The 143800-nt window shown below is 44.4% G+C and overlaps 2 protein-coding genes across 7 annotated transcripts; one reads left to right on the plus strand and one right to left on the minus strand.

Annotated features, from left to right (window-relative positions):
* Positions 1 to 7455: 7455 nt before the first annotated feature.
* LOC121147959 (phosphofructokinase, platelet) lies at positions 7456 to 65573 on the plus strand. 4 transcript variants are annotated; one of them, XM_040967901.1, is made up of 22 exons: positions 7456 to 7621; positions 23143 to 23216; positions 35261 to 35338; positions 38837 to 39026; positions 40052 to 40217; positions 41373 to 41417; positions 41541 to 41649; positions 44519 to 44614; positions 46554 to 46646; positions 47266 to 47391; positions 48956 to 49020; positions 49492 to 49561; positions 49786 to 49932; positions 51405 to 51475; positions 52723 to 52810; positions 58470 to 58622; positions 61414 to 61578; positions 62011 to 62072; positions 63009 to 63120; positions 63975 to 64074; positions 64661 to 64763; positions 65123 to 65573. In XM_040967901.1, exons 1-22 carry the CDS (start codon positions 7510 to 7512, stop codon positions 65271 to 65273), a joined length of 2376 nt encoding a protein of 791 aa, XP_040823835.1. In that variant the 5' UTR covers positions 7456 to 7509; the 3' UTR covers positions 65274 to 65573. The 4 variants fall into 4 exon arrangements, with proteins under 4 accessions (XP_040823835.1, XP_040823836.1, XP_040823833.1 ...); XM_040967899.1 differs by lacking the exon at positions 58470 to 58622 and adding an exon at positions 53571 to 53723 and having other exon boundaries at positions 7457 to 7621; positions 63975 to 64083; XM_040967900.1 differs by lacking the exon at positions 58470 to 58622 and adding an exon at positions 53571 to 53723 and having other exon boundaries at positions 7457 to 7621.
* A 1341-nt stretch (positions 65574 to 66914) lies between these two features.
* PITRM1 (pitrilysin metallopeptidase 1) lies at positions 66915 to 97814 on the minus strand. Of its 3 annotated transcripts, none has more exons than XM_040968071.1 (27): positions 97742 to 97814; positions 95444 to 95546; positions 93751 to 93857; positions 93289 to 93440; positions 92219 to 92333; positions 92042 to 92138; positions 89543 to 89703; positions 87561 to 87687; positions 87206 to 87294; positions 86177 to 86305; positions 85531 to 85644; positions 85234 to 85330; positions 84588 to 84722; positions 83388 to 83526; positions 80028 to 80144; positions 78193 to 78325; positions 75938 to 76058; positions 75738 to 75814; positions 75300 to 75465; positions 74887 to 74987; positions 73021 to 73141; positions 72472 to 72543; positions 71712 to 71824; positions 69019 to 69144; positions 68054 to 68199; positions 67406 to 67508; positions 66915 to 67309 (listed from the first exon to the last, which is right to left on the minus strand). In XM_040968071.1, exons 1-27 carry the CDS (start codon positions 97795 to 97797, stop codon positions 67216 to 67218), a joined length of 3111 nt encoding a protein of 1036 aa, XP_040824005.1. In that variant the 5' UTR covers positions 97798 to 97814; the 3' UTR covers positions 66915 to 67215. The 3 variants fall into 3 exon arrangements, with proteins under 3 accessions (XP_040824005.1, XP_040824006.1, XP_040824007.1); XM_040968072.1 differs by having other exon boundaries at positions 75935 to 76058; XM_040968073.1 differs by lacking the exons at positions 75738 to 75814; positions 75938 to 76058.
* Between the last annotated feature and the right edge of the window lie 45986 nt (positions 97815 to 143800).

Raw genomic sequence — 143800 nt, forward strand, 5'->3', positions numbered from 1 at the left:
GCCACAGCAGTTATTAAACAAGTAGACTACCCAACAGACGGAATCAACCAACCTCTATCTTCTCTCTCCCGCAGTAAACAAACATTTCTGGTGTTTATTCAAAGTGCAGAAATAGAATGGCAACTAGAGTGAGGAAAAATGGAGGAAATGCTGTGTTTTGCTCTGTCTCACAGATCTTTTTGGCTGTCTTGGTTGAATTGATTTGACCTGCTGTGCAAATGACCCCAGAAATCATTTTTCCCATCAGCTCCTGGTAGCAAGGAGCCAATTGAACCTGCCTTCAGCCTGTGTCCACCCCTGACCAAAGGCAGACAGCAGCAGCCCCCTCATCAGCCCAGGGGTCTTTAACAGCACACACAGTGAAGGAACAGGATTTCAAGAAAGAGAGGTGGCTCCTACAGCAGATGGCATGCTAAGTGACAAAAGTAGCTGGTACTTAGTCTGTTTCAGCAAAAGTGCAAAATAGGAAATGAGCTTTTAAAAAATGTCTCATTCAATCAGAAGGATTTTTTTTAGGCAACACCATTTTATGCCCCTAATAGTGCTTTAGTGATTATGTTTTAAGTTACACTAACAGCCAGAGCCACTTCTCAAATAGAATAGGGTGAAAAGGTCAGAGAGGCAAGGGGAGGCGAGGGGTGAGAAAACAGAGCTAGAAGCAATACCCAGTTCACAAATTCGGGATTGAGGTCTTCTACTTCTTGTCCTGGTGAGTAGCTGCTTATTTTCTGGGATCCTAGGTTTGGCTACCTAAGATAAGAGGGGCACAGAGCTGCCCTGAAGAAACCAGGGAGGCGCAATCCCCTGACCTGAAAACGTAGCCCTGTCCTTGCTCTTGGTCTCACTTGTCTACAGGTGGACTCAGCCACCAGCTTGTCATTTCTCTTAAAGTAGGCGAGGCATAGTTGGTGGTCATGTGTTGCAGTGCTTGGGGCTAGAGGAAGAGATCTGTGGTAACGTCCAAGTCTCGTAAGTTTGCACCAAGCAAGATGCAAACTCCTGCTGGTGCCTGCCATGTGCAGCTCAAAGGGATATGGTGTGAGTGCACATGTCTGGAAGCTGAAATTTTTGTTCCTAGCTTTGGTTTCAAATATTCCAGCTGGTTTGTCCCTGAATATCTTAGGAATGAAGCAGCTTTGAGATAGAAATGCTTTGTATTTAAAACATTCCACCACCCCCCCCCCCCCCCCCCCGCCCCAAGCTGTAGGCAACTGTCTAGTTTGTCCTGTACCTAGGCAAGTGTCACATGGCTGGGACAAAAGCAGCTAGTAGCTGCAGGCATTCTGGGATTGGTTAATGCCAAATTTGTGTTAACTATACCAGTATGCCAGTATAGTTGCCTTTTCTTTTCTTTCTTTCTTTCTTTCTTTCTTTTTTTTTTTTTAGTAACTGGGAGCAGAGTGCCTGACATGCCACTATAGGCACACAACAGCCAGGGCCATCCCACTGCCATTGCTGCCACTGTGAGTGCATGCCAGGGGCATACATTACTATGGGCTGGGGTACTGGGGATGGGTCAGAATGGGAACCATTAAGGGCTTGTTTAACATATGTAAAATGACTTCTGGGGAGTCCGTGGACCAGGCCACTGTAACCCACAGGTAATTGAGAGAGCCGAGATAGGATGCATCAGAAGGAGGGACATGGAGGGTCTCTCCAGGTAGGGTTAAAGCACTCGGCCACACCGCAGTGCCAGGGCTTGGAGCGGGCTGGACTACGCTGGCCCACAACACCCAGCAGTGCACATGGGTTTGGGAGTAGAAGTGGTAGGGGTCCACAGGGTCTTCCTGACTAGATCACAGCACCCTCTTCTACGAGTAGAAACCAGGTCTGGAAGAGGCCCAGGCCAGGCTGCAGCACCTGCTGGTTTACATGGGAACTGAGGCTGGGGGCAGCCTGGGTGGGGTGAGCTAAAGCACTTGTTGCCCCTGAAAGCCCGTTCTGGTGACAGACCTGGCTGAAGCACCCACTGGCAAAAGGGTCAGATATAGGGAATGGGACTGGTTGGGCCACAATACTCAGAGGCATATGCAGGCTAGGTTGGGGCATGGGCCTGGTTGGGGATCTTGAGGGGCTATATTGATCAGGCTGCAGCAGCCACCGGCACATGGGAAGGTGGATCTGGGGACCAACTCAGTGGGGGCTTTTAGGAGTCTGACTGATGGGTCCACTCTACCTGAACCCCAACCTCCAAGAACACCGTATGGATGTCTTCTTTGGCTTCTTACTGGGCAGACCTCATGGCTGACTCTGTGTAAGCAAAGGTGACACACTGGGATTCACACAAAAGACAGGGTAGTCAACCTCTTTGATTCAGCAGATAACCTTGGATGCCCCATTGACAAATGAAAAGAGTAGCAGGTGGAATAATGGTACAGACCAAATTCTCCACCAAGTATCTAAGGCTATGGACATACTAAAACAAGACAGACAGGCGGTAAGCATGGGTTGTGCCATTTCATTTCTACCACAATGATGCCAATACCAACTCAAAACAATCGAGACAAGGCAAGTAACACCCTCAGGACATTCTCTCCTGCATCAGGGTCCCTGAGACAAAATCAGGGGATCAAGTCTGTCCCCGGCGCTGAAGTGATCTGGCAGCAAGGAGTACCGTGACATCTCCCCATCCCCATGGGTCACAGGATAGAGGGTGAGGTCTGCTCACTCACCTTCCCATCCCATCCAGAGAACTTCATGGGTCTGCAAACCCCTCTGCTATGTAACAAACATTTAAAAATAAATTTAAAATAAAATAAAATAAATTTAAAAAGTAAATTTAAATAAAAAAATATTTTTCCTAAATTGAGAACAGATTTTAAAACTTCACTAAAATTTGTATCTTATGGTATGTAATGTGATATGCATGATACATGATTAAATTGTATTGTAAATCACGGTGCATCATGCTGTAACGTGTCCTGTTATATGACTAAATCACATGAAACAATATTTGGGATATAAAATTAAAGCAGGCTACTTATCATATTTAGCACCTCCTAACTTTAGTTTTTTGTCCTGAGAACAATGAAAATCCACGGTGTTAACTTTCAAGCATGCAACACATTGTTATTATCATTGGCCTTTATTTCATAAGCAGTTACAAAAACAGGGAAGGAGAGACAAGGAGAACTCTTCCATCCTCTTACTCCCAAAGTCACTGCAATGAGCAGGGCTGGGCTGGACCAAAGCCAGCAGCCTGACTGCCATCTGGTTCTCCTGCATTGTTGGCAGGGCCCAAGCACATGGCTCATCTACCGCTTTCCCTGGCACATAAACAGGGAGTTGCATTGGAAGAGGATAGCAGGGACTTGTATTCATATGGGATGCAGACAATGCAGGTGGTAGCTTAGCCCCCTGAGCCACGTTGCCAGCCCCCGTTACTACTAATTGTATGTGTCGTGTTGTATAACAGATCTCTGAAGCACTCCTCCTAGCTTAGGGGGTCTTTGCACATTCTGATCAACATCTCTGTGTTTCCCCATCTTCTAGACGCTTCGGAACCACTGGGTAAATCTGCAACGAAGACTGAATTTTTTTTTTTTTTTACTCCATATATAAGTGAGCTCACATATTTATCTTTCTGTCTTTCCATAATGGTCTCTGGATTCGTCCATTTCAAATTACACTATTTCATTCTCTTCTTATGGCTGAAGAGTATTCCATAGTCCATATACACCATATTTTTCTCTGTCCATTCATCTCAAGATGGACACTTAGATTGACTTCATACCTTGGCTCTTGTGAATAGTGCTGCAATAAATGATTTCGTTTGGATATATGGTGTAGTTAGTAAGATTTCTGGATCAAATAGTAGTCCTGTTTTAATTATATGAGGAAACAACCTCACAGTTTTTCATAACAGCTGAACAAACTTGTACTCCACTAATAATCATGTACATTGTATTCCTTTCCAAGGGGGCTGAGGAACCTGTAACCATAAATTCAAATATCAACATCTAGAGGTCTACATGCTGGCATATGCAAAAAGATAATCCAGATTTAGCATTTTACAATGAGTGTACGGGACATATTTAGTCAACTGTGATGCTGCTGAAACTGTGATTTCTCTAACCAGGAAGCGACATCACAGTTTTTCTACGGAGAGAGGTGTCTCCTTGCTTTCTGAAGCAACACCAGCAGCTAGGGAGATGTTTTAGCCATGTTCCTGAAAGAACATGTCAGTTTCCTCCACTGTAGCACCAGGTAATAAGCCACATGCCACTGCTGCCCTCTTATTTCATGAAAAGTGTTGGGGGATGAGGAGCTCTTTGCTCATCAACTTATATCACGATATTAAGAAGGAAACAGAGTCCTGTGCAAGAGGCCTTAGCGCATACCATTGCTGAAAAGGCCCACAAGAGTTAAAATTCACACTGACTTTTTTTTTTTTTCCTTCTGCCACATATTAACTTGAGTTGTCTCAGGACAGGTTAATTCTGTCCCAGAGATTTGGAAATCAGCCAACCGTTTTATATACAGTGTGACTGCTAGATATACAACAAAAGTATTCCAAAGGACAAAGAATTGGAAGGAAACTGGTAGCAAGAGGTACTCACTGAAAACAGCACTTCCTAGTCCAGCAAGTAATTTTGCTTATTCTTGGACTTTCCAGCATCACAGAGGGGCGGGGAAGGAGTACGAGGAAAAGGGAGGCAGACTGCACCTCCGTGGTTGTAGGTCGGCCAAAGGCTGCTCAGTGGTTAGAAGGATGCTGTCCAGACAGAGGGCACATCAGCGGAGCCTTGGTTCTGGGCCAGTCTGTATCCCCAGGTGGTGAAGACAGTGCAAGGAACCGAAGGGTTCCTCTTTAGCATCCACAGCCTTTTACACTGCCTACGTTTCTGGGGGAAATCCTGAGCCTAAGGAACTGTAACATGAAAAATATAATTTTTTTTAAAGAAAGCTCATTTTTATGAAAGTTTGACATGTCAGCATTTTGTAGGTAGCTGAACCAAACTGTGTAGGCTAACCCAACTAGAGAGGAGAATGACGATGGGAGGAAGGGGCAGTGACTCCAGGGCCCCAATTTCAATGTGTAGCTCAGATTTTCACACAATTCTGTAAGTAATTTTGAAGTAAAATGATGGCCAAATAGGAGAATCTGGTGGTATCGGAGTATGAGTGAAGGCTATGTGCTTAAAACGAAAGCATGAAATGGATCTGAATCGATTAAAACACCCCATGGGAAAATAAAACTGGTTGTAATAATTTATTAGGGACCACTCTGATGAAAGCGGATTATTTCAGGGTGTATGATAATGGGATATGTACACAGGCCAAGCACAAAGTGAATATACCTTGCCACATTCATGAGCTCTTCCTCAGCTGAGGTTCACCCAATCAGTGAGAGGAGTTTCAGAATAGTTATGTCCCGTGATTCATTCATTCATCCTTTCTGTAAAGTGTCCACTGTGCTCCAGGCTCTGTGTGCATCCTGGGACTGCAGCAACAGACAAACACTGACCTCTGGATTTTTCATACCCAAGACGCCAGTGGGTGAAACCTGCCAAGAAACTAAGTCATCAGGTGACATTTTGTGCACCTGAGATGCTAAATCTTAGGGAGAAAAAAAAAATGGGACTGAAATGAGAGATGGTCAGTCCAAAAATGGCAAGCTAAGATGGCCTCACCATGAAGGCAACTTCAATGAATGGCCTATGCAAGACAGGCAGAAGTGACTGTGGGGGTTCAGAAAGAGGGGCTGTGAGATTAGAGTAACTGGGAGAAGACAGCCTGGTGTTTGGGGACCCTGGATGTCTTCCTGGTGGGGAGGTTCATTGCCCTCTATGAATAGGGGTCTGTGGAGGAGAGAAGGGCTCTGGATTTCCATTCAGTACACTTACTCTGGATTTCACAGCACTGGAGATGGGGATGGAGGCAGCAACAATGCAGGGAGATGTGGCAGACACCTGTCATTGCATGCCTCAGGAGACACAAGCTGATGGAGCGACCCAAGAGAGCATGCCAGCACAACTTTGCAATGGATTTAAACATCGGGGCCAACAGTCACCCACAGTTTCAGCCAGAGAAGCCAGAAGGAAGGACTCCCCATAAAGGCACCTGAGGAAGGCACAAGGGAAAGGTATGTGTTCTGGGCCTGCAGAGACCTGAGTTCAATTATGATTACACCAGGTCGGAGGTGCTGAGTCCACACACATGGGGACCACTGTGGGAAGAGGAAGAGGCTCAGACTCACAGAGACCCGGCCACGTGGGACGGACAGATGGACGGCAGAGTCCGCCATGGGCACCATGAGTTACACTGTCCTACTGGCTGTGGATTTAGGACCTCAGACTTTGATAGACACACTGGTGGTTTGTATGGTGCCTGCAGGTAGGAAGTGTCATGGACATTTTCCACCCACTCATGTTTTATTTCAGCCTGTCCTAGGTGATCCGTTGAAATGGAGCTCACGGCCAGGGGGCCTGGTAACTAACCTGGTTTTGAAAATCGCTCCACCCTCCACCATTCCCAGCCCAAGACACAGCTCAGACCATCCAGTCTGCCCACATCTTGGTACTCAGAAAGATGAGCAGCAGGAGGCAAAGAGTCAACACATAGCCTGAGTATCACCATCTTTCAGCAACGTAAACAGCTGATGTAGGATACCTTTCCAGGCTTTCATTCCTTTTATATTCGCTAGACAAACCCCCATTGCGCTGGAAGGTGGCCGTCGCTACCATGCCCCTACTGGCGAGATCCTTTACCCAGCCGTGTTATGCAGGGTACACCACTCTCTGGGTCTCCAGTGCTGAGTTTAATAGCTCAAAGACCTCCTTCCCCGTCCTCTCTCCCCTCCCCTCCCTCGGCCGGGGTCAGCGTGACTCTACAGGGCCTAAATGCCTTAAAGACTCACTGGTGACTAGGACGGCCCAGTTAGCGACAGCCACGGCTTCCTCCTGCCAACCAAAGGATAGGCACTTATGTGCTTCCACCCAGACATCTAGCTCGAGGAAAAAAACCTAGAGGGAGAGGCTGGGACGACCCCCTCCTGGGGTATCACGCGGGAAGCGGGACTCGCGCCAGTCTTGTGGCTGGCTCTTCTCAACCGACAGAACGGATCCCAGCCCGTTACACGAGGCTCTCGCTCAGGTGGTTGTCTGGAAGACCCAAGGCCCCACCTGCGGCGTTCCCCCACTCCAGATGCGAATCCGCCCACCTGCGGAACTCCCGCCCATCTGCCGTCTCCTCCCCTCCCCCTCATCTCCCCGCGACGCCTCCTCCAACCCGCAGCCGCAGCGCTTCCCGCTCCGCCCCCCACTCCACCTGCAGTGCCCTCAGCGACGCTGCATCACTTCCCACCCCCGGCCCTGCCCGGGGACAGGCCGCGGTCCCCGGCAGCCCCGAGCAGGCCCCGCCCGCCCGCTGGAGCACCGCCCGCCGCCGCCCATTGGCGCACGAGCCGGGGCGCAGGCGGGGCGGCGGTTCCGAGGCGCGCGCGCGTGGGCCGGGTCCTCACTGCCTGCTGCGCACCCGAGCGAGCCGCTGTCCCTCGGCCTCCTCGCCATGGACGTCAAAGTCTCTTCGACCCCTCGGGGCTCCTACCGGAAGTTCCTGGAGCAGCTCTCCGGGGCCGGCAAAGCCATCGGTGTGCTGACCAGCGGTGGCGATGCCCAAGGTGTGTGCGCTTGGTTTTGGGGAGGTGTGGGGATGGTGGCGGCTGTGGCGGGGGAGGCAGCCGAGGGATGGTGGTGGGGGTGGTTTTCTTGGAGAACCGAGAGCGGCGAGGAGGGAGGAGTGCCAGGGAGCAGGGAGCAGGGAGGAGGAGGTTCCGTAGAGACGCGTTGGGGAAAGCCACCTGGGAGGAAGCGGTGACTGGAGGCACGGCGACGCCTCCCGGGCCCGGCAACGTGAGGGATTTGGGTGGGGCGGCAGGAGCCACGCTGCGGGTGGGGTGGAGTCGGGAAGGGGTAAGGCTGTAGGATCTTCCATGGGGGAAGCTCAAGGAGTTTTCCACCTACAGGTTCATGTATTAAGGCTGGCGATAGGACCGCTTCCAACATCCTCCTCGTGGGTCGTTGTGCGTGGGAGGCGCACGAAGGGGGCCGGGCGACTCCGTTAAAGCTTGATGGACACAGGACTACCTCTCTTGTGTTCAGCCCTACCCTCCTGACTCACCGGAACCCCTGAAATATTGTGGATAATCTAGCCGGGTCCTCAGGCACGAGTTGCGCCCCCGCAGGAGAAGCACGTGGGATTCCCACTGCTGCATTGCGGGACCCCGCTTGGGACGCCCGGGACGTTTCCACCTCGTGTTTCTCTGGTCACACCTTAGATGACTCCTGGGAGGGTTTTTTTTTTTTTTAATTAAAGATTTTTCCTTGCGTCGCCTTCCGGCTTGAGACAAAACTGAAAACAAAAATGGGTTACTATGCCCTCCCTCCGCGCCAGCCTCCTGGTGGCTAGGAAAGACCAGGAAACGGGGATTCCGAGACGTCCCCCGCGCTCCTTCTCCCCAACGTGGAAGCTGACCTCAAAGCTTGGGGGAGCCGGAGGCCGGGGGTGGGGGAGGGGTCCCTAGCCTTGGGCCACAGAACGAGGCAGGGCTTGGAGATCATTTAGCATTTCAAAGGGCCCGGCGGAGCTCCGGGCAGGGCGGGTTAAGCTGAGGCGGCGCCGGACGCTGCGGGGGTTCCAGGTTCCTGTAAATTCCTGGCTAAGACGGAGCCTACCATTAAAAAGTAGACGCGGGCTTTGTAGACGAATTCACCCTTGGAGCCTCGCGGATCGTGCGGGCTGGAGTCACGTTCCCAGAGCCGGCTTTGATTTTTAAATTTTTCTTCCTTTCTTCTCCGGTTCCTTCTGCTTCAAATGCGTCGCACGGCCCTGGCGCCTAATTTCTTAGGTTTTTCGCTAGTCGAGGAGGGATGTTCCCGAGGCCCGGCTCGGTGCCCTCTCGCCCTTGGCCCACCCATCCTGCGACCTTCCCTTCGTCCTTGGGCGAGGCCGGCGCGGCGGGGCAGGTTGGGGCGCTCTGGGCACCGCCCCGGCTATGCGCGGGCGCCTACGTGATGCCCAGTCCGTCGCCACCGCCCGTGCGCCTGCGGCCCCCCGACGCCCCACGTGTGACGCAGCATCCCTGCAGCCCAGGGCTTGTGCGGCTCGAGCAGGCGAAGCCAGCCCTGCCAGGTGTGGGGCCGGAGACAAGGGCAGACTCGGATGCTGTTTCCAGTACCAGAGGCCCGCCTTCCTCCTCCCCAGAAAGCTAGGTTGCTGTCAAATAGGTATTCTAGTAAAAGCTGTGCGCCGATGTAAATATCGCCCCTGGAGAACCGGCTTCTCAGAAAGAAACAAAACATTGGGATTTAGCAAAGGCTGACTGCCGGAGGAGTAGGAGAGAAGATGACAGGGACACACAGGACGTCAGCATATGAAGATAGGCATGTATGTATAGGGTTGGCGTGGAGCCTAGCTAGTGTGGCTTCCTCTGGCGAACAACTTCGAAAGCACCCTAGTTCCGGGGACATCCGCTAGGAACAATTTAAGAAGTGAGCCTTTTACCTTGACCTCCCGGAAAGGGAGCTTCCGGCACAGGAAGGGGAACTGATGTGTCTGTGGCTCCCGGGGCTGTGCGGTTAGAGTTTCAAGGTTGTATCAGAATGAAGATGCTGTAGCTATTGAAAAATGCATTATGGACCATGCTCCTCCCCCCCACCCGTTTTTTTTTTTTTTTTTTGATTTGAAGGATGTAGTGGCACAGAGAGATCTTCTGTCATTTCTCATTTCTCAAATGTCCCAAAGGAAAAGGTTGGACCAGACAGCAGCCAGGAGCCAGGAACTCCAGGCTCCCACATAGGGGCCCGGGTACATGGGCCATCTTCCACTGCCTTCCTAGGCACATTACAAGGGAGCTGAATGGGAAGTCGAGTGGCTGGGACTTGAACCAGTTCTCTCATGTGGAAGGCTGGTGTTGCAAGCAGTGGCTTGCTGTGCTACATCAGTCCCTAAGGGCCATTCCTGTGAACACCGTGACCAAAAGTATGCTGAAATACTTGACATTTTGTGTACAGTGTACAAGATAATAGTGCCATTGGCAGAATCAGCATCTTTCTTTTTACTGAACCAGTAGTGTCAGCTATGTGTGGGGAGTTGCACATATTAAAAGTTACTAAGTTTATCCCTTTTCACATGAGCGGAAAAGGATGCTGAAACCATAATTGTATGAGAACTGGACCCGGCGTGGTAGCCTAGCAGCTAAAGGCCTTGCATGCACTGGGATCCCATATGGACACCAGTTCTAATCCTGCCAGCCCTGCTTCCCATCCAGCACTCTGCTTGTGGCCTGGGAAAGCAGTGGAGGATGGCCCAAGGACTTGGGACCCTGCACCCACGTAGGAGACCCGGAGGAGGCTCTGGACTCTTGGCTTCGGATTGGCTTAGCTCCAGCTGTTATGGTCACTTGGGGAGTGAGTCATCAGATGGAAGATCTTGCTCTCTGTCTCTCCTTCCTTCTATATATCTGACTTTCCAATAAAAGCAAAATAAATCTTTTTAAAAGTTGTGTGAGAACATTGCTAGTTAATTGTTAGTTAACATTGTTAGTTAACATTGTTAGTTAATGGGAGAAGTCTGCCCACAACCTGGCATGGATGCCAAATAGCACCTGCTGCCACCTGGCACACCTTTGGACTGTCCCTGGTAAAGTTCACCAGAACCCATGCCTGAGCGCCCTCCCTCTTCAGAACAGAGGTGACTTCCTTGCCTTTTCTTTTTCTTAGGCTATATAAATAGCTAGGTTCTGCTATGATAGTGGCTTGCACCTTTTTGAAAGTTTGGGATCCAGTTCTTTTTTGGAAAGGTCTGAGATATGTTGGAACGGGGCAGAAACAGATTTACAAATCCTTAGAGTAAGTTGCTCCTTGAGACATGACAGATGATAATTCTATTCTTTGGTCATTTTGTCTGAGTTATATCCGTACTTGTTTTTTCTTGAGACTGTGAATTTTGCTTGTAGCTGGAGATTGGGGAAATGCATTTAAAATCTTAGGGTGATTTTCTAGTCTAGTGTGAAGTTCCATGCAGAGAGGACTGTAGCTACTGTTTATTGGACACATTTTCAGCAGTTTTATTTCCAGACATAATTGCATGGCTCCAGGGTATGTATGGATTCATTTTTTTCAGGAAAAAAATGATACACAAAGGAATAAGTAGCTTACGTAAAGCTCAGTGAGATCTTGGCCTCAAATTTCCTCCACCAGTCATTTTTTTCCTTTTTTCTTTAAAATGTATTTATTTGAGAGGCAGAGTTAGGAGAGAGACGGAGATCTTTCATGTGCTTGTTCATTCCCCAGATTGCTATGACAGAGCTGGGCCTGACTGAAGCCATAACCCAGGACCTTCATCCCCACAGGGAGCACGGGTCCACGTACTTGGCCATCTTCTGCTAGCACAGGTGCATTGGCAGAGGGCTGGATCGGAAGTGGAGTAGTGGGCGGTTGTATCAGCATCCTTATGGGATGCAGTTTGTAGCCCCTGGATCGTGTTCTTTTTTAAAAAATTTGTTTTTTATCAGAAAGGTAGATTTACAGAGAGAATAAATAACATATATGTTCCATCTGCTTGTTTCCTCCAAAAATGGCCACAATGGCAATCCAAAGCAAGAACCCAGGAGTTTCTTCTGGGTCTCCCATGCAGGTGCAGGAGTCCAAGGCTTTGGACCATCCTCTACTGTTTTCCCAGGCCATAAGCAGGGAGCTGGGTGGGAAGCGGGGTGGCCAGGACAGGAACCAGCACCCATTGGGTTTCTGCACCTGCAGACAGAGGATTAGCCCATAGAGCTGTGGCACCTGTGCCCTGGATCATCTTCTTAAGGAGTCTTTCTAGGTGAGATTCTGTGATCTAGTTAATGTCCAGAAGTGAGCGAAGCTCAGTTGCTCTAAATCTACACATGCTCTTTGGGCAGTTGTTAGTTAATGGAACAGAAAATACTCAAGGCAGTTTAAACAAGGCAACACTTAAAACTAAGGTGCACTTTCCTTCCGTAATTGATATTATGTAATTATCTTATATAATGATAAAATAAAGCAAAACTTAAATCTGTGCTACTCTCCCAGAGCGCTCATCGAGGAGCAGTTTTTTCTGTGGACCTTTCTCCGTCGGCATCTGAATCAGTGTGTTGTTACCAAGAATGCTAAGATTAAATTGATTTTCACTTTAACTTGAAATCAGCTCCACGTTGCTGGACAGATAGGCCCACCATAACTAGTACCCACCCTCACACAATATTGTGTCACATACCAGAGATGACTCATCGTCTTGGACACCGGCTGTGGCTTCCGGAGGGCCTGGCATATGCTGAGTGGGGAATGCTGAGAAGTTGCTGTGCATTCTGGGGATGTGCTAGTATGGAGAGATGATCCGTTTTGGCCTTTGGAGAGGTGAATATCAATGCCACAGTTACACAAAGTCCTCATGCATTTGCATATGTGTAATTGTCATGAGAATTGCATTTTGTGACCACTTGTTCATGAAAACTAACATCCTGCAGGAGCCAGGGAAAAAATTTGAGATGAGTGGTCTTCGTGGCATTCGCAGAGCTGAGTGGTAGGGTCTGGCCCTGTGTCTGCAGTGAGAAGGAGCCAGACTAGGGTGTGCATGTGTCTTAACCAGCATAGCTCTAGTGCGTTGCACCTTGCGTGGCAGATGGGCAGGTGTCCTTGACTGCCTTCCGCCTGGACTTTTCCACTGAGGAAGTGGGAAATGACTTGGAGTTCTAGCTGGCTTCTCTCTTCATGAGATTGTTATGGATGAACAGCTAATCGAAGGCACCCTTTTGGAGACAAGGCCATGTGTTTCAGTGAGCACTTGAAAGCCTTTCATTCATAAATTTGAGGTGCCAATAGACTGGACTGCATTGTAGAGTTGTCCAGCCTCAGATTAGAGAATATTTGCAGGGGGCCCAGTGTGATAGTGTAGTGGCTGAAGTCCTCACCTTGAACGTGCCCGGATCCCATATGGGCTCAGGTTCTAATTCTGGAGGCCCTGCTTCCCATCTAGCTTCCCTGCCTATGGCCTGGGAAGGCAGTCAAGGATGGCCCAAGGGCTTGGGATTCTGCACCCAAGTAGGAGACCTGGAAGAACTTCCGTGCTCCTGGCTTCGGATTGGCTCAGTTCCAGCTGTTGCGGCTACTTGGGGAGTGAAGCAGCAGACAGAAGATCTTGCTGTCTGTCTTTCTTCTGTGTATATCCGCCTTTCTGATAAAAATACAGAGAGGCGGAGAGAAAGTTATTTTTATCGGAAAGGCAGATATACAGAGAGGAGGAGAGGCAGAGAGCAAGATCTTCTGTCCTATAATTCACTTCCCAAGTAAGCGCAGTGGCTGGTACTGCCGATCTAAAACCAGGAGCTCTTCCGGCTCTCCCACATGGGTGCAGGATCCCAAGGCTTTGGGCCGTCCCCGAATGCTTTCCCAGGTCACAAGCAGGGAGTTGGAAGGGAAATGGGGCCGCTGGGATTAGAACCTGCGACCATATGGGATTCCTGGCGTGTTCAAGGCGAGGACTTTAGCCGCTACCACGCCGTGCCCAAAATAAATAAATCTTAAATATATGTTTGTGGGAAAATTGCATCTGTTCTCATAAAATATGCCCTTTATGACTATTTCCTTAAGATAATACAGTGCAACAGTAATTTGTACAGTATTTTACATAGTATACATAGTACTTGGTATTGCAAGCGAAGGGGAGGAGTTAAATTAGAAGGATGTACTTAGGCCATATTCAAGTACCAGGCCAGGTTAGGTAAGGGCTTCAGTACTTCTGAGAGCCCAGTTAGATGCGGAATGGAAACAGAACAGTGAACGTCTTTCCCCTCTCCCCCCGTAGTTCTGGGGGAACTACTAGTCCTGAAACTCTTTAGTATAGATTTATTATTTAATAGAATCTCTTTAGTTGAAAATTAATTTAGCAAAAACCAGTAATTTAGCAACAATTGTTGGGTTTAGGGATCTATGTAGGCGTTACCGTGCAGTTTCATTATACAATGGAATGTGTCCAATTGCTTCAGTGTTTATGAATGCAAATATTTTGTGTGACAAATTCAGATTCTTACTAGGAGCGAGATGTTTCATGCTTTTGCAAGAAAAGCCTGTTGTCCTCGGGGGTTGCAGAAAATGAAAGGCTTTTACTAGAGAACTCAAACCTATCATCTGATTGAATTGGAGCTGTTTAAATAAAGCCTATTAATTTGCTAGACTGTCTGCAGCAATTTACATTAGAACTGTAAGAGGTAGCTGAGGGTGACAGGACTCACAACTGTACAACTACTGCGTATGCAGTTATGCTAGAAAGGGGCCTGTGGATAAGGAACAGATGACTGTGTGTTCAGGAAATAGTTGAGCCACTTTCTGAGTTACTCTTCCACAAGCTTTGCTTGGTGCTGGATTTCTTGTGGATTGCAGAGCATCTGCGGGGCTGTTCTTTGCATCTCTACTGCTGTGTCCTTGGTTGGGAATTGTAGTACTTGTGCCTGTCAGGGTAAAGGGCGCAGCAAAACATGGTCCAACAATAGTCTTCTGGGACTCTTAGGAGTCTGGCTGGTCCCTGGCTAACTTATCTACTTGTGATGACATAGGTTCCTGTGTTACCAGAATCGAATCACTCACTCTGTCTTCTCTCTCTTAAAGATGTATTTAATTTTATTGTAAAGTCAGATAGACAGGAGTAGAGACAGAGTGAAAGGTCTTCCGTCGTTGATTCATTCCCCAAGTGTCCAGCGGCTGGAGCTGTGCGGATCCGAAGCCAGGAGGCTGAAGCTTCTTCTGGGTCTCCCACATGGCTGCAGGGTCCCGAAGCTTTGGGCCGTCCAGGCAAGGAAGTGCGTGGAAAGTGGGACCGCCAGGATTAGAACTGGCGCCCAGATGGGATCCTGGTGTGTTCAAGGGGAGGACTTTAGCTGTTAGGCTAATGGGCAGGGCCCTTCTCCTTTCTCTCCCTGTTTCCCCTCCTCCCTCCCCCTTTCAATCCCTGTTTTCAACCTCAGTGAAGGTCTGCAGCCACGCAGGATACAGAGAAAAGGCAGCATTGTTCTGGCTCTAGCCAACCCTCCCCAGAGCCCATTAGCTGCCTTCTAGTGTTGGCCACCGGTGGATCCTGTGAAGACTAGAATGTGTGGCTGGAGTCTGAGAGATTCACACTTGGGATTTGAGCGGTTGGTAATGCTACTGGTTCCTGGGGGGTGGGGGTGGGGTGCAGAACTCACCTAGTCTGGAAGCAGGGCAGTTTGCAAACCCTACATTCAACAGTTACCCAAGAGTCAGGGTTAAAACCGATGTCCTACACTGAGAATTTAAAATTGATCAAAGGAGCTTGTAAGTCAGTTGTGAGTTACATAGGGTCTTTACACATAATGTATGCATCCCTTAATTATATAAGTGAAAATCTGCTATGTTTTCCTCCATATGCTGAACTGAAATTTAGGATTAAACACACCAGCCATGCTTTCATTAGAAGATTGTATGTAACTAAAGAATAAAGAAAAAGGTATTTTCCCATTATGTTTATGAAGGCAAATATTTAATAACTCTTCTATATTAACTAACATTATTTTGAAATAATATTCTGAATTCAAAATAAAATTGCAATAATGTGTCACAGCTATTAGCAATTTGTAAAACTGTGAGAACTCAAGCTCTCTGGCTTCTCATTTCAGAGATGCCCCCCCCCCCCCCCCCCCACCTCACAAGAACACTCTAGTAGTTTTGTGAGTGTTTAGGGTTCATTAGAGGACAGCTTATCCAAAAATGTATGCGCATGTGATCTATTACAGGCTTTCTAACTAGATGATTAAAAGGCTATTATGTATTAACTTAGAGAAGTCATTCTTGTTATAATTGTCATCTGTGGTTTAACACAGCTTCTTCCTGGGAACTAGCTCGCCTGGGGTGGTGGGGGTTGGGGGGCAGGGGCAGAGGGCCGGGCTGCACACAGCTGAGAAGGAAGCCTGGATTCTGGAGGGCTGCCTGGGGTCAGGACCTTTGACCTGACCTGAAGGGGAGGGAGGGGCCAGCCAGAGGCTGCCTGGAAAGGAAGCTGGGACTTTGGGGGGGGATGGGAGAAAGTGGACTGTATTCTATAGGCCACCTGGTGAGGACTTTGGATTTATGTTGTGCCAGCTGGGAAGCCAATGTAAAGATTACTGGAGGCAGCTGATAAGGGCACGTTTGTGGAATTCTCATGAAGGGAATCTGGAGGGGAAAAGGGTGGGGCCCATGGCAGGGCTTGTTCCCATGGAAGGGGTGTTGTGTCTGAGCTGGGGCTGGGTAGGAACTCATCCACTCCAGCAAAAGACATTGTGAGCAGCAGTAAGTACCAGGTCAGAAAGAGGATGTTCTCTATAACAGTGCTGGTAACAGCAACACATGGGAAGCTCAGTAGCAACAGACTGTCAGTGGGAAGGTCCCTGCATTGTGGCACTTGGAATGGCATTTTCTTGAGGCTTTGATTGAGTAGCTTTGTGGTGCTCAGTGTAATGTATACGCCATACAACAGGCATTAAAGAAGAGATGGTGTGTGCAAGTTCAAGTGACCTACCTGGCAATAGTGAAGAAAAAGAAATAGGTGAAAATTCATGTGAAAATTTTTCTTTAACCTAGGCTTTCAATGGCTACTCAGTTACTGTATTGATTATTCGTAAGATAGCTTGCAGTCTTGTTTTCCTCACTAAATCTAGGGTAACTGACAACTTATGGCACATCTCAGTTAGGACAAGGCACCTGTGACCTATTTTTCTGGCCAGTGTGATGACAGAGCAGGAGAGAACAGGGCAGCCAGGAGAGTTCACAGAGCAGACCCTGGAATGCAATCAATCTCCCGCCTCAGGCCCCCTTTTCCTGCTCTGACCTTCTCTGACCTGCTTCAGTTCTGTTCCCCAGGCGTCACCTGTCTGGGAGGCCCCTCTTAGCTAATGACTGCCTGACTGTTATGGCAACCCCTCCAGGCAGGCAGGCAGGCAGACATCCTCGAGGCAGCATTCCGTCCCATCTTTCTCCACTGGCTTTTTTTCTCCTTAGCACTTACTTCTGTTCCCCAGTGGGTGCAGTGTGCTTCTCTGCTGCCTGTAGGTCTCTCCCAAGTGGGACAGGCTCCACCAGAGCCAGGAACTTCTGTTGCTTTATAAGTGATGGATCTGTCAAAGGACTATAAACAGTCCATGTGATTAATGGGTGGGAAGGCAATCGGTGACTGAAGACCCCTACAGATTTATCTCAAATTTGCCCCTGACCTCACACATACACCTAACACTGTGGTTCGTGTGGGATGGAAGGGATCCTGGCTTCATGGCTTGAGATCACTGCTAAAGGTACACTGTAGGATTTCCAAACCTGTAACTGTTCCTAAAGGAGGCTTGGTGGGGAACTGCAGTGGCTAGAATGGGGCACTTTTTTTTTTTTTTTTAGGAGGAAGCTTCCTGACTCTATTCCTCAAAAAATGAATTTTCAGTGTTGAAATGACTCAGTTATCACTGGTGTTAGTTATTTAAAAGAGTGTAAGAGTTCTAGTTCTAGGTTATAGGATATTAAGATACTTTACGCGCAGCTAATTCTCGCAACCTGGTTCTTTACCGTGAGCTGAAAACACCAGACGCAACGACATATCTTAGGAAGTTTATTCCAGCGAGGCAGGAATAGGGGAAGGGGAAGGAGGGGGAAGGGAGGTAAGAAGGAGGAGAGGGAGAGCAGGGGAGAGGAACCAAGGAGAGAGCAAGAGAGAGAGCAAGAGAGAGCAAGAGAGAGAGAGAGAGAACCGAGTGGGGCAGGAACAGGAGAAGGGGAGGGAAGGGAGGAAGAGCAGGGGAGAGGAACCAAGGAGAGGAAGAGAGAGAGCAAAAAGGGGCGAACCGCACCTGGGGGCCTTTTTTGTCTGCCAGGTGTGGGGGGCGGGGATTGGGAGGGATTGGGGTCAAGGCCCCAGGGGATTGGTGCCTGCAGGTGAATGCCTGGGGATGATTGGCGAGTGGGCGGGTTTGGGGAAGGGGCTGGGAGATTGGGGGTGGGATTCTCAGGTGGAATGCCAGGTTACATCTGATTGGTGGATGGCTGCACTGGCGCGAATTCCGTGAGCTGTGAGGAAGAAGTAATGGCGCAGGGTCCAGGGTGGGATATTGGAATAAGTCCTTACAACTGGGAAAGATGGTATACCTCTGGTAAAGAGGAAAGGGATTATTCCAGAATGAATCCACCTGCTTTTATTATAATCAGTATAATCCTTGTTCCTTTAAAAAAAAATCACTGGCTATTTAAGTTTAATCAGAAGAGAATTTCAGGAAGCCTTTATAAACAAACCTCCACCCCAGAATAACAATGGAAGAGGCTTGGCTCAGTCCTTGCTGGCTGGCCCCCTGCTGTGACTCCGTGGCCGGCTGTCTGCCCTCCAGGAAGGCACTGTCCAGTTAGTTACTAGTTCAACTGCAGGACAGTTCAGTAAGAAACAGTGACAATGCGCTAATCACATTCACCTGTGCTCTCCAACGCTTCCCTGTTCCCTCCTTGGCTCAAAACTGGCTCACATTTTGGTTCTCGTAACTAGACCATACCTTCTCTGAGGTCTCAGTTGGGGTTTCTGCAAATTATGAAGATTGACTTCTCAAGCACTGAGATTCGTGCTTTGTAACAGGATTATATTTTTGCACAGAAAAACTTAACCAGCCTTGTTTGGATTCCCAGGTAAAGCTATCAAAACGAAAGCAAAGTGATGAACACAGCCATGCCTAAACTATAAACACAGTAGGCTGAGTATGGAGTGATAAACTCAGGCCCTGGTGCTAGGGGGTGGAGGGAGGGAAGGGGGGTATTGTGGCATAGTAGGGAAAGCCTCTGTCTGCAGCAATGGTAAGCTAAATGGGTTCTGGTTCATGTCTCAGCTGCTCCATTCTGATCCAGTTCCCTGCATATGACCTGGGAAAGCAGCAGAGGATGGCTCAAGTCTTTGGGCCTCTGGACCCCTGTGGGAGACCCAAAGGAAACTCCTGGCATCAGATCAGCCCAGCTCTGGTCGAAGCAGGCATTTGGGGAGTGAACTAGCTAATAGAAGATTCACTCTCTCTCCTTCTCTTTGTTAACTTTACCTTTCAAATAAAAATAGATCTGGGAAAAAAAAAAGGGAATAAAGAAACATAGGAAAACTGAGAGTCCAAGGAAAGCTTGGAGCAAAATGAAAAAGCAGGACGTGTTAATAAGGAGACTGGCCCTTCTTGGGTTTGTTTTCATTCTTCCCCCTTTGTTTTTTGTCCTCTAGTGCTAACCTTAGGAGTTTCCCGGAACCCCATTTCACAAGCCTCACCCTGCAATGCCAAGCAGGAGCCCTGGTTTTGCACTAATTCAGGAGAGTTTAGTAAGTCAGCAAGGCTTACACCTCAGCAACTAAATTAGAATCTGGTCCCAGCAGGATTTTTATTTTTTTTTTTCCTGTTAAAATACCCTTTGGAGAATCTGAGATCTGGTCATTGCAGCAGAAGGAATTAGGGCATATTTTCAGTTAAAACAAGAGAATGGTTTAAATTGCATTTGTAAATTTTATTGCTTTAGGCTAATCAAGTTATCTTGTCACTGTCTCCTCTTGCTGGAAGAAGGATCAGGCCCTCAGCAGACTTCTGCCTGGGTTCTGCTGTGAATGTTCTCTCAGTCGGGTATGAGGCCCAAAGACTTGAGCCATCCTCTGCTGCTTTCCCAGGTCATATGCAGGGAACTGGATCAGAATGGAGCAGCTGAGACATGAACCAGAACCCATTTAGCTTACCATTGCTGCAGGCAGAGGCTTTCCCTACGATGCCACAATATCCCCTCCCTTAAGCTTACAAGTTCTGGAACCTGATATGGGCACTGGTTCATATCCTGGCTGCTCTGCTTCCCATCCAGCTCCCTGCTTGTGGCCTGGCAAAGCAGTCGAGGTTGGTCCACAGACTTGGGACACTGCACCTGTGTGGGAAACCTGGAAGCTCCTGCCTCCTGGTTGTGGATTGGCTCAGCTCTGGCAGTTGCGGCCATTTGAGGAGTGAACCATCAGATGGGAAGATCTTTCCGTGTGAACTTCTCTCTGTAAATCTGATCTACCTTTCCAGTAAAAATAAATCGGTTTTAAACCGTCCGCCACCCCCCAAGAAAGATGGGGATGTAGAGGGGAAAGGGCCTCAAGCAAAGCACTGGTTGTGCTTTTTGCCATTCAGTTGCAGGTGCTGGTGTGGTGTCAGTGTCTGCTGCTGACTTTATCTGTTAGTGTCCAAGTAGAAAACCCTGGAACCTCCGGTTCTGTCAACAGGAACCAGGGAGGGCTGCTTTTAAGCAAGATATGTAGCATAAGAGTTGAAGCACACTTGGAAGGTGGCCCAGGTAGGCATACAGGTATGGCGGTGTACCACAGGGCTACGGGCAAGGAGCAGGCAGGAGTCAAGCAGAAGTTGGGAAATTGTCCTGGAAGGAGAAGATGAGCAAGCGATGGAGTGGGGCGGGCACAGGTTCAAGCATGGGAGCCTCCGGGTGCCACAGAGCAGGTAGGGGAGCTTCCATGACGGGGCGTGAGAGCTCTCCGCGAGGAGCTGGGCTTTCCTCCCACTGAACCCGGGGAGGCAGGGGAGCAACATGGATACTTACACAGGAAACATCTCGGACCTGTTGTTGAGTGCAAGAAGAAGCAACTATCAGAATGACGTAGGCAGCACCATAGCATGTTTTCCAGTGAAGGAGATCTTACATGTGTGGGTTTTTGAAACAAGAATGTACTGTAATTAGCTGCATGGAAACAAAAGGGGAAAAGCTGCTTAAATGATTCTGGCTGTGTCTTGGGTGATATTAAAGAAGGAAGTGTCAGGGGGAGAGGCCAGTATAATGGGCAGGTGCTTCAAGAGTAGTCATCATTTCTGTTTGAGTCACAGAAAAGAAAGTTGTGCTGCTCAGCAAAGAGAATAGGGGGGTGGAGACCATTATCAGGGTAGAAATAGGACTTGTCGCAGTTGGAAATACTGAGTAAGATAGTCATGAGAAAGAGCTATTGATTAATCTGCAGGTCATAAAAATTCGTTGTAAATAACCACGTTTGAATATGAAGTAGTAAAACTATGTGTGTGTTTGTGTGTAGAAAGAGATTAAACATATGTTTATGTGCAAGACAAGTACCGTAAAGGTTTTTCAACTAAATGGAAGTTGCTAGTCAGAGTTATTTTTGAGGTAATAGAAGAGCCCCTGCATTACAAACTTGCTATGAGAAAATTTAAGATTTTTAAAAATGTTATTTCCGTGTTACGTAAACGGTGGGAGACAGAGAGGGCTACCATCCGTCTTCTGTTTCATTACCCAAATGTCCATAACATCCAGGAAGTGGGCCAGGAGAAAGCAAGTAGCTTACAGCTCCAACCAGGTGTCTCCTAAGTTTACCAAGAACCTAAGCACCATGGCCATCCCCCTGCTCTCCCCTGGGATGCACATTAACGAGGAAATGTGCAGGAGGCCTGGGACTCCCAGCAAGCCCTCAGATGTAGGGCATAGGCATCGCAGAGGGCGTCTTAGCTGCTGAACCCAATGCTTGCCTCTATGTCAAGATGCTTAACCCTCTTTCTGAGCCAGTTTGTCATTCGAATGTACACAAATTCACTCTCCTTGTTTGCCGAGGTACACTCCTACAGGACCAGAGTTTTTAAAATTTATTTGCCAGAAGTGTCACTTGGTCCCCCACTGCCCCTAATGTCTTTAGTTCTGACACTCATTTCTGAGCATGACGTGGAGGGAGGTTGAAAGTGATGGATGTCTAGGAGTCAATTAGCTGGAAACTCTGGGGCCGCTGCCTTTGAAGGGCACAGGCCTGCAGCTTTCTGGTCTCATCCTTCATGCTCTTTCACTCCTCTGCTGATTGATCTTAGCTTTTTAGTCTAGATGATGGCTCCAGGCCTGTTCAAGCCAGTGCCAGCTCCCCCAGATGGACTCTGAATGGAGAGCAGTCTTGAGTTTAAATGGTCTTACGTGATGATTGCTCACGGAACCCCGCTCTTCGTTTCTTTTAACTGAAGTGTCAAAAATATCCTCGTTTCATACCAGTTTTAACTTTTTAAGCTAGTAAAATTGCAGGATTTATTTTTTATTTAAAGTCTTTGCCTAATTTTTTGGTTTTATTTGTAAGACAGATTTACAGAGAGAAAGAGAGAAAAATCTTTCATCTGTTGGTTCACGTCTCAAATTGCCGTATAAGCTAGAGCTGGGCTGGTCCTGAAGCCTGTAGCCTGGAGCTTCTGGGTCTGCCATGAGCGAGGGTGCAGGAGCCCAAGGTGTTGGGCCATCCTCTGCTGCTTTCTCGGACACATTAATAGGGAGCCGGACTGAAAGTAAAACTGCTGGGATGTTTTACTGCTGGGTGTCAGCAAGGGATGCTGGTACTGTAGACAGAGCCTTAATCTACTATACTACAGTGCCTGCTCCTGTTTCCTAAATTTTTAATTTTTACGTTGGTAGCTGGTGATGAAATGGTTTTTCTTTTCTAAGATTCATTTTTTTTTTTAATTTAAAAGATTTGATTGGGGAGGATCTTTTGATCTGCTGGTTTACTTCCCAAATGGCTACAAATGCCAAGGATCAGGGCCCAGTTGTGAGCCAGGAGCCTCATCCTGGTCTTCCGTACAGGTGGCATGTGTCCAGGGATTTTGCTCCAACACAGGTCATTAGCAAGGGACTACATCAGAAGAGGAGCATCTGGGACCCGAACTAGCTTCCAGACAGGATGCAGGCATTGTAGATAGGGGCTTTATCCTCCTAGCCCACAAGGTCAAGCCCTGAAATAATGTTTTATTTCTTGCACAGATCATAGCGCAATTACTCATCTCAGTATTAACATCTTGGAATTGGCTAGTCATAAATAAAGACCTATCCTGTCTGTTGGATGGTGACTGGATGGAATGCCCTGCACATGGAGGCAGTGGTGTTCAGGATCAGAAGTACCCTGGGCTGCTCAGGGCGTGTTGTGGTCTATGCCCGCGCTCGCAGCGTTTCCACGTGCTTTGTCTTTCTGAACCTCGCAGTGGTTCTGGAGAGTGTGTAGAACCCATCTCTCCAGGCACTGGGGCCTGGGAGAGGCACAGGGGTTACCAGCGCTGGGCACATTCGTAGCAGAACCAGTTTTTCCCGGGCTCTGTACTAACGACTGCTACTGTTCTTTCTGCAGGAATGAACGCTGCTGTCCGCGCGGTGGTGCGCATGGGAATATACGTGGGGGCCAAAGTGTACTTCATCTATGAGGTCAGTGGCTTGCTGCCCATTCCTTGTTTCTCAGAGCCCTGCAGTGGCTGAGCACCTCTGCAAAGGGCTGAGCCGGTGGTCTCAACTTCCAAGGCTTTCAAATAAAAAGAAACACATCTTTCCAGAAAATGAGAAGAGAATATTTTTTTGAAAAAAAATTCATTCCTCCACATTTATTATTAGTATCTTAATCTGATTCCTTCAAGTATTATCTATATCCATTAAAATTATGAGAATGTTTGATATACTGTTTCTTTCCCTATCCTGCCTATTTTCTATTTGGTAAATAACATTCCACAACTGTTGCTTGCCCTTGACCGATTCTGTCATTCCTGTGCTTGTGTCCTGTGTAGGTGAGGTTCCATTTTTCCACTATCCCGACCCTGCAAGAGCTTTGAGCTTTGAGGTCTTCACTGGTGTCATTACCTCCGTCCCTAGATGCGGCACTGGCTGAGTTAAAAGGGAGGCCATGGTCCATTGTGGCTTGCAGTGTGTCTTGCCAGAGGGATTTGTGTCTCTTGTTCCAGTGTTCGCATGCTTGGGCCATGCTCAGGAACAGAGGAGGTGCCCAGTCCCTTGCCAGGGTGTTGAGCCGCATCCATCAGACTCTTGAGCTGGCACGAGCTTGCAGGTCTCTTCACTGAATCATTGCCCACTTTTTGTGAAATGGCTGCTGATAGGCTTTGCTCATTGGTCTGTAAAATTGTTATCACGGACTCCAAAGAAGTTGTGTGGTTTTTTTTTTTAATGCTGTGTGTTCATTTCCTTTTTTAAATTGTGACAGTGTTTTTTATTTGTATGTCTCCTGTTTGGGCAATTTTAAAACACTGCCTTTAACCATCATAGTTCTAGGCTATTGTCTTCTAATTTTCTAGCTGGATCTTTTTAAGGTCAAATTGCCCTGGTGAGTTTCCATTCCTGGGCTCTGGTCCTGCTGGCTGCTGTCCCCTGCTCGCTGGTGTGGAATGAGCTCTTTAGGCTCAGGGCCACCCTCAGGGGCCTTGTCCTCCTCCCTCTGCTGTGCTCGCATGCAGATGTCCCAGGCAGCCACTCAGCTGGAACTGTGGACTGATATTCACACCTCCGCAAGTCCTGCCTGGGCTTCCTGCGTTCCTTTCTTAGTGCAGCCTGGCTTTACAAACGTCTTTGGGGGTCAGAGAAGCAGCCTTTAAAGATGTTTTTCTTTCCTGTTACTGTTAAAATTAGCAAATTTTTCTTTTCCTTTTTTTTTAAAATATATTTATTTTTATTGGAAAGGAAAATTTTTACAGAGAAGAGACAGAGAGAAGGATCTTCCATTTGCTGGTTCACTCCTCAGGCGGCCGCAATGGCCAGAGCTGAGCTGATCCGAAGCCAGGAGCCAGAGCCGCTTCCAGGTCTCCACATGGGTGCAGGGTCCTAACGGTTTGGGCCGTCCCCGACTGCTTTGCCAGGCCACAAGCAGGGAGCTGGATGGAAAGTGGAGCAGCTGGGATTAGAACCAGCGCCCATATGGGATCCCAGTGTGTGCAAAGCAAAGACTTCAGTAGTCACTAGGCCAACGTGTCGCACCTAGCTAATTTGTCTCTTTTTTTTTCCAAATTCACCAAACGCTTAAAGTTTATAGACTATTACCTTAAGTAACCTTCTGTTGTACATGTACCGGAATGTACATGTAATGCCTCCGTAATGTTGAAGTGCTGTGCTGACTTAAGTCCCTTGGGACGCTGGCTACCTTATCTTCGCAGGGGCTTTGGGTGCCAGAGGAAAGGAAGGAATTTATTTCATTTTTCAGTTGAGCAAGTGACTTGTCTTACATAACTTACTTCCTCTGTGTTACCTACATGGAGAAGCACATTTGGTCTCTGACTCATGGCCCTTGGGTAAGGGCAGGGATTTTACCTCCAGGGACATTTGTTGATGTTTCCAAACTTTTTTATTAGGCAATTATTGGAGTACAAAATTTATTTCTTAGTAAGTTTTTTTTTTAATTTATTTATGAGCCAAGCATGGTAGCCTAGTAGCTAAAGTCCTTACCTTGCACACAGCGGGATCCCATTTGGGCGCTGGTTCATATCCTGACTGCTCTGCTTCCCATCCAGCTCCCTGCTTGTGGCGTGGGAAAACAGTCAAGGACAGCCCAAAGCCTTGGGACACTGCGCCCATGTGAGAGACCCAGAGGAAGCTCCTGGTTCCTGGCTTCAGATTGTCTCAGCTCTGGCTATTGTGACCACTTGGGGAGTGAACCAGTGGATCTTTCTCTCTGTCTTTCCTTCTCTCTATAAATCTGACTTTCCAATAAGAATAAATACATCTTTTGGGTCTGGCGGCATGGCCTAGTGGCTAAACTCCTTGCCTTAAACGTGCCAGGATCCCATATAGACGCCGGTTCTAATCCTGGCAGCTTCACTTCCCATCCGGCTCCCTGCCTGTGGCCTGGCAAAGCAGCCGGGGACGGCCCAAACCTTTGGGACCCTGCACCAGCGTGGGCAGCCTGGAACAGGTTCCTAGTTCTCGGCTTCGGTTCGGCGTAGCACCTGCCGCTACAGTCACTTGGGGAGTGAATCATCGCATGGAGGATCTTCCTCTGTCTCTCCTCCTCTCTGTATATTTGACTTTGTAATAAAAATAAATAAATCTTAAAAAAATGCATCTTTAAAAAGGTATATTTTTTATTGGAAAGGCAGACTTTTTTTTTTACTGGAAAGAGACAGAACCATTTTCCATCTGCTGGTTCACTCCCAAGTGGCCACAACAGCTGGAGCTTAACTGATCTGAAGCCAGGAGCCAGGAGCTTCTTTTGGGTCTCACACGCGGGGGCAGGAAACCAAGGACTGGAGCCATGCTCTACTGCTTTCCCAGACTATTAGCAGGCAACTGGATGGGAAGTGGAGCAACTGGGACTTGAACCAGTGCCCTCTTTGGGATGCCAGTGCCACAGATGGAGACGGCCTACTTAAGCCATGGCCACAGCCCCAGAGTGTGGAATTCCTGTTGACCTCTGGTGTGTAGAGACCAGAGATCCTGCCCAATGATGTGAGATGGGCAGGAGAATCCCCACCACAAAGTCTTTGGAATTCTCTGGTCCCAGATGTCGGTGTTCCAAAGGTTGAGAACCCTTGTAGTTGAAGCTGGGAGCTGGCTCTGTAATGGATTCGAATGCCCCTAGTTAGGGGTAGGAGGGTAAGGCTGATGGGTGTGGGAATGTTTGTAATCTTTGTGATAACTGAGCAACTCTTAAGTTTCTTAAGTCTTGTGATGGTTGTTTGCAGCTTTTTTTTTTTTTTTTTCGGTTGGTTACTGTGCCCGTAGCTGTCAGTCTGTGTTTTCTCATGACAGTGTTCAGATCTAGAGCTGTCAGACTTGGCACATTTCATTGTTCAGGCAGCGGTAGGAAACGTGTCTTCCCTGAGATCATCTGCGCTTGCTTTCCGAGTCACCCAGACCTACTCTGTCCCTTGTCAGCTGGGACCAACATACCCCTTCAGTCTTGCTCTCAGTAGGCAGTGCAGATGCTTGTTCCTGACCCTCCCTGGGGTGGGCGGACGCCAGCAGCATGGGCTAGGTGTGAACACCACATCCTGTTCTTTCCCTCAGTGGGGACTGACTGGACAGGTCCTAACTATCTTTTGGGAAATACATGGAATTCTGCAGTTCCTGCCCTGGGACGTTGCTGAAGAGAATCCTTCGCAGATGGTGTTTAGGTCGCAAGCCGTGTTAGCAGAAATCGGCGGCTGGTGGCAGGTGTCTCAGTGTGGGTGTGCGCTGGACCCCAGAAGATGCCCAGGTCTTCGCACTGCTGACTTAACTGGGCAGGGATCAGACTTAACTCTAGGGATCAGTTTAGTGGATCAGAAATTGCTGTACTTGGTACTTTGCTCCCTGGTACTTTGCTTCCTCAGTCCCCAAAAGGGGACATTCTAACCAGCAGTTCCTAATGTACCTACTGGAGGATGACCCACGGGGACATTGCTCAACATGCAGGTTCTTCGCTCAAGTGACAACAAATATTCTGTAATTGAGTTGCATGAGTTTGGTGTATCATCCTCTCTACCTAAGACCTGAAGAACCCTAAAACCTGCAGGCTTTCTCCTGACTCGCCTGTAATGAGCCTGGCTCTAACCTTTGCCTGCCTGGCTTGCCGTGACGGCTTGGACCTTTCTCAGTGGAGGTGGTGTTAAGCCAAGCGTGCCCCTGAGAGCCCCAGCTTAGCTGTGTGGCAATGTTTGTATTGCTTTTTAAATTCCTGAGCCTTCTGAATCCTGGCTTGCTTCCTACTCACAGGGATTGGAGAGGGAATGGTGAATCTACAGCCCAACTGCTGTGGATGAGCAAATTACGATTTTGGTTCCAGATCTTCACCTATCCAATGAAAATAGCAAATGCCCGGCTACCACGACAGGAGAATGGACCTGGAAAAGCTCTGTGCACTAACGGAGCAAGGAAGCAGTTTGCTGGTCAGGAGGCAGGTTGTACATGTGCTTGGGTCCGTTGGTTTGTGGCCAGGCACAGCCTCGTCAACTAGTGGAAGTCCAGTTGTCTCCTTGTTGCACTGTTAGGCTATAGCCACAGGACCTGAGCAGGATGGCACATGGGAGTGCATGCCTGACTTCCCCCATTGGATGCCAGGGACAGCCTTCTTCCTGTAGTTGGGACAGTCAGAAACATCTCCAGACTTGCAAAATCAACCTTGGCAGGAATCACTGTTCTGTACCTGTGTGGATTTGGGTTTAGAAGATGCCCGACTTTGTAACATGAACAACACGGTCTTTTCGATAGTTTTTCGGTTTACCTGGAACACTTTGGGTTACTTGCGGTCTAAAGAAGTTGTGGTTATTTAAGACTTCTATTTTTCATGTAGAGGGTGTGTGGAAAGGATGTGCGTTTGAAAACACTGGTATTTTCTGCTAACCATCTGTCCCTTGGTTATGCTGCACTGCGCCGTCTGGCTGCTGCTTGCACGCCTCTATCTGGGGCAAGCCTACGTGTGGTGCATGCCAAGCCCTTGGGCTCCACTCTGCAGAGATGGGAGGGCTGTGCAGATGGACTTGTTCTTTTCTGTACCTGGCGAGCCAACTGCTGAGGATTTTTTCCTCCCTTTTAAGGTGTTTTGTTTTGCTTTGCTTTTCCTTAGAAGCTCCTTTGAGATAGTAAGGACACCAGATGCTTTGTTCAGAAGACTATCTGGCCAGCATTGACTCTCCTGGGTAGGCGTGCCACTCTGGCTGCCAAGAACAGTTTACTGGTTACATTTAGTTTAATATATGGGTTTCATATCCTGTTTTGAAAATTTTAATTAATTAGTTAACTAATGTTTATTGGGAAGTCAGATTTATAGAGTGAACGAGAGAAGGAAAGATCTTCCATTTGCTGGTTCACTCCCCAATTAGCCACAACAGCCAGAGCTGAGCTGATCCGAAGCAAGGAGCCAGGAGCTTCTTCCGGGTCTCCCACATGGGTGCAGAGTCCCAAGACTTTGGACTGTCCTCGACTGCTTTCCCAGGCCACAATCAGGGAATTGGATGGCAAGCGGAGCAGCTGGGATTAGAACCGGCACCCGTATGGGATCCCGCTGTGTGCAAGGCGAGGACTTTAGCCGCTAGGTTACAGCACCTGGCCCTCATTGTATTGTTGACAGTTATTCTGTGTATTTTAAAAAATCTCATAACTACCTAGGATAACCTTAAAAAACCTCTCCTCAGGACTTTACCTGTTTGCTACGATGCGGGACAGCCCTCTGCAAATCTGATTATTAGAGCTCATCTTTGTCATCTGTGCACATGAAAACAAAAGCTAGGGAGGACTTCTTCGCTTGTGTCATCTCATTATGAAAAGCAATATGTTCTAGAAGTGTCAGCCAGGGTTTCTAGTTGTTAAGACTGAGGGAGATGAGGCCAGCGTGGGCAGTTGCTATGTGGTCTCCACAGATGGGCCGGCCTTGCTGTGGCAGCAGCTGCAGGTACTGCAGAGTCTCCCCTGTGCGGGCAGCCTTAATGAGACAGCACCTTGCTCTCCGGATCCCCAGCTTCACCCCTGGCGGAGTGCCTCTTCCGAGCCGGAGTTGGAAGCATGTAATCTTGGCTTTGCTGGTTTGATCCCCCCAAGTATTGTGGCTGGACTGAATACGCTAACTCACAGGCCTTCGCTTCTCTCCCCAATAGAAAGAAACCGACTGTTTGCCAAAAGGCACTTCTGTCTCCAGCCTGAACTGGGTGATTTGGGGCTGGAGCCAGGGACGTGGAGTCGAGTTCTCTGCAGAAACTTCACAATCCACACCCTGCTGGTGCCCTGGAGTGTGCAGGCAAAGGAGGAGGGGAGACAGGAGCTACTTTGTAAGAAGAACCTTTCCAAAGAACAGGCTAGAATATGAGTGCTGACATTTTGGAGATCTGTGTGATATGTTTTTAAAAAATGTATATATTGATTAAATATTTGCTTTGTTTGAAAAGCATGGTGAGAAAGAGAAGGAGAGACTGGAGGAGTGAGGAGTGTTCTGTCTGCTGTTTCACTCCCCAGATGGGTGCAACAGCTGGAGCTGGGCCAGGCCAAAGCCAGGAGCCCAGAACTCCATCCGGATCTCCCAGTTGGTGGCAGAGTCCCTAGTGTTTGGACTGCTCCCCGCTACTTTCCCAAGTGCATTAGAAGGGAGCTGGATTGGAAGTGGAGCAGCTGGGATTGACACCGTGGTATAGGCTGGCTGCATCAAGGCCATGCTTAACTTGCTGCCCTGTGACGTGGGGCCCTATTACTTTTGTTGGTGTTGTTTTCTGTCTTGCCTCTTCTCTCTCTGTCTCTGGACTTCTTCTGTAAAGGGCCAAACAAGGCCATGACATCACGCTGAGTCACATCTCTGAGATTTTAAACATAACCTCTTCGGTATTTCCAACCCCTTCATGTCAGAACTGCTCAGCCACTGCGTATCTGTCTGAAAGTAAGAAAGCTGATGCTTGACTGTCCAGTGGAGTGCGTCGCTGTGCAGGGTCTGGTCCTTTCATTGTTGTACATTTACCGTATTGGTAGAAACTCAGTTCACTCAAAGGCCATTCCTGGGACCTCAGTCTGTCCTACGAGCTCTGTCTTTTCACTGGAAGCTACCTACAGGAATGGGCATTACCATTTACTGAGCATTTTCTCTATGTCGGATCTTACACGCACTTCTTCCTGTGTGATGGCCAGCTTAATCCCTGCGGCCGCTAACGTCATGCTCAGTGAACAGTTTCGACTTGTGCAAGGAATGTGATCTCTGCCTGCCATTTGCTGCTTCCTCTGCTGTTGCCAGGGGTTAAAGTAACTAGCTGAGCCCCTGGTGAGGAGCTGGGCGTGAGAAACTACCCTGCACCTTGCTGGGAGCTGTTCTGACTGTGGGGAGAGCTGGCTTGCCTGGCTCTCTGCCGTAGCTGTTGAGTTTATAACTTACCTGGAACTGGGTACTATTAGTTTTGGCTTAAAGAAAGCTGGAGGGCTAAATAGATCATGTTGGCTTAGTATTGGTTTTCGAGTGCCGCAAGGACATGACCATACAATGACTTGTCAGGTCCTAACTTATTTTAGAATTGACTGCAACTCATCAAGGACAAATCCTAAAGCTGTTCTATAGGAATTTTCCATGAAGTAATTAAATCTGTGAGCATGATTTTAATCAGCTGTTGGGTTCTCTGGGTGAGAGCCTGCCTTTAGTTGGTGTTAACCTTTGCTGGGATTTTGACACCTTTTTTTTTTTTTCTTTGCACCAACAGAAATGTTATCTTTCAGTTCCCATTTCTGCAGGAACCGTAGGAAGTAATCTTACACTTAAGACACCTTGAACAAGTTCCTAAAAAGACTATTCAAAATCACTTCTCAATACACTAGGGTCTTCCAAAAGTTCATGGAAAAACAACTTTGCCTGGATTTCAAAAGTTATTGACACCAAAATATGCTTTTAAAATACCCCTTTGCCAGGAACTTTTTGCGGTCGCATCATGTAGAACAATGAAGAGCCTGTTTTCATTAACTTGCACCTGGCTCCAAGCAGTTTGAAGTGAAAGTTAAAGTGACTTCAGAGCTCATGGCGTGTTCCAAGATGTGATCAAATGACTTGATGTCAAACATTCTGCCAGAGGATGGCTTGAATACAACCAACTAAGGATGTCTTAAGTTTATCTTGTGAGTTTGGAACAAGAAAACAGGCAGTGCTACATTGGTCAAGACCTGAGCATAGCCATAAAGGTTTTATGGTTTGCTTTTCTTAACGTGAGTCATAAAGCTGGCTCGGAAGGCAGATTCCGAAAGGCAAATGCTTAGTGCTTTGGTTATATTAAAACAAACATTCAGCCTTCTGAGGAGAGGCTTCGGTAGAAGGAAGCTCATCTGAAATTATACATTATAGTACACTGGGGTAGAATTAATCTTCCTAATTTAGGAACATCTTCCTTGTTGAAAAAGACAGCTTAACACAGCTTTTGATAGTGTTTTTTCAAATGTTGCATTGGCTTAATGACTTTGCAAATTAAAGAATGAGTCATTTCCTAGAAACTTAGCACAGGAGCTTAATAAAGAAGGCACTTGGAAGCCTGTATTAGTGAAATCACTTTTTTCTTGGGTAGCATTTCTTAAAAATATTCATTTGCTCATTTGAAAGACAGAGTGACAGACAAGCACACACACATACATGCTGTGGCCTTTGCGGAGCAGGAGAGAGAGAGGCAGGTTATCCATCTACTGTTCCATTCCCCGGTTGGTTGCAACATCAGGAGCTGGGCCAGGCTGAAGCCAGAAGCAGGAAGCTCTGTCCAGGTCTCCCAGATGATGACTGGAGCCCTAAGCACTTGAGCCCTCTTTGCCTGCCTCCCACATTGCATTCACAGAGCTACTTGAGAAGCATATTAGCTGGCACTCCAATGTGAGATGCAGGTGTAAGAAGTGGCTAAGGTCCTCCCCTTGCATGTGCCTGGATCCCATATCAACATCAGTTCTAATCCAAGAGGCTCCACTTCTCATCCAGCCCCCTGCTTGTGGCCTGGGAAAGCAGTCGAGGACAGTCCAAAGCCTTGGGACCCTGCCCCCGCGTAGGAGACCTGGATGTGGCCTCTGGCCTCTGGCTCCTGACTTCAGATCAGCTCAGCATTGGCCGTTGTGGCCATTTGGGGAGTGAATCATTGGACGGAAGATCTTCCTCTGTCTCCCCTCCTCTTTGTGTATCTGCCTTTCCAATAAAAATAAATAAATCTTAAAAAAAAAAAAAGTGGCAGAGCTACTGAGCCACAGGGCATACCATATTCTCTGTTTAAATTGCTTGCTTTTGAGACATAGCTGTGCTACATAAAATAATCAAATTATCTTGCAAACCTATAGTTTTTAAAATGTGTATCATGCTTTTGGATCAGTTTCTAGAAGCAAAAGGAATTGTTTAAAAAATCGGTAATTCATTGTTTAAATCAGTACTTAAATATTGAGAAATACTAAGGGGAAAGCAAAGCTTTCTGTTCCCAGTATGTCGTGCAAACTAACTAAATGGCAAGCAAGGGCTGGCTGCCTGAAGAACAGTTTGTGACGATCAGGTTTTCAGGAATAATGCAAAAGTTGCTCCTGAGAGATGTGCACAGCCTTGGTCCAAACACAAGCTTGTGTTACTGTCTTGGCCTTAGTCTCTTCCTCTTCAGCAGGGCAATGCCTGAAAGTGATGGTTTGGTCTGTCTTTGCTTGCTTTTGTCAAAGCCTTAGGGTTGACCCAAAACTACATTCTGTTCTTCCCAAGATGGTCCTGCTTGTATCTGATGTTCTGGGCTCATACTTTAGGGATATTTTCTGTCCATCTCAGATGTGTGTAAGTCTGGGTAACACATTGTTGGTCTATGTAGTGTCTGATTTGGCCACATGGCCTGGCTGGCTCACTCCCTGTCATTTCTTTGCCTCCCAGCCTTTGTAGAAATGAACCTCTCAAAGGCAGCATTTCTGTAAATGGTAGTTTATTCATTGTTCTCAGTTCCTAAGCATGGCAGGTTGTTGTGCATGATGGGTGCTGCGTAATTCTTAGTAATTGGGGGTGGGGTCGATGGAGGTTCTTACAACAGCAACCATAAGGCTGCCTGGGGAGCTGCCTGTCTTCCTTCCACCTTTCCATTCATCCATCCATCTATCCCAGCCTTTTGTCCTTCCTGTAGCCATCCCCACTCCGACCTCATCCATCTACTTATTGTTGATATTCTGTAGAAATAAGACCTGAAGTGAGGATAGGGTATGATTTTGCCTTTACTGAAGCCCCTGTGCACAGACAGCTCATGTCCCAGGATGCAGCATCAGTAACACCTCTGATGAAAGATTCACAAGGCCCAGATCAGATCTCATTCTTACTTTTCATCCTCACCCTTCAGGTGGTCAGGTGCACCTGGGATCCATGCACTTCACACGAAAGAACAAAGTAAAAAGGTGCATACATCTTGAGGTTTTCAGCCAGAGAGAGGAGAGCCATAACAACATTTGAAGTGATCCTTAAAGTTAAACCAGTCTGTGCTTAGAGCCAGCTCTTTGAGGTATAAAGACCGTGGGCCAGTTACAGGCAGTCCTTTTGTTTAAGGTCTAAGAAGAAAATGGTGGGCAAGGGGCCAGGGGGATTGGGACCCTCTGCTAAGCACAGGTGAGCAGAATTCTTGTCAGCACTAACATAAACCTGTCTAACTTTTCCTTGTTTTATCCCTTCTGTGCTGGTTTTTTCCTTCCTATTTGTCGCACACAGGGATAGAGAGAGCACTGGATTACAGAGACAAACGCACACAGAGGTATCTGAGCATACTTCAGCAAGTTCATGGAAAAGGATTAAGATTTTTAAAAAATTATGGAAGAAATATGCGTGGATTTAAAAAAAACTACTAAAGATCAATCTTTTATTTCCACTTATCACATAGTCTATGCTTTTGTTAGAAATTTGCATTTATAAATAAAAATGTATTCATCAACCATACAGATATCTCCTGATTTTTTTTTTTAAGAAATGAAAAATACAGAGATCATTTAAAAAAAAAAAAGAATGATTGCTGGAGTTGCAGTGGGTTAAGCCGACACCTACAGTGCTGGCATCCTATATGGGTGCCGGTTTAAGTCGGCTCTTCGACTTCTGATCCAGGTACCTGCTAATGTGCCTGGGAAAGCATCAGAAGATGGCCAAGTACTTGAGTTGTTGACCCCTGAATAAAACTCCTGCCTCCATCCCTGGCCGTGGAAGCAGTTTGGAGAGTGAACCAGCAGAGCAAAGATTTCTTTCTCTCTCTCTCCCTCTCTGTAATTTTGATTTCCAAATAGATTGGTCTTGGGTGGAAAAAAAATATCTACAAGGAATAAGCATTTTAAACAAGCTTTAAAAATGAAAGTAATTTAAAAAAATTAAATGCTTTGACTAGTGACTCATGTATATAAAGATGCAAAAATGAACATTTTTTTTGTTGTTGTTTGTTTGTTTATTGTTTGAAAGGCAGATTTTACAGAGTAGCTAGATCTTGAACCAGAGCTCCTATGGGATGCCAGTGCTGCATTTGGCAGCTTAATGCACTATGCCACAACTCCAGCCCTCTTTTTGTGTTTCTTGACCTTGTGTATTCTGTAAGGAAAAAGTAAGGTCTACTAAAAGTGGAGAGGTAATTATCCTTTACTGTTAGGAAAAGCCACAGATCCTCATCACAGAAACGTCCCCTCAGTTGTTACTAAGATAGGCAAATTAAATGATTAACCAGCTGTTCTTTATGAGTATTAAGTGCATATCTAAAGTAATCTGAATTGCCTTTGCTTCTGTGTGTGCAGTATGAATGACAACACGTTTGCACTTATGTATGTGAAGTTTATAGGTTTTTACCTTAAATACATTATCCATTTTCAGTCTCAGAAATTATTAGGCAATAGACAGAGTACTCTTGAGTGAGTCTCAGTTTTCACTATGAGAAATTCAGGAGACTTTGCCACAACTTGATACTTCCGTGTGTTGCTCTCTCTTCTAACCATTGGACACTAAGACACTTGGATTTATTGCCATGTGTGTTTACCATCACAGCAAAGTTCAGACCCTTTTAAAACAGGTTTTCTTTGTTCACCTCCAGGGTTACCAAGGCATGGTGGATGGAGGCTCCAACATTGTAGAAGCCAACTGGGAGAGCGTCTCCAGCATTCTGCAAGTGGTGAGTCCTAGCATGCTTTTGATGTAAGGATAGCTTCTGGCTTTAAATGTTACTCTGAGCGAATGGATGCTGACGGGCATTCCTCTTGGCTCCTTGCATGAAAGAAAGCACCTTGCACTTCGACGGTTGCAATGAAAATCTCTGCGTTATGTAGACTTGGAAAGTACAGCTGCGGTTTAAAGTTGTTAGGTTTTGGGGCATTAGATTTGGCCTTTGCCTGGGTGTAATGACTGCCTTTGGCACCTGCCTGGCTCTAGTTTCCTGCAAATGCAGATTCAGCTCTGATGGCTTGAGTATTCAGATCCTCGCCTCCATGTGGGAGACGGGGATTCAGCTTCTGCCTTTGGCATGGCTCTGGCTTTCAGGGAGCGAACCGCTATCTGGGAATGCTAGCTGTCTGTCAAAAATGAACTTTTTAAAGTTATGTGCTATAGCCAGGGATCATTATGGTACTTTCAGTAGGGAATGTTTGTCTTTTTAGATCAGAGCAATGTGGAGGCCACTTGGGCTGGCTGTTGTTGGGTGTGTGGCAAATATCCATGTCTGTTGAATTGATGCGCATGCCTTGGAGTTAAGCTTAAGAAAGCCTGGGAAGGATTCAGATGCAGCCCTCGAGGGCTATGGATCTGATGGGAGCACTGCATCCCATGTTGGTCTGAATCAGATAGGGCTAATTTCCTTGGTGTGTACAGAAGTGAAGCAATTGCCACTTACAGTTGCTTGCTTGGAATTTAATGGCAAGCTGCCCAAGGATTTTTATGCCCGGTCAATTCTAGTGACACTTGGTGAAGGATCTAAAACAGGGAGAAATAGAGAGGTCAGGTGGAAAGAATGGACTTCTTAAGAAGCCTTTATGATTTGATCTCTTTCAGAGTATGTATTAAGTTTTAGTTCATTTTGCGTGCTTTCTAACAGAAAATCAAATTGATTCATTCATTCTGAATATGCTAGTGTTGTTTCCGTGTTAGACACAGACTTGGCATCTGTACTTGGTGGGAGAGATTGAAGGAAACTTTGACAACCGTCAATCATTAGGTTGGACAATGGCAAATCAAAGTCAGGAGAACAAGCCTATCTATTCTTTATACTCACCCTGATCTGCTTGTTTCTTTTCTTTTTCCTTTGTGATGTCACCTCATTATTGTGTCCTAGTCACATCTACTAGATAGAGGGTGGGCATCCCTCATGTAAAATCTGAAGCGCTCTGTGATCTGAAACTCTGAGCATTGACATGAAATTATAAGTAGGGAAATTCTCCCATGCATTGCTTAAACATATTATCTGGCATCATGGTTGAGCTGCTGCTTGGGCTGTCTGTAGCGCAAATCCAAGTCCCTGCTCATGTTCACAGCAGCGCGTAATGGCCTTGCAACCCCAATGGTAGCTTGAGATCAGGTTCTAAGCCCCTGGCTTCTGCTTGGCCCAGCCCTGGCTGGCACATACATTTGGGAGAGGGAATCCAAATGTAAGAAAGCACTTTTACACCGCCCCTCTTTATTATTAGTAGTATTGGAAAGATATATAGAGAAGAGGAGAGAGGGTGAGGAAAATCTTCCGTCTGATGATTCACTCCCCAAGTGTCTGCAATGGTCACAGCTGAACTAATACAACACCAGGAGCTTTTTCTGGGTCTCCCACACGGGTGCAGAATCCCAAAGCTTTGGGCCATCCTCAGCTGCTTTCCCAGGCCACAGGCAGGGAGCTTGATGGGAAGGGGAGCAGCTGGAATACGTTAGAGGACCACACGGGATCCTAGTGCATGCAAAGCAAGGACTTCAGTGACTAGGCTACCACGCCAGACCAGTACAGGGGGCAGTGTTGTGTTGCTGGCATGCCTTATGGGGACTGGTTCGTGTCCCATATGCTCGACTTCTCATCCAACTCCCTGCTTAGGGCCTGGGAAAGCACCAGAGGATGGCCCGTGTCCTTGGGGGCCCTGCTCTGATGTAGTTGATGCAGTAGAAGCTCCTGGCTCAGCTCTGGTCATTGTAACCGTTAGGAGATGGAACCAGCAGGTGGGAGGTCTCTCTCTCTCTGAGTAGCTCTAACTTCCAAATAAATCTTTTTAAGAAAGAAAAAAAAACCAAACTGAAAACATTTATACCTTTACCACATTAACTCCAGTCTGTGTGTACAAGGTATATAATGCACAAAGCTGATTTTACACTATGTCTATAAGGTTTATGTGAAGAAAATGAATTTTGTGTGGGACCCTAAGAAAAGTACATATAGGTACTCTTAAAATGCGAATCATTTGTGGTCCCAAGCATTTTAATGAAAGTGTTTCAATTAAGATGTACTCAGTAACACAGATCAATGTCCTGTGAACATTAATGAATTTCAGTTTTCAGAGCACCCTCTTTTTTCAAAAAACAAAGCATTTATTTATTTATTTATTGGAAAGGAAAAGTTACAGAGAGAGAAAGAGAGATCTTCCATCTGCTGGTACACTCCCCAAATGGCCGTAGTGGCTGGGTTGGGCTTTTCTGAAGCCATGAGCCAGGAGCTTCATCTGGGTCTCTCATGTGGCTGCAGGGGCCCAAGCACTTGGGCCATTCTCCCCTGCTTTCCCAGGCCGTAAGCAGGAAGTTAATCAGAAATTGAAACAGCCAGGCCTTAATACGGAGCCCAAATGGGATGTTGGTGCTGCAGGTGAAGGCTTATCCTACTCTGCCACTCTGCTGTAATCATTTGAGCAAGCTAATGGGTAGAAATTTTCATGTAAAAATGAGGTTTTCTGCTTTGCAGTAAAAATTCATCAAAACGAATTGTACACATGCACTTTTGGTATGTCAAGACGTGGAGCATGACATAGCTCCGAGGCACTTCCTGTATTCTGTATGCCAGCAGGTCTGTTTCCAGCCCAGATCCACAAATGTGTGCACTAGTGCCCCGGTTGATGATGTATACGTGCAACTGAGATAACTTCAAATGAGAGTTTTCTTAGTCTATTTCTGGCTTATTCAAAGGAATCCTGCAAGTTTCTAAGTACTGCTCACCGCTGTTAGTGTTTGAGAAACTGAGTGTGAAAATGATGAGTTGGCTGTCCTGGAAGTTTGGGTTCATAGATGCCTGTTTGTCTTAAATGTAGGGTAAGGTCTGGGGAGCCGAGCTCTGCCGCCCTGCTGTTTCTGCACCCGGGGCTACAACACCAGCAGTTGTCCTTGGCTCTGTGTGTGCATAGTCCACCCGTTAGGGCCGGGACTGTTTTGACACAGACAAGCCTGGTGGCTTCTCTTCTCAAGGGTTCTTTTGCACTCTGTTTATGTGATGGTTGTCCGCTGTCTTTGCGTCTACTCCTTGGCCATTCGTGAGCACGGCGTGTATGTATGTCTTACTCCATGGAAATCCAGGATGGGGCCAGTAATGGCGAAATTGCAGACTTGCTAGCTGGCTGATGTAAGCAATGGAAATGAGGAGACCTGGGTTCATCTCTTAGCCTAGGCACAGGCTGACGACCTGGCTTTCTGTAAGTGAATGTGTTTGCTTCTCTTCCAGGGTGGGACGATTATCGGCAGCGCACGCTGCAAGGCCTTCCGGACTCGGGAAGGCCGCCTCAAAGCTGCCAGCAACCTGGTCCATCGGGGCATCACAAACCTGTGTGTCATTGGGGGTGATGGAAGTCTCACTGGGGCCAACATCTTTCGGAAGGAGTGGAGCGGCTTACTAGAGGAGCTGGCCCGGGATGGTAAGAGTCCACTTCCAACTGTGGGTTGCTTGTTCCTTGTTGGTCTTCCCTTGCCTTCAAGGAAGTTCTGGAACCCACACATCTGCCAACATCTGTTAGCGATTACAGAAGTAGCAGTGCTTATCATTGCAGCAGATCTTAAAGAGTTCACTGTCATGGGCCTGGCATGGTAGCCCAGTGGCTAAAGTCCTTGCCCTGCGTGTGCTGTGATCCTATATGGATGCCAGTTCAGATCCCACCTGTTTCACTTCCCATCCAGCTCCCTTCTTGTGGCCTGGGAAAGCAGTGGAGGACGGCCCAAAGCGTTGGGGCCCTGCACACCTGTATGGGATACATGGAGGAAGCTCCTGGCTCCTGGCTTCAGATCCGTGCAGCTCTGGCTGTTGCAGTTACTTGGAGAGTGAACCAGCAAATTGAAGATCTTTCTCTTCCTCTCTGTATATCTGACTTTCCAATAAAAATAAATAACTCTTCAAAAAAACAATTCACCATCAGAGTTTTTTGTGCCTCAGATGATGACAGTAATGTAGTTAAGATGAATAATGATTTAGTGACAGTAACAGTAATTCAGGATAATACTTATTTGACATCACTGTACATGAGTCACTGCTCGAGGGTGTATTATTTTTTAAATTTATTTCTGTTTACCTGAAAGTTCTGCCATCTGCTGGCTCGCACCCCGAATGGCCATAATGGGTGGGTCTGGGTTGGTTCAAAGCTAGGATCCTGTAGCTTTCTTAAAGCAATTGCTTGATAAAATAATATATGTATATATATATTTTTTTGCTCGCCAGTTGGAGCACGTGGTCTCTTCCTGCCTTTTATAATAAATCCCCTATGACAGCTCATGTTTTAGGTCATGACTTTGACCTTTGTGTGGCTTTTTTTTCCTTTACTACCAGGTAGTGTCTACCATCCTGAGAACAGAAGTTTAGGGTAACTGGTGTCTCCATCCCTGGCCCTTGTGGCTCACGTCCAGCAGTTGTGGCTGGTTATGTGACACTGTTGCTTTGTTCCCGATGCAGGCAAGATTGATCACGAAGCCGTGCAGAAGTACGCTTACCTCAACGTGGTGGGCATGGTGGGCTCCATCGACAACGACTTCTGCGGCACCGACATGACCATCGGCACCGACTCGGCTTTGCACAGAATCATTGAAGTTGTCGATGCCATCATGACCACTGCTCAGAGGTGAAAGGACTGTGAGGCACCAGTGGGGTCGAGTCCATGTTCTGCTAGCTCTAGGTGTCACAGATGGGGGTCCTTTTGTAACTGGAGTCTTAGAAATAACTACAAGCAAACTGGTATATTTTCAGTGTTTTCTTTAAAAAAATTTGCGGTTTAAATGTTAGTATATAGAGAACATATTTATATGAATTTCATTGATGTATGGTTCCAAGGGGAGTGTCGGGTACAGTATGCTTTCCTTATTTTTCTGGTTCCAAATGAACACTACGTTTATAAGAGTGAAAACAGAAGGATAAAAATCTAGTTACCTGGAGGCTTACTGAAAGCTCTTCTGGAGGAACAAATAGCAAACAGGATAAAATCGGTGTGCATGTTGCCACATTACTCAGTAGAAACGGGAACATTGTGGGTGGAGCGGCGCTGTTGTGTCCGAGGTGTTAACAGGCTTAGGATGGACCAGTGTGCAGCACTCCACTGTGGCACCAAGAGTGCCTGGAGACTTCTTGTGAGAACCCTATGAAAGCGTAAACAAAACCAGTGTGTGACTCCCATTTTGAAGGCGAAGATCTTGAGACTTGACGTACCGGGACATATCCCTGGAGAGCGGGACTTCCTGGGTCGTCCTTTTGTGTTTTTCCCATTCGCCATACTGCCAGGCTGGTTCTCAGCCTGTGCGTGTGAACTCCGGGTGCCACTAGCAAACCACATCTCCTCCAAGTTGCACGAATCTGTCTGAGCAGTGGGGATTTTGTGTTTAATGTTCACTGACCACTCACAGAGCTGAGTTTATAAGACTCATTCTTACATGTTTATGTGGGTTATGTCCAGTTCCTGGTGCTTAAGGCAGAGGGAGCCGTCTGTGGCCCGTACAGTCAAGCTGTTGGCCGAAGCACGGAAGGTGTCCTAGCTGTGTGTGTTAGGGAACGAGCAGGTACATCCTCTCTAGTGTGTTGCTAGAAAGTGCAGTCCTTGATAAAGCTATGTACTCCTGTAGCTTGAGACGGGGTCTTGGAGGCATTTGCTTTGGTAGGAGACGAATCATTTCAGGGAAAGCTTAGATATCTGCCTAAGTATTTAGCTTGGCTCTGCGAGCTCTGTTGTCTTTGTTCTGCGTGTTCTGTCCAGTGCTTGTAACGGATACCCTTTGTTCTTTTCCAGCCACCAGAGGACTTTTGTTCTGGAGGTGATGGGGAGGCACTGTGGGTATGTATCTGCACATGTGGTTCTGGTGATAAGAGCCTTGCATGCCACTTCCTCGGGAGCCTGGGACCCCACCTCACCATGGCTGCCATGCGGGGTGTTGATAACTTATCATTTCTGATGTAGGTACTTGGCTCTGGTGAGTGCCTTGGCCTGTGGTGCAGACTGGGTGTTCCTTCCGGAGTCTCCGCCAGAAGAAGGCTGGGAGGAAAGCATGTGCGTCAAGCTCTCCGAGGTGATTTGCACTGTGTTGGCATTGACCAACGCTAGCTCTGGGGGGCATTCCTTCGTTAGTACTCCTAAAGGCCTTTGGAACAGCCAGTGGGGCTCATAAGCACATGAGAACTTGATTATCAAAGGCAGTCCCCGTTTGTGGCACCTGCCCATCTGATTCCTGCTCACGTCTCCTCCGAGTGTTGCTTAGAATGAGGTAGAGAAACATTGAGACCTCCTCGTCATTCAAAGCATTGGTTCACAACTTGAGTAGGTGCTGTGAGATCACAGCTATTAAATGAACTCAGACTCGGGGAGAAAATCTGTTTCCTGTTCTGTTCCCACATACTGAGCTTGCACAGACCTGCGTCTGACTCACCGCTTCTTATTCCCCTAACATAAGCTGAGTCAGAAGCCGGTCCTCTCTCTGCCACGAGGTGTCCCTTGTGTTGGCGTTTCAGGTGTGGCCCTTTGCTGATTATTCCGAGTCTGATTTTTGCTTGGGTTGGGAGGTTTGGTGCATGTCCTCTGTCCTTCCTGACGGCGTCTCTGCCCTGGTCTGGGAGGACATTACCATGGCCCTGGCTCCAATGGAAACCCATTAGAGATGGGGAAGGAGAGCTGCAACTCACTCTTGGTGCACGGCAGGCAGAAAGAACAGTTGTGGTAATGCTCTGGGCTTGGAACACTCATTTGGTTTTTAGTTGCTGATTTTGGTTCACTGGCTACTTAAAAAAAATACCATTATATCTACAAATCTTCATGAGTTCTAGCCTTGAGACCATCCACTATGACCAGAATTGGAGAGTCTGGCGTAGTTGTACCAATAATGCTAACTACCCACTGCATAGAAACGCTTGATATTGCTGTATTCTGCCATTTATTTATTTATTTTTAAAGAAGAAGTTTTTTTATTATTATTTTTTTATTACAAAGTCAGATATACAGAGGAGGAAAGTCAGAGGAAGATCTTCTGTCCGATGACTCACTCCCCAAGTGACTGTAGCGGCAGGTGCTGTGCAGATCTGAAGCCAGGATCCAGGAACTTCTTCCGGGTCTTCCACACGGGTGCAGGGTCCCAAAGGTTTGGGTCGTCCTCAACTGCTTTCCCAGGCCACAAGCAGGGAGCTTGATGGGAAGTGGAGCTGCCGGGATTAGAACCGGCGCCCGGTGCATTTAAGGCAAGGACTTTAGCCACTAAGCTACGCTGCCGGGCCCTCTGCCATTTATTTTTTGCTGGTCATCAGTGTAGCACTGCAAGAATTTTTCTAAATATCTTGCAGGATGAGCTTGCCTAGGAAACAAACCCCTAAAACATGTATTTTGGTGTCATTATTAATAGATCTTTCCTAGGACTAAACTTTAAGTTATTATTAACTAACTCAGTGGTTTGTGGTAAATAAAATTAATCTTCCTAGTTCCAAAGTTCCTCATCTATAACATGTGGTAATACTGCTGCCAAATTCTTCCCTTTTTTTTTTAAAGACTCGATAAATGTGTCAACCCAAATAAAGAACAACAGGGTGTTCAAACTCTAGAGTCAAGATAGTACCTCGCTGTATATGGATCGCCCTGTTACTTCTCATCACTTCGTTGAACGAGTCATGACTGGTTAGCCAGGGCCACATGTATGGATACTGTCCTTTCATCATTGCCCCCAAATAATGCTAAAATAATCCTCACAGTCCTCAAGGGATTCTTTCTGATGCCCAGGCTCTTCCAAGTGCAGTACATTTATTATCTGTCCAGAACTGACAGGCAGATCCTGTGTTTGTTTCGCCTGAGACTGAGCCACGGTGAGCCTTGTTAGACCAGTCCACTTGTGATAGGAGCAGGGGCAGCTCCAGGCACTGGCAGCACTGGGTCCTCTGCAGCCACCACCGGCTTCCTCCCAGGCACGACGTTGCACTGGCAACCTTGTAGGAAGCGACTCCATTGGAGCAGTTGCTCTGTTCATTTCGGAACATTTGCTATGGTCACAAGACCCTCTGGGAGCAGATACGAGGTCGTCGCAGCTGCCACAGATACTGCGTGGCGCCCTTTGGCTGTCCCAGTGGGTCCTGGGTCAGTGCTCTGTCCTCTTCTGCTCCTGCTTCTTTTTTTCTGTTTGTATTGAAATAGAGTTTACATACCAAGACGTGTATGCAAGTATATTTATAAAATGGGCTTTTTTTTTTGTCTGCTCACTCATAAGCAGAGCATTACTGCAAAGGTCCTCATTTTCTCCTCTGCTTCTCATTTTTGAACATGTGAAAAAGTGTGTCGTCGTTGCACGGTGTGATTCAGTGATTTTCATTGCTCTGCCTGTCTGCTTCCAGCACCCATACACGTTATATGAGACGTTGATTCTGGTACAGAGTTGCTGGCCTTGGACACATGAGTGGGTGGGGTAAGAAGCTCTAGATTTGAAGGAGACAGAAGTGTGGCTTGAAGGAGACGCCAGGCTGCAGGGGGGTGTGGCAGGGGAGTCCAGCCTCTGTTCTCTCCTGATAAGCACTGCTGTCTGTCAGCCAGTCAGTTTCCTTCCGCCTCTGTGTCACTGTAACATTGCCTGCGCTACCAGATGCCCACAGCTGCTTCCCACTGCTTCGCCCGAGCAAACCCTGCCCCCTCCCAGCACCTGATCCCCTACCCCCTGCTCACTACCTGCCCCCTCGCTTACCCCTGCCTCTTCCCTTCTCCCTCCTGTTGCTCTCCCTCTTGGCTCAGTCCTTCCCTACCCCGCCTTTGACCTTCTTCACAAGCAGTTCTCATGAAATGGTGTCAAGATTTCGCTGGCTGGCAAGAAGCCAGTATTCAATCTGGGACAGAGTTCCTGGGTGTGTGTGTGCGCGCACACTGATTGGGAATGGATTACTGATTTGAGCATTTTTTATTCTCTCTTTCCTTAGAACCGTGCCCGAAAGAAAAGGCTGAATATTATCATTGTGGCCGAAGGAGCCATCGACACACAAAACAGACCCATCACCTCTGAGAAAATCAAGGAGGTAAATGTGTGCGCCTGGCACCTCCCTGGAAGCAGGAGATGCCGGCTCAGTGCCAGGGTTTCGGTCTAGAATGCTGCCTTTTATTAAACCGTATTTTTGTTTTTCTCCCCGCTGTTTGACACTGTTTTCATCATGACCCATCACTTGAATGGCACGGAGTCCGTACAGCTCCAGGTCTCGAGTCCCGTGCTTCCTGTGCTCTGCTGTCCCTGGGGTGTCTGACTCCCCCCCAGGGGCAAACACAGCAGAGATGGCGGCGAGAGTGAGGGAAACCGCAGAATTTTTAAAAAACATTTATATATTTGTTTGAAATGCAGAGTTCCTAGGCAGATAGAGAGGGAGAGAAAGAGAGATCTTCGATCCTTTTTTTTTTCACTCTCCAAATAACCCTTTGACTTGGTGCTAGTCTAGTCCCAACAGCCATCTTGTGCTGTTTTCCCAGAGGCCTCAGCAGGCAGCTGGATCAGAAGTAAAGAGCTGGGACTTGAACCGGTACCTGTATTGGAGGCTTCCATCACAGGCAGTTGTTTTAGGTGCTGTGCCTCAGCACTGACTTCTATGAGATTATAACTTAAATATCAACAGTGTTGAGGATGAGGACTAACTGGACTGACTGCTTGGCAGCTAGCCCAGCCTTGTCCCTTTATAGCAGTAGAAAAGGGCATGTCCTCCTCTTCCCAGCCTTCCCTATAGCCTAGGTATACATTCTCAGAAGGCATGGGCTTGAGTCCGTGCCTCCTCCTGGCTTGCGGAGGACAGATGCTGGCAAGATGGTAGCCCTGAGGCCTTATCACCCTGGCACACGCCATCTTGACGCGACTCTGACATCAAATGACATGGCATATCCCAAAATGAAATCTAAGCAGGAGACGACTAACTTAGACCTTAAGCTACAGCTTATACCAGCAGACCTGACCAAGCTGGCTTTGTAGAAGTGATGGCTTTAGGGTCAATTCATGTGCAAAATGAGCCTCTCATTGATCCCAGTATCAACTCTGCTGCTAGGTATTAAATCACTGGCATGCTTGTGAGAGATATACACCAGTGTTAACAAGTGGTCAATAAAATTGGGGCAAAGTGAGATTAGATTATGGAATGTTGGCCTAAGGAGGGGTTTTGGAGTTTATATAGCCCAACTTCGTTGCTTTTACAAAGGAGTAAGCCGAATTTCAGAAGTTTGGTGGCTGACCTAAGTCCCAGGATAGCATTCTCATGTTCCCAGGGTTGGGGCTGGGGGGTGGGATTTGCCGTGGTTCCACTGTGTCTTGATAATCAAGTCACAGCTGTACAAATTTAGAATGACTCCATGGGAATGTGGGAATGTTTACATTTTTGGCAAGATATAGCTATTTTAAACATAAGCTATTGAAACAACATTTTCAGAAAATCATTTTAAATATATATGTACACACACATATATATTTGCTAGATGGGAAGCAAAAATTTTATTGGACAATAAGAGAGTAATGTAAACTTTATTCCCCACTAGTTATTAAATGCCCCCAAAGCAAAATTCAGATATGATGAATTTACCCAAGTAAGGTGTAGAGATTTTTTTTTAAAATTTTTATTGGGAAGTCAGATATTAGGAGGAGATACAGGAAGATCTTCCGTCTGCTGATTCATTCCCTAAGTGACTGCAATGGCTGGAGCTGTGCTGATCCAAAGCCAGGAGCCCGGAGCCTCCTCCGAGTCTCCCATGGGTGCAGGGTCCCAAGGCACTGGGCTGTCCAGTCCACAGGCAGCTAGCTGGATGGGAAGTAGGGCTGTCTGGATTAGAACTGGTGCCCATATGAGATCCTGGCGTGTGCAAGGGGAGGGTGCTGGGCCCAAGAGGGTTTTTGTTGTTGTTGTTGTTTTTGTTTGTTTGTTTTACTCTGCCTTCACCTGTTAATCCCGCCCTGGTGCTGTGTTTCCTAATGGAGCTCTTTGCCCACAGCTTGTTGTGACACAACTGGGATATGACACCCGCGTGACCATTCTTGGGCATGTGCAAAGAGGAGGGACACCTTCGGCATTTGACAGGATCTTGGTAAGTGACGATGGAGGGGCCTGATGTTTTTCACGAGATCTTCAGGAAAGAAAGCATTTCCAGGAATCTGAAGGGACTGGGGCACCATACTGTCAGACTCATCCCTAAAGGTGTTGGTGGTTCACAGCCTCGCTGACCCCTTTGAGACTGTCTGACCTAACATGATTTCTCAGATGAGGTTGCTGAGATTCTTGGAGACCCCACTCAATGGGGGTGGGGGGTGAGTGGGTGCCAGGAGTGTGAACTCCAGTAGGTGAGACAGTGGTGTTCCAAGTTTCTAGCAAATGGCCCAAGAGGACAGCAGGTATCCGGAGTCCATATCCTCTTTTCTTAGTATCTCCTACTCTTCAGTATATCTTCTCACCTTCCCCCTGGCCTCCACCCTCCTGCCCATCTGGCCAGTTCTTACTAAAATTGCCATCTCATTCTTAAAGAGAGGTGGCTAGCAGCGAGAGGGTGACAGGTGGTCCCCTCCTTACAGACAGCAGAGAAAGTAAACAGGAAATGGACCCCTAGGTAGTCTCCAAAAGCCAAGGGCAGGTGCTATGACCTCTGCGGGTGGCTCGGGGGTCAGTGGGATGCATGGGCTGCGTCTCACCACCCTGAACATGGCTTCCAGGCTAGTCGCATGGGTGTGGAGGCAGTCATCGCCCTGCTGGAGGCCACCCCTGAGACCCCGGCCTGTGTCGTGTCGCTGAGTGGGAACCAAGCTGTTCGGCTGCCCCTCATGGAGTGTGTGCAGATGGTGAGTTTGGTGCTTGGGGGCTGGAAAGGCATACAGAAACTGCCTGCTAGGCTGGGCTGGTACTGTGGCGGCTCTGCTCAGCTGGTAATTGGGTGAGCAGAGAGTTCTGTGGCTGTGTAGATGGGCTGGGCTGGGCTGCCTCATGGGCAGTGACAGCACGCCCCCTCTGTTCACTCAACAGTGTAGAGCCTGCTTGTTTTCTAGTCTGTCAGGCACGAATAGCCACTGAGGATTGTTCAGTGTCTAGCCACAGAAGACCTAGGTAGTCCTTTAATGAACCCCAGGTGCTTCAGGGGAAAAACAAAGAATGGGAAAATGGCTCTGCCAGAAGCTTGTGGTGCAGCGTTTCACAGCTACAGGATGCTGTGGTGAAAATCCCTGCAGTTTGAACCAGTTCCTGTCCTGTTCCTGAGCGCTTGCAAGCATGGGACAGGATGATGGAGAGCTCCTTCTGATGGCTTTGAGACATGTGCCCACCCCCTTGAGGCCACAGAGAGCCTGGAAGAGGATAAAGAAAACATGAGTTTTACTTGCTTTTTAGGGTAAGGTAGGTGGGGTGGTGATGGCAGGCCATTGTAGTAGAAATCCCTAAGTGTTATTTATCTGCTCTTTCCAATGAACCTGATTATAATAAGCCTGTTATGACATCTTCAGATAAGGGACTAAGGCAGTCAAGGAGCTTATTGAAAGTGACCTTAGAAATATTAGTTTTCAAAAAGCCTTGGGAATTCAAGTATGGAGGGCTTGTGTCCTCGTTCCTGTAGGACTGTGTGTGTGTGTGTGTGTGTGTGTGTGTGTGTGTGTGTGTGTGTGTTTGGTGTCCTTAGGGACAGGAGACAAGAGGTGGCAGAGGTAGGTTTGACAAATCATGGTATGTGCCTGTGTGCAATCCATTGATTCCTAGCCCATTTCTCACATCTTGCATCTAGACAAGGGGTAGCTAGAATTTGGCTTGTCCTGCTAGCCACTCTAATGAGATTTTCTCATTAAAAGTCATATTGAGCCGGTTGTTAAACGCCTGCTTTCCTTATGTTGTCTTCAGAGGCAGAGCTATCTGTAATCGCCAGAGATAGGACTACTATCTTAGAGTGGAGGACACCGAAGTTTGCAGGAATCAGGAATTTGCCTGGGAGCCTCTGGTTCCCTGGGACTTGCTTCCCTTGTTGCCTCTCGACACCCCTCAGCCTGTGTGTGTGATCACAGGCAGGTCCCATGTTCGGATTCATCTTCCCCAGAATCAAGTTGCACCTGTTACGCAGCCTTGTGCTTCTCCAGCTTTGCTCTGGTGCAGTGCAGCCTTTGTGATTTCATGGCCTCCGCAGTAGGTGCTGCCTCCTTTGCTCAGAGGCAGCGTGAGCTGCGCCGACCTCCGACTGCCGAACTGTGGGCAGTTGGTGGTCTAAGTCCACCCACGTAGGTCCAGCTGCCTGGCCAGGGTAGATTGGGACTGCAGTCGGGGACCAGCAATGAAATAACTGGCTAGGCTTGCCTCCCACCTGTTCTCTGCAGCCATGAATAGTCTACATAGTGACACATTCTTTCTTCCTTTCATTATTTCTGAAAGACTCAGGATGTGCAAAAGGCCATGGATGAGAGAAGATTTAAAGATGCTGTACAGCTCCGAGGGAGGTGAGTTGTTTGGAAGAAAATTGCTGTCTTAGGAACGCCTGTGTCTCGGTCCTAGCCAGGTAGAAGGTGCTGAGAGATTGGGTGTATTCTGTGTTGGTGTATTTCAGAAAGTAAGACAACTGTTTTCTCTATTTGACTTTGGAAGCTCTTTTTAGGCAGGGTAGAGGTTGTTCAGAACTTGATGTAATTAAGGGACATGGTGACACATGGCCAGTATTTTGACAAATAAATCTTCTAAGTGCCACCAAATCGCGGTACTTTTGTGTTGCCTTCTGAGCTAGAATGAGATCATACTGGCAGTGCCTGTGGGGGCTTGGCAGGATATGCTGGTATCCCAGGGTTACAGCAGTCAACAAAGTGGAACTGGGCAGAATTACCTGTCTCATGAGACATGGGCCTGGGGCGCATGGGGAGCACCCCTGCTGAGTCCAGAATTGTAACCGTGGCCCCCGTGATCATTTTTTCTTCTAGGAGCTTTGAAACCAACCTGAACACCTACAAGCGACTTGCCATCAAGCTGCCGGATGACCAGATCCCGAAGGTACGTCTTTGATGACCTCAGTTCTGCCCTCATCATGGCAGATCCCAGCGCCAGTGTCAACCTCTGGAAACATACCCTTGACCTCTCTGACTGGCCATGCCTTTGTGGCCTGTGTCCCCCGTTCTGTGGTGTGTACCATGGGATGGGCCACTTCCACTGTGTGTGACAGACGAGAGCTTGCACAAACCATGTGACTCCACTGTCTGCCTTCTGCTGCCTTCCAGACTAACTGCAATGTGGCTGTCATCAACGTGGGGGCTCCCGCAGCTGGGATGAATGCAGCTGTGCGCTCGGCCGTGCGAGTGGGGATCGCTGATGGTCACAAGATGTTCGCGGTCTACGATGGCTTTGACGGCTTCGCCAAAGGCCAGGTGAGCCTCCTGGGATGTTCCATGTGAGCACACACCCTGGATTGGACCATCATTTTACAGAAGTCAGCTGCCTAAAACCTTACATTCCAGGATGCTGTGCCATCATGACAGGAATAACTGATGGCTGCAGGCGTGGGGAACGTCCAGCCTGCGGGCCTATGAAATCATTTTCTAGCCCTGCCAAGGCAGCTGTCGGTGTGACTCCAAAATTTAATGAATCAATAGCAGGTTAATTTTTACGTTGATAATGTCATGGTACAATAATGATGTTAGAAAGAAAGGTTCCCAAATCCCTGGGGATAAAGGATTGCTTATTCTCCTTTAGAATCCCAACCGAAAGTGGACTGCAGGTTTCTTATTAAGCCCAGGTAGAAGATAGGCTCATGTTTTCTCTGAAGGCACTAGGGTACAGCGATGTGATGAGAGTCGGGCTAGGGGTAATGCAGAAAAGTGCATGGTAACTGGCATGTATTCACTCACTGAACTGGAAACCTCAGTAACACAGTTAACACTTGAACACCTACTGTGTGCATTAGCGGTAGGTTTCTCAATTCTGAGTTCTGTTGGCTGTAGTTTGTTGGGTTACATGTGTGTATGCATACATATATGTATGTGCACATGAACACATGCTTGGAGAATCACCTGTTTATGTGGGATGGATAGATTTTGAACCTTACCACAGTGTCGCAGTGGATCCCACAGCTAGTCTACCTGAGATTACATGACTAGAAAATGGGAGAGCTGAAGTTTGTGTGTGGTTCATGCTTCATGCACTATAGAATCCTCCTTACTTAATGCATTTGAAAGGCAGAGAATGTGAGAGCGATCTTTCCACCCGCTGGTTTATTTCTCAAATGCCTTTGACTGGAATAGGAGCCTTGAACTCCATGCAGGTGGCCCACGTGGTTGGACAGGCGGAGACTCCTTCACTTGAACCATCACCTGCTGTCTGTCAGGCTGTGTGTCAGCAGGAAGCTGGCATATGGAGTCGAGCTGCAGCAGAAGGCCAGGCACGCTGCTGGTGGACATGGACACCCTGACTGCTGCACCAAATACCTGCTCGTCTCACAGCCCTCGGTGTGAGGCAGCTTCTCGGGCTTCACCATTCACCTGGTTTTTCCTTTTCATCTTTTACGTGTGTGTACATTGTAATGTTAACTTTCTCTTAGCTGCTAGTGACATGAGTTTGGACAGTTAAGTATCCGCATGGCTGAGTGCTCAGGCGCAGAGGTTCCCCGTAGGTAGTGAAGAGGTAGGTAGCCCCACTGGTACTCATGCGTGGCTCAGCCTTAGGGGTCCACTTCGTGTCTGGACTCCCCGACGTCACTCGGCCAACAGGCTCATTGGGCTGCACAGACGCTCATGGCAGTGCAGACTGGGGAAGGTACAGACATCTTGAGCTACTTTGAAATCTCTTAATTCCCTTTCTTTTTTTTTTTCACTAGCTGTCTCATTCTGTGTTTGCACATTAGATCAAAGAGATTGGCTGGGGAGATGTTGGAGGTTGGACTGGCCAAGGAGGATCCATTCTTGGGACAAAACGGTAATTTCCAAATCTCTACTTTCTGGCCCGCATGTAAATGGTTGGATCTTGTTGCCGCCTCTTCCAGCTTCTTCTAAAGGAAGAGGCCCTGGGATAATGACCTCTTCCTGTTCTGGGACTCTGAACCTATCTGGGGGTTGTGGTAAGCCTTAAGGCTTGGAGAGGGAGGGGCAGGTGTAACTTGTGGACAATTGCGTCAATCATTTTTATCATCTTTTTTTTTTTTTTTAATTTAATCTGCCTAGTATGAAAGGCAGATTTATACAGATAGGAAGAGACGGAGGGGGAGAGAGAGATCTGTCTACTGGTTCTCTCCCCGGCTGCTGCTGGGGAGTCCAGAGAGCTCAATCATTTCTCCAAAGTCCCCTGTGACCGTTCTCTCACAGAGACCACTGTGATTGTGCTTGATGGCAGAGTTCTAGTTAGAAGCACATGGCTGAGCCCAGGTGTGGCTGTGTGTTAGCAGGCGGCTGGAGTAGCTGGATGGGTTGGATGGCTTCTTGAGGAGAAAACTGTATGTGAGAGGGCTCGAAGAAAGATAGATCCCCTCGCAGGTGGAAACATCCACGTGCATGCTCCCAGTTGCCATCCCTGAATATTTTTGCTCTCCAAATTCTTATACGTCTACCAAAATTACATGTACTTGCCTTCTTCGATAAGCATGAAGGCAGTTGGAGTGGTTTTTCGAGAGGATCTTGTGTCACAGCCGAATAGCATTTGCCTGGTGATACACTTATCAGAGGCATCATTTGAAACAGATTATAAAATAGGAGACGGACCGCAAGTATGAATGGACGTGCTTTTAAATAGTAATCCATATGCAGGTTATTTGGAACTTGGACATTTCCACTTAGATGATTATTGTTGGTAATTGTAAGCTATTCCAGTAGACATTTTTTTTTTTAAGCTAAAGCAGTTGAATTCTTTTTAGATGAAGTTCTTAAAGCTAAAATGCCCTTTCCCGTTTGGTTTTTGAAATACCGTCTTCTGTGTTGTTAAGACCTGCCTATTCCTGCCTTGCTTCCCTGGCATATGGTTCTGTCAGGTGCTGTTTGCCAACCAGGATGGCTAGAAGAAAGTACCTAACTGTGTGTGCTGCTGTTTAATGTCTGAGTTTGACCATGGGTGGGACCTGGGAGGGTGGTCCTGGGGCAGAATTTCTAAAATGCTCCCTAGTGTAGAATGTGTCGTGGGAAGTGGGAAGCTGGTCTGTATCTGATGCTATCTGTTGGTTTACTTCTCTTTAGTATTCTTCCTGGAAAGTACTTGGACAAGATTGCTACCCAAATACGTACCCATAATATCAACGCCATATTGATTATTGGTGGATTTGAGGTAGGCTACTTTTTCTTGGAACCTGCTCATTAGTTGTGTAGGGGTGAATGTCAGCACATAGTACTGCTTGCCACCTTCACAAACTGGGGTTAAAGAGTCTCCGGTGCAGTTGCCAGCCAATGATGGTAATGCCAAAGGATTCTAAGGCCTGGAGTGAGCATGCACCCAGTTCCAATAAGGTGACTTAGGCGGGATGTGAAAATGCACGTCCTTAACTGGGCTGCAGCCGTTCAGTAGGTCCTTGGTGAGCCTTGTTGTATTGCAAGGCTATGGAAGCAGGTCTGTCTCTTGAGTTTGAATATAGAAATACAGAAACTATTTGAGTTTGAAGTCTGCTGGCCATTGAGAAGTCTGCTGGCCATCTGTGGCTGGATATTGAAAATTATATATTGAACTGTAGCCCTTACTTTAGTTTTTCTGTGAAGAGAAGATCACTTCCATGATCATTTGCAGTGTAATTTAAAGAAAAATAGGAAAAATTTAACCAGGTGTACTTACAAGGGGTTTAGTCTTGCTTGTAAGTGTAAATGTCCTGTTTTCTCCTTTCCCCTTAGAATGCTGCTACCTCTTGTCTATGGTCTTAATGCATCTCTGTGTTGGTTTTTTTAGTGGTTCCGTGGTGTCCCCCTGTGTACCTTGTGTGCTGGCCTCGAAGTGGCCCTCCCCCAGGCTCCCTCGTGCGCTTCCACTCCTGGCACTGTCCCTCCGCCCCATCCCTCCCCGTTCCTCGCCCCCAACGTTGCACACACTTGTCCGACAGGCTTACCTGGGACTCCTAGAGCTGTCGGCTGCCCGGGAGAAATATGAGGAGCTCTGTATCCCCATGGTCATGGTTCCTGCCACTGTCTCCAACAATGTACCAGGTTCTGATTTCAGCATCGGGGCAGACACAGCTCTGAACACGATCACCGACGTAAGTGCCCGGGTGCTCAGCAAAGCAGGCTCGGCTGGTGCTGCTAACCCTCGGGGCCCTGGCCCCTTTATCCACCAGTGCAAGTAGAAATGGCCTTTTCCTGGCCTCTACGCCAGTGTTCTGAATGAGATTTTTTCCCCCTCCCCAAAAAAGCATAAAAGTCCTTTAGGTTCGGAGGAGTCCTTGGTCTAGCTCCCAAGGCTTTTTGAACCACCTCTTTTCCTCGGGAGCTCAGTTGAGATGACTGGTCATACCTGCCTGGACTCATTGACAGCGACTTGTGCTCAGGTGGCACTGGTCATGCTGCTGGGTGATTTGAACTATGATTGCACTTAATTTATTATTTGATTTTTTTTTTTGGTTGATTGTTGTTGAGCCAAATGCACTTCAAGGCTGTGATGAATCCTGGATTCAGAGATCTCAGCCATGATGTGTGAGGCTAAAAATTGAACAAAATGCTCTTAATTTCCTTCCTTAACTTGAATGGACTCTGCATTTCTTACACTTTCGCTTGTGACCATAAATGTTACAGGTCCGCTTGTAAAGAGGGGCATGTAACACTGCATGTAAAGCATCATGCCATTTGAATTCTTTCTGCCAAAAGGCAATCACAAAACTAGAGATACATTCTTAAGACCGTGTTTGTGGATCCTGCTTGGTGTAAGGAACGTGAGTGTTCGAAGGTGCAAACCCACCCCACAGTGCCTTTCATTTGTGAGATGAATTTGCTGTCAATTTTTGTTTCCCAGCAATTCTCAAGTTTATTTTTTTCTGTTGAGATCTGGTTCTCATAGATATATTTCTAAGCTTTTTTTTTTCCCCCCTGAAACTCCTGGCATCTAGCTTGTTTCTAGCACTGGTAGATAAAAAAAAAAAGCTTTCTCAGTTAAAATGGTAAGTAACGCTTAGCACTTGTCTCTGATTCGTCTGAACTTCCTAAACTTTCTGCAGTTTCTTCAGGAAAAGAAATACCAGCCCAGTTTTTGCTGTGCTCAGTGGTGCTGGGGGCAGCAGGTGTCGGCCGTCGCTGCCATCACTAACCTCTTTAGACACTGCTTCAGCTTTCCTGGTCACTGCCGCCGCCGCTTCTCGCTGCTGTTGGACTGCTCTGGGCTCTCTGTTGATCATGATTGTGGGTGGAGAGATGAGCGGGAACTGCAAAATGCATCTTCTCACTTTTCTCACTGCTCTTTGGTCTTGATATACCTAGATTTGGAGTCTACGTAAGCCAGGCTTTCAGTAGATGCAGTTGGGGTTTCTGTTTGTCTTATTTTCCAAGTAGAACAACCCGGGGGGAGGTGGGTGAGAGTTTTCGAAACTGTCGCTTTCGGTCAGCGGGAGCTTCAGCAGGTAATGGTCAGGGCTGGCTTTGACCTCCTGTGGGTGTGTGATATGTTCTGGGCATGAAGAAAAGATTCCCCTGTTCTAAAATTCCAAGGCCATCCGCCATCAAGAACTAAAAAAAAAAAAAATCAATGAAGATTGATTTATTTATTTGAAGGCATAGCTTCGTACAGAGAGTAAGAGGGAGAGAAACAGGGAGATATCGTCCATCTGCTGGTTCAATCCCCAAATGGCTACAGTGGCTGGAGCTGGGCCAGTCCGAATACAGGAACCAGGAGCATCTACTGGGTCTCCCATGAGTGCAGGAGCCCAAGACCTTGAGCTATCCTCAGCTGGTTTCTCAGGTATTTTGACAGGGCACTGGATCAGAAGTACAGCAGCTGGAGACCTGAGCTGGGACTTGTGTGGGATGCTACCACTACAGATAGAGGCTTTACTTGCTATGCCACAATGCCAGATCCAAAAACTTTTTTCATTTTTGATTTGCAAATGGCAAATTGTAATGCATATGTTTTAAAAAATAGAAACGGGTAGAAACATCTCAAGTTATTTATTCAGCTTTCCGTAGCCAGATTTTGTGATTGATTTATATGATTTGTGACTTCGGTGTGTTACTCATTTGAGTTTCTCAAAGCTCTATGGTCCCATGGTTCTATTTGCAAAAGAACAGGGACGAGTGGGCAGTCCACGGTTTCTGATGGCTTCAGGCACAGTCCTGTGTGGTAAGTGGGTGAGTGTGGTCCACACTGTTCAGTTCTGGGGGCCCTGAGGAGTGGGGCCCCCCTGGGTGCGGAGGCGGCTTTAGTCTCCATATGAGTGATGGAAGCCAAGTTGGACAGGATGACACCCAGGGCTGCTGAGGCCACTCAGGAGCCAGGTGAGGGACATGATGAATACAGCTAATAGTCAGTCCTTCTGTGTGCTTTAAAGGTCAAGGAGCCAAGATCCAGACATGACATCAGTTTATCCTGAGTTGTGGGTATTGCAGCCAAAATGAAGTTGAACCCTTCTAAGCGGTTTTGGATTTGGATCTGAAATAGGGTAGAATAGCCATAAAAATAAAGAAAGGGGCCCTGGTGGATGGAGGCAACCCACTCTACACCAAGTCACCTTGGGTCCCTTGCTGCTGCTGGTTATTGGGGGTTGAGAACCTGCAGCAAATTAGTCTGTGTTCACCTTGATGTCGTATTTAAAAAACGGTGGTCTTTGGATGTGCAGTCATGGTCCTCAACAGGTCTGCCAGCGTTGATGCGTAGCTTACAGACACATCCCTGCTGATGGATCTCAGCATCTACCGTCCGGGGTTCTGGGGTGAGCAGATACTGATGAAATACCTCAGAGTAGCTGTTTTAGGACATGCTCATGACATGGCTGAGGGGCGTTTTGACTGGACGTATCTTCCATTCCTCATCGCTGGCACATTTCTTTGCTCAGGTAAAAAAACCAGCCAAAGCAAGCAGAGCGCAGTGGTGCCTTTGCACACTGGGAAGGCGGCATGACCATGAGACTCTCTAGCAGCCTTGATTAGGATGACAACGTAACAGAAAACCCTACTGAGGTTGTTCCAAACCCCCAGCCAATCTGTTCTTGGTGAGGACAGCTCAAAATGTCTCAGGTGGTGGAATGGAGTTTGAAAATCTTCAGAGCTGCCCTGAAAGGCAGGGCGAGTCGCTGCTGCCCTCTGCTGGACCTCACAGGGCAGCAAGATTTTCCTTTTGGAGTTTTATAATTGCCTGTGCAGGGACCTTGTCTCACTCTGCTTTTGTTTTCTTGGCTGTTGTTGAAGGAAACGCCAGGGGGAGGGATGGGGAACTGAAGGTATGTACCTGCAGCAATTGAACTTAAGATGGGGTTCAGGCACTAATGCCCCTTCCCGACTGCCCTCCACCTGTTCCTCCTGGTGTACATCAAAAAGTGGCTCACATAGAGAGCGCTCATTTAGGAGGCAGCTCACCTGCTCCCATTTGACGTTGTCAAGAGCATCTGCACAACAGAACAGCCCACCAGGCTGTAGAGGTAGAATCAGGCAAGCACACACCTCCTGGCATGTCTTTGGTGGTTCTCCTATAGCCTGGCATTTTGAGCCAATTGCTGCAGTAACATTTAGGCATGCCATCTCAGAGGCAGAGCCTGTATGGTACCACATGCTGAGTTCAGGTGCAGGTGGTGGGCACCAGGGCAAATGCACTCACACTTTAGTTGTCCAGTGCTGGCTGTCTAACCCTCCTCCTGTCTACCCTTTGAACTAACCCTTGGGCAGGTCCATGACCCACTGTCCAGAATCCTCAGGCCTCAGGGGGATCCAGAGCTCAGAATGGTTTAGATAACAGAAAGGCACTGCAGAGCACGGGCTGTGTATTGTGTAGCCCTCCAATGGAGACATGAGTCTCCCCACTGTGTGCCAATGTTAATATGTTATGTCTGGGGCAAAATGTACTGATGTATACATTCAGCGGGACAAGTATAAGACTAAATATCGGTGGATTTTGCTGCCCCATGTTGCACACCCCCAGTTTGCTGTGTGCTCAGAGCAGCTTGGATTTGGGGGTGATGGGTGAGTGGACCTGTGTCCTGCTACTAACATGGTTAATATCCTGCGGTAGATGACTCCAACTTCTATCTCCTGCTGGAGAACAGCTGGCCTTTTTGTCCTCAGAGCCAAACGCTTTTGCCTTGGGATTCCAAAGCGATCGATTGATCCATCGATCCGCCGGATTCTTGCTGAGCTACCCCGCTTTGTGTGTGAGACTTGCCAAGGGTCATAAAAACAGAAGCTTCCTCCAGAAAGGAAGTGGGTCCTCCCGAGGAAGAGCAGAGAGCTGGATGCCACAGAGCCAGGGCACCCCGGCTGAGCAGGCCCCAGGCTGGTAATGTCGCTGCATGACGCCTTCTCCGGCTGCATGATGCCTGCCTGCAGGTACCCCACTCTGCCTCTGGCTGGTGCTGGTCATTTGATGTCTTTACAGCCCTGCATTTTCTGCTGTCTCCCCGCTTCCTCCCCCACTGCCTGTGGCAGGAGGCCTGGCCGCTTACTGCAACTTCCCAAGCGATTGGCTCTTCCCACCTACCCCGAAGTGCCAAGCTGTTCCATCCAGTGACTAACACCGATGCCTCCTCCACCTTCCCCCTTGCCTGCTGCCTGCTTTGCTGATTGCTTTGCACTCCCCTCGCCTCCGCTGCTTGTGGTGCCCTCCTGTGGATGCTGGCCAAGAACTGTACCATGTGACCTTGCTGACGCACACCCTGTGCTTGCTTGTTGCAAATCCTGGAATCCCATGATATAGCTTCCCACTGGCGACCCCTGGGTCCCTTCCTGCCATATTCCCAGTGCCACTGCCTGCACCTAGTGACTAGCAAGTACTGTGCCCACACCTGCTAACTGCCACGGCCCTGCTGCTTCAGGCTTACCACGGCATGATTATAATGGGCGATGCGCGAAGCCAGCAGGAGGAATTTTGCATCCCTATGTGCCTCTTGCCGGCTACTATTAGCAACAATGTCCCAGGCACTGACATAAGTATTGGTTCTGATACTGGCCTGAATACAGTTGTTGAGGTAAGAGAACTCTTTCTACTCATGACTTTGTTTTTCTGGTGTGTTTTAACTATTTGTTTCTCTTGCCCTAAGAAGTGTGCCCACCTGGTTAAACTGTCACCCCAGGGTCTTTTACTAATTTACTTTTTGATCCCCAAGTATAAAGTAAAATAAGAACTTCATTTAGTCTTTCAGAATGAAGGAGCCAGTTTTTTTTATCACATTTTTTTAAGTCACATTTTTGCGTAACGTGATAATTTTTCCTTAGTTTCGCTGGTCTTGGCAAGAGCCCATTTTTATCCATTGAAAATAGGATGTTGCGTACAGTCCTTGGGATTCTATCTCTGTGCCTCTTATCTGAGGTGAGCTGCAGAGCTCATTTCTGGAGAGTCTCATTTCTCCTGCCCAGAGTTGAATAGCTAGAGGTGTGGCGTGAGACGAAAGGCACGGGAGCGATGCATGGAGGGAACGCAGAAGCTGGTGAGTATGGAAACTGCAGGAAAAGAACCACTGGCTCTGCCCAGTGGGAGCCACGTCCTCCCAGTGGGCGGCTTTATCCATGGCACATGCTTTCAGGAGGCTTCGTCCACAGGTCTTGGAGCAGGGGGTCATAACGCCATTGCTTTGCCCGAGACCTGCCATATACTCATGGGCCGCATTTACTGTGGTCCTGTGCGTTGGACGTGAGAACTCCATAGTAGCTCCGGAGGCCTTCGCTGCAGGAAGTGATCGTCACCTTATGGCAGAAAGCATGGTGGCCAAATACATAATATCTTTCAGACTGTACCTGCTGCTGCTTTACTTAAGACACTTATGTCCAAGTTGGCACCAGGAGTTACAGGGTAAAAAAAAATCACAAATCTGTTGGAGATATACTTGGCATAGAACCTTGGAAAAATCAGTTGCATTCCAAGTTGTTTTTTTCTTTTGAGTTCAAGTCTGGGCAGAAAAAGGTTCCCTTAGGCCCAGCATCCTACACTTTTTAGCCTAAGTATTTGATATTAATGTGCGTGGTTGGGTGTCTTCCCTGTGCATGTGTTCCTGTGCTGCTTTCCAGCAGGGTGATGGCCTTGTTGCTGAGTTACTGGCACCCTTGGCAGCCCACCCACACCTGCCCTCCCTGGAGTTCTATATACCTGTTAGACTCAGACCAGGACAATGGCTCCTGGTTGCTCAGTGCTGTTGGGGCTTCATGCTCCTTTAGGCAGTGTTAGCGCCTCTGAATCTCTAACCCTGCTCACCTGCATGAAATAATCTCAGCTTACTGATGATGCTGGTCACTGCCCATCTGGACACATCTAGCTTGAAGGGGGGACCACAGTCAGGGAAGAATTAATTTTCCAGTTCGACACAGAAGGGCTGTGTTCACTGACTCCTTGTCACTGCAACGATTCCTTCTATTCATGTCTGATTTTTTTTTTTAAAAGATTTATTTATTTTTATTGGAAAGAGAGATTTACAGAGAGGAGAGACAGAGAGAAAGATGTTCCGTCTGCTGGCTCACTCCCCAAGTGGCCACAATGGTTGGAGCTGAGGCTGATCTGAAGCCAGGAGCTTCTTCCAGGTCTCCTCTGTGGGTGCAGGGTCCCAATGCTCTGGACCGTCCTCTACTGCTTGCCCATGTCACAAGCAGGGAGCTGGATGGGAAGTGGAGCAGTCGGGATATGAACTGGTGACTTTGTAGGATCCTGGTGCATTCAAGGCAAGGATTTAGCCAGTGAGGCATTGTGCCAGGCCCTCATGCCTGATTTTTATTTTTCTTAAAGCACCACTGTAGCAAAAAAGTATGGCCTGGAATGTTTTACATAATGAAACACTCATCCTGGCGGTTTCTCTTGGAGAATGGCCGTTGGGCAGTACCAAGCACCGTTGCACAGTGAAGACGGTGGCTCTTCTTGGTCAGTGCAACTTAGGGCTTCTTTCCCATTTATGCTGGGTAGGGGTCCCAGGCCCCTGCACTGCTCTTCTACCCACCCAAAACAGACGCCCCACCATGTGCCACCAGCATGTGAGAGGGTTAATGGTGCCCTGGCCATTCCTTTGTCAGTACTACTTTAAGTGATTGCAGTTGACGTGGCTGGCTTGGCTTACTATTTTTAGACAAATCTTAAGTCCAGCCTTCAGATGGGATCTAGGTAACAGAGGGAGCTGTGTATTAAAGCCTTAGGGCAAGACAAGTGTTTCAACCCAGCTATTTTGGTTTTTCCGTCTGTGGCATCCAAAAATCAGGGCCTTTGCTCAGTTGTCAGATGCACTTGGGTGTAATTTGCTGTATCTCTAAGCAGCAGCAGCAGCCTTTCCGGGTCCTTCTTTGCAGAAGCAGGTACCAAGATGGGCCGCAGGACAGGGCTTGCTCACTGGCAGTGTGCATGGTCGCACTGGGGTGAGTCTAGTGAGTGATACCTTAATGTGAACACATAGGAGAGTTTAATTAGGAAAGTGACTGACATTTGGCTGGGAGTCCTGTCCTTTCCCCAGGCTTTCTCCTAAGGTAGACCATGAGATGAGGCTTCTGGGATCTAGCTTAATATAGACAGGCATGAAAACTCCCGGCATTCTGGCACCCTAGCCCGGTCATAGCCATGCCCTGTTTGGATCCGTGTCTACCTGTACATTGGTGCAGTTCAGAGGCAGTGTTCTTGGTATCCTTCAAGCGGGTTCTTTTCTGCCCAGTGCTCATGCTATATGCTTTGCTTGATGGGAGATTTTGCTGCAGCTTGTAGGGGGCAGTGGGACTCTCAGCTAGCAAACACCCCAGCGCTGGGCAAGGCGGGCCGGGGTTGGCCTGATTGATGTCCGTTTCTGTGACCAGACGTGTGACCGCATCAAGCAATCGGCCAGCGGGACCAAGCGCCGCGTGTTCATCATTGAGACCATGGGGGGCTACTGCGGATACCTGGCCAACATGGGAGGACTGGCTGCTGGAGCAGATGCTGCCTACATTTTTGAAGAGCCGTTTGACATCAGGGATTTACAGGTGTGTAGATAATGTCTGTTTCCTGCACGCTATTTGCTCTGTCTGGTTGGTGGGCTTTTTTTTAGGACAGATGTGGTGTTTGTGAAATGTGCCAATTTCTCTCCACTTGCAGTTATCCATCTTTTTGGATCCAGGTCCATTTACTCTGTCATGAGTAGCTATTTCAGTGAATGGCACTAAACAGACAAGGTGGGGGATGCCTTGTTTATTCCTGCGCGTTGAAAACACAAGCTTCTATTCTATACACCTGTCTTAATGATTCTGTCTACTAAGCAATTTATACTTTTCTTTCACAAAAATAAGCTATAAAATAATTGCTTTCTTTGTCTTCTTTGTTATTTAATTTATTCCACCACTTATACTATACCTGGCATAGAGTAGCTGCCTAATAAGCTTATTGTCTGAAAAAAGAAAATAATAATTCTTTTCTAGTCCAATGTGGAGCACCTGACAGAGAAAATGAAGACCACCATTCAGAGGGGGCTTGTGCTGAGGTAACACAAAAATATTTATAAATTTGTAATACAAGGTATGGTTTTGCAGACAGTTTATTTTTAAAGAAAACACACTGATGTATTTACTTGAAAAGCAGAATGGACAGAGAGGCAGAGGCAGGGCAGGGGGAGGGGAGGCGGGGAGAGACCTTTCATTTGCTAGCTCATTGGCCAGTAAGCAGTAGCTGCCAGGCCTGGCCAGCCACCTTCTCTTGTGTCCCAGGTACCTTGGAAGGATGCTGGATAAGATGTAGCAGAGCTAGGCCAGCAGGTGGCACTATAGTATGGGATGTGGGCAATGCAAGGGGCAGGTGAACCAGCTGCCGCAAAAGGCACCCCAGCAAAATATCTCTGCTCTTGTATTTTAGACCTAAGTTGTTTGACAACACCTATTTTGTAAACCTAATAAGAAGTTGCCACTCTGAATACCGAAGAAAACACAGAAGCAACTGTGCATTGCTAAAAACTGGCTTTAACATAATTAAAGGGTTTTGAAACATTTTTCCTTAGTAGTCTTATTTCTTTAAAGTTACCTCTTAATCATTACTGCTTTTTAAAAAGATTTATTTATCTTGAAAGGCAGAAATAGAGGGGGTTGGGCAGCATTTGCTGGGAGAAAAAAGGAACATCTTCCATCTGCTGGTTTATTCTCTTAAGTTGTCAAAGCAGGTGAAGCTGCTCCAGGCCAAACTCCCTCCAGGCCTCCCATATGGGTGTAGGAGCTCAAACACCAAAGTGGAAGGAATATCCTTGCTCACGGGATGCTGACTCCTATTAAATTTAGACATTAGAAAATGAGTTCAGTCATTGAGGGAATGGAGGAGTTGAAGCAGCCAGTCTGACTGGTGGTCATGGACCAGGTGACAGGCCCAGAGGGCAGAGCAAAGCCTTGCATCCTATTGGTTGGTAACTCGGTTATTTTTCCATTTATTACAGAAATGAGAGTTGCAGTGAAAATTACACCACAGACTTCATTTATCAGCTCTATTCGGAAGAGGGCAAAGGGGTGTTTGACTGCAGGAAGAATGTGCTGGGCCACATGCAGCAGGTGGGGCTGGACTCCTCCATAACCCACGTGGCCCTCTGATCTCACCAAGCACAAGACCCAGCTGACACTCCTGTGACTTCACCCATTTTGAGGAAGAATTTGTTTTTCTAATTACATACAAGATGTTTAAAAACATCTGAAAACAAGTCACAAACATTGGCAGATGTTATGCTCTGAAAATTAGCAACTTCGACATTTCACTGAAAATTTGTACTCAAACTCAATATTCATTAAATATTTAATGAATTTTATAGGATTTAAAAAGATCACACATGATAAACTATGCAAAACCAGAATGAGTTGGACTGAATTGTAGGAAGCATGCCCAGATCAGGATGTCTTCCTGTGTCCCAGGTTACTCAGTAGGGCTATGCCTGGAAACGGGCAGTCCTAGTGCTCCTGAGTAGCATGCACACACTCTTTCCTTCTTTACGTCCTGTTCTTGGGATGTTTAAAATAAGGGCCCACTAATTCATTTTAAAAGGCCCACGAGTCCCCTCGAATCATACAGAGAGCTGGTGTGTGTGTGTGAATGTGAGTCCTAAAAATTGATGACTCTTACTAATAAAACGCCTCAGCATGAGAAATCCTAAAAGAGATTCCAAAACGAGGGACAGTACGTGGCGCGGACAGCTGATTAATAATTCCTGTTTAATTAGAAGCGCACACACACACAGTGATGCTTTCCTAACACTTGCCTGCCTGCTACATGGAGTCATAGTCTATTTGTTTTGTTCTCTTCTAGCTAAATACCAGAAGACAGAAACAGGCAAAACAAAACTGTTTGCTTCTCTTAAAAACGGATCAGTTTTTGTCACATAAATTTTACATTGTTTAACTTTTACCATCAACAGGGTGGAGCACCTTCTCCCTTTGACAGAAACTTTGGAACCAAAATTTCTGCCAGAGCTATGCAGTGGATTACCATGAAGCTGAAGGAGGCCCCTGGCAAAGGTGTGAGAGGTCAGAGGGGAAGGATGGTTGAAATGCTAAGAAGCAAGACACCTGCTGTGATTAAAACAAAGCACTGTGGGGAGGATAGTATGTGTCCTTAAGAACATAAGTCAGTAACTACAGTATTATCTGCAACTTTAGGCAATTTTCCCATTTTAGTGTGCAGTGAAACTTTTCCACCAATGCAGAGCATGCTTCCTTGCCAGGACTCTCTCATTTTCTGTGCTGGCCAACAGCTCCTCTTGGGATATGGGAATTAGGGAAGGCCTGGGCACACTGTGGTGGCCAAGGTGTGACAGTTCTGAGAGCAGAGGTGGGTTGGGAACCTGGGTATGATGCTGGGCATGCTGAGCAGAGGTCCCTGCCACCCATCAGAATTCCGCAGCCCGCTTGTCAAACCAGGGTGCTCTGGTTCCTCCCTGGCTGGTTCTGAATTTCTGTCTCCCATGATTTTAGTCCTTAAAGCTGGCAAACCTTTCTTCTCCCCTCACCGTTCCTCCTTTAATAGGCCATTTTACCATTTGCATAGGTCCACCCAATGTGAGTGATTAGCTTGCTTTTTTTTTTTTTTATTTAACTTCTCCAGGTAAAAAATTTGTTTCTGACGATTCCATTTGTGTGCTGGGAATAAGCAAAAGAAACGTTGTTTTTCAACCTGTGACAGAGCTGAAGAAGGAAACCGATTTTGAGTAAGTCAGTGAAACGCTGTTTACCTAAATTCTAAAGCCATGAAGGCGTGGGTGCTGGTTGTCATTGTTAGGACAGAGAAACGCTTTACTGCACTTACTGTATAACTCACTTCACAGTGTTAAGGGATAGTCTTTTTTGAAGCCAAGTTAACACCATCCTTCACTTTTAGAAATCGGGCAGAACTTTTAATAGTAGTGGTTTTATTTGACATAGGAAATCACTGAGTTTATTTTACTAACACTACAGACCTTATCTTTTCTACTAGCTGGCCTTTCCACTGCTGGTCAGGGCATTACAGAGCATTGCGAAATTGTCTTCACATAGCAACTTAGTACTTCCTTGTTGTCTTCTTTTATAGGCACAGAATTCCCAAAGAACAGTGGTGGCTGAAACTCCGGCCTGTCATGAAAATCTTGGCCAAGTACAGGACAAGTTATGACGTGTCTGACTCTGGTCAGCTAGAGCCTGTGCAACAACATAATGGTCACGAAGAGCATGCGGCCATCTGAACTCCACCTGCCAGCCGCACTGGACCAACACAGGTGCCTAGGCAGACCTGAAACTTACCGAGGACCGTCCTTTTTTGTAACCTTTAAGTTATTTATCTGCGCTTCGTGCAAGTATTGTTAATCAAGTGTTGTTGACAGTAATACCAGATCAGAGAGAGCACCAGTCACAATCGGATCCTGCAAAACCAAGTGCCGTGCTCTGTGCTCATTCCAGTGAGTTGGCTATGGACTGTATGCTGTACTTTCGTGCTTTCAAATGTGTGTTTCTAGTGGAATTAAATATTTGCCCCAAACTCCCAACAATGCTCAATTTACTGTTTTTCTGTTGTTGCTGTCATTTTTTTTAAGTTGGAGCTGAAAACCCCAAGATTTGTGGGTAGCTACTTCCATAATAAAGGGAAACACAATTTCTCTGAAATAGCAACTATTAACCAAGGAGAGTACTGGAGCAGGGAGTGGGGCCTCATTGTTGAGGACCATGGAATTGGATGAGTTTACTTAACTCCTTGCTTTATCCTTTGAAAATGGGACAAAGTACGTAAAAGTCAAAGATTTTAAAGACAGGCATGTGCCTTAAGAATATAAGAATCTTATACATTAAAACCAGTAAGGGGTTTTCAAAAAGAGTCTGAAACTCAGATATTTCTGCAGATGCAGACAGTTCGAAGGAGAGCCTCGCAGAGGACTTGGCTGACAGTTCTGCTGACAAGGTCTGAGGAAAGCGCTCTGCCCCTTCAGTGTGTGCTCTCCCAGATCTTGCCTCCAAAAGCTTATGTACAGATAACAGTACACAAGTAAAGGAGAGAGGATAGTTTAGAGCGAAGACGGATTACAGAAAAGCTCAAATTATGCCTATCAGCTACAACATAGTTCTCCAGACAAACTCCCATTGGACTGCCTGTTGAACTCACATGTATGGGGGCAGGCTTTTCCACAGGACCACAATATTAAGTAAGGTAGAAACTGGAATATCATTGTTCACTTTTTAATTTTTGTCTTCATTTATTTTCATTAGTTTGAAAGGTAGAATGCCAGATTGCCCATCCACTGGCTCATTCCCCAAATTCTCACACCAGTTGGGGCTGGGCCAGGCCAAAGCCAGGTACCTGGAAATCCAACCAGGTAACCCACTTGGATGATTGGAGCCAGTACCTGCTGACTCCCATCGTGGACATCAGTAGGAAGCTGGATAGGAAACGGAGCTGAGATTTGTAGCCTGACACTCTGATACAGATATGAGTGTCCAGCACGGTGCTATAAACAGTCCCTTGTTTATCTTTCAATAAAGACCCTAAAATGTACTAGTTAAGCAAAATGCCACTTTAAATAAAAACAAAAGGGGTGGACATTGCTGCACTTGGGACATTTGCATCTCGTGGAATACAGGACAGAGCTCCAGCTTCCTGCTCGTGTGTCCCTTTGGGAGGCAGCAGTGGATAACTCAGGAACACGGCTCCCAACCACCCATGCAGGAGATGCACATGGGGCTCCTGGCTTTTGCCTGGCCAGGAGCCAATAGTTTTGGCTATTGCCCATACTAGAGGCACACAGACTACCTCTCTTTCATGAAGTCTTTTGGATATATAAAAATAAATCCTTTAAAAAAAAATCCCTATGCAAAAAGAGCACACAAGTAATGTCAGTTTCCTTTTATTCTTAAATTTCTGAAACAATTCTAGGATGAGTAACAAAATAAGAATATGTATTGTCGAGAACATTTTAAAAATTTAATTTGCATATTTGGCATTTGCTACATGATTATTTCGACCAGTTTCTTTATGGTCATATCCTACTTTAAGATAGCAGAATTTTTTGTTGGCTCTGTCAGTCAATACCTTTGACACAGTTTTAAGAAGCATATAAATAAGGGTGTTTGGAAACTGCAGTAACATTTCTGACCTTTGAAATTCAAATGATTTCCTGAGTACAGCTTTATGTCCAGTTATCTTATTATCCATGATGGATCCTTAGCAATCTTTGGATTCTCTGGTCCCAGGATGGCCATTCCGTGTGTGCTTCTCCCAATCCCAAGGTACCTGGAAAGAAGGTACGTGGTGGGTCACGTTAGCTCTGTGTGTTTTTGAACTCCATACTCCCTCAGGGAGCACATTAAGCCAACCATGTTTACTCACTTGTTGCTCACGGCAGTCAGTTTGTCGTGGCTGACAGCAAACAGCTGTTCCCTGTGTGCCTGCTTCACCTCATCCGAGAGCCCATACAAGAAGTGGTCCATTCCTAAAAGGAAACCACAAGAGCAGATGGAGATTTGGGCCGGAGGGCACGTCCCTCAGTGGGGTCCTGGTGGGATTCTGAAATCACCTCATAGCCATTTTATACACCAAAGGGTAGAGCATGCACAGTTCTACAGGGCTTTGCTGACTAATGCAGACTCTCACTTTAGTAGTGTGAAGGTCAGGAAGAGTCCTGAAAAACTGAAGCTATTATCAACAAAAATGACTGCATAGTGCTCTGTTCATTCCCTTGGCTTTGTCAAAAGTTCTTGTTCAATCCTAGTGAAAAAGTTATATTACCGTAAGTCACTTGACCTCATCGAGGACTTAGAGTATTCAAAATCTGAAGTGCTAACTCAACTCTTTTGAAAAGGCAAATATCAAAATGGGCACTGGGTGTCAAAAAGTATGTTTTTGACTTTCAACATTTAGGTTGTCAAAAATGACAACACAAAAGGATAGGGAGGAGGAACATCTAAAAACAATATTGATTGTGGTTCCACAGGCAAAGCAGCATTTGGTAGTGCCATTTATGAAGGGTCAAAATACCTTTCTCTGAAGGAGCAACAGGGGCGTCGACGGTGGAGAAAACTGAGAGTTTGGCTTCATCAATGTCCTGCTGTGTGAATTTCCCAGCTTTAGCCCAGTCGACAGCCTTCCCAAAGGACTGGAGCGTTTCTACTGAATTGGGATCCCTAGGAAATGGCAAAAGTTCAGTATTCAAGCATCTTAGTGATGGAACGTGTCAGTCACGATGGCTTCACAGTTCTTAAACATTCTATTTGCTAATTGCTCAACTACAACATTCCACAGTCTAATTTATGACTAAATTCATTACTTTTTGTAGCAACTGGAATCTGACCACATACACCCGTGGAAACGCTCCCCACAAAGGCATGGACTATCTCCCCTTCACTTCACTTGCATTCCACTCCCCATTGTTCTGCCTGGGAAGGCAGTGGAGGATGGCCAGATCCTTCAGACCCCGCATCCACATGGGAAACCTGGATGAAGCTCCTGGCTTCGGCTTGGCCCTATACAAGCAAGTGCAGCCATTTGGGGAGTGAAGCGGCAGAAGGAAGACCTCTATATTTCTGCTTTCAAATAAAATATTTAAGAGAGTGCATGTCTTTGGGCAGTACAGCCACAGAAAGTTAAACAATACTCTAAACTCTCAATGAAATAGTTTCATGTCTACAAAAACCCAATGAATCATAGCTAGATTGGGTCTCTACAAGTGAAATAAAATCAGAAAGCTCTTAGATTGTACTCCACTAAACCAAGATGGCTGTCACAATATGAATGACATAACGCAAAATACTTTCTGGCATAGTGCTGTCTCTAATCTTTGCAACAGAGAAAATATTGCAGTTAGGTGGGAAAAAAAGGGAAAGCTTTTTCTGCTGCTTTTAAAAAATCTTCCTATTAAGATAATGATACTGATAATGAACAGAACTAATGTAAGTGAAATGATGCATTATCTATCCACTCACACAAACTGAGCAAGCACTCACCTGTAAGAATAAAGAGTGAAGATTCCATTATGGCTGAGTCTGGCACCTCCACCATAAGCACCCCCCTTTTCTCGAATTTCTGTGTGCAGGAATTTCGCAGTCATCAAACGTGCAAGGATCTTAAGGCTGAAATTAATGATTATAAAATGCAAGTTAGAAGCAATATAGCTGGGAAGGATACTGTAGCACAGTGAACACTGTTTACAATGTCCACCTCCCATATCAGTACTGATTCCAATCTGCCTTCCTGCTAAGGCACCTGGGATGGAAGCAAAGGATGATCAAATGCTTGGGCCCCTCTAGCCTGTGTAAGAGCCCCAGATGGTGTTCCTGGCCCAGTGGATGGGAGATCTATCCCACCTTTCAAATTTTGGAGGGGGGAGCGGGAAGGCAAAGTAATGTGGCTGGTAGGAAAAGTATTGCACAAATATCTGTATGATTATATATGATATAAATGTGTGTGTGTATATATATATATATATTTATATCCATAAAATTCCATAGAAGTTATGGTGTAATTATATAATATAGAAAATCTGGCAAAGTCAAATATAGAAAATCTGGTTAGGTGAGTTTGCAAGCAGTGATAGGAACAGAATTTTCCTCAGCACTTCTAGAGCGCCTTCCTAAGGCAGAGGTGGGGGACCACGCCCACTTGCCAGCAGGGGCTGCGCTTTTTTTTTAAAAGATTTATTTTTGTTATTTTTTTCTATTGGAAAGGCAGATATACAGAGAGGAGAGACAGAGAGGAAGATCTTCCATCCGATGATTCACTCCCCAAGTGAGCGCAACGGCCGATGCTATGCCGATCTGAAGCCAGGAGACTTTTCTGGGTCTCCCACGCGGGTGCAGGGTCCCAAAGCTTTGGGCTGTCCTCGACTGCTTTCCCAGGCCACAGGCAGGGAGCTGGAAGGGAAGCGGGGCTGCCAGGATTAGAACTGGTGCCCATATGGGATCCTGGGAGTGCAAGGCGAAGACCTTAACCACTTGCGCCACTGCGCTGGGCCCAAGGGGCTGCGCTTTTTACCCATGTTTTTCTTTCCCCCTTGGGACTTCACTATCAGTTTTATATGACAGAAAAATGACAGGTTTCCTGTGGGAAAATTGTAAAATATGAGAAGACTTCAAATAATTCATGGAAAATATGTAGGATGGAAAAAAAAAACCACCAGCATCACGGTTTTTAAGTTTTTTTGCACTAAAATAAACTTATCTTTAATCCCATTTCCCATAACCTTTTCAAAACATAACAACAACAAAAACATAGTTGTACTACCCAGAGGTAAACACTTTTTAGCATTTTAGTGATTTAAATCCTCATCTTATTCAATAGGTGGTTCATGTGTAGCTTACAGAATTATGCTTATTTTCTACAAATAGAATAAATAGCTGAGCTACATTACGATGGAATTTTCTACATAGAGACACTCTCTTTCTTAGCCCTCCCAGCAGCTTCCCAGTTCTGTCTACTTAGTTCCAATGTATGCATAACCAGTTTCTCCTCACTGCCTCCCAGGGCACTCTAACCTTCCTCTCACTGTGGCCAGAGGATAATGTGTGGGCATCCTGGTTCCTCTATTCTGGCCTGGCCAACCAAACTGAAGGCTCCCACCTGTCTCTTCGCTGTGCCACACTCACATTTCCAGGGGCCCATGCATTTCCCCTTGGTTTACTGCCCACGTGGGGAGAGGCACGTCATGACTTGGGGACCCTGCAGATTTGCAAATGTCGTTGTCCTAGATGAAGGATTGGTAATTAAGGGCTCCTCAAAGGCCTGCATCTGAAGGACTCATCCACAGGGGCAGCCCCAAGTCAGAGGAAGGACTGCAGGCTGGTGTTCAGCCCGCAGACTTCCACTTGGGCTCCTCCTCAGGATCTTGTCTGACTTGACTCTGAGCTGTGGCTGCAGCTGTTCCACCTAGTGTCTGAGCTTCAGCCCTGGGTGTGGGACAGGGAAGGCTGTCAGCTCCTCACAGGAGCTTTGGAACAAAGTTCCTGTTTCCAGGCCACCTGGGCAAGGTGCTTGTTTCCACTGCTGCCATCTCCAGGGCTCTGCAAAATCACTTGGCCTAAATCTGGTTGCTTTGTCCCTCTGAGCAGGTTCTGTAGTTCACACTCCAAGCCCATTCACAGTTCTCAAAATGTTCCTGCTGTTCCCACACGTCACCTGCTATCTCTGAGCTATGTATGATTTTTCTCTGTGTAGTTTTATGGGGTTTTTTTGTGCCTTGCTGGTATTCTGTGGGCTTCTGGGGGCAGGGGAAGGTTCAATGGAAGCATGAATTCAGCCCATTATTTTAAATCAGAAAACATCCATCCTTAATTTATAGAATTTTTGCCTATAGAGGAGATGGGTGAATTGGGCATTTTCAAAGGTACTGTTATTTAGGCCCACTGATATTTAAAAATCTGTACCCTGTAATAGGACTACTTGAGGGGCACACAGTTATTTGTAGAAATAACTATGAAGTTTGGTACTTAGTCCATAAAGGCTCTTACTTTATTACTATTCACGAATATATACTGTAAGGTTTCTACATGCGACTCCTTATTGACTAGAAGAGTCAGACCCTGTAAAGGAACAGAACTCAGCATCCAAAGTTGTTGCAAAAATTTATGGGGTGTGGACAACTGCTATCCTATTTTCATTAATGCACACACTGAAAAAGCTCATCTACCACCCCAGCCCCTACCTGGCATGATCTGGATCTGTATAGGGCACGGTTCTAACACATTCACCAACGTAATTCACTGGAAAAGGCAGCAGGAAATGTGTCTTCATCTGGCAAGGTTTGAAAGTGGGGTCCTGCAGGGACAAGAGGTACATGGGTCAGACAGGCTGAACATGCACAGATACTAACTGAATACTTTTCCTGTGACTATTGCTAGCTGGGCACTCATGTTTGAGACCAAGGCACTACAATTAAGTCCTTCCAAACAATTGTTCATATTAACATGAAGAGTCACATCTTGACATGATGTTTTCAGAATCAGTGATTATCCACTTGAAATATTTCATCCTTTATCTTTTGTAAACAAACAGTAGTGAATTCCCCAGGAACATCAGTTGCCGTACTCTGTGATGAACTAAGCCAAATGCCATCACTGGCACAGCCAAAGAAGCAGAAAGGGCTCAACCACACTGCTAAATCAGAGGTGAACTGACAGGACTCAAGCAGTGTAGACTCCATTACAATAAAAACAGACTATAGGGCGAGGAGACCACTTGAGGAAACAGAAGGCAGACTTATGCAGGAACAGGGCGTTCACTTGGCACTGTTTCAAAGAGCCAAGACTGCAGGGGGCTATGACAAAAAGTTGTAACTTGAAATTCCAAGGACAAGACCCAACCCTTGTAATGGCTTGGACAGAGAAAGATTCTGAATTAGAGCAACATGGCTGTGAAGGGATCAACAAGGTTTGCACAGAAGCCAGGTGGATGTGCCAACTTACTGTGATCAGCTTTCTTATGATCTGGGAGCCATTAACATGGGTATTCCCACTCAAGCCACTATGTGCTGGTTTCTGAAAATAAAAATGTTTAGAGGAATGAAAAGAATCCATAGCTCAGAGACTAAAACCAATTGTGTAAACTGATCTGGTTGAAGAGACTTAATCGATTTAACTGTTCTAGAGAAAAATCCATAAGGTCATTGTATCACAATGAAAATGATTTTATCATCTTGTGTCATTACAAACAACCAAAGGACCACTGTTTAGGGTGACTTTTATACTCCTGCTCCTAAACCTAAGTCAGTCTTTCCTATTAGGAGACTATCATCTCAAAGCATACGTAACAATAAGTAAGCCCAAGATATAAGGCTGAATTCTAACTGATCAACACTGGGCATGTTGCCTAACCCTGCACATCAGTTTCTTTATACAATAGGGGATATGCAAAAATGAGATTAAAATGAGTTAAATCAAGTAAAAATCAAGAGCTACACCTGGCGCCTGGCCAGGGCTCCGCCACTCCTGGGGATGACATTAGTGTATAATTACCTCAATCACATGCGGGCGCACGGGTTTTCGTTCCTTCTTACTTCGACCTATGTTTCCAAGGAACTTTTCTACTTCTTTTTCTGCCTGAGACATCTGCTGAGGAGTAGCATTCACTGAACACCTGTTTAAAAAGTTTTGCATCTATGAAACCACGATTAGGACATTTAAATCCTGTTTCACTACTTTATATTTTCTCCAAATTACCCCAGAATAAAAAATTATGCAATTGTGGTTCTATATAACATTTATATTCAGAAATATTACAAACAATAGCCAACTTTTGAAATGACATGGTCATGTTACTGCCATGCAGTGAATTCAGGTTATCAAAACCTTTCACATACGCCCCCATGTTACAGCACAGAAACAGCCATCAAGACACAGACAGCATTTCTGACTCTGGATTTAAGTTCTTCTAGAGTACTATGATTTTCCAACAAGGCATTCATGCTTACGTTATTGGAACTTTCAAAACTACTTTCAAAAGAAAAGCAAACATTTTGAGAATGTGAGCCTGCTGCTGTAATAGAAAATTACTTTTGGCATCTTACTGATAGAAAAAATACCATAATCAGAAAAGCATTTTGAAGCAACACTCCCAAATTCTTTTGAGTCACAAATAATATTATCACATGAATTCAACTGAGCCCTACAATATATTGAGCATATATATTTTCCCTTTGGTCCTAAATTCTAAATTTATTTTAGTTAAATTCATAGCAGGAACCATTAATACTATATTCTAGGCACTATACCAAAAGCTTTGTACACACTACTTCCTCACCATAAACGTGCAAAGTAGGGTTTGCTGGAGAAGCAAACAGACCTGAGTGGCTAAACTGCCCAAGATCACTCAAGGTAGCAGTGCACACAGAGCCTGGTGGCCAACGCCTGCCTTCCCTTCCTGCCCTCACCACAGACTGTCCTGCAGAACCACCGGTGATTCTCAAAAACTGAGAAGTGGTACCAGAATTCTGACAACAATTTTTAATGCTTATTTTTTGAAAAAAAACGTATTTGGCAAGCAGACATGCAAAAACAAGACAGCTCTCATCTGCTAATTCACTCTCTAAATTCCCACAATAGTCAAGGCCGCGGCAGGCCAAAGCCAAGATCCAGAACCCAAACCAGGTCTCTGACAGGGGTGCAAGGGACTACTTGAACCATCACGACTGCCTCCAGGACCTATATCAGCAGGTGGCTGACGGGGAGCAGAGCCAGGACGCGAATGCACAAGCTCCAACACGGGATATAGGTATCTTTACCGCTAGTCAAAAGGCTGTCCCCTAGAATTTTTAATGTAGAATGGCCAGTAACTTAGGCAACATTTTGTTAAGTGTTAGCAAATTTCAACTGAGAATCATTACTAATACAATGAAAATAAAGCATTATTTACATTTAACTGATGCACACAAATTTGTTAGCACAAAGCCAACCATATGTCTATGCTAGATGTTTTCCCCAGATACTCATAAAATCTTTATTTATAAGAAACTGTACTCCTGCTCTGCTCCTGAAGCAAGCTAATCTTAACTAGGCCTCACTGATCTTATATTTGCTTTTAGACTTAATAAAACTTACACTATGAGCCCTAAATATACTTTGCAATACTAGGATTAGGTTAGCTTATGATTTCATAAGTTTTATTAACCTTAAAATGTATTCTTTCCCTAAAAGAAAAATGATTCCTTAATCTATTAAAATATTTAAAGTCTATATTAAATTCTTTAACTTATACTTGTAACATTACTTTTGTGTTAAAGACAGATTTATATGTAATTTAACTTTGATGAAAAAAAGTTAATAACATTTAATGAAATGGAATAAATCATAACATCTTCGCTTACAATGAATTTATGAACCCACCTCATATTATCACAATTTAACAGATGTTTTTTGATACGTGGGAGCTTTCTCAGGACTGGCTTCATGTCTGTCATTTCTGCGATTCTCTTCATCAGCCTCACCTGAACCATGGGAATCAAAAACAGACAGGTAGACACCACAGACTTTGGCAGCTGGCAAACTCGCACCTTGTGCTGCACCCATGCACAACCAACCTATCCTGGGGAGTGGTGGTACTGGAAGTAAGGTGTTCAAGAAGGAAAGCGAGTTAAAGAAATAAAACAAAAAAAGTATATTGTCTAGGAAATTTAGGAACTCTGGTCTGTTAGAGAGGTGCTCTTCTGAGGCATACAGAACTCATTATCAGTGAACATGAGCAAATGTGGAAACTCTCTGTAAGACAGAGTAACAAACACCCCATCGCCACTCCGCACCTGATCCATCCCTCCGAAGGTCTCCTGTAAGTCCCCCGCAGGCGTGAGCATCTTGCTGGCTCGGACGGATGCATAGAGATGCCCCGAGTCTGGAATGCCGTTGGAGAGTTCCTGAGCAGTCATTTTAACTAAGACTTTGAAGTGTTCTTCTTCTTCAAAACACGGGCTACGGGGCGGGGTGGGGAGAGAATCGTCATGAACTCCTAGAAACCCATCCAGGCCCTACTCCCTTCAATTTCCTGGAAGACCAATGGTTTTAAGAACATTTCAAGTGCAAATATAACTCCATAGGAATTATAAATTCATTGGAAATACAAGTAAACTCAGCCTAGGCTAGGAAATCAGCCAAGTATTACTAACATCTCCTACTTTGGAACATTACAGGCTTGGATTCTCTGAGGTAGTCCAAGAATGCCCATATTTTGCAAATAAACTAACTTGTTAAATATTTCACTCCACAGATGCATCATGTCTGGTAGGTTTCGCTCCAAGCAGAGAGATGAAAACAGCACACCCTAAGTCAGGAAAGAAAAAAACAAAAAAGCAAAAGAAGATATTATTTATGGTACAATGGAAAACAAACAAAAAGTCATTGCTCAAACTTTGACCATAGCTGTGCACTAAAAATAAAAGGCTACCTGCTCATAGGTGTCCAGGTGGGAGTCGTCAGGGAGCACGTGAGGGGTGACAGTCATGCCTCCCGTTTTCAGTTCGATTTGCTGAGCTTGTTCTCTGTAGTCAAGAATGCCACAGCCCAGCCTGACATAGCAAAGAAGTAGTTGATGAATCACCAAGGCCATCTTCACTTTCTCATCTTAAACATTATGTCTCCAGAATCACAACTTGCTTAGATAATTCAATCAATGCAACTTTATAAATCCTCTGATACTTCAAGATGATAAAAGTAAATGCGTGTAGACTGTACTCCTCCACATACTGTTCACCTAGCCTGTCCTAATGCAGAAACCAGTTTCTCTCATTTGTTGAATTCACAGAGTAGCACCCAGGATACTAGGCCTTTAGGCAGCGAGTGTCTAGAGCTAAGAATAAAATTAGAAAAATGCTTTTCCAGTCATAGACTTGTGAATGTTATGACTATTCCTCACTCTAACAGTTCTCCTCCAAGAACTTCTGATCCATACTTTGTATTTGTGAATATCTGCTAGTTTTCCAGTGGAAAGTCTGAGAAGTCAGCCGTTTTGAGTTTATGTATAGCAGCTATCCTCTCAGCACTGATGTTTTTGGAATAAACATTCCTACTAGCACCACTTTTTTTTTTTTAAAGGGTTACTCATTTTTATTGGAAGGGCAGATTTACAGAGAGAAAAGGACAGACAGAAACACCTTCTATCAGCTAGTTCACTCCCCAACTGGCCATGGGTGAGCCAATCCAAAGCTAGGAGCTTCCTCCACATCTCCCACACAGGTGTAGAGTCTCAAGGCTTTGGGCCATCCTCTAATTGTTTTCCGAGGCAATAAGCAGGGAGCTGGATGGGAAGTGTGGCACAGCAGGAACACGAACCAGCACCCATACGGGATGTCAGTGCTTGCAGGTAGAGGATTAGCCAATTGAACCATTACACCAGCCCCTCTTACTGGCACTTGTAAACCAACAATTTATGCCAAGGGACAAGTGTGAGGTATTTTCTGTTTTTCATGACTCATTCATTTATCCGCAAAGCAGAACAGCAGAAACAGTTTCCAACTGCTGTCTCACTGCTCCACTGGCTGCAACTACCCAAGATGGGCCAGGACGAAACCAGGATCCCAGAATTGCATCTTGGTCTCCCACATGGGTGGCAAGGGCCCAAGTACTTGGGCAATTTCTGGCACATTGGCAGGAAGCTGGATTGAAAGCAGAACAGTTGGAACTAGAACCAGAACTCCCATACGGGATATGGCATTCTAAGCTTTGATTTTTACCCACTGCATTACAACTTCAGCACCCTGTGAGATGTTTTCTAAAACTGTTATTAAGGGACAAGTAGTAGGATCTATATTAGAAGAAAATGGCAGGGAATTTTCAGCAGGACAGAGACATTTTCCATCTGGTTCCTGCCCAGCTGGGGTACAGAAGTCCTGCAGGCATACAGCTTTCTGCAACAGCATCTTCTCCACAAAATGAGCAGTACAACAGCAGATCCGATGGGGCAGCAGGAACCCACAATTTGCCGCAATGATTTGTTTTCCCTCTATTTTCCTCCAACAGGAATTGACGTGGTAGGCCTGCCACTCTTAGCTGCTGACTCCGAACAGAGGCCAGGGGCATAAGATTACCTGTGCTGTCATGCACCTGCTTCTAAATCCATTTTCAGGCCTCAACTGATACATCAGAGCCACTGCGAAGTTAGCTCAGTGGGGAAGCAAACTAAGGAAGGACACATAGCATGCTCACAAGACAAACTCGGGCCTGAACTCTACAGCTGAGCTGCTCTCATCCCCTGATCATACAATGATTCCTCTTCAAAACCTTGAAATACCAATGAGATAAAGACATCTCTAAGTGTTTCCTTGTACTCAAGGCTCACAATCATTTCAACCATAATATGCATTGTACAAAAGGCAACTGCATAAGAAAACAAATCCTAAACAAATACAGCATATTCTATTTCCCTCATATATGTTTAATTTAATATTTCTGTTATATATAAATATGTAATTATATATATTTATATTATAAACAACAGATTATATATTATTTATTATTAGATTGCTACATATATGATATACATCATACTATAATATATGTTTACTATAACATATAATGTATAACACAAGATATATAAATTTGTATATATGTATATGCAGGCATACATTATTTACACATATCTAATTATCAAAACATGTGTTGAGTTATAAAAATATGTCTTTGTCTCTAACATGAGACCCTTACTTGGTAAGGACATTGCAGAAGAGTGGCACGTAGGGCTTCAGCTCCTCAGGGAGTGTGTTTAAATTCGAAAAGGCTCGGAAATAGACCATGCCGTTGGTGGGCTGGGCACAGTACTGCACAGGGACTTCTCCAGCTGTAAAAGCAAAAGTTGAAAAAAAAAAAAAAGTCATCCTACCAGTAAAATTTTAGTTCTTTATAATGGTTTATACTACTGCTTTTTAAAGACAAAGTTTAAAACGTGTACTAACCAAAAGCTATTATTCATTGTTACATAATTTATATAAATGTTCCCCATTTTTCTTTTATTACTAAGAAAAAAAAGAGAAAGAAAGAAACAACCTTCAACACTAACGTGATCCCTACTTTTTAAAGGATGACAGTTGAAGAACATTCATATTCTTTTGGCTTGAGACCTAACCATGCCAGCATTCTACCTGGCTGTGTGACCTACCTGTATCCACCTTACCTTCCTTACTAAAACTTTCCCTTTAATTTCAATGAATTTTCGCTGGGTCACCCTGGAAACATCTGATCTCACCATTTCACCCACCCTAAATGCCGCTTATCTTCATCAGTGAATTCAACCCATCCTCTCTAAGTCCAACAGTTACTGCCTTGTCCAGAGCACTTCCCTGCTCTTAGGATCCCGTGACCTTGAGGCATCCTCAAGTCTCTCAAGGTTAAGGACCTGGGAGTGCTCTTTTGTACATTCCTGGTTCCTGCCATGTCACTTCCCAGCCTTTTGGCTAAGATCAAGTGTACATTCCTGCCACATTGTTCCAAGGCATAAAATGGTTAAAGCATTTACTGCTGATACAATCTAAAAGTATAATGGTGTCTTCCGATCACATCCATCTCTAAGCACAGTGATAAGGCCACCCATTCCAGGGTAATGGTGATCCAAAGACATGTCTATTTTCCCATCAACCAGAAGCCAAAGTAAAATCAGCCCCTGTGAGAACCCAAAAACAGTGACAGATTACAGATGGAAGCACTAGGATGAGATGGCAGTCAGAAAGCACTCTCCACGGCCCTTTCCCCCATCTGTAACTCAGCGATATCGCCATTTCAAGAGGCACTTATCTTCCCCAATTCCCTTCAGCTACACCAAAAGCTGGGATAAGGATTTAGTTTGAGTGAAGGACTATGTAGGATGCCTATAAGGGAAGCCCACATCCTTCAAGAATTGCATTTCCTATTGCAACAGCCTAACTCAAATCTTCATCTGATTCTAGGAGCAGCTAGTTCATAGTGTCATATTACTTCAATTCACAAGGAAATTAAAACAGGCTCTTTAGTGCATAAAGAACTCTAAGATCACTAACTGTCAAGATCAACATACAAGTCAGATGAAGAGGGCCTGGTGTGGTAGCTTAGTGGCTAAAGTCCTCTCCTTGCACACCCAGGATCCCACATGGGCGCCGGTTTGTGTCCTGGCTGCTCCATTTCCTTCCAGCTCCCTGCCTGTGCCCTGGGAAAGCAGGCGAGGACGGCCCAAAGCCTTGGGACCCTACACTTATGTGGGAGACCCAGAAGAAACTCGTGGCTCCTGGCTTCAGACTGTCTCAGCTCTTCTACGTCTGTTGTGGCCCCTTGGGGAGTCAACCAGCAGACAGAAAAGCTTTCTCTTTGCCTCTCCTTCTCTTGTAAATTTGACTTTTCAATAAAAATAAATAAATAAATCTTAAAAAAAAAAAAGATGAAGAACAAGACTACAAATCAATGATTTCATGCTTCAATGTTTTCTGACAACCAGAATGTAACTGTTTCTCGTGAGGAAACTGGCATTAAACCGAGTAACCTATATACCCATGAAAATGATGGTTTACAGTGACCTGCCAGGGCTACGTCCAACTTAGTGAAAGGCATGGTGGGCTCGATGTCCGAAACCTTCAATGCTGGCAGACAAGAGGCATCCTGAGGCTTACTTTGTTGTGTTCGTAATTCTAAGCCTAAAAAAAGAAAAAAAAGAATAATAGCATTTAGTTAAAAGCTCATATCAAATGCATCTTTTTCCTGCCTCTCACCTCACACTCACAATTACTACTGCCTTTCAAGTCTTAGGTTTAGAGGCAATAATAAATTTTCCCCACAGGCAGTGCTTATCCTAATTCTCCTTCTTAAATACTTTACAAAAAAGACTTTTGCCAAGGAGCAGTGGTAAGCTCAAGCAGTTTCTTTCTGCCGCTCAAAGCCAGGTTTAGTTTTCAAATCATTTCTTGCTGGATTTAATGATTTTTGGAATCCTCTTATTTTCTAACTTTAGTGAAATGTTTGTGTAATCACGGACATTTCATAGAATTATAGCCATGCTTGAAAATGTATTTCCTGAGCCTAAAGTTCCATTCTCTTAACAAGAGGGTGGAGCTCTCTTCTGAATTACTGCATAGAGTTCTGTAGTTTATGAGAGAAGAGAATCCAGAAAGCCCACAGCACTTTTTTGGGGGACAGAGCTGAATGGTGCTTGGGAAAAAGCGCCCATAATTTAGAATTCTATCAACCAGATATACAAATGCATTGTTTCACACATATGGCTCATAGGCGATGGCTGCGCCAAATTTCTCTTAGTCTTAACTCATAATTAGGAATACCCCTGGTGTCTGCTGAGCTGTCCTTAAAAATTAGAGGCTTCCTTAATCCTCCATCTACACTTATTTGAAGTGCCTTGAGAAGAAAGGATTACCAACAGACCCCCCACCCCCAGAGATGGGACTTTGAAGTCAATGAATATTCCATGTAATAGATTTCTATATACAGGTATTGTTGTGCCCAAATTAGAGTAAAAGCTGGACCTTTCCACTGGTTCCAGCTCTCCAGGAATATATGCACGGAGAGACCTTAAAAAAAAAAAAGGTTTTAAAGGGCCAACACTGTGGCATAGCAAGTAAAGTTGTGGCCTGTGATGCTGGTATACCATCTGCGCACTGGTTCAAATCCCAGCTGCTCTACTTCCAATTCAGCTCTGTGCAAATACTCTATGCAAGCAGCAAAAGATGGCTCTGGCCATCCATTTGGGAGACCTGAAAGAAGCTCCTGGTTCCTGGCTTTGACCTACAGTCCTAGCATTTTAGTTATCTGGAGAGTGAACCCGCAGCTGGAAGAGCTCTCTGTCTTATCTTCTCTGCAACTCTTTCAAATAAATAAATAGTTTTTTTTTTTTAAAGGTCTTAAAAAATGTTTTGCTCAACTTTTAACTGGGTTGTATTTAATCATCACTAAATTATTAAAGTTTTTAATATATCTTGGATACATTTTATTTACAATTTATTGCCCACACAATTTGTAAATATTTCACTGGAGGCCAGATGGCTCTTGACTGAAAATTAATCTCCCTTTTCTCTTCTTGCCACCTCCCTTTCTTCCATTCTTTCTAAGATTTTTTTTTTAATTCTTATTTGAAAGGCAGATTTCACAGAAAGAGAAGGATCTTCCCTCCGCTGGTTCACTGCCCAAATGGCTGCAATGGCTGGAGTTGAGCTGATCTGAAGCTGGGAGACAAGACTTTTTTCCATCTCTCCCAAGTAGGGGCAGGGGCCCAAGGACCTGGGTTATCCTCCACTGCTTTTCTGGCTCATAAGCAGGGAGTTGGATCAAAAACTGAGCAGCAGAGTGAAATAAGCCAATCTCAAAAGGACAGATATCACATATTATTTCATATATAAGGTGACTATTATGCAAAATACAAAACAGATGGATAAAGGCAAACAGTTTTATATTATATACATACATATATATAATACATATACATATTATATATGTGTGTGTGTGTGTGTTCATCTAGAGGAACTACATAATGGAGACTAGTATACTGAGAAGATACAGTGCAGTGTGCATCTCTGCTCTTGAATAAAAGATGGACTTCCCATGAAACTGCTGCTTATATCCTGACACCAGGAGGTTGCACGTTCTATCTATATCTCCAATATAGGATACACTTAAATGGTATGGAATGATGGAAGAATGATGGACTTGTGACTGTTGTTAAAGAACTACACTATTGTAGTGATATATGGAAAACAGAGACAGTAGAAGTGGAAATCCTTGAGCCTATGGAACTGTAACATGAAAAATTAAAATTAAAACTCTAAAATAATAAAATAATATGGAGCAGCAGGAATATGAAGGAGCATGAATCATCACCCATATGGGGTGCTGCCACCGCTGGCAAATCTGACTTTCTTTTCTAAGGTCTTCCTGCTGTGCTTGTTTTTAAAAATGTCTTCCTTTCTTTCTCTTCCATAAAAAATTTCACCACTGGGGCCAGTATTGTGGCACAACAAGTTAAGCCACTGCCTGTGATCCCCTCCATCCAATAACCGGCATTGGTTCAATCTCTGGCTGCTCCACTTCCGATCTGGCTCCTTGTTGATGGCCTGGGAAAAGCAGTAAGTGATGACGTAAGTGCCTGGGCCCTTGCCACCCACATGATGCTCTGGAAGGACCTCCTGGTTCCTGGTGTCAGTGTGCCTAAGCCCTGGTCATTATCATTTGAATGTGAGTGAAACAATACATGGAAATTCTCTCCTTCCCTCTCATTTTCTTTCAAATAAGTAAATAAATCTTAAAAAAAAATCACCATTATATTTTTCACCGCCTTCCTAATTCTCCTGGCTTAATAAATGAAGTGCATATACATCTATCAGTGTTACAGTCAAGGCCCTTCTCATACCAGTCTCCACTTGGCATCTGAGTCTTTCGTCCACAATCTGTCTCCTCTATCCTCACCAGCCAGTCTTCTGTGGCTTTTCCATCCCCATCTTACACAAATCCTGGCAGTATCTTACAGCTAGCTCAAGTCCTTCAAGAACTCACTGTGACTCACTTTTTCCAAAAGCAGCTTATGCTGTTCCTATTGCTCACTGGGCAATTACTCTTTATTGCAACACAACACAAATTTCATTGGCACATTGCATCACTTGATAAATGGAAAGCACTTGAAATCTGTTAAGTGAATAAATCTCATACAGCTACTGCTTTTTTGATTAACCCCATCTTTCCAGGTGAACTAGAGTGTGAATTTTCTAAGAACAAAGTCTTATCTTAAGATTGAATTCACTACACCAAGTATAGTAAAAATTATAAATTATAAATATTTGTTGGTCCAAACAATATCTGCTCCAACGATTAACTCATTAAAAGTTCACTAGGTCAGGGCGAAGGCTAGGGAATAACAAGCACACAGTGAATGATCTGACCTTTTTCATAGATTTGCTCCTTGTCTTTGAGAGACAGAGAATTGACCTTTTGCTTCAGTTTTTCTGCTTCCATTTGTGCTTGCTTCTCATAATATTTGTCATCCGGATTCATTGATAAGGTCAGCCTGTGCTGATTATTCTGCAACAACAGCAACGACAAATTCAAGATACAGCTAGCTGTTGTTAAAGCTGGACATGTTGAGCTGGCCTCTGCTATGTGTTCTTGGTCCTCAAGTTCTATTAATCCAATTTGAAAAACAGCATCAGAAATCACCTGCAGGTCTGTTTTACAAAAGCCATGTATCATTCCCATACTCACAGCTAGCATGTGAGCACGTAATTCATGCACACTGCTATTACTACTGTCAGGGTTATTAGTGCTACTACTGTGACTACAGATTAATCATAAATACAACTGCCAACATCTTCGCTTCATGTTAATTGCAAAAAGAAATTGTACTTCTTGATATATGTTTTTTTTTCATTTCAGTCAAACCTGAAGATGATAGAATTCTGAGTTAAATTCCGTCAAGTGTTTACTGGATTATTAACTTCTGAGATGCTAGAACTAAAATTTTTCACTCAATATTTCAGAAACTGTAAGGACAAAATAGGTCTTAATCTAACGTAAAAATAAATATTAAATTGTTTAGGTATTTCTTTTAACTTATTCCAATAATTACAAATATCACATATGCACAAAATGTTCAGCTGTACTATCAGAAAGTTAGAATAATTAGATTAAGAAAAACACAATGTAACGTAACTTAAAGAAACCACAGGTTGAATCATTAAATTATGTCCCATGTCCCCAAAATGGACACATATTGAAACAGGGAAGCTTCAAAACAAGCAGTCTAAACCCAACATCACAATATTTTTACAAAGTTCTAAGTATGAGTGAAAACACAGCAGAGAACATAAAACCCAAACACAGATGCCAACAAAACCAGCAAAATAACAAACAAAGATGAAAAGAATCTGAACATAAAAAAAGTCCAAAATATTCACTATACTCTGTGGCATCTGTTCTCTTATTTTATAGCTGATGGAAGCACTTCAAGTTTTAATTGTAAATTGTAGAAATCATGTCACCATTTGTTAACAGAAGCTTACTTCACACAGGCCATGATCTGCATGTTCATTTTATTATAAAATCCAGCATCAAAATTGTGAAAACAAGCCCTTCAATTTTCTCACCTTAAAATATTGTTTCACTTTTTCCTGTAGAAATTTAGGATTTTCCTTCAGGCACTGCCTGAATTGAGCCAGATGGTCCCCTATCTTCAGGAGCTCCACGGGGTCCCCATCATGATTCCAGCAGGAGGCAATGTACTAGAATGGCAATTATAAAAGCACAGTGTATATTACACCACAAATGCTGTACTACCCCATAAGTAGTTTAACTCCATTACCTCAATAAAGATCAAAGGCATACGTGCTAGTATTCTTGTTTCCAGATTTAAAAACACCAAAAGTCAAAATCAAGTCATTCTTTGGAGAAAAAAAAATCAACTTATCTTGACTCCATTTTATTCTAATCACACTAAAACCACAGATTTCTGAAATATTTTTTACAAACCCTACCCATTTAGTCTTAATGTAAATCTCTTTCACATAAAACAGATAAGAATGCTCACTAAAGTAACAAAAAGAGGAAAATAACCCCACTATACAATTAAAATAAATTTGCATCATATCCAAACAACAGAACTTCGAAGGTTCAAATATAAAGTGTTATCAAACATCAATTGGCATTTTCTGTCTGTCAAGAAGGACTTAACTCCACAAGTCAAAGAACAGAACAAAACAAAAATCAAGGCGGCTGAGAAGTTGAGTTACATACTGAAGTCAGGGCAAGCCCGAAGCTGGTGGACTGGTGCTTCATCTGTATTTCAATTTTATGCAGTAAAGCTTCAATTCGATCATCTTCAAATCCCTTCCTAAGGAACACAATTGACAAATGAGTGTTGAAATGACCCGAATGTTCTAGAAACACAAGGTAAAACAGGTAATAACCAAATATGAACCTGTTACGGTCCACAAAGAGGAGGTTGAATGTGAAGAAAGCTCCATCTCCTCCCCCTAAAAGCATTCATGAGTGGAGAATGAGAGCAACTCACTGGGAACAAGCCACACTTACTCAACTACTTCATCAATTGTTTTGTCCACAAGGTTTCGAACAGTCTGGATGTCTTTCTCTGCAATGCCCTGCAGGCCGACGCTGAAGTAGGCCTCCCTCGTGTAGCCGTTGTAACTAGTGCACAAAGTCAGAGAGAATACACTGGAAGTCACACACTTCCATGATCCACTTGTAAGACAGGCTTCGTTTAACAATCAGTTATGAACTTTAAACTCCAGGTCCTTTCCTTTTAAAATATGCTCCCCCCCCCCAAAAAAAAGGCAAATTTTTGAGTTATGGAAAAATAGAGTGAATTCAAGAATCAGAACTGCTGAGATTTTACAGAATTTGATGACTTCAAAGAATATTTATTTACCTGACTTTTAAAGCACACAGCAGTACAATATTCTGGGACTTTGGAAAAGCTTGGTGCTTTGTGTGTTGTTTTGCTTTTTTTGATTACAGATGCCCTTCAATAATCTAACCCAGGGCAGGGTGGCCTGCTGCACTGTGGCATACCCAGGGACATCCCCGCACCCCACGTACAACATGCCAATGATATTTCCTGCCGTTTTAAAAACCAAAACACATCCCGAATTACTAACTGTCCCAGGCAGGGGGAAGGCAAATCACTCCACAACTAAAAACAAGTCATCATAAAGCTTACCCAACATCAGGAGAAAAGTCTGTGCCAAGTCCAGATTCTATTAAGGCCTTGTAAAAGGGAGAGTTGGGGCCGGACACCAACAGGGAAGACAGAAGGTTTAATGTGAAGGATTCAAACGTGTCAGTGATACTTTGTTGCAAGGGAAAAAAAAAAGGTGGAGAGAAATTACTGGCCATTATAATGTTTATGTGTTTAAATCATATAAAATCACTACTGAAGTAACACTTCTGCCACCAAGCGAGTTCAAGTTCTATTAGAAATTCTTGCATTTCAAAGTTTGTTATATGACTAAAAAGAATTCTAAAATTACATCTGGAAATCTGGGGGAGCATCAAGCCACAAAATTTAACAGCTTACTGTCCTGTGTAATACCTGGAACATATTTTTTTGTTGTTATTAGCAAAAATATCAACCCCAACGGGCTATGTCAAAAAGTTCCCAGAAGAGCCATGTAAAAATAGGTTTTGAGGTGAAAATTTCTAAACATAGTCTTTTTTTTTTCCAGAATGCAATTTTCCATGAACTGAGATACTCAAGTACAAAGCAGAAAAGGAACAAATGAGGAGATGGAGTGACATGTTCCATGTGTGCAGTTAGAACCTGGCAGACAGAGCTTGGCTGGGTTGACGAGGCCTTTCCCCTAATAAACAAGCTTCTGCAAACAGGTGCTAACATGGTCTCCACAAAATCTACAGCACTGCCAAGCTTGGCATGTGTACATTTTCCGAAGGAAAGTGATCACAATGTTCTCACACTCAGGGAACTGTGACTCCCACGGTGTGTCTGTCTACATGTTTTCTCTACGAAAATCATGTTTTTAAGAACAGTCAGTAGATACATTGCATTGCCTCTAGGTGGCGCCCCAAACGACCGCCCTCTAAACTCATCTTGGGTGTATCTTGATACACTTCTCCCTTCTTGAGACCCGCTTGCCTTAATCATAGAATTCACTAGAATTCACATCCTTTCTCAACTGGGTATTGTCTTTTTTTTTTTTGACTAATGTGAACTTGAACAAGGTTTACTTACTCTGGTAAGAGGAAGCTAACGCTGATTGTCGTTTGTTTAGAAGGATCCGTAGCAAATGAATCCGGGCCACATGTTATCTGAAATTCCCTCTGTAAAATAATGTGATGATTTAAGTGCGAATACAGCCAAAATGATTTTAAACAACTATAGGTTATCTGGATAGATAAAAGGGCTTGTGACATGCTTTTCACTGTTCACTTCATTTTGAAACAATTACCGCTCCTTAGTCTTCCAAAGCTTTTACAAACAATGGACAGTTCCATATTACACTCTGAAATCTTGTTACTAATTATAGTTCAAGGTCTCATGTAAGAGGCCAGAACCAAGCACGGATAAGAACTGACAGGGCACTTACAGGCTTGTCCCAGGGCTTCTGGGGTGGCACTGAAGTGCTTGGCTCGATTTTCTGAAATTTACTCAGTGCTTCTTCATGAATTTGTTTCAGGTGCTGTTCTAATTGAAAATTGCCATACGTGAAGAACCTAGAGTTTGAGCAGATATATATTAGTCTATTTTTCCTTCAAGGATGAGGTGTCAGCAGATTCTTTCAGCATGAAAGGGAGCATATATAACATATAACAGCTATTTTCCATATTGCAGACAACTTTAATAAGGAAAATACTTTAATTTCATTTAGTTTCACTGCAAACATGAGATAAAAGTGTTTGCTTTTGCCCTTTAATGAAGAAATACGGCTCAAACAAAACACAAATCATGCAGAAGAACTCAATTAAAAGTAACTATGAAAAATCAACATTTGTTAATTTTTTAAAAAGACTTATTTATTTTTATTGGAAAGCCAGATTTACAGAGAGATGGACAGACAGAAAGATCTTTCATCTGCTGGTTCACTCCCGAAGGAGCCACAAGGGCTGGAGCTGAGCTGATCTGAAGCCAGGAAGCAGGAGCGTCTTTTAGATCTCCATGAAGGGAGTGGGCACAGGGTCCAAGGCTTTGGGCCATCAACTACTGCTTTCCTAGGCAAAAAGCAGGGAGCTGGATGGGAAGAGGAGCAGCCAGGACAGGAACCACTGCCCAGATGGGATTTCAGCACACAGAAGGTAAGAATATAGTCACTAGCTCATCGTGCTGGGCCCAGTATTTGTTAAATTTTACATCTTTTCTAAACACTTACAAAAACAAATGTGTTATTTGTTCTAAATACTTTGAGGAACTCCAAAAACTCAAAATTTAGGCTAAAATCTCAGCTTACACATGTTTTTAAGACAATGCATTTCTTCAAACTAAGCAAAAAAAGGCTACAATGGCAGAAGGAAATTTTTACTGTAACATTTGTCTGAGCTATGGTTTGGATTTGGGGGTCTAGTAGCTGAAAGATATTTAAAAGGCTTACACTCAAGGATTTAGAAGCACGTTGTACACTGTAAGGATTTAGCTGAGGCAATAAGCAACCCTAGCATCCAAACACCAGTCCTCGAATGCTTTTTCCCATTCAGTCACAGGATCCTGCGGGTGAGGTGGTTATGGGTTAAGGGCTGATGTGGGAAGAGTCAAGCTGTGTATCTAAAGGGGACAGAGGTAGAAACCAAAGTCACAGAAAAGTGAAGCCTAGCCGGAAAGGAACGCTTTCAGCTCACAGCTCATATATTTTGAGCATAAAAATAAACACATCAATGCATATTACCTGATCACACAATCTCAACGTATAAAGATTTCCTGTAAGATCATCAAGGTACTAGAAAACAAGCCAAAGAAGGCTCAAAGAAAGAAAAAGATTCCTTTCATCACTTGTCAACACTGGAGGGAGGCAGTGTTATCATCTCTCCCCCAGTATAAGAAAGGACACCAGCGGCCTTTCCCATCAGAGTGTATTTTAGAATGACCCAAGAGCTCCAGCTGATAGAGGAACCACAGCAGATATGTAAAATGAACATCCTGGGCAGGACTTTGGCACAGGCTTGTGACGTTCACATCTAGTTACAGACTCCCTGGGTCCCAGGCCTACCCCGTTCCCAAGTCTAGCTTCCTGGTATAATGTGCACCCCAGAGGCAGTAAGTGATGGCTCAAGCAGATTGGTCCCTACCACACACATGTGGGAGACACAGGGTGAGTTCCTGGCTCCTGGCTTTGATCCTGGGCATCTGGGGAGTGGACCAGTGAATGGGAGATCTCTCTTTCTCTGCCAAAATGAATAAAACAAAATCCTTTTTTTTAAATGAATGTTCAAATAAATTCTTTAGGCAAGCCTAAAGAATTTTATTAAGACATATATTTCAACAAACATTTCCTTGATAAATGAGAGAAGTCACCATGTCATTCAGTATAAACATACAAGTAAGTTCATCTACCGTTGCACTTGTAAAACATAACATTACCTAGCATTACTTGGGTGATAGTGAGTAGCATGGAATTCTTTTAGCTGTTCCCACGTGAGCTCTGGGATGCATAATGGATCACCACCGGAAATCACTGAATATGTATGGTCAGGAAGAAGTCTGTTCTGAAGATGCTGTGAGAATATCCTCTCATTATCTGTCTTGAAATGAAAAATATATATATGTAAAATGCAATTGTGCATTTTGCCAATGACATTTTGGTCAATCGCAGACAACATAAGTGATGGTCATCCACTAAGACTGTACTATGGCCTAGGTGTACGTTTGGGTAAGAACACTCCAATGCTCGCACAAGGAACAAACTGCCTGGTGACACACTTCTCTGTACATATCCTCACTGTTAAGTAATGCATGGCTAACACACATGACCATACAAAACAGAAAAGTAATCACACTCCGTGAGCATAAAAATAAAACAGCTTGCATATAAAACTGCTCTACAACCCACTGCTAAAATGACAGAACCAAATTACCACCTATTTCTATTAATGCTGAATGGAAATGGCTTAAACTCATCAATCAAATGTTACAGATTAGTAGACTGGATTAAAAACAAAACCCATCTATTTGTTCCCTACAGGAGACATATTTCACCAACAAAGATCAGTGGAAAATACATCTCATGGATTTTGATTTTTTTTGATACTTTAATCTCTTCAAAACACTTTCTGATTAAATTCTTCAATGACTCATGGATCATACAGTAGCATCATTTTCTTCAAGAAGGTTCTTGATTTTCATTTCTTCAGCGACACATTAGTCATTCAGTAACATGTTAGTTCACTTCAATGGTGTTGTTAATTTCTCTCTTTTTTTAAAATTCCTGTTGTTGATTTTGTTCTGTGGCTTTTCATTTAAGGGGATGTATAGTAACTGTGTAACGGAGACTATCACACCTAGCAGCATGTTAACTTCATGGCATTGTAAATTTCTATTTTCCTTCCTGTTGGTGATTTTGTATCTTTTCATTTGAGGGAATGTATAGTAGCTGTGCAATGGAGACTAACATATCCAGATGTGAGGATACAATGCAGTATGCATCTCTTCTTCCAGACTAAAGATGAACTTCTAATAAAACTGTTAACTAATATCTTGACAACAGGATGCTGGACTCTCTGCCATTGTCCATGCCCGCAATGATGGACATATGACTGTGTATGAAGAACTATACTACAGTAATGATGTAGGGGAACTCAGTGAGGGAGGAGGGAATTGGGAAGGGGATAAGGGAAATCCCAGGGCCTATGGAACTGTATCATAAAATGAAAATGAAAATAATAAAAAGTAAAAAAAAAAAGATTTAAAAATAAATAAATAAATAAATAAAACTGTTCTAATGATAAGCAACGACATCCTGCTGCATTCAATTTGTTCATAATCTGTGCACAGGACCCAGTAATGGTTCTTGGAAGAAAAGAACAACTTAATTTTCAGCATGAACTGGGTAGATAAATGGATAGCTGAAGGCAAGGGGAAGGGCATAAGAAATGAAAACTACAGTAGAAGGATTCCTTTTGTCTGGTGGCCACAAGGGAGGGAGGGGAAAGTTGTTACACTAATTTTAAGACGGTGTCACAGAAGTGACTTTCACATCGCGTAGGAAAGGGTAAGAGAAAGTTTGCAGGCTAAAAGAGGTCACAGAAGTTAGGTAGTAATGTGGAAGCCAGACATTACTTCCTGCACCTCAGGAAGACCAGTTCGGACCAGAGTAGGTCTTCAAAGTCAACAGGGGTACTTGCTGATGCAGGTCCAAGACAGCCGTTCTCAAGCCACAAAGATCTCAAGAACCACACACACAAAGTTAACGAAGCCCCCAAACATTCTGGATTGGGAGGTTATTTCATTATGTAGGTATCTGCTTCTGTGTAATATGTATGTGTATATGCTTTACTTATTTCTCCTGCACTCTGAAGCTGAGGCATTTTCAAAATTGTTTTGAACTTCATCCATTTTTGCATGTTAAGAAGCACTTTTTGAAAAAATCTCATACCAAAACAAAAACATGATTGGGAAGAATGGCATTGGTTTGCATTTTTTTAGATACCTCTTCAATGTCTGGTTCCCTAGCAGACAGCTGGAATCTCTTATCTGCCTCTGCTTGCGATACACTGTGTGTCATGCATCAAGCCTGGAATCTACTAGATATTTGGGCAAGAGTGAGAGCGAACAAGGCCACGTTGTAGCAGTAGTGGAGAGGTGTTTATCTTGCAGAGCTGCTGCAGGTCACACACCAGGGTGCTCACAGTCCAAGAAGCTCCGAGAGTGAGGTTCTAGGACATAGACCACCCAGGCCCTTCCATCTCCTAAGGATTCTGCTCACAGCATGGACTTGGCAAAGTCAAGAAACTTATCACATAACATGAGACTATCAGCATCAGAGTAACTGAATGTCAACTGTTTCCTTACGGGATCTGTTTTAACATTTTGTATAGATAACTTTAGCACAACAGAAAATGATGAGGGAAAAAATAAACTTACAAATGCTCCCTTCATCTCATTGAAGACAACTCCTTTAAAGATCAACGGCGTCTGGGGGTCGCTTGGATTCTCATGCTCTAGTCGCCATCCTTCCTGCCTACATGACGGTAAAGAATTCGGTCAAAGTGACAGTGATTCTATTGCTGAGATTAAATCAAGTAATTAATGATGACTTACCAGAAGTCTAGCTCCCGCAGGCATGGAAAAAATGTTGCATCCAAATAAACGGACAGCAGGTTCTGAAAATCCTTGGGATTTTGTGTGGAAAATGGATACAGAGTGTAATCACTAGCTGGGTACAAATGAAAAGAAAGATTTTAAAATATTACAGATTACTGAAAAAAGTATTTACTTTCAAGCCTCATATCACTGTGACAGTACGTGGTAACTATTGGTTAACAGAAGGCTCAATCCTGCACTCTGGATCTGTTCTCTGGCCACTCTGAGGTCCAACATGCCAAGACTTAATATTAGCACTTGATAGACATTAAAACTAATGCTTCAGTGAACACTTTTACACAGCTGAAGATCGGGTAGGGAGGCTGGGATGTGTGGTGCAACGGGACAAGTACTGGCTGGGGATGCATGTATCATACATTGGGGTGCTGTTTCAAGAGCCCACTGCTCTGTACTTCCAAAACAGCTTCCTGATATTGCATCCTGGAGGAAGCAGATGGTGGACCAAGTGTGCTCAGGCCACTGACAGCCATGGAGAAGACCCAGATGAAGTTGCATGTTTCTTATGTTGGCCTGTCCTACTCCTGGCTGGTGGCAGGTATTTGGGGGAATGAACAAACAAATACAGCATCACTCCCTCTTTCTGTCACTCTTTCAAGAAGACGAAAGTAACTACATGATTTTTTTAAGACCCTATATAGGCATCACTTCTGGGTAGAAAAATCCACTCCTTCTGTGAAAGCATAGATTTAATTTGTTTTTGGATTTCAGTCTTTCACAGGTTGTTCTGTTCTCATTACCAGCCTAGTTACTATTCTCAAAGTTAATAAAAGCAAAACTAACTCAGATAGAATAATGCAAGAGGCCTAATGCTGCAGCAATATTCCCTAAAGAAAACTGCTTTGAACTTTACCAGAAAAGGAATCTTTTGGATTTTTCCTGGAAAAAGAATCACATAACTTTTTTCTTCTAAGGATTTGTCAAAATGCATCCCAATGCAATTATTAATCGCCAACTATTGATGCTAACTGAATTCATCTGGGTGTGTGTGGCAAAGTCATCAGTCTTACCTGTGAAGGCATTCATGAAAGTGGATAATGACCTGTTCAGCATTTTGAAGAATGGATCTCTGCACGGGTATTTCTGAGAACCACAAAGGACTGTATGTTCAAGAACATGAGGAACACCAGTACTATCCATTGGAGTCGTTCGAAACTGTACACTAAGGAAAAGGAAAAAAAGAGAAAGGATAAACGGTGGGGCTGGTTAGGCATAGGGTTACCCAATAGCATTCTTAAACACACGGTTACCTCAGATTACTAAAAACCATCATGTTTAAACATGTCCATCTTTCAAAAGGATGTTTCCTAACTGTAACACGTGAAGTCACTGATTCACACTGGGCTAACTTTACTTTTTCTGAGAAGAAGATACAAAGTCACTTATATTGATGGGGAGCCTCAACCAATAAAAACACTAATGAGATACTTACAGAAGCCATCCAAAACATGCTCTTACGATGCACCCCATACCTGAACAAATTATTGGTGTCTTCTCTCGCCAGATGTAAATATCTAGCTCCTGTGTTGTCATGGCTGAGCTTCACTGCAGTCAGGAAGAGCTCAGGGACAGGTGTGACCTGAGTGAAGGAAAAAGCATCAGCGGCTAAACTCATCTTCCACACACGGGCGGGATCGGCTTTTCTGTCTTCAATAATACCAGAAAGCCAGGATGCACAGCTAGAAGGACACACCACATTGCCTAAATCCCTGACCTAATAAACAGGAAATAAAGCCCTAAGGAAGGCAGATGAGAATGCTTATGTTTTTTTTAAGTGCTCATACTTGTTAGACCTTTTCTAAACATGTCACACGTGGCCCTGTGAGAAGGACACCCTCATCCCCATCTACAGACAAAATTAGCAACAACAAAATCGAAGCTCACATGGTGAAAGAAGCTGTGCACACTCCTGAGAGCTGGGTCTTCCCTGCCGTCTATACTCCTCCCGTTAGCTTACTCATGCCTAAGTAACAATGGCTCATCCTTCAGATGTGCACCACGTGTCTCTTGCTTTTACACCCACCACTCAGAGTCAGAACAACCATGCAGAAAGTGAATGTCAGGGCAAGCTAAGCCTGCAATAGAAGAAAATGCTCCTTCGAACACAGCTACTCCATTCAGCTTGAGTTCCAGGTGGGAAGACCACCACACATACAGACACAGCCTCCAGAAAAGTGGGAAGGGCTCGGAGGGCATAAAAGCCCCACGGAAAATGAATGGATCCTCACTGGTGGGTAAGGTGGGATGGTGCTCATCCCCTTTCTTACTTTCGATAATCCTCCATGTGTGCATTACCCACAATTCTTGGTGTTAAATGACTCACTTTGTCCTTCAACTATGACAGGAGTAACTTATACTATAAACCCAAACTTCGTTAAGAGACTTGACAGATGCTCTGCTCCATTCCAAGACCTTCGTGACTCACTGCTCCTGACCTTGACTGAAAATGCCCACTTCCCTGCCCTTGATCAACCCAGCCTGGAGATCTAGCACCATTTCTCAACTGTCGTCTTCAGCATGAGTGACTTCCCCCTTCCCCGGAGGTTGCAGTACTGTCTGCTCCTCCCTGGCCCTGCCGGTGACACTTCTGCCAGAGGCTTAAGTTTTGACATCTTTCCGGATGGTAAGTCACGTGTATTTGTCACAACATCAAGCTATTAGAAAAGGCCAGTGGTTAAATAAAAACAAAATACTGTGAAAAATCTGCTCACACACACACACACACACAATCTAGGGTCAACATATTTTTAACACAGGCCTAAGTCAGTATTGATCCACAATTTCTTCTTTTCAATTCTAAAACCCAAGTGCCTCAGAAAACAGTGTTTCTACTTAAGAACACACCATTTGATGGTAAAATCTGAATGAATGAATATAGGGAAGCAGATCAGGACTGATTATACTCATGAATGAATCATCAGGGTTGGCTTCAGAGACATCAGCGTGTTGGACTACAAAGATTCCTCTGGGAGTACCAGTTTCTAAAATCTGAAAAGATTTCAGGATTCAACAGATGCAGGTAAAGAACTGGGGAATACTGGATTCAGCTGAGCACTGACCATGAGAGGGGGGGTCTCTGTTGAGGCCTGGGAACTAAAGGATGAAAACTCCAGGCTCAGCTCTGAGTCACCCTGTGCTCCGCAGCACACCAAGATGGCCCCATACCTGGTTGACGGTGAAGCCATGGATCTTTTCGCCCACTTTATACTGCAGGGCTCTCTCACAAGCTGGCTGGCTCTTCCACCGGCATACCGAGTGGTGTGCAGAACTGTATAAGGAAAATCATTAAAGTCAGATGATTTGTATGAAAACTAAGCAACACAACAAAAATATCACCTAATGATGAGGATATTAACTTAAAGGAAAGTCAAATCTTGCATCCTCCAAAATCTTGCATTATCCCAGAAAATTAAGTTCTCTAAAAGTCTTTGCTCTTTAAAAATCATTTATCTCAACTCAGTTCATGTTTCATAATATAAATTAATAATTACATGCTGAGCAGTTGGTATGCTTGGTAAAGCTTTTGCCCACAATGCTGGCACCCCAGATGGGTGTCTATTCATGCTCCGGTTGCTCTATTTCCAGTTCAGCTCCCTGTCTAGCAGCAGAAGATGGCCTAAATGCTCGGACCCCTGCCACTCAGGTGGAAGCCCTAGGCCCCTGGCTTCCTCCCGGCCCAGCTCTGGCTTTGGGGCTATCTGAGCAGTGAACCAGTAGATGGAAGCACTTTTCATCTCTCCCTCTCACAGCACCTTTCAAATAAACAAAAATATCTTAAAAAAAAAATAAATGTTGAAAACATTTTGCTAGCCCACATTTGCAAATAACACAACCCTACACAAATTTCATTAATTGCACAAAGATCACTTCAAGATGAAAACAGCATATTTCCATTAAAACAGCCCTACATCTAGCAATAAACTGAAACTATCTTAAAATCAATAGGTCAAAGTTAAAACACATGGACTACAGGAACTGCCATTCAGGGCTGGAGTGCAAATTTAAATGTCTATCAAGATAAATTGGGAATTATTCACTCAATTAAAAAAGCCCAACAATTAAAAATAAAAGTAACAAAGATGGGGTCCCATCACACTGACCACACCATCAAATGACAAAGACATAGTCTAAATGGATATAACCCAGACATATAATGCTGTATTGTAGGAATGCATATAGATATCAAAAGCAAAGAAGAAGCCAAGAAAATAATTTCTACAAGGCAAGAGGAGTGATGACATGAAGAGAAGAGACAGTGTTAAGGCTAGCAATGGTGACAGGACCTACGTTTTAGTCGTTATTCCTTCAAACTGCATTATTTGTGTTAAGGAAGTTTTTTGCAACACTAAACATATTTTACAGAAATATTTAAGGATGATATACACAGGAGAAAAGCCTGTCACTGCCAATATCATGGAGATATAAATAACCCATATTTCCTTACTGATTCAAGAAATTGTAGAATTACGGGACAGAGGATTTTAAGAAGTTACAAATCCTCAGGAACACAACAGTATAAAAATCCTGAAACACCAGGATTTTCCTCCCATACGTTTTCTGCTAACTTACTACATATGTGAACAATGTTCTGCTGTCAAACACTCCTGGAGCTTCCCCCCAAACAACCTGTATGTTTCCTTCCCTACATTAAAGACACACACCATCTAGGAACAGGTTTTGTGAGTCAGCACAAAAAACCAAAACTTTTCTTTAATGATCTTTTACCACCCTCCCCTCCCCCAGGCTGCAGTTTTATTAAGAACACAGCAGGTGCCAAGTCAGTTCTAGGATGTGGGTACCCCGGGATCTCTGCTTGCATCAAAAAAACGAAAGGGGGCCAAACCCTGTTATGGAAGACCTTAAATGGCCTGTTACTTTTACTACACCTATTAAAAATCACATCAATGACCATCTCCACTTCAAGAAGCCTGGACAACCCACACACTGGGCCACCTACACTGGGATCAGCTAAGGTCTCAGGAGGGTCCCTTTCCCCCACCGGCCTTCAGCGCTGGGACTTTGTGGAACCCCTCATCCCGACCACGGTAGTTGGGACAGGAACTCACGGTGGGGATTAAGCCTGCCATCTCCAAGGGCTGAAGAGCATCTTGTCATGCTCTAGAGATCCTGGGACTAGGACTGGAGATTCCAGGGTACAGCAGTCTACAGATGAGGGACTTGGGGGTACAGGCACTACGGACGAGGCCTGCCAGGAAACACTAACTCCGGGCGAAACGTGTGTGGATCCCACTGGGGGCTTAGAGGTGCAGGAAGCTCCCAAGAGGAGCGTCGGGGTGCGGGTGCCTCCAACCAGAGACTTCGGGGTGCGGAACCCCAAAAATGAGGAGCTGACACCTCTAGGCCCCCCGAGGATGACTGATCCCTCCGATTCACACTCAATCCCCGCCCCGCCCTACTCATCACCCTCCTACACCCGTGACCCTCGCACCCTCAGCTTCTCACCCGCTTTTCAGCCGCCACAGCGCGCCCAGCGAACGCCGCCCGCCGCAGCGCCACATGGTGAGTAGTGAGTGACTCGCTGAGGACCAGCTCCGGCAAGCCTTACTGCGACGCACGGCGCGGGGCGGGACTCTGCTCGCGACTCCCATTGGCCAGCGTGCACGGCGACGTCCGCTCCGATAGGCTGCTCGGAAGAGGGCGGGTCCTTCCGAGGAGGGGCGGTCCTCGCAACGGGGAGCTGCGCCGTTTCCTTGGGGACCGAACGGGCTGCGGGAAGATGGGGCCAGACCAAGTCTGTGAGGTATCCAGGTGGGGCGGGAATGTGTGCAGGTCACCGGCCTAAGCCTGTGAAGGTGAGGGTCAGGGTGTGGTGAGCAGGGGGATCAGGCCTGGTGAACCTGTGGTCCTCTTGGGCCGGTGTGTGTGGGCTTTGGTCCGCTTGTGCACCTGCTCTCTGGTGGTTTACAAACTGTAGAACCCAGGGAGTGAGGGACGACCAAATGCTTTCACCTCTGGGGCTGGAGGGCTACATGTATGAGGTCTACGGACAGCTGCGGACTGTTGGCAAGGACCACGGGTGTTTAACTGCATGATGTTAAGCGTATTTAAGCTATTAAGCATATTAAAAAATTTCCCTAGCTAACTATAGGACACAGTTCATTGCTCCTGTATGTGCTTATAGTTCGCTGTTTCCTTCCAGTCTCGTTCCTATCTGCATTTTTCGTGAGGGAAGGCCACACTTCTGCTTTCTAACAATTGCAAGTTCCTCGAACCCTTTTCTTGGAAATGCAGGGAGGTATTTAAGGGAGGACGGTGGTGTGTTTGTCCGGCCATCTGCTGTTAAGGGCTGGAAGAGACATCTGGGAATAACTGCACCTGGGAGATGTTTGGGTGGAACTTGCAAGATGTCAGAATACAAAACTAATCTCAATTTTTCAAAACCCTTCTCTCTTCACTCCTGTCCCTTTTCACCTAGCCCACAAAAGCAAAGAAACTCAAATCCACCTCCGTCCAGATTCTATAAAGAAAAATGCTAAGTGGACATCTACAGTCTATTTAAACATGTAAAAGTTTATTTGGAGAAAAAGCCACAAACCAGACACTTAAGACTCCATGACGCAGTGATTTCTGAAATTAAACAAACACCTCCTTATTGATGGATCCAAATGAACCAGGGCAAATGATAATGAGAGGCTAGTTACAAACACACGCTGTGTACAACTCTTTCTTCTGGGGGGACTTGGGGTGATGCATATTAACGAGTCATCACATCTCTGTGATCTTGAGGGGATACGGTTGGGGGTTATTAACCCTAATATGAGTGTGAAGGTAGCTGAGGCAGTGGGAAGTTACAGTAGCTTTCTCTCTGAAGGATGCCTGCTATATAAATCCAGTAATTACTGTTTACTGTGTTGTTCCCATAGGACACAGCCTCACTAGTGGGTAACCTAGATACACACACAACCAGGATGTATGAATTTTTTTTAGCAGTATTCAACCCAATTTTAACACTTATACGGACTCTTAATTTACATTAATAATTTCCATATAGATTAAAAATTGTCTGCAATTTTCTGTTACAAAAACATGTCTTGAGTAATGAAGCTACTCAATGTTATAGGAACATTAGCAACAGTTAAAATCAGAATCGACTTGACTGGGACTTAGAAGGACAATCTACTAAATATTGGCATGGCAAGGAATTAATTCTATCTCCCTTCCCTCCCCCAGGGATCCAATATTTCAGAATTTGGACAAAGGAACATTTACAGAGGCCTGAAAGCCAAAATGAGGTCATTAAAGGTGAGCCTAATTCAGATATGACTGGCATCCTAATAAAAAGAGAAAACTTGGATGCAAAGACAACATAAAAATGGGGAAAACACAAAAACAACATGTGAATATAAAAGTGAGGATCAGGTGATGCTTCCACAAACCAAAGGCTACGTGGGGGAAGGCGTGATAGGTTCTGCTTCGTAGCCTTAGAAACAACAATCCTGCCAGCACCTTGAACCCAGCTTTCCAGCCTTTAGAACTGTGAGACAATTTATTCGATGAATTTTTTTTTCACAGAAGTTTGTCACAGTATCACTGGCAAACTGAGAGAGAGGTATGAGGTCCTTTAACTCAGGAACAAAAATAAGAAGTGATGTAAGCTATATAAGGCATTTTCCAGGGTTGTGTGTCACCAACATGCTTTTGGAAAGCTTTCATTTCTGAATCCATCCGAAACCACACATGGATTGCCTTTCACTTTAGGATTACAGAACTTTTAAAAATGTTAACAAACTCAGAAGTTACATCCTAACAAAAGGAGAAGGAACTCCACATTTTCAGAGGCTCTAGGCTCCAATCTTAGAATGCATTAATCCACTTTTTTTACTCACCAAGTATCTGTGCTGTAAGTGTGCCAATCACTGATACTTGCTGTTGCTGAATCTGAACAAACATCTTGCCTTTCTCTTGAATGTATGATTTTCCTTATATTAAAAAAAAATTTATGTAGCCATTTGAAAGGCTGAGTGAGAGAGGTAAGAGGGAGACAGAGATCTTTCATCCGCCATGGTCGTAATAGCTGAAGCTGGCTGAGGCTGAAGCCAAGAGCCAGGAACTCCACCTGAATCTCCCTGGTGGTTGGCTTGGGCTCAGATATGTAAGCCATTATTGGCTGCTGTCTCAGGTACATTGGCTTGCAGAGGGATCCGAAATGGAGCAGCAGAGATTGGAACCACAGCTCTCATCACAGATACCATTTTCAGAAACATCAGCTTGACCTACTGTGTTGTAATGCCAACCCCAGACAAGATTGACAGTTACCATCATTTAGTAATTTCAGGTCTGTCTGATAGCAATGCCCTCATGACTTCAGCATTGGCTTCAGCCCTCAGTTTTAGTTTCTGTTTGTTTAAAATGGGAGATTTAAGTTTTACATAATGAAATTCATCATAAAGCTATGCTCTCGTAAGAGTACAGCATCCCTGCAGAATCTTTTACTGTACCAAATATAGAACAAGATAAAAATCTACGAAGTAGTATTTTCTTAAATGAAATATGATAGTCACATGGATAATTTTGTAAAAAGATTTATTTTTATTGTTTTTATTGGAAACGCAGATATACAGAGAGGAGGAGAGACAGAGAGGAACATCTTCCATGTGATAATTCTCTCCCCAAGTGTCCACAATGGCTGGAGCTGCGTTAATCTGAAGCCAGGAACCAGGAGCCTCTTTCAGGTCTTCCACACGGGTGCAGGATCCCAAGGCTCTGGCCTGTCCTTGACTGCTTTCCCAGGCCGTAGGCAGGGGGCTGGATGGGAAGTGGGGCTGCTGGGACTAGAACCAGCCCTCATTGGGATCCTGGTGGGTGCAAAGCAAGGACATTAGTTGCTAGGCTACAGCACCTGGCCAAGTCACACACATAATTAAGTATTATGCAAATACTATAATAGAGACATATAATCTGTAGATATGCTACAAGTGATAAGTGCAGAAAGCAGGAATATATTTTAAGTACTAAACATGTATATTGTGTGTGTATTTTTATGTTCTGAAATTATTACTTAAGTGGGAAAAATAGTTTTTGAATTGCGAGAGTTCTTAGGAGATTTGAATTTTGAACTTAAAATAAATCTTAATGAAAAATGTTTATGAGAATTTCAGTAAACAGCAAATCATTCTATGTTCATAGATGGGAAAGAGCATGATATAATATCAAGTTTTTTTTCCCTTCTTGCAAAAATGCAATGCAACTGCAGTAGGGAATCCTAACAGAGTAGTAGTACAAACTAATCCTGAATATATGGAGAAGTGTTGATTTTGAAGGTGAGCAGTGAGGGAGTATTAGTTTCCCAGTCAATATTTCTTATTGTGGTTTTATTTCGAGAGACTTAAGTCCTACAAATTATGGTAAATAAGATGGTATAAAATTGGTACAGTTAGGGATGTAAAGAAGCTAAAAGAAGACATCAGTCAAGTGACATCCCAGCACCTGCAGAGGACACACTCATAATGCAGACGCATGACACAGGGTAGAAGTAGATCCTTGGAAAACAGAGTCAGTGTTATAGTGTACATAGGAAAGTAGAACTGTCCCTTTAATCTTGCTTCACCTACACAGAAGGCCTGGCGATACTATTTTATACTGCTTCTGAGCTCAGAAAGTTTCACTCATGCTTTTGATACATGAAATTAGAACTTTGTTTCTGCCTCACAGAAAAATTGGTCACAATAGGAGGGGCCTCAAAATGAATGCCTAGATTGGAGTCCTTACACAAAACGCGATGTTCAGAATGCAGTTCAGGCAGGAAAAGGATCTCTGAATGCCTGTCTTCCTCCACATGTATTTGCTGGTGCTTGAAATACTTGAACAGGGCAGAAAATCTGTATTCCACACTGAGAAAATACTTAATATGTAAAATACCCATTGACTTAAGTTCACAGTACAGTGAATAAGGTTCTAATGAAAACTGTTAAAAGGGCAGTAGGAAGCATTTGGGAAATGGACAGAAGGAAATGACAACAGTGGAAATGTTAGAGAGGGAAAAGACTGGACAGTTACCAAAAAAAAAAAAAAACAACAACATTATTGTAAAGAGTGTTTCTTTTCAAAGGACAGTCATTGTTCCAATTAGGTTCAGTGCAGGATGTTTTAACAGAAACTCAAGGTGGTACTATTTTCATTGTCTTTATTATGCCTATTAGAATGTTAAAAATTATTTTATTCTGACCTCAGAAAAATCTTTTTTTAAAAATGATGTGTTTTTCATAATGTTTGCATAGTTGAGAAGGATACATAGCAAAGATTAGAACTGAGGATTAGGGGGAAGTGAATGAGATCCTAGTTCTCATTTTTCTTTTGCATTTTGTATTTGGAGGAAGAGAGGGAAATGTCACACCCACTATCCTAGATGTACCAGCACAGGGATGGGGAGTGGTCACCTGCTGTCACCCCAGGGTCCTCACTGTGAAGCATGCTTAGTGTCAGTCATTCAAAAATGTTGATCTCATTGCTCCAAGGATGAGGAAATCCTTCCAAGGTCTGTTGCCTGACACAGTCCATCTCAGAGTCTCCCTCCGCTCAGATACTTGCTGTCAACATTTGGCTAGGAGCGTTGTCCAGTTTTTTTCTGTTTCCTCTTCTCTGCTGTGGTACTAGATGTCCTCTGCAGGCCCCGGTGGACTGCCATATCCATATCGCTCATGTGCATCTGGGCATGCCATCTACTATACTGTCTCAGCAGCTAAGGAAGCCCAATTCTAACACATGCGCTCCACGGTCAGACCACAGATCCTGCGAATCTCCCTGTTGTTGGCATTTTGAGTCCAGAGGTTCAGTTTGGGGTGGAGTCCACAAAAGATACATCATCTGAGGTGACCCCAGACCTGACTTGTGTGTGCTAGCTGGTTTGAGGTCCGGCTCAGTCCATCACCTGTGTCAGCCTGTGCACACACTGGTGAGCGTAGTTGCCTGGTCAATTCTTTCTCCAGTCCCATCTCTTACACAAGCCAGTGGGTGTTGCATCCAGGCCAACCCTGACCATGGCACACTCGGGCCTCAAGCATATCAGTGGGAACTGCAGCCCAGTTGCAGCGACCCCTAATACTCCTCCACCAGGCCTGCCCCCATCCCTGCTTCCTGCACATGATGGCATGTGCAGCAGACTGGTCTGGTCTGTGTGTATCCCACTCAGATTTTGTACACAACAAAGGGTGTTGCAACACAGCTCAGCCCAACTGACCCCACTATCCTGCCCACACTTAGGCTGGCAGGTGCTATCACTTGTGTAGCAAGCCCTGGTTCTCATGCTCACCAGTGGGAGATGCAGCCCATCCAAGAGGTGTCCACAGTGTCCTTTCTGGGCCTACACCCAGATCCAGATTTTGTACTTTCCAGGTGTTCTGCAATCTAGCCTGAAAGGGCTTGTCCCCATTGCCAACTGATGCCCATCAGAGAGGTGCTCACAGTTTCCCTACTGGGCCCACTCCCATATCTTGTACTCTCCAGGTGGTTCTGTAGTCTAGATTGACAGGACTTGTTCCCAGTCCAAGCACTTACCAACCTGTACTTATTTTGGCTCATGCATGCACCAGTGGTTTATGGTTACTTAGCTCAGCCTGATTATTCCCCTAATCCAGCTCATATGCAGGTTAATGGGTGTTATAGCTCTGCCCAGTCTGGTCAGCCCCTGGTCTCAGTTCTCTCACTCACCAGCAGGAGCAGTAGCCCAGCAGAGGATTCCTTGTAGCCCTTCTATCTGACTTGCCACCCTCCCCCACCAACCCTTTGGATCTTTTGGATGCTGCGGCCTAGTCTGGCATGATTGAGCTCATCTGGGCATTCGTCAGTGGGTGCTGCGGGCTGGCCCAGCCCAGCCTGCTCGCCCGAGTTCCAGCTTTTGCTGGTGTGTGCTGCAGCCTAGAGCAGCCCAGCCAGCTCAACTCCCAGCCATAATGTGAACTGGTTGGTGGTATACTCCAACCTGCCTTGTCCTGCATCCTGTTCTGGTTCTCAGATCTGCCAGTGAGTGTTGTGAACTGGCCTAGCCTGGCCCTCCCCAAGACCTGACCCACATATATTCTGCCGGGTATTGTAATCAGGCCAGGTCTGGGCTGCTTTCAGCCTTGATTCTTGTGCTCACATGCAGGGACTACATCCTGACAGAGGAATCCCCCAAGCTCCTCTATCAGATCTCTTCCCAGTGCCAGATCTTGTGCACATGGTAGGTACTTGGCCCAACTCTACTTGGACCACCTCTTATCTTGGAAGGAAAATGGCTTTTCCAGACTAGCTCATATTCTCTCTGGCTCTTACTGTTGGGTGCTATATCCCAGCCATTCCTGGTCCACCCACAGACTCAGTTCTCATGGGGTTCAGTGGGTGATGCAAACTAGTCCAGCCCGTTCTTCACCTAGCAAGCCCAGGCTGGCACACCCCAGGCCCAATGGCAGGAGATACTGCAGCCATGCCTAGCCCAGGATGCCTTCCACACTCTGACTCTCACACTTACCAGTGGGAACTACTACCCAGCTGGGGTGTCGCCTTATGCCACAGATTGTGCATGTGCCAGGGGTTGCTCTAACCCAGCCCAACATAGCCCATCCCCTCATCTTGGCCTTTGCCTTCAGATGCTGCAGCCTGGCCTGTTTCAGCCTGCCCCCAAACTCAACTATCGCTGGTAGGTACTGCAGCCTAACCCTGCCCAGTCTGCCCCCATCCCTCACCTTCATGCAAATTGATAGGTTGATAGCCTAGTCCAGCATGGCCCACACTTTTTCCTAGCTTCTACACATGTCAGTGTGGTAAGGTTTGGCCCGGCTCTTCCCAGTCTGCCCCCACCCCAGAATCAACCCACACACGTGTCAAAGAGTAGAGCAGTCTTGCCTGACCAACAATCCCTGAATCACATGCTCACCAGTGGGAGCTACAGTCAACTAGGTGAGTTTCTCAAGTTCCCCCATCAGGCTCACACCCAAACTCAAATCTCTTATGTACCAGCATATGTTAGGCCCTTAGCCACCTTAGTTTGTCCATTCTGTCTCAGCCTTTGTGTGAGCTGATGGATGTTGTTACCAAGCCCACCCCATACCTTGTTCTTGGGTGCTCCTACATGTTACAGGCTGAACCAATTCGGCCTATTCTCAATTCCAGTGTCATGAGTGTCGGAGGGTTCCATAGTCATAGCTCAGCCCTTCAGTAACCTTAGCTCTTGAGCAAAACAGCAGATATTACAGTTCCACAGGGGTGAGCCCACATATCATCCACAGAATCTGCCCCCAGACCTGGTTCTCTCAGGTGCTGGTTTGTGTTATGGGCTAACCTAACGTGATCCAACCCTTGTTCCAATGCCCACTAGCAGGTACTGTGATCTAGTCTTGCCAGGTGGGTACTCAGCCCTAGCTTTAGTGTGTGCTACTGGGTGGTAGTCAGTGCAAACTAGCCCAGCTCAGGTTTCCCATGTGAGTAGCTGCATTGATTTCACCCACAAAGACTCCAGCTTCCCCCCTCCAAACTGCTCAATCTGTGCCCTCACTAACCTGCAAGTACAATGGCCTTGTTGGAGGAAGTCTCCAATAAATGATTCCTCACCTTCAACATCCTCCCTCAGCTGTCCTCCCTCCCGCATGTCACCAAACCTCCTTTCCTGATGGATCCACAGTCTCTGCTCCCAAGAGGCAGAGAAATGGCTCTAAGGACTGGCTCCCTGCCACCCTAGGGGAGGTTTGTATTGAATTCTTGGTACCCAGTTCTAGTCCATGCCCAACCACTGAGGACCTGGGCATGAATTAGCACATGGGCACACTCTGTCTCTCTTCTCTTTTTCTTTCTCCCACCTGCCTCTCAAAAAACATAATGAATAAAATAAAATTTAAGAATAAATATAAAAAAAACCCCTTAAGTCAAATCAGAATTCCAAGAACAGAAAGAAAAGACATTTAGAAATTAAATTAGACAGGAACAAGTCAGATATGGAACAATTCCTTTATGGTCACTTTTGTAAATCCTGTTTGCATATTCATTCCTCTGTTCTTTTTCTGTGTGTCCAACTGTAAGTGTGTGGTGTTCAGGTAGAGGTTAGGCTTTAAGATATAAGGTAGAACCAGAGAGCTAGAATTCAGTACATTTCAACTTATGGTTACCCTCTTAACTTTAAATTCTGTCTAGTGTATATCTTGGAGAATCTTTTGTTATCATTTGCTGTGGTTTGAAGAGAAGAGTTAATATGGCTTAAATAAATGGTGTATTTTTTAGTGATTCTTTCCATAGGATATATCCTCTACTTATTGTGACAAAAATGTGTGTGGGCTGAACTGTATCACCTCATCCTCACACCTTCCCCTTGCCCAGTTTCATTTGCTGAAGTCAGTCCTAATCGCTAGGACTCCACAAAGTGACTGTAATTGGGAATTGGAGAAGGATCTTTTGAGAAATAATTCAACTGAAAAAAATCCTGTGAATTTGTCTTAACCCAACATGATTGAAATCCTGGTAAGGCTATTAGGACACAGACATAATGAAGAAAGATGAGGATGCAGTGAGGAGATAGGTATCTGAAAGTAATGGAGGAGAACCTTGTAAGATGTCTACTTAATCCTCAACAGTGCAAAACAACGTATTTCTGTTTAAATTGTTCATTCGGTGGTAATCTTTGTTATGAAAACCAAGGTGAAGCAGTATAGGTGGTGACTTCTTGGGAAGAGTAGACAGAAATATCTCAGGAACTCATAATACTGTGTCTTGAGGTAGGTGCCAGACACGGAATTCTCCTGAACGATAAGGCATTTTGAATCACTAGGAAATGGGCATCTTAAGAAAATGATATTGACCTATTGTTTGAAGAAAAGAATTTCCAGATAGATGGATGATTTTAACATAGGAATGAGTTCATAAAAGCATAAAAAGTGATCTCGGTAACTTTAAAATGTGATTATCTGATTATTTGTAAATATAAATACCCAGAATCTTTAAAGGAAAGAACTGATACAAGTTCAAATTTAAATATTTGCCACAATGAAAGAATCACTTAAGTATCAAGACTGACAATGCAAGGAACATAAATATTCCTTGTAAAACAAAAAGTCCCAAGTGTGCAAATCAGTATTAAAGTTTCCAATAAAATACAAATAAGCAAATATACTGATAATAAAAGTTGCTTCAAAATATAATCCATAAACAGCAATGAAGGAGTGGGCGTTATATAGCATATTGGGGTAACAGATAAAGTCAAAGCCACTCAAATTGATAAGTTATTCTGGGAGGTAGCAGAGGTTGGATTAAATACTTATGCCATTGCCACCTATGTGGGAAACCCAGATGGAGTCTCCGGGCATTTGGCTTTGACCTGGTGTAGTCCTTATTGTTGTGGACGTTCGAGGAACAAATCAGTGGATGGAAGATATCTCCCTTCTCTTTCTGCCTTTCAAGTAGATGAAAATAAGTAAATAAACAGTGGAAAGATGTCCAATTTAGAATGACAAAATCCTCACACCCAGGACTAAGGAATTAATCATTAAGCTGTGATACCATTCCAAACCAATCCAATTAGCAGAGATTTAAATGTTTGAAATGATTGGTGTCTAGAGTAACCCCTGTCACATATAGTTTCTGGGAATATTAACTGCACATTTTGTGCAGTGCCACCTGTCATATTAATCAAAAGATTCAAAGGTTACATGTTGCTGAGTGCAGCATTTTTACCTTTCACAGTTCATGTTATGCATATATTCACACCACCCTGCAAAAAAAAATATGTGCAGTATAGTTGTAAATACAGACACTCATCTTTTTAATTACTGTTCATTTATTTAATGAATGTTGTACTCGGAGAGCATTGTTAACATTATATCTGGTAAGTTAAACAGTCTGGCCACTGTGTAGTTCAATCATGAAGCAGCTGTATTCTCTCCAGTCACTGACCTCAGCCTTCCCTTCCCTTAATGCCATCTTACAAAAAGGCTGATTGATCCCTTTACACTAGGTCATGACCTAGGTTTGTAGCCTTCCCTTGTGATCAGCTGTGCTGAGTGTCTCACAAGAACACTCTGGCTGTGCTGGCCAGTCCTCACCTGCACCTAGCAGGGAAAGGAACAGCCTCAGGTTTTCAAAATCTCCACCCACAGCTTTCTCCAAGATGGGGGACATGCACTGTGGTATGGTACCCAACCTCTTCTTACTGTGTACCTTCCCTCCTTTCAGTAGCTCCTGAGACAAATTGCTAAAAGCCCATTCAATACAAGAACGAGGCAGGGCTATAGGTGCTGCTCTGATGAGATGACCAGTCTATTGTTTTACCTGAAAAGCAGAAATCATGAAAAAGAATAATATTTGTTTGATTAAAAAAATTCACCATGATAAAAACACACAGAACAACAGAAAAACTCCCATGTGAAGTGCACAGGGCTGAGTGTTTGGTGGAGTGGCTAATTAACGCCTTTTGATGCTGACATCTCCCCTCTGGATGCATGGTGACTGTCTTGGATCTTCCACTTGGCCCCTTGCTTCCTGCCAATCAAACCCTGAGAAGCAGCAGTTCTCGGGTCTCTGCTACAACCAGGGGAGACTTGGAGGGAGTTCTGGGTACCTGGATTTGACCTGGTCTACCCCTTGCCATTTTAGGCAATGGGAAATGAACCAGGGTATTTCAGATTTCTGTTTATCTCTTGCTTTCTCTGCTTTTCAGACCATTGAAGTAACACATACAATTAAAAAATATAAACGTGAAGTTTAGCAGTGTGAAGCACACTCACACTTATGTGCCTCCAACCACCAAAATGTTACTCATATTCCACGCAGACTGAATGATTAAGCAATTAATATTCCCACAAATTGTATACAAGGCGGTACTCCAACAATTCTCCACATTTAACTCTCTCAGTTGGTTTGGTTGAGAATAGTATCACATTCTAATTTCAATTCTTTAATCATGAGTTGGACAGTCTTCATTTTTATTTATTTATGCATTTTTTTTGACTTATGTAAAGTGTACAAATGTCACAATACGGGCGTAGAAGCACTACAGCAGTTCCCACCCCAGCCTCTCTCGGGCCTGCATCCCCCACCCACTCTCCTCCTCCTACATTTCTTATTTTTTTTTCTTCCCCTAATTTTTACGATGGCTGTTTATTTTCCTTTTACTTCACAATCACAGGCTGAACAGCTAGGTAAAGCTATCAGCACAGAGAAACAAGACAGAGCAAAACAAAACAAGCCCCCTGCTAATCCTCCGGAGTAGAGGCAGATGCTGTAAACAATAATCAAATCCCAAGATGTCAATCTAGCCCAAATAGATTACATGCTCTGTATTCTGTGTATTAGTTACCACAGATTAGGGAAAACGTGATATTTGCCTGTTTGGAACTGGCTTATTTCACTTTTCTCATTTTTTTTTTAAAAAAGATTTACTTGTTTTTTATTGGAAAGCCAGATATACAGAGAGGAGGAGAGACGCAGAGGAAGATCTTCTGTCCACTGATTCATTTCCCAAGCGGCTGCAGTGGCCGGAGCTGAGCAGATTCGAAGCAAGGATCCCAGAGCTTCATCCTGGTTTCCCACGTGAGTGCAGGGGCCCAAGGCTTTGGGCCATCCTTGACTGATTCCCAGGCCACAAACAGGGAGCTGAATAGAAAGCGGGTCCACTGAGATTAGAACTGGATCTCATATGGGATACTGGTATGTGTAAGGTGAGGACTTTAGCTGCTACGCTAGGCTATGGTGCTGGGCCCACTTCTCATTGTTGATAAGAAGCTTTATAATGAGTTTTCTGAATTCTGTATCACTCACTTTCTCGATGTATTCCTCAGCTTAGTGCATGCAAAATCCTGTCCCAAAGCCTTTGCCTTCCTATTCAAGATGGTGTTCGATTAGGCTGTAGTTGGGGTCTAGGCTGTGAAATCCACCCAGTTCCTGCACCAGCTCTTTGGGATCTACTGCACAGTTTCATAGAGTTGTGGAATTATAGACAGCACTAGCTTTTCCCAGAAATGATGTGAAGCAATGCACAGCGAGTACTGCCAGCCAGGATAGCTTCTCCAACCTAGGAGCCCAAGTTTCTATTGAGATCTGGGCACCTTCACATGTTTAACAGCCCACTTGGCTACTTTTCATTTCCAGCTGTGTTAGTTTTTTTTTTTTTGTGCTGCTATAACATGATACCTCTAACTGAATATCTTATAAAGAGCAGAATTATATATTTAATCATTCTAGAGGCTAGGCAGTCCTAGTTGATCAGAAGGTTAGGTGTCTGGTGTCTGGTGAGGCTTACTCTTTGCTATAAAATGATGTATTATTGCTGCAGCCTTGAGAGGAAAGTATGTCTTTTGGTAGAATGGATATGTGAACCGGAGAAGCAGCCTTCTACCTGGAGCCCCTTTAGAAGGATGCAAATTCCATTCGTGAAGATAGAGCACTGATCACTGAGTCACCACACCTCTTAATACTGTTGCATGTTGAATGTTGGATGAGCTTCAGATCACGGACCAACCATCTATCTCTCTTTGAAGTCAAAATGATCCTTAAGTCACATAAACAGAGATGCTCTTAACTATTCGGGTATTCCCTGGGCTTAGTGGTGCCTCTTTCCCCATCCTCACTCCCCTAGGAGCTAATGGCAAAGGCTGGTCTCTGGGCAAGGTCAGTGTTCTACTATTGTACTTTAGAGCACCACCACAAGAATGCTTCAGAGTTTGAGAGATGCCGGTTGCACATAGGAACTATCCTGCAGATGTTCAAAGTGAAAAACCCAAATGAGTAACACCCCTTTCTGAGTGTACTTAACAAAGTTCTTTTCTGCAACTACATAGAGCCTGCAAACTACATTTCCTTAAATTAATGTGCATAGCAGTTTAGACAAAGCAGTCACCATGTTTGATGTATTCATAGCCCCTTCCAAGAAAATAGTCCCTTTTCATGTCTCCTGCTATGTGGTCAGTCTTGGTCAATAATTTATTTTAGGCTAGCCAGTTTGTGATCAGACTCTCAGTGGCTCCAGGACCCATTACTAAACCAATTTGAACCATAGTGTGTGGTGCAGAGGCAAATATTGCAGTTGGCAGGGTTCCATCCAAAAGTTAATTAGTAGTTGTTGGGGCCAGAATTGCAGCACAGTTGGGCAAAACTATTGCATTCAATTCCAGAATCTTGCATTAGCAACCTGGTTTGAGTCCCTTCTCTGCTTCTGATCTAATTTCCCGTTAATGTACCTGGGAAAGCTGAGGGAAATGGTCCAAGTAGTTGGGCCACTGACATCTGCGGGGGAGACCCAGATAAATTTCCTGGCTCTGGGCGTTTTTCTGGCCCAGCATTGTTTGTGGCTCTTTAATAAGTGAACTGGCAAGTGGAAGATTTATTTTTCTTTCTGCCCCTCTCTTTCTCTGTCAATACTGCCTTCCAAACAAACAAATGAATATTCAAAAAAAATCCAGAAGTTATTAACTAAGCCATCCAAAGTCTTCTCCCAATGATGTATGCTGGAAATCAATGAAAGACTAAGCATGGCAAATGAGAAGATACATATCTGAATATATAGTAGCTAAATACTGTCAATAATGGAGCCTCAGGATAAATTACTTTCAGTTTTCAATGTTTATTTATTTTTATTTGATTGAATGGCAGAGGCAGAGAGAAAAAGGGAGAACGATCTTACATTTGCTCGTCTACTCACTAAATACCTGTAAGAGCTATTGTTGAGCCAAGCCCAAGTCAGGAGTCTGGATCTGCATCTAGGTCTCTAACATAAATGTCAGAATCCCAAGAACCTGAGCCATCATTTGTCTTTCCTGAGTTGTACATCAGGAGGCAGCTGGATCCTAAGCAGAGAAGCTGGGACTCAATTCCAGGCACTGTGATATGGGGCGGCTGTGCCAGTTCTGTCAGCTATGATGCCATGCCCACCTCTGGAGTCTATTCTTATGGTACTTCAGAGCTGCCTCGGGTGCAAAGTGCCATTAACTAGTTTGTCTAAGATTTTTTAAAAAGATTTTTTCCTTATAATCAATCTCCTTATTACCTCACATATATGCCTATGCTGGAGTCCTGTTACCTGTTATACAATAGAGTTCCTGAGGTCTGCTGAGGAAAACGAAACCAATTATCAAAGAGCCATTCTAAATCAGCTGATGGAAAATGTAGCTTAGATGAACCTCTGAATGAATTGTTGCAGGATTTCAAAGGCAATTCAAATCACCAATGCTTTCTACTTAATAAAATAAGTTTTTCTTTACCCAAAAGGCAGAATGATAGGGAGAAATTAGGAGAGGAGGAGTGGGAGAGCTTCCATCCTTAAGGTCACACCCCAAAGGCCTGATACAGGCTGAAGCCACGAGCCAAACTCCATCTGGGTCTTCTCCATGGGTGGCAGGGGCACAAGTACTTGGGCCATCTTTTAATGCCTTTCCAAGTACATCAGCCGGAAGCTGGCTATGGAAACAGAAACTGGGACTGGAAGCAGCGTTCCAAAATGAGTTGCAGGTGCTATCATTACCTCTCTAACCTCCTGTGCCACAACACTAGCTCCTAAATACCTTGAAACGAGATGAATGTTCTGTACTTTTATTGATCACAGAATACATTCTTCCTGGATTTAATATTAGATTATTCTCCATGAATATTAAGTAGACTGTCTCCTTCTGAGCTGATATTTTGTCATAATGTGTAAAGACTGTTTATACAAGTCATGTTACTGTCAATAACCACACTTATTCAAACATTTTTATGAAGGTTATCTAATATTTGATAGATATCAGAAACATTTTTGAATTTTAAAAGAAAAGCCAATGGAGAAAAAATTGATCTTTTTATGCACTATAAGTTTCATTGAGGTGATAAAGAAAAAAAGACAAAAAAAAATAGAATAAATGAAAAAAGGTTATGTTACACGTAACATTTGTCTACAGTTTAAGTTAAGTTACCTGAATATTCTCTGGCCTTCCTTTTTTTTTTTTTTTTTTTTTTTTTTTTACGATTTTCTCCCATTCCTTTATTTTTGCTGATTCCTTTTCTTTTCTTTTCCTTTCTTTTCTTTCTTTCTTTCTTTCTTTCTTTCTTTCTTTCTTTCTTTCTTTCTTTCTTTCTTTCTTTCTTTCTTTCTTTCTTTCTTTCTATTTATTCATTTTGACAATCTTTACATAGTTGACTAGGGCACAAAGGGTCAAGGGCTACAGGAAAGTCGGTAAAACTATTGTTTCCACATTATTGCTTTTTTTTCTGTCTGGGGTAAAGGAGGAGATAAAGAGAGAAGCCCTACCTAGCCTCCCACCCATCCTAGATCCCCAATGTGGACATACTTTGAGGTCCTGCTTGATAGCTTTGATAGTTCAACAGTTCTGAATTGCTGCCTATCTCACCATTCCAAGCACTATGAAATCTCTCCAGAATTCACTGGCTGACATAGTCCCCTTAGAGTCACGTGGCTGGGGTAGTTGATTGATTTGTTCTATTCTCCATCCTCTGTTGTGGTACCAAGTGTTCTCTGCAGGTTCCGATAGACTGCCATATCTTCCATGTGCACCTGGCTATGCTTTCCACTGCTCCGTCTGAGCCTCTGACGAGACACAGCTTTGACACTTGCACTTCATGGCAGACCATGGAACCTGCATTTCTCTTCGTGGTTGGGGTTCTGAGTCCAGCAGTTCAACTGGGGATATCCCCAAAGAAGCTTTGTCTGAGGTGATCCCATACCAGATTCTTGTGTGCATGCCAGTTCAGGGTCCTGCACAGTCTGTCTCTCCAATCAGCTTATGCACATGCTGGTGATTGCAATTGCTGGGTCAGTTCTGTTTCCAGCCCTGTCTTCCACATGAACCAATGGGTATTACAGTCCAGTCCGATCCTGCCCACCACACACTTCACACACTTGGTCCTCACGCAAACCAGTGTGAGCTGCAGCCTAGTTGGAGCAACCTGCAATAACCCCCACCAGATCTGCCCCTACCCTAGTTCCTGTGCTTGCCCATATCTACTGCAGACTTGCCCAGTGTCTCACATCCCTTTCAACTCTCATACATGTCAATGGACATTGAAACCCAGTTCAACCCAATCAACCTACTATCCAGCCCACACACATGCTGGCAGGCGCCCTTCTGTCCAGCCAGGTCTGCCTCAGTCCTGGTTTTCATGCTTTCTAGTGGGAGTGATAATCCAAGAGTGAGGCACCCACTAATTCCCTCCTCGGCCCACTCCCAGATCATGTACTTTCTGGGTGGTTCTGCAGTCTAACTTGACAGAATTAGCCCTCAGTGCCAGCATCTGCCAGCTAATGCTGCAGCTAAGCCTAACCAACCCTCACCCATTCTGACTTATTCTTGCACCAGTAGGGACAGTCAAACTAAGCCTGGCTCTCCCCTGATTTGGCTCACATGAGGCCCACAGATATTGTAGCCCTGCCCGGTCTGGTCTGCCTCCATCCTGACTCACGCTCTCCAGTGGGTGAGGTGTTCTAGCAGGGGGAACCTCCACATTCCCCCTACCAGTTTTACCCCTTCCCTCCCTGGTTCCTACTTCCTCCCTGTTGATTGGGTGCTGCGGCCCATTCTGGCATGGCCCGCCTTGCCTTGGCATTTGCCAGTGGGTGTTGTAGTCTGGCCTGGCCTGACCCACCCCCAATTCCAGCTGGTGAGGGTTACCATCTAGCCCAGCCCAGCATGCACCCAATGCCAGCTGTACTGTGTACTGTACTGGTATGTGTTATGACCAAACCTGGCCTGACCCTCACTGTTCTGGTGCTCAGTTTGGCCTTACTTTTCATTTGTTTATTATATGTCCATGCAATCTTAAAGCAGGTGCATTTCTTAATTAACTTGGTTTTAATCTTAAAAGATGCTATCATTCAATAGGTAAATTTATAGAATTTCCTTTTTCTACTTAATATCGTGTTATTATTACACCAAGATATATATTATCAAGTAGATATTAAGTGGATATTACACCAAGATGTGTTGACATGCTTGGATATCAAACTGAAAGTGGCATTTTTGGGCCAGTTGAATAATAATCAAAAACTGTGTACTAGAATAGGTGCAGTAGTTGAAAGCTATCAGTTAGATGTTAGAAATGTGAGGATCAGGTGTTAAGCCTGGTCATAGAAACATAAGTGCATAGGTAAACCAAAAGAATGAAAGAGCATTTCTGTGTCACTGTCCAACCAGTAAATTTCCAGATAGATTATTGAAATGTTTTCAAACAAGGCCGTAATTTGAATTTTTCAGTGATTTTACTTTCCCTCACTGCTGAAATAATTTCTCCCCAAATAGAGTTGTATTCCCTAACTTTTTAACAGCAGCATAAAAGACTATGGCCACTAGATGGCTGTCTTTCCTTCTAACTTTTCGTTTCTTTGGCAAGGAAACTGGAGTAAATAGGTCTTTTTACGGTTTATTTATTTTTATATGGTTTTAAAAATTTTACAATTTACTTAAAATTGCTTTCATGACAGTGATTCAAATTTACATCCACTTCATACTGATGACTGGCATTTCAAAAGGGATAAGTGAAACAAAGCAATTACTTTCCTAAATAAATGGGAGGTGGTGGTGAGTGTGAAATGGCTTGGAAATTCCACTATGCCTTATTGTTTGATCCAATTCCTTGCTATGGGCCTGGGAAAGCCAGAGGAAGATGGCCCAAGTCCTTGGGTCCCTTCACCCATGTAGGAGAGCCGTAAGATACTCCTGACTGTTGGCCTGGTCCAGCTCTGGTCATCACGGTCATCATGGCTATTTATGGAGTGAATGAGCGGGAGTAAGAATTCTGTCTATGCTACTTCCTCTCTCGGCAATTCTGCACTTTTAATGTGTAGATAAATATTCTTCTTAAGAAAAAACAAAAGGTACAAAAATACAAATTAGGCATTTACAATGCACTTGATCAAGGTAGCCAACATTTCCATGAGACATACTATAATGAAGGGTGAATATTAAGAAGTTTTACCCATATTTTCTACTCAGGGAAAGCTCACTGGAGCAAATGGAATCCCAGAAATTTTTAAAATCAAAGAGGCCAAAACTTTGCAAAGTGCTGGGGTGTGATTCACAAATGGCCCTTGCTGGTGATCTGAATCTGAGCCTGACAGGTTTCAAGTTACAATTAAAGGGAGATTTGACACATGCTGAAGTCTGATGCGTTTTGGAGAGGAACATCCAAGAAGTACTTTCCCTCGGCACTTCACGCAGCCTAGGAACAAGGGCTGTGTAGTGCATCTTCCTTGTGCTTGCTAAGGGTTTACTCATTCCATAAGTATTTATGGAGCACCTGACAGAGATCTGTGCCTGTTTAGTAACAGTGAACAAATCAGGCGGAGATAGCTGACATGTACATTCTGTGTGAACAGACTGGATGGAACTGATACATGTAACAGTGGCAGAAGTACTAGAAAACTTAATGCAAGTATATTGTGCACTCACCTGTTACCAACTGCAATTCTTCTATCACTAAAGAGACTATCAGATCTTATAACTTGCCCAAAACTTTGAGAGACTGTGCTAAGAAATGTGAATGATCCCAGCTGTAGGCAACTGCCTAAGTTGCATTGTATCTAGCTTGTGGGCATCCAGGACCTGGTTAATGCCAAATTTGTGTTAATTGTACCAGTGTGCCAGCACAGTTGCCTATTTTTGTTTTAAAGCTATGTGGGCCTGGTACCATGATAAAGGACAGAACAACTTGATGAAATACCACAGCCAAGTGTTGGCAGTGAATATCTGGGCAAACGGAGATTCTATGTCAACCAGTGGGTTCTGGAACATCTTTGTTGTGCTTGGAGTGGCAAGATTGGCAGTAATTCAGAACCGTTGAACTACAGAAACCTCATGAGCAGGACCCTCAGAGCATGCCCCACATCAGGGACCCTGGGGTGGTGTCAGGTGGCTGTCCTCCATCCCAGAGTGCAGAGGTGTTTGGGAGGCTGGGTGTGGCTTCTCTGCTTGTCTCCTCCCTGTCCCCAGACACAGGAAGGAAAAAAAAAAGGGAGAGAGAATGTGGAAATGGTGATCTCACCCAACTCCCTGTAGCCCTAAACCTGTATCACCCTAACCAAGTATCATGAAAAATAAATATAATTAATAATAGAAACTAAATAAAATAAAAAAGCTATGTGGGGACAGATATTGGTATGCCAGCCCTGATTTCCGTCTTCACTGGTGGGAGCTGCAGCCCATCGGAGGGGTGTCCATAGTTTTCCTAATAGGTCTACTCTCAGCCCCAGATCTTGCACTTTCCAGGTGATTCTCAAGTCTGGTCTGACAGGACTCGCCCCCAGTCTCAGCACCTGCTAGCTGATGGTGCGGCAAAGCCTGACCAGCCTGCCCCTACTCTGGCTCATGCATGCCCGGTGGATATGGTCACTTAGCCCAGCCTGACTCTCCTGTTAGACCCAACTCATGCGAAGACCAATGGGTTTTGTAGCCCTGCCGAGCTTGGCCTGCCCCCAATCCCAGTGCACATACTCACTAGCGGGAGCAGTGGCCTAGTAGGGGAGTCCCCATAGTCCCCCTACCTGGCTTGCCTCTTGCCCTGGGTCTTACATGTGCTGGTGGATGCTGCAGTCCAGTCTGGCATGTTTTGCCTCACCTCAGCATTCACTGGTGGGTGCTTGAGCCTAACCCAATCAAGCCAGCTCCGTGTCCTGGCACTAATGAGAACTGGCTGGTATTATGGCCCATCCAACCTGCCTCGTACCCCATCTTAGTTCTTACAGTTCCTGGTGAATGTTATAAACTGGTCTAGCCTGGTCTGCCCCCAGATCTGATCCATACATATGCTGGCAAGTACTGTAAAATGGCTTGCTCTGGGCTGCTCCCAATCTTGATTCTTACGGTCACTTGCAGGGACTGCATCTTGACAGAGGAGTTCCCTAAGCTCTTCTCTAAGGTCACATCCCAGTGCCAGATATTACGGACATCAGTGGGTGCTTGGCCCAGCTTGCCTTGGTCTACCTCCTGTAGAGGCAGATACACACAGGAGTCAGGTCTGGGTCACCTCAGATAAGGTTTCTTTGGGGACTTTTCCAATTGAACCACTGGACTCAGAATTCCAACCATGGGGGAAATCACAAGATCTTTGGTCTGACTGTGGAGTGCATGTGTCAGGACTTAGTCTCCTTGGTTGTTGAATCTTGTCCATGAGAAGGTATGCCTGGATCAACATTGGGGGCATGACAACCAGTTCATTGAAGCCTGTAGAGGATGGCTAGTACCACGGAGGCAAACCAAATTGAACACCTTCCCAGCAAAGCTTTGATAGCGAATATCTGGATGAGTAAAGACTCTAAGGTGGACTATGCCATCCAATGGACCTTGGAGTGATTTCCTTAACCTTGAAGCAATGAGATGAACAGCATTTCAGAGCTATCAAAATGATTTACGCCAAATCCTCAGAACGTGCTCCACATCAGGGACCCTGGGATGACATCAGGTGGCCATTCCCCATTTCCGGGTACTGATGTGGTTGTACTAATTGGAGTGGTCCTCTCCCTTTCCCATCCCACTTTTCCCAGATGCAGAAAGCAAAAAAGAAATTGGAGTCAGTTGTTTCTTCCACTTTTCGCCATTTCTTGATCTTCCCCACCTTAATCAGTGATCCAAGTGGGCATGCATGTTTCTTAACTATGTAAAAAAAATTATTATTATTAGGAAAAAAGGAATTTGAATGTGAGGGACGAGAACTATGATGTGCCAACATTCTTTATGGGCATCTACTTGTGTCCCAGCTACTCCACTTTTAATCCAGCTCCCTGTTAATATGCCCAGGACAGCAGGGGAATGTGGCACAAGTCCATGGGCCTCTGAACCCATACGGGAAACATGGAAGAAATTCTTGGCACCTGGCTTTGGACTGGCCCAGTTCTGGTTGTGATGGCCATTTGGGGAGTGAAGCAACAGATGGAAGGTCTTTCTCTGTGTCTTGCCCTCTTGCCCTTCATTTCTCTGTGAGTCCTATTTTCATGTGAATACATTTTTTTTTAAAGAAGAAATATGAATGTGAACTGAGTCTTGGTAAAGACTGACTGTGGGGCATGTGGCATCAACCATGGCCAAGGACAAGTCAGTCTGTTGATCTACACACTGTTCTGTAGATTCTCTTCACTGAGAGAACCCGTTTTTAAAGCCCAATTGATGCCTTCAACATAATTACAGTGATAGATGAATACTCAAATCTCAGAACAGTCACATGACTTTGTGCTTGATTCCCTTCATCCAGACTAATCTTTTGTTAAGGTGTAAACATAGAATCTTCTGTCTTAGAGAACTTAAAATACTCCCTCCTGCTAGGCCCTTCCTGACAAACCTTGATATATCACAACCTGTTTTAGCCCTGATATATCACAACCTGTTTTAGCCCTGATCCTTTTGACTTTTTTACATTGTGTGATTTTTGTTTCCTCCATGGTGTTTATTCCCTGACCTGCAGTTGTGTTATTGCACATGCATATATATTTTTTACATCAACACATGTGTATATGTATTGATCGTCTCAATACGATACAATCCATCAGTTAGAAGCTTTATTTTGTAGTTTACTGTCTTTACTGTTTTTCCTGGAAAAAACAGGTTTATAGTGCTCTATAAATAATTGTTGAAAATTTATTTCTTGGGGCCTGGCATGGTGGCCTAATGGCTAAAGTCCTCGTCTTGAACGCACCAGGATCCCATATGGGCACTGGTTCTAATCCCAGCATTTCCACTTCCCATTCAGCTCCCTGTTTGTGGCCTGGGAAAGCAGTTGAGGATGCCCCAAAGCCTTGGGACCCTGCACCCATGTGGGAGACCTGGAGGAAGTTCCTGGCTCCTGGCTTCGGATCGGTACAGTACCGGCTGTTGCAGTCACTTGGGTAGTGAATCATCGTACGGGAGACCTTCCTCTCTGTCTCTCCTCTTCTCTGTATATCTGACTTTGCAATGAAAATAAAATAAATTAAAAAAATAAAGCAAAACAAAATTAATTTCTTCTTAAACCCTTGGCGCAGGACCCCTGTGAATACCCAAATCTTTGGATGAGTAAGTCACTTACATAAAATGGTGTCATGTTTGTCATGTAACCTAGATAATCTTCCAGTTATCGTAAGTCATCTCTACAGCTTTTTAACATTCTGATAAGATGTAAATGATATATAAATAATTGTTAGGTTGCATTTTAAAGAAAATGATAACAGGGGGCTGGCACTGTGCCTCAGCAGGCTAATATTCCACCTTGCCACACCAACATCCTATATGGATGTCAGTTCCTGACCTGACTACTCCACTTCTGATCCGGCTCCTTGCTCACAACCTGGGATAACAGGAAAGGGTGGCCCAAATTCTTGGGACCCAGCACCCATGTGGGGGGGCCCAGCAGAAGCTCCTGGGTTTAAATTGACTCAGTTGTAGTCATTGTCACAATGAGGGGAGTGAATCTGAGAATAGAGGATATCTCTGTCTCTCCCTCTCTCTGTGAATCCGCCTTAAAAGCAAAACAAAATAAATCTTTGAAATTAAGAAAAAAGGAAAATATTAAAAAGGGAAACATCTGTACATATTTTATTTGTACACAACTGAAAAATACAGTTTTGATATGGAACACAGCTATAGAGGTGGATTATAAATCCTGCTTTCCAGCTTCCATAAAGAGCACCAGCTAACACTTGGTGTTTCTACTTTTGTATTTTTCCTATATACAAGATAAAGATATGACCATAGTTCATATTTCATTGAAGATTATTTTATTTGTTGAATTCCATCTGGATCCCCGATGAGGGTGGCAGGGAACCAAGAACAGGAGCTCTCATGGGAGGGCAAGAAGAAGATTGGAAGTGGGATGAGCAGAAGGCATTTAGCTTGCTGTGCTACAAGGCCTACCTCTGAACTTAATATGCTGATCTGGGAGTTGTGTTGTTCACCTAATACTTCCTGCCTGTGTTTGTATGCTTTTATGTATGTGTTGACATCACAGTTTCTAATGTTATACCATGTTCCGTTCTGTGATCAAACTTTTTTTTCTTTTCTGTCATCACTCCTATCAGCACTGTTCTGAGAGATCAGTTTATACCTCATAAAATATCTTCACCTGAAGATTCACAGTATAATCAAATATTCAAAATATCACTATATTAATCTAAGAAGCTATCACAGGATTGTCTCACATAATTGCTTTTAGTAAAACACCCTTCAAATAACAATCACAGGCCCAGCAAGATGCCTTAAGTGGCCGATCCTCCCCCTTGCAAGTGCTGGGATACCATGTGGGCACTGGTTCATATCCTAGCTGTTCCACTTCCCATGCAGCTCCCTGCTGTGGCCTGGGTAAGCATGGAGAACGGTCCAAAGCCTTGAGACCCTGCACCTGCATGGGAGACCTGGAAGAAGCTTCTGGCTCCTTGCTTTAAATCATCTCAATTCTGTCTGTTGTGGCCATTTGAAGTGGGGAGTGAATCAGCAGATGTAAGATCTTTTTCTCTGTCTCTATTCCTCTCTGTAAATCTGTCCTTCCAACAACAACAAATCATCATCATCATCATATCATCTTCACTATTTGTGAGAGAAAATGTAACAGGAAGTAACAAAGGGATCAAATAGATTTGTTTTAATTGAAGTTTTTAAAAAATTTTTATTTGAAAGATAAAGTTACAGAGAAGTGTGTGTGTGTGTGTGTGTGTGTGTGTGTGTGTGTGTGTGTGTGTGAGAGAGAGAGAGAGAGAGAGAGAGAGAGAGAGAGAGATAGAGTGAAAGAGAGAGAGAGTGATCTTTCATCCACTGGTTCACCTCCTTGAATGGCTACAATGACCAGAGATGAACCTATCTGAAACCAAGAACCAGGAGCTTCTTCTGGGTCTCCCAAGCAGGCTCAGGAACTCAAGCACTTGCTCCATCCTTGGTGCTTTCCTAGGTCATAAGCAGGGAGCTGGATCAGAAGTAGAACAGCTGGGACACGAACTGGTGCCCCTATGGTGTGTCAGCCCCACAGGCAGAGGCTTAGCTTGCTATGCCATGGCACCAGCACCAGGAATGGAATGGCACTTGTAGACAGATCACCTGTGAGTGGCTGAACTCTGTGCAGGGCAGAGCAGAATTCATCCCTCAATTTCAGGTATTTGTACTAATATAAGATTGAATTTATAGCTCTGTATTTTAGTAAATTACAAAGTGTTTTGCAAAATTTAACTTAGAAAATCTCTCAGGGGATTGTTTTGAAGAAAGATTATAATAAGAATTGAATATTAGGAGATTAAAATTCAAGAGAGTTAACACACTTGTACTTAAGTGTTCCCTATTAATGAAAACAGTGGCGATTTCCATTTCCAGGTTTTTATTCTTATTATAATTGAAAATGGAATCTGTAACACTTTTCAATTTTTGTTCCTCCATTACTTCTATTGTCACATTTCCCCTTAGCTGTACTTCTTTATTTTTGAAAGCAAAGCTACCCTGTCACCTCCCCTGTTTTTACCAAGAGATGTAATTGTGGCTCACTGAGCTGAGTCACTGTTTTTCAAGCTGGTGCCCCATACCTAAGCCCCAGTTGGAATACTGGCTGTTGTACTTCCTTCCAGCTCTCTGATAATGCTGGTGGGAAAGCAGTGGAGTATGTTCCCAGCACTTAAGCCCCTGTCACCCATGTGGGGGAGCCATATAGGCTTCCTGGCTCCTGCCTTCAGTTTGGCCAAACTCTATCTGTTGTGGAATGAACCAGCAGATAGGAGATCTCTCTCTCCCTCTCTCTCTTTCTTTTTCTCTCTCTCTCCCTCTCTTCACTTGCATCACTTTCAAAGAAATAAACACACCTCTTGGGTCCAGCGTGGTGGCCTAGCAGCTAAAGTCCTCGCCTTGAACGTGCCCAGGATCCCATATGATTCTAATCCCGGCAGCTCCACTTCCTATCCAGCTCCCTGCTTGTGGTCTGGGAAAGCAGTCAAGGATGGCCCAAAGCCTTGGGACCCTGCACCTGTGTGGGAGACCTGGAGGAAGTTTCTGGCTACTGGTTTCAGATCAGCGCAGCACCGGCTGTTGTGGTCACTTGGGGAGTGAATCATCAGATGGAAGATCTTCCTCTGTGTTTCTCCTCTCTGTATATCTAACTTTGTAATAAAACTTAATAGATCTTTTAAAAAAAGGAAATAAACACACCTCTTGTAAAAACTGCGCCCCCCCAGGAGAAAACTACCTCTTCTACTCAAATATACCTAGATAATATTACATGCACCCCATTCCAAAACCAAGTTTTATTTTCTGTATGGAAAGAACACACAATTCTCACAGAAAAAACAAATTTCACAGATTCTACTTTTTCAAAGGAGGAAGCAACTCTTTTTAATACAGATGTGGGATATAGTTACTTGGAAATGTCAATTTGACAAAATTTTTAATACTGCACACAAGATTCTAGTCAATGAAATGTGGACTTATACATACACAGTAAGTTTTCCATCGATGTTTGTAGACTGCCCAAAGTTTGCTTTTCTTAATGCTAATATCTGGAAGTACCAAGATCACTTTCTTGTTATGTATTTCATGCCTTCCTAAAATAAATGTTGTTTGATTCAGGAAACGTTAGTGACAGAAAAAGAAAACCAAGCAAATAAACAGCAAATTCTGGTGGGATAATAAATCAAAGGAATTAGTAAGCTTAGATAAACTTATTTGAAAAGATAATTGAGAGCTTAGGAAAATTATTTTAATATTCATTTATTTTTATTGGAAATACAGATCAGATTTATGGAGATAAGGAGAGACAGAAAGATATTCCGTCTGCTGGTTCACTGCACAAATTCTGTAATGGCCAGAGCTGAACCAATCCAAAGCCAGGAGCCAGGAATTTCTTCAGTCTCTTACATGGGTGAAAGGTCCCAAGGCTTTGGGTCATCCTCTGTTGCTTTCCCAGGCTATGAGCAGGGAGTTGGATGGGAAGTGGAGCAGCTGGAACATGAACTGAAACCCTATGGGATTCTGGTGATTGCAAGGTTAAGATTTAACCACTGAAAGACAAAACCCATCTATTTGTTGCCTACAGGAGACATATCTCACCAAGAAAGATCAGTGGAAAATACATCTCATGGATTTTGATTTTTTTGATAGTTTCATCTCTTCAAAACATTTTCTTCTGATTATTCACTCACTTATAGATCATGCAATAGCATCATTTTCTTCAAGAAGGTTCTTGATTTTCTTTTTCATTTGTTCAGCGACACATTGGTCATTCAGTAGCATGTTACTTAACTTCATGGTGTTGTTAATTTCTTTTTTTTCTTTCTGTTGTTGATTTTGTTTTGTTGCTTTTCATTTAAGGGAATGTATAGTAAATGTGTAATGGAGACTATCATATCCAGACGTGAGGATGCAATGCAGTATGCTTCTCTACTTCCAAACAAAAATGGACTCCTAATGAAACTATTTACTATATCTTGACAATAGGATGCTGGAATCTTTTCCATTGTCCATGCCCACAATGATGGACATATGACTGTGTATGAAGAACTATACCATAGTAATGATGTAGGCGAACTCAGTGAGGGGGGAGGGAACTGGGGAGGGGCTAAGGGAAATCCCAGGGCCTATGGAACTGTATCATAAAATGATAATAATAAAAAGAAGTAAAATTAAAAATTAAAATTAAAAATAAAAAAACAAAAATTAAAATTTAGCCATTGAGCCATTGCATGGGCTCATAAATGCTTGTTTTAAAAAGAAAATAATAATTAAAAAAAAAAGAAAATCGAAACCAAGGCTTAGATATTTACAGAGTGGTGATTCTCTTTGAATAGACAAATGGGTTTGCAGCAGCCCAGTCTAGGAGGTTGGTCAAAACTCTTTGTTTAGTGGTTTGTAAGTAGAATTCATTCTCATGTAATAAATGACTTCTATGTTTTTATGGGAATTTATCACCAGAATTCTCTTAGATTCAAGTCCTCTGGTTGAATGGTGTATTTGAACTATAATAATTTCCTGCTAACTGGAGTAAAAAAGGCAAAGCAGAGAAAGAGGAAACGCAGGTACATATTCAATGGCTGTTGTTGGATAGACGCTGTCCAGGTGAACATCTCCATCCAACAACACTTGCTGAGCGGTGGCAGGTGAACCAGGGATCTGGGAGAACAGTCAGTCTTCCCTCTGTTTCTGTGACTTCTGTGAGTTCCACAGCCAAGAATTCCATCAGTAGTAGATTGGCACAATTTTAAAAACAGATCAAAACTATTTAATGAAAACATGGATAGCTTTGCTTTCTTATCGTTATTCCTTAAATAACGGTGTAAAACAACTATTTACATAGCACTCACACTGCATTAAGTATAGGAGATGTGTGCAGGTTCTGTGCACATACTATATGGCTTTGTATAAAGGATTTGAGCATCTGAGGGTTTTGGTATCTGAAACGGATCTTGCAACCAAAATCCTTGTGAGCACTGAGAAATGATGGACTGTAATTCCACCAGCCACTTTTATTGATTTTGAAAGTATAATCAAATATGTTATTTATGAAGTCACAATCCCACCAATGGTATCCAGTTGCAACAGCGGTGCAATGTGCAACAGAAGGGGTTCTCAGCCAAAATAATGGGAAAATCAGCCACCCTTTCTATTTTAAATCCCAAAAGGCATTTATTTATTTGAGGAAGAGAGAGAGAATATTTCCTGTCTGCTGATTGACTCATCAAGTGTCCACCAGAGCAGGACAGGGCCAGCCTGAAGCCCGGAGCTGGGAACTCAGTCTGGTTTATCCGTGACAATGATGGGACTCCAAGCACTAGAGACATCACCTCCAACTCTGCCTCCCTGGTTCACCTGAGCAGAAATCTGTCATCAGGAGCATAGTCAAGGATTCCAGCACAGCCCAAGCAGCATCCTAACACTGCCCAATGCACTCTTCTCTATTTTATTTAAAGTCTCTATGAAAGACATCACTCATCTCTAGCAGTGCTTTCTAACCGAACCCTGTTATCCAGTATCTACGCAGATTAGTGCTGCTCAGGAGCCTCCTTACTCAAAGCCAATCAAATCAACTCCAGTTTCTACCTGAGTGTTTGTGTGAATGAATCTTCATGCTCGGGACTGTCCTGGGGATGAGGGCAAAAGGAAGGAAGAGGGCTGAGTGAAACTAGATGGGTGCATTTTGAGTATGTAGGAGGATGGTAAACACTGGGGACTCTACATAACCATGAGTTTTATCCTGTTACATTTCTTTCTTGGCCAATAACTGAGAAATATTAAAGGTGTGACTAGGCCAGTCACAGCCTTCCATCCATTTGGTATGCAAGCCTTCATCTTTTGGCTTTCTCTCTTTCACTGGAAGCTCTTGCAGGTCAAGTGGTTGAAGATGGAGTCTTTTTAGCTGCCTGGAGACTTACTGGGAAGAGAGTGGATTCTGAAGTGGAAAGAGGAACACTTGCATCGTGACCAGTGAGACATGAGAATCTAGGAGCAAGCTGACACTAAGTGCTTATCTTGTTTACACTGCGGCAGGGAATGACATTTGTATGACATTTGTGTGACAGAGCCAGCTGTTATGACCCAACCATGGGCCTAATCTCTGGCACATCCCTGCATGCAGCTTGGAGGATCAAAGACTGACTCTTTTCACCTACCAAGAAGCATGCCTGGGGCCTATTGTCTTGGATAACAGGATATGCTTGTTCCATTTCACCCTTCCCCAGGAGGTCCTTTCATATCTGAGGGATTTGTTGTGGCTGATCAATGTGCGATTTTGGCTTTCAGTGAAGGGCTGTCATATGGGGCCATAGACCTTGGCAAGTCACTTTCCCCACATGACTCAATTTCCTTCTATGAAACAAGGCTAATGTTTAGCACCCAAAACTCATGGGTGTTATGACAATGTATGAGCAAATATATGTATGGTGTCTAGCCCAGAATAGGTGTTCTACAGATGGGATTACTAATAATACGTGAGTCCCTGGGGGTTTCCCAAGGATCCTTCTTCCTCCCGTGTCCTGGGTGAATTCGCCAACAGTGACTGGGTACTTTGTGGCTCCTCAGGGCAGTGCATGAGTCTGTTTCCTGTTTACTCATTTCTGACTACATAAGTTCTGCTTGGATGCATTTCTTCTCTAATAGCCATCCTCTGTTGCTCCTGGCAGGTGTCATTTCGAAGTAATTATTCTAGTTGGAACAGAGAAGCAGATACTGCTCACCTGGCTGCCACCATTGATTCTGAATTCACAAGTTGGCCAACCACCAAATTGAAATCACTGAATGATTGTTTTCCTGAATGCCCAGCTTGCCAAAAGTCAATTTGTTCAATTTATGGATTTATTTTTTATTGGGAACCCATTTACCTAAAACCAAGCCACAAGCTGTATATTATAATTCCAGGGAACTAAAGCTGTATAGTGTTAACATTTCATTTTTTTAAAAAAATTTATTTACTTATGAGAGAGGGAGAGACTCAGGAGTGAGGGAGAGAAGCCTTCATCTTCTGATTTACTCCCCACATGTCCACAGTAGTCAGGTGGCAGATGCTAGGAGATAGGAATTTCATCCTGGTCTCCCATATGAGTTACAGAGTCTTAAGCACCAGGGCCTAACCCACCACTCCAGTTGCATTAGCAGGAAGCTGGATTGGAAACAGAACAGTTGGAACTCCAATATGGAATGCTGGTGTTGCAAGCAGCAGCTTAATCCACTGTGCCACAATGCATATTTCAATTTTAAGGCCATATTTTTAAGGTCTACAGATGATGCTTCTTGCCAGATCTGGGAGGTAGGCCTTGTGGTGGCATAGGCTTGTACACCTGTCTTTGAGACCATCCAGCGAGGCTTGCTGATAGCCGCCATCTCCACCATGTCCCACTTTGAAGAGGGAGCCAGCTACATGTCCATATCCCATGGTTTTCTCTCCCCTGAGTTTTGATCTTGGTTTTCCTTTGATCAGACTGCCATCAGACTGGGTTGAGGATGAGTTTCAGTTAGAAAGCTTTCTAAAGGCAATGTGCTCACCCTGAGCATTCTGCTTCTGCTTTTTCTTCCAGCTTCGTATCCCATTTCATTACTTCAAGGAATTATGGACAAATTCCAATTGTAGCTCGCTTCTATAAGGATGGAAGAAAGAAAGGGGGTTGAGTGAGGGAGAGAGGGATGGTAGAAGGCTGTCTTCTTCTGACTGTACCTAGACAGCACATGAAATCTCTTCTGTTTATATTAGCTATTTTTTTAAAAAAAAAAAACCAAAGAAACATAGCCAAAATAATGGTAAGAGAAAGTTCATGATAAGCGATGCTGATTTCTACTGATTTGGGGAAAAAATAGCTTTCTAATAGACTTGCTTGTGTAGGGGATTATTCTGTCTTAACGGAAAGTATCTACAGGAAATTAATTTGTTTTATTAAAAAAGACAATTAATTTTATACGACTTCAGTTGTTAGTAACAAAATCCCATACATAAAGGCAATGATTGTTGGGGAAAATATCTTTAAATGTTTAAAAATGTATAAGTTTCTGACTTACTTTTTTGCATTTATTTGAAAGGCAGTGTTACAGAGGGAGAGAGGAAAGACGGAGAGGGAAAGGGGGAAAGAGGGAGAGGAAGAGGGAGAGAGAGGAAGAGAGAGAGAGAGAGGGAGGGAGAGAATGCTTTCATATGTGTTGGTGGGGCTGAGCCAGCCAAAGGCAGGATCCAGGAGGTTGTTCTAGGTCTCCCGTGTGGATACAGGGGCCCAAGGATTTGGGTTTCTTACAGTGTTTTCCCAGGCACATCATCAGGGAGCTGGATTGAAATTGAATCAGCTAGAACTGGAACAGGTGCCTATGCGGGGTGCTGATTTGCATACAGAGACTTAAACTGATATGCCATAACGCCGGCTCAGATATTTTAAAATTTTGCAGGCAATTTTAAAAGCAAAGGTTTAGCCTAAAAGTCAGCTGAGTCAAATGACCATAGATTCTTTTCAGAGAAAGAAGGACTTTTTTTTTTTAAATAAAAGAAGAAAGAAGATAAAGAATGGAAGATGGATGATAACCAATGTTGATGATAGATTACTCAACCATGGTCTTATTTAAAGAAGCGGTTAAGTGCTTTGAAGACCAGAGGGTTGAGAACGGAAGATGTAGATAATTAGAGATGGATAGCCACAAAGTCTTGGACAAATTGATGTGGTGGATGAACTTTTCCATTCCATCTCTGTGCTCACTGTGTCGTTGGCCGGGCACGTCCTTAGTCCCCCACTCTCACCGGTGCAGAGACACCTTTCCTCAGGTGTTCATTTTAAATGCCCTCTCCTCTGGAGAGTCCTGCCAAGGTGATTTAGATGTTCTGGTAGCATATGAGATGTTTCTGTCTGTACCAATAGCGCCTTGGCCTCGTGGAGCAAACAGGCATGCTTGCTCAGGTCTGAGCTTATGTGTTCATCGCAGGAAGAGCAGGGTAGCAGGTGTTATGCTAGGAGGTCATACTGAGGTGCCCATGGGAAAGAAAGGAGCAGTAATGCGCGGATAACGCGATAATGCTTACATTTTCTTTCAAGCCTCTCACCTCGAATCACAGGGGTGATTGCTGTAAACATCTGCATCTTGTGGTTGCCCAGCTCCGCATCTGGACTCCGGCATTCCTACGGTATGTCGTGACCCATGTGTTCTGCGTGGGTATCTCCGGGTCTTCCAGCGATGGGACGCTAGGTGGCAGCAGAAGGCCAGCTGGTAGCTGCAGCCCTGCGCTAACAGCGGGAGACGCCGGGGACTTTTCCGTTAGCCTCACCTGAGGGGACTGGCCAAGCATGCTCACCCCTCCGATCAGGCTTAGATGCGAACCGCCTCATCGCTGTCTGAAGCAGCTGGGAGGGACAACCATATCAAGACCTTGAGTGTCGGTGCAGCTATCTTTTCCTTAGGATCATCTTAACAAAATGCATTTTAAGAAATTTCTTCTGAGAGTTTAGTGGCTTATCAGCGACCAAGATCTGTGGTTTTTGTCCCTGGCTGAGAAGAAGTGAATAAAAGAGATTTCAGAATGTACCCATTTTCAAGTCATTGTGACCGGGGCAAGTTACACCGTGCCTCAGCACTGTGGGGCCCAATTGTTTAACTACATGTAGTGGACTCCATTGTAGAGCCTCATAAAACGCTTCAGAGCTGTGTACAACGCTGCGAGCAACACTCAAGTCTGGCTTCCATTGTGTATATGTACAGTCATTTTTTGGAAAATGTGAAATTTTGTTCAATTGGATAGAGACAAATTATTGACAGAAGTCTAACTTTCTTCTTTTTATTCTTTGGCACATTTTAAATATCATCTGAAGAACAATCGATTCTCTTAGAGGGACAGGCTTCCTCTGACCGATAGTCAGACACGCTATCCATGCACCACTGGCCCGTTCACAAGACAGACTTCTTATTAGGGCGCTAACCCCATCCTAATGCAAACCTCTGTGTTTCCATCTGACCCTAATTACTTCCTAAAGTGCTCCCTCTAGTATTTAAAACATTGAGACTTCAAACTCAGGCTTTTGGGGGACACAAACATGGAGTTGATAATATTGGATCACGTGTCTCCTGTCCCCAAATTCACGTAGCGAAGCCCTAACCCTCAGGATCTCACAACGTGACTGGAGACAATCTTCGAAAAAGATAATTAGGGTAGAGTGAGGTCACATGGGTGGGCATTAACCTACTGTAACGGATGAAGAGATTAGGATATGAAAGCAACAGAATCACATTCTTAAAATTGTACAAGAATCTGTTTTCTTTGTGTCAACATCATGAGAACATGAAAATAAGACCGTGAAACGAGAAAGGAGAGGAACAAAGGGAACACTATGAAGATGCAGTGTCTACTGGACAATGCCAGAGGCCACAGGGTCAGTCTTCCCTGCTGGCACCTTGATCTCCGGCTGCCACCCTCTAGAACTGGCTCAAGCTGCACGGTCTCTGGAGCTCTGTCATGCAGCCCCGGAGACTAATAACTCAAGAGGACGGTCACTCAGCTTGTGAAACTACAGGCAGGTGGTACAGGCGAAGGTGGAGAGGGGATATGGGTGGAGCCCAAGGCCCTCCTGGCACTTCTGCACATGGCTTAACTTTTGTGCAGTCTTGAAATCTTCTTTCTTAGAAACCATGGCAACTTTGTCATGGGCCTGCAGGTGGCCGAGTGGCAGAATAGATGATCACCTGGGTAACAGTGCTGGGTCAAATTAGGCATGCACAAGGAAATATTGCTAATGTTCCCAGGTGAGTCTGGGGGCATGGCAGGGCGTGCTGACTGCAGTGGGGGTTAAGGCTGTGATGCTTTCACAGGTAGGCAGGGAAGTGAGAGAAGAAATTTGGAGGGATCAGGAGGTAAGGCACAAGGAAAGCTGAACAGAGAGATCAATGAAGCAGCCAGTGGCACTGTGCTGAGCCTTCTGTTTGGGCTTGCTTCCGGAAGACAGGATAAATTAGTGGGCTGTACAATTTTGACTTAATTTCTGGAAACGCACTGAGTCAGAGGATGTCAGTCTGGCCCATGTTCCTCAAGCCGCTCTGACCTGCGTTACAACCTGCTGAGAGCGGAGTGGACTCTCCCTGGGCTGAGGACAAGGGGACCCCAGTGGTCTGGACTTAGTACCTAGGCTCAAGGTGCTATGATCTAATCCCATCTTCTCTGATCCTTAACTAATGCTTGTAAGTAAACCAAACCAAACCAAACCAAAAACCAAAACAAAAGGACAAATCTAACGGAACTGAGTACTTATCATGTGCCTGGTGGTCTCACAGGGCACACAGGAACTGGGCATTAATCAATCATAACAGTTCCATTCCTTTGAAAGGAAGAGGCCTCAGCTGTTGGATGGTTCAGGGGAGTAATACAGATGGCCAAGGCATAAAGTGCACTCCTCTTTGGAAGCTGGAACTGATTGCAACACGACCATCCCCAAAGCTGGTCTGCCCACTTGACTCTACTACAGGTGATTCTGACCCGAGAAAGCCATATTGTATTTATGGTTTAGTACGTTGCATTTGTCATCTTCCTGGTTTATTTTCTCTTACTGCATTGAAAGTTGTTTGAAGTTTGGGAAATAGTCTGTCTTGTTTACTTCCTATCATTGCCAAGTGTGTAATGGATCGTTAGAGCAAATATTTGATAATGAATGACAGAACACAATTCAAGAAACTTCTGTCATGACATCCGGAAGACAGCATCTCTGGCAAAGCACCCAGAGCTGTGGAATTCAACCCAGTCGGTTCGTGTGCCTGTGGCTAACTGCGGGTGAGCTATGCCATGATGGAAACAGTAGCTGGGCAATAAGAAGTTCAGACATGCTTCGCTGTACCAAGCGGTGTAAGTATGAGTTGAGAACTTTGAATGGAAGAATCTTGATGCGCTATCACACTGCAGTCGCTTCACAAAACTGATTTGAAGGAAAGCGTCGGGGAGTAGCGAGGACTTCAGGCCACAGAGGTCCTGTGCAGCAACTTGCAGGGCAGGAAAAGCCCCGGAGCTCCCCAAGTTCATGTTGGGATCATCGGGATGACGCTCTTGAGAAAATCGTGGCCACAGTAGCAGCTCAGGATGAATGAATTTGTGAGGCTTTCCCAGCATCACTTTAAATCAGGATTAGCACTTCTGGTCATGGGACTGTGTAGAGAATAAAAGGCTGGAAGATGATAAGGCAGGGCTGAGATGGAAATATGCGAAAAATTTAAACAAACATCTCTTAGGGACAAGGATCCAGAAAGAGGAATAAATAGTTGTGAAATGGCATCTGGATCAATTGCAAAGTGTACAGAATAAACTATCTTAATGGGCACACCCATCTCTGACAAACAATGTGTTTGTGAAGTACATTAGATTATTTACATTTCATCAATTTATTTATTCAGTCATCTAATCAATATTCATTTAGGGTATAGAATGAGATGTGGCAATGTGCCAGGCTATGATAATATATAAGCATAAATAAGTTCAGTATAGTTCGGTAGCTTTCATTCTAGTACTTTGTAAAAATTCACAAATAATGGAGAAACTGTGAAAATGCTGCTGTATTGCAGCAGGTATAAAGTGCTACAGGAACCTAGTGAAGCTTAAGATATATGTAGATAGGGTTTTAAACTGAAATTCCTTTTGAAAGCAGGATTAAGAACCAGCTTCCTGGGTCTGGTACAGTAGCCTAGTGGCTAAAGTCCTTACCTTGAACACACTGGGATCCCATAAGGGCGCTGATTTGTGTCTGGGCTGCTCCACTTTCCATCCAGCTCCCTGCTTGTGGTCTGGGAAAGCAATAGAGGACGGCCCAAAACTTTGGGACCCTGCACCTGCGTGGGAGACACCAGAGAAGCTCCTGCCTTGGATTGGCTCAGCTCTGGCCATTGTAGCCACTTGGAGAGTGAACCAGTGGGCAGAAGGTCTTTCTCTGTTTCTGTTTCTCTTTGTAAATATAAATTTCCAATGAAAGTAAATAAATCTTAAAAAAAAAATCCTACTACCTGGTGCCCATGCCAAGATGTTGCTTTTCATAGAAACCCAGATCTATACTGCCAAATATAAAACCCAGGAGCAATATCGTAGTGAGAGACTATCAGGGCAACAAATTCACAGTTTATGGTAGCACGCACCCTGCTTCTCAAGTACCATAACTATATGCTTTCTGTGAAATTCTTATCCAACTACTTCATGGTAACTTTCAACCCAGCATGCGAACAAATTTTGAGATGTAAGCCTAAGTGAACCTGAACTTTAATTTTGGAAATATTTTCCATGAAATCTGATATGCATTAAGGCTTTGCTCTTCAGTGTATTCCCCAAAAATAGAAGCGCTGAACGTGCAGATGACTGTGTGCCTTCCTAAAGGAGACTGCAGGATGCAAGAGGTCGCGTGAGAAACATTGCAAGGTTTCGCATCATACACGCAGCAGCCCAACTACTGTTTCCCAAAAGCTCTGTTCTTAATTTTTTTTTTAACATTTGAGAATCTAAGAGACGAGAGAGAGAGAGAGCAAGACAGAGAGAGAGCGAGAGAGAGAGAGAGAGAGAGAGAAAGAGCTCTTCAGTCATTCGTTTACTTCCTAAATGCCCACAGTAACCCCAAGCAGAAGCTGATTCATGTGAGTGGCAGGGGCCCAAGCACATGAGCCATCACCTCTGTCTTCCAGGGCCTACACTACCAGGAAATTGGAGTCAGGAGTGGAAACAGATATTAAGCTTCTAGAGCAAAACTGCGCCTTTTGTTCCTTGAATTATCATTATCTCCATTTTCTAAAACTTCCACTAAAAATTGCAAAGCAGACGTGAAAAGAACCAAGCATCATCTTCTGGATTGCTTCTTTTCAAAAAATTTCATTGCCCTGAGTTCTAAGTTAGACATGATAATGGCAGTATTTCTTCTTTTTTAAAGATTTATTGATTTTTATTGCAAAGTCAGATATACAGAGAGGAGGAGAGGCAGAAAGGAAGATCTTCTGTCTGATGGCTCACGCCCCAAGTGGCCACAATGGCCGGTGCTGCGCCATCTGAAGCCGGGAGCCAGGAGCTTCTTCCAGGTCTCCCACACTGGTGCAGGGTCCCGAGGCTTTGGACCATCCTCGACTGCTTTCCCAGGCCAGAGGCAGGGAACTGGATGGGAAGTGGGGCTGCTGCAATTAGAACTGGTGCCCATATGGGATCCGGCGTGTATAAGGCGAGGACTTTAGCTGCTAGGTTACTGTGCTGGGCCTGGCAGTATTTCTTTCGATTAGCAGCAATAGAATATCTGAAAACATTTGAAGATCATATAAACCAGAGGAAAATACAATCACAGGATTAATAAGAAAAGCCAGGCATGATGAACAAAGCAGCAACTAAGGAGGACTTGCGCAAACTGAAGGATACCATCCTCACAGGGAAGGCCAGTTAGATGGACAGGATGGCAAGGGAGACAGCTGACGACCTGTCTCATTTTCTGTCTGCAAATAAATGCTTTCCCACCTTCCTTCTAGTTCATAAAAAGAACATTAAGAAACCAAATGTAACAAGTTATAAAATAATATCCCAGGGAGATGCCAACATAGATATATCTTATTGAGCTTTATTAAAAACAAATATATTGTTAACTAAACCTGTAGTCCTCAAACACATGAAGAAGTTCTCATCTCTATAAGGATACAGGCAAGTAAATTGTACAATGGTGTTAGTCATGGAAATTCTTCCTTACCGTACAATATTTCCCAATGTCTTAGCTAACACCTTAATCATCCCTGCCATCCACAGCCAGTCTTCCTGTGTTTCTACCCGAGGCTGCCTATCTTAAGGATATGAATAAAAGATACAAATTGTACAGCCATGAAGGTCTTGAAGTGGGACACATGGAAGAAAAAAACCTCTTTTCCTGGAAAACCGACATGCCCCAATGCACACTCAGTACAGAGATCAGCATGGTGCACACCCGAGCAACCATGTCAGTATTTCAGTTTTTGTACCTAGTTGATAGGCACAGTTTTAATTTGTTTTAAGGATTATTTGAGCGAGACAGAGGAGGAGGAGGGGGTGGAAGAGAGAGAGAAAGAGAGATTTTCCATCCACCAGTTCACTCTCTAGAGGACTGCAACAATCAAGACTGGACCAGGTCAAGCTGCCAGCTAGAAACATCATCCAGGTATTTCATGCAGGTGACAGGGGTCCAAGTACTTGGGCTAGAAGAAGTGGAATAGCCAGGACTTGAACAGGTATTCTGATGTGGGTTGCTGGCATTGTAAGTGGTGGCTTAATCCACTCTGCTACAATGCCAGACCCTTTTCATATAATTCTAAACAGTGGGGTGATTCTAATACCTTCCAGACAATAGTAAAAATGAGTGTAAATTAGTAGGTAGCAGCCAATTTACTACAGCTTACTTAGTTTACAAAAAAAAAAAAACCTGGTTAAATTTTTTTCTAGGGGTTTTGTGTGTGTATGTGTGTGTGTGTGTGTGCACGCGCATATGTGGCAGCATGTGGGTGGTAGTGCAATTTATCAAAATTATTTTTAGAAGGGCCAAAAGTTTATGCAATTTGAAGGGAACCAGAGTATCCAAATCGTTTTTTCTTTTTTTTTTTTTTTACTGTGGAAATCTTTGAATGGACCTTGAATGTCTAAAATTAGCTGCAAAATTTTCCTTGTGTAAATACATAGCCACATGTTTTTAATATCTATAATAGCTTTAATCCCATTCTTCATGATCAAAATCAGTGCTTGAAGGATTCAGTGTGTGGATCCAACAGGGGGTGGGAGGTTCTGCTGCGAGTTTCAGACAATGGGAGGAACACTAAATCTCTAACACCAAGGGGACTTGTCCTAGGCAAACCATAGCAACCCTATGGCAGCAACATGTGATGCTTCAGCTGTTGGTTGCTGAGGTCCCAGGAAAAGTGACAGAGGCATTTTGTTACAAGTGTTTCACTGTCCTAGAAATCCTGTTGCCTTGTTGGAGAAAGCAGTTATGAGTAGTTTCATTCAAAAGGCACTTGTCTGCAGTCGCAGGTTTGGTTGGGGAGGGTGAACAGGCTCTCCACGTGGCCTCCTGCATCTGAAGTGTTGAGTCAGGGAAATCCAGTCATTCTGTTAATTGGTTATTTTGTATTTTTAAGCCTTGAATCATCTTCTACTGAAAATATTATGAAAACAGGAGAGGAAATATTAGGATTCCTTTGATAGAAAACAGGAATATACAAACCACAGACAAATGATGATATCGCGAGAGGCTTGATGAAGAAGAATTCAATGAGCAATATTTAACAAATCCCAAATCAATGATACGTTCACATCTGTTTGACTGCCAGGTATATCAGGTGTGGTTTAAAAGCTAGTTCACTCAGTCCTGCCCTGAACTTGGGCTGACATGCTGTGTCTTGTTCTAATTCTTCATCCACTACTCGCGGTGGGATTACACACCACCACATAGATGTGCCTGTTGGCTGCTGTGATCCTGAAGGGCAGGAGGAGTTAGAAGCAGATCAGTCGAGTCATTTCATTTCTACTTTCTGAGCTTTCCCAAATCACAATGTTCTGTTACGTAGTAATCTTTCATTATCTTACGCACATATAGCTTTATGACATCTGTATTTTTAGCTTGTATTTGGAATAATCAATGCTACCATTTTTTTTTTAAAGCATAGAAGGTTATTCTTCCAACCCCAGTTTTCTCCTTCATCCTGTCATCAATTCAAAGCTTTCATTTGAATGCTTTCCTGTTGTTTGTCTCTCGGACTGACAAATTTTCCCTAATCCTGTCTATGATCACATGCAAGCATTGCTTCACTTCCCATGCTGGCTAATCTGTTCTGCCCATCCACAGGCAGGACATACACACTCAACATTCCCCAGGAACTCACTCTGCTCTCATACTGCAATAGGAGCATGTCTCTTTCCTTTCTTTTTTTAAAGATTTATTTTTAGTGGAAAGGTGAAATACAGAGAGGATGAGAGACAGAGAGGAAGAACTTCCATCTGATGGTTCACTCCCCAAATGTTCGCCAAGGTTGGAGCTGTACTGATCTGAAGCCAGGAGCCAGGAACTTCCTCCAAGTCTCCTACATGTGTGCAGGGTCCCAAGGTTCTGGACTGTTCTTGACTGTTTTCCCAGGTTACAGGCAGGGAGTTGGATGGGAAGTGGGGCTGCTGGGATCAGAACCAGCACCCATATCGGATCCGGTGCATTCAAGGCCAGGACATTAGCCACTATGCTATTGTGTCAGGCCCCATGGTTCTTTTGGTAAAATCACAGCTTGCCTCCTGAGGCTTCCTGCTCATCCCATTAGTGACTTTGTGTACCATTTACTATGATTTGGATATTAATTTGAATACAGAATGTCCTCCAAAGCTCATGTGGAAGATAAAATGTGATGTTACTGGTACTAGGAGAGTATAAACTTAGAGTTGTGGTATCTGAAAGCAGGGCCTTTGTAGAATGCTCGGATTAGGGTGGTCGTTAGGTTGGAGTTCTCATGAGTCAGTCCTGGCGATGCTCTAAGAGACCACATCGACGTGGCCATGCCTGTTCACTTTGCCACGTGGTACTCAGTGCCATCTTGGGACTCTGCCAAAGTTTCATCAGCAGAAGCTGAGCCACTGGAGTCTACTGTTTTGGACTATGGACCTCCAAACCTATAAGGGCAAACCATCCTTTATTAAGTGGCTTCCCTTAGATTGTTTGTTTTTAAGTAATGAAAGGATGACTAAGATACCATTCAACTTCAGGGTTTGCCACAAAATTCTGTTCAGTGGACTTGTAATGGAAAACACTGTCCAGGATACAGTCACAGGCAGTCATAGCTTCTGAGATTAGTTTTACCCACATTTCGCTATTCTCATGAGTTCTTCACATTTGCATAAAGAAGCACCCATATTGTGAAAACCCCAAGGCACACACTGCTGTGGTGTCAAAATTGGCCCCATTTGCTTGTGGATAATTTGTGTGCGTTCAATATATTTCAGCAAACATACTTTGCTATATCAACTTTCATCTTTCACCATTCATATTGCCTTCTTTAACAGGGCTCAATTCCTAAGAATTTCAGATTGAGTTTCTGTGTTCTGACAAAACCTTTCACATCATCTGATCTGGGCAGTTGAGTTCAATAGGCCTTACCATGGACCCAACTAGTTGCTGAATATGAAACCAAATCTAGAAGGTTTCAGAAGGCCCTGCATTTTTCTCTTATAAATCACATCTTTGCTTTAGACTACTAGGTAATCTGTATGTAGACCGCCATGATATGAGACCCCCACAGCAAGCAGTATTGAGACAAACCCTGACTGGTGAGTCAAAGGCTGAGACTCTCCCTTGTCTATGAGGAGAACCTACATCTGCTCAGTGCTTGCTTCCAAGGTTCAGGTCCTTTCATTCCATGATTTTGCTGGTGGTGATGTACCTCAGGTTCTCCCATTTTTTATTCTATTGATTAAATGCAAGCAAGCAGCCTCTCTGTCTGTTAGGAGGCAACTTACAGGTCACATCTCTCTCTCTCTCTCTCTCTTTTTTTTTTTTTCTGAAGTTGTTCCCCTCCCAAGTGTAATGAGCTTGCTTGCAATCCAGTAGCAATTTGGGGGCAATAGAGTCCAACAGAGTGAGCCTCTGGTAGTGTTTTCCTTGTGTTGCACGAGTGGCTAAATGAGGTGTGTTTTCTACAGAAAGTACATCATTTCCTCCTTTAAATTGATCATTTAATAAAAATAATATTGCCAGGTCCATTGCTTGAGACAGGGAGGGTGGGACTTGTGGATTTATCAAAATTAGGACATGGAGAGAATAATAAAGAGCAATGAATGTAGTGTGTGGATGACCACGTCCCATTGCTTTGGATTGCAGACTGGTTCTCATACGATGCTTTCCGCCACTGTGGCTGTATTTCTAGATAGGGTCTTTCACAAAGTAATTGAGGTTAATTGAAATCAGCAAGGGACCTTATATGTACAGAATTGGTATGTTTATACAAAGAGATAGATTTCTCCCTCTTTAGTCTTTCCTCCATTTCCTTAAGCTAAAAATATTTAGGGTTTTGTTAATTTTATTTCAGGCTTGTCTCAAGAAATAATGAAGACAAATTTTATGTTTTGCTTATGAGGAGGAATCCTGAGCCACAACTCCACAAGTGGGTTCAGTGTTTACATTTTATTAAAACACATCTTGGGCCATCTGAACCACAGATATTTAAATGTACTGATGTAAGGAGAACCTAATATAGTTCTTGACTTTAAAATTGAGAATACTGCTTTTCAATGAAGTAACAAAGTGCATAAACATTTAATGTGCACAAACTTTTTGTGTCATGGTGTCACCCAGGGGGATTGTCTTGTAGTTCAAATATTGGCAGAACTGCTTACTCCAACCCCTTAAATTGCCTTCTGTTGAATGTCATGACACTGTTATTTATAGTTGTTATTTTGTGTAGCCTTGAACGCAAACCAATGAAACTGTTTAGAACAGTTGGCGATAGAGTGAACTGGAGTAGGACAGACCTGGGTTCAGTTTGCTGACCATTGCCTATTGAGCTCTGAGAAGTTCTGTGACTCTTTTAAGACTGTTTCCTCATTTGTAATGAATATTCTCCTGTGGACACCACGAGTATTACACGAAAGAACCTGTGTTCAACATTTAACTGAGTGCAAAGTGGATGGTGAACGTGTGACAAGCGATGACGAGTGATAGTCACTGTTACCGTCGTAGGTGTTTCTGTAATCTTGCAGAACATATTTGATCAACTTGGAAATAGAATTTAAACACTCTGCTGGGAAGCAGCTCCACACAGAAAGAGGAACTCCAGGAAATGATCCTCTATCTATCAGAATAAAACATGATGTATACCTGGTCAGGTATTGAGCACACCTGATCCCGTTTCCTTCAGGAGCCATTTCCATATGTGTGGCAAACTCAAGCTTGTAAACACAGTTGCTTTTGATAGATCTATATTGTATCTTTTTCATTTAATTGTTCTTATTGTATTTTAAATTCTTATTCATTTCTCCTTTAATATTTATTATTCTTTTCTTCTAACTTTGGACTTGGCTTGTTCTTACTCTTTTAGGCCTTTGAAATGCATTCTTTCTTTTTTTTTCTTTAAAAAATTATTTTATTATTATTGTCATTTTATGAAACAGTTCCATAGGCTCTAGTATTTTCCTTACCCTCTTTCCAAATCCCCTCCCTCCTCACTGAGTTCCCCTATAGAATTCCAGTAGTACAGTCCTTCATAAACAATCATAAGTCAATCATTGTGGGCATGGACAATGGCAGAGAGTTCAGCATTCTATTATTAATATATAGTTAACAGTTTCGTTAGGAGTTCATTTTTGATCTGGAATTAGAGATGCGTACTGCACTATATCCTTATATCTGAATATGACACTCTCCATTACACAGTTACTATACATTCCCTTAAATGAAAAGCCACAAAAGAAAATCAACAACAAAAAGAAAAATTGAAATATACAATGCTGTGGTGTTATATAATATGCTACTGAATGACTAATGTGTCGCTTAAGAAATAAAAAGAAAATCAAGAACCTTCTTGGAAAAAAAATGATGCGACTCTATGATTTATGAATTAGTGTAAAATTTAGTGAGAAAAAAACTATTTTGAAAAATGAAAATAAAACCATCAAAACCCATGAGATATGAATTCCACTGATTTTTGTTCATGAGATGTGTCTCCTGTAGAGAACAGATAGATGCTTTTTTAAATCCAATCTACTACTCTATGACATTTGATTGATGGCTTTAAGCCATTTACATTCAGGGTTAATAGGTGGTAATTTGGTCCTGTCATTTCAGCAATGAGTTGTTCATTGATTTAGTCTTCTGTTGTTATTTTACTGGGATGTTCTTCACATTGGCCTTTGTTTCTGGTAGGTGCTATTCCTTTTCTTTGTCAAGACAACATCTTTACATATATTTGTAGGTCAGGCTTAGAAGAGGTATATTCTTTTAGCTTTTCTTTACTGTGGAAGAATTTTTATTTTATTTTCAAAGACAAAGGAGAGCTTTCCTGGGTATGCTATCCTGGTCTGACAAATTTTTTCTTTTAGAATTTGGGTTATGTCCCTCCATTTTCTTCTGCCCTGTAGAGTTTCCTGTGAGAGGTCAGTTGTAAATTTAATTGCCAATCCTGTATATGTCAATTGATTTTTTCACATACACATTTAAGGATCTTTTCCTAATGGTTGGTTGAAGAGAGCTTGATGATCACATGTCATGGTGAAGATTGCTTTTGCTCAACCCTGTTGGGAGCTCTGTGCCTCTCCTGGATGTTGTTTCGCAATTCTTTTTCCAGATTAGGGAATGTTTCTGTTTTATTTCCTTGAGTACATTTTTAACTCAGCTTATGTTTCTGCACGTTCTGGAACTGCCAAACTCTTACATTTGGCCTTTTAATAGTGTCTTTCAATTCTTGAAGCCTTTTTTTTTTTTAGCTTGAACTAGCTCTGCTTCCAGCTTTTTGATTGTTTCACCATGATAAGAAAGAATCTTGTCCAATTCTGAGATTCTTTCTTCTGCCTCCTTCATTCTATTATGGGGACTTTCCAATGAATGTTTAATTTTCACCATCTTTCCTTCATTTCCAATAATTTGGCTTGATTTTGTTTCAGTGTTGCTATTTCCTGTGAAATATACTACTTAAATTCCTTGAACTCCTGTATGTGCTTTTCATTGTTTTTTTTTTTAAAGATTTATTCATTTATTTTTAAAGATTCATTTTTTATTGGAAAGTCAGATATACAGATAAGAGGAGAGACAGGAAGATCTTCCATCTTTTGATTCACTCCCAAGTGGCCACAGTGATGGGAGCTAAGTCAATCTAAAGCCAGGAGTCTGGAGACTCTTCCGGTCTTCAATATGTGGGTGCAGGGTCCCAAGGCTTTGGGCTGTCCTTGACTGATTTCCCAGGCCACAAGCATGGAGCTGGGTGAGAAGTGGGGCTGCTGGGATTAGAACCAGAGCCCATATAGGATCCCGGCACATTAAAGGTGAGGACTTTAGCTGCTAGGCTACAATTCTGGGCCCACTTCTCATCATTGATAGGAAGCTTTATAATGAATTTTCTGAATTCTATATTGCCAACTTTCTTGATGTATTCTTCAGTGAACTCTGAGGTTGGCAAAGGTTTTTGCTCTTTTGCAGGAGAGTCTTTAGTAATATTGTACCTTTGTCTCTTTTTTGCTCTTGGTCATTGTACTTCTGGCTAGCAGAATCTTCTCCTTGGGGCAGGTTCTAAGCTGTGTCACCCACAGGTCTACAGTTCAATTGCATTTATTGCAGGTGGTATCAGTTTTTTTGTTTGCATCACTTGTTCCACTCCCTCCAGAGGGCTCTTGTGTTAGACTTCCACCACTCTCTAACTCCTGTGACCCCATGCTGAGGCTGCATTATTGTCTGTACAATATTTCTACCACTTCTGCTTCATGCAGTTTCCAGGATTAGGGAGAAACCAGCTGTCCTAAATAAGTAGGTGTCCTTGGTGTTGGTCTGGTAGGAACCTGCTGGCTGTTAGGTCTGAGGGCCGCATTGCCCTATTTTGAGTTGTAAGCTGCTAAAGCAGGTCTTATTTTCAATGTGGGACCAGTGTAATGCACTGAGTTTGCTCAGTGAGTTTGCTCCCAGTTCAGTGCATATGCAGCTCACTGTTGCCCCTGTAGTCTCAAAGCTTTTACCATCCTGTATAAAATGGTGCCTGATGTGCCACTCATTATGTCTGGGGACTACCTGAACCTATTTTGGGTGGAACCTGTAGGACGCCACACCTTGCAATTCACTGAGCCTGAAATGAATTCGCTCCCAGCTTAGTGCATGCAAAATGCTGTCTCAAAGCCTTTGCCTTCCTACACAAGATGGTGTTCGATTAGGCTGTAGTTGGGGTCGAGGCTGTGAAATCCACCCTGTTCCTGCACCAGCTCTTTGGGATCTGCTATTCTCTCTCTGCTCCTGGTCAAATCAAACAGACCAGCAGGACAGACAATTCTTTGTCTGGGTTTTCTTGCTGATCTCCCAGTGAGCTCCACTTCACACCTGGTTGCTGGTGGAGTTCTGGCCTCCAGTAGAGCTCAGATCTCCCCTTGCTGAATGCCGCTAGGTTATCTGTTCACTGCAGCACCACACTGCTGTCTCTGTTGCTTTCTTCTGTGTATCAGTGTCCAGGTGCATCTCTGCTAACAAACAGTCTGACTTCTTGAGTTTTCTGG

The sequence above is a fragment of the Ochotona curzoniae genome, unplaced genomic scaffold, assembly GCF_017591425.1.
Source record: "Ochotona curzoniae isolate NIBS_2020 unplaced genomic scaffold, NIBS_Ocur_1.0 scaffold_4683, whole genome shotgun sequence".
NCBI lineage: Eukaryota > Metazoa > Chordata > Mammalia > Lagomorpha > Ochotonidae > Ochotona > Ochotona curzoniae.

Excerpts from the sequence above, each read along its gene's own strand:
- PITRM1 (XM_040968072.1), bottom strand. The coding sequence starts at position 97,797 with ATGTGGCGCTGCGGCGGGCGGCGTTCGCTGGGCGCGCTGTGGCGGCTG. Across the intron at positions 85,645-86,176 it reads GACTTTTCTCCTGATGTTGG|TTACAACGGCTACACGAGGG; the intron begins GTAAGCTTTATG and ends TTTGTGCACTAG. Across the intron at positions 68,200-69,018 it reads TTCACTCTTTATTCTTACAG|GGATCCCAATTCAGTAGAAA; the intron begins GTGAGTGCTTGC and ends GCCATTTCCTAG.
- LOC121147959 (XM_040967899.1), top strand. The coding sequence starts at position 7,510 with ATGGACGTCAAAGTCTCTTCGACCCCTCGGGGCTCCTACCGGAAGTTC. Across the intron at positions 41,650-44,518 it reads TGTGCGTCAAGCTCTCCGAG|AACCGTGCCCGAAAGAAAAG; the intron begins GTGATTTGCACT and ends CTCTTTCCTTAG. Across the intron at positions 49,562-49,785 it reads CGGATGACCAGATCCCGAAG|ACTAACTGCAATGTGGCTGT; the intron begins GTACGTCTTTGA and ends GCTGCCTTCCAG.